This window comes from Pseudopodoces humilis, chromosome 13, assembly GCF_049639895.1.
Source record: "Pseudopodoces humilis isolate 2021_Gansu_Grassland_sample_001 chromosome 13, ASM4963989v1, whole genome shotgun sequence".
Classification (NCBI taxonomy): Eukaryota; Metazoa; Chordata; class Aves; order Passeriformes; family Paridae; genus Pseudopodoces; species Pseudopodoces humilis.
The window spans coordinates 18,015,589-18,159,767 of NC_142212.1; the positions used below are offsets into that span (position 1 = coordinate 18,015,589).

Sequence of the window (144,179 nt, forward strand, 5' to 3'; positions counted from 1 at the left end):
AACACGCTGATCCCATTTTAGGTGCTGTGGATTGGTGGGGCTGATGCCTTTTTCTCTGGTCCTATCATGAGCCAGACACAGCCAGGGTGATGAAAAGGGGTTATCTTTATATAGATTATATAGGGGTTACCTCTCTATAGGATCCTTAGGTGCACAGTGGGTCAGGTGGAAAGCGCCAAAGATGCACACATAATGTGTATACAACTTTTACAGACTGTGCAAGTTAGCATATCTGACAAGAGCCCCCAGTTAGAGGCACACCTGCTGAATTCACCCCAGAGTACATTCTAGATCCTCCCCCCTCAAATGAGAACTAAACTTTATTTAGAAAAAAAATGTCTCCAAGAGCTGGTCTCAACCTTGGTTTCTAAGGAGAGCCAAGACAGTTTAGGGGTCTTGGAATGTGTTTTGTCTTTCTGCCTAGGAAAATACTGAGGCTAAGTTGCAATAATAGGCTACAGAGCTACAAATATATGTGTGAAGAATACAGAGAATATATAAAAGCAAAAAAGGCAAAAATCAACACAGCATCAGGGAAAGCAGGGTCAGGGATGAGAACATGGCTTCTGCTGTGGTTGCAGCTCATGCCTGACCTGGGTGTAGCTTTGGGATGTGGGTTCAGGATGGTTTTCCATGCCCATTTCACACAGTTGGCTCTGTGGGGTGTCTCTCCAGAGCTGGCAGGTCTGGGGTGGGGACACACAGCCTGATGGGCAGGGGGTGCAGAGTGCCTGGGAGGGGATTTTGGAAGCTCTTCTGAGCACCCCTTGGTGCAGCTGGGACATTGCCCTGACTCCCAGGGATGCTCCAGCCACCATCTCTTGGGAAGGGCACTGCTTCCTTTTGCATGCCCTCAAGCCTAATTTGCACATGGAAAACACTGGCCCAGCTGCCCATGTGCTCCTGCAGGTGAGACTGCCTTGAAGTTTCTGAAAACAAAGCCACCAATTCTGGTGGGTTCCAAAAGCTGTGCTCTGATTGTGCCAGCTCAGTGCTGGGTCTGCGGAGCACTCCTGGTTCTGGGAATGCTGCAGCATCCAGCTCTGCCTTCCACAGCATCAGCTGACCCCAAATGTTCTGGGAATGCTGCAGCATCCAGCCCTGCCTTCCTGCATCACCTGACCCCAAATATGTGATTGCTGTTGGAAGCAACATCAGTCAAAATGGGTGGTTTCTGCAATATTGTGATCTACTTGGAAATAATCTGCTCCTAACTCCCAAGGGAGCAAAAGAAGGAACAGAAAATTGCCTTTGTGCTGGATTTAATATTTACATCTCAGACTTTGCCAAATAGGTTTGTTATTTATAGCAGGAGCAGCAGGAATATTCATCAGTTGCCATGGACATATTAAGCTCACCAAGTACAACAGTGAACCACAATCTGCACTGGAGTAATTTTAAAATGCTTTCACGCCAAGCGAAATAGTTTGTATTAAATTTAAGAGTTAAATGCTGGGTTTCTCCGGTGCTGTTTCTGGGATTTCAGATATAAAAATGGAAATGCTTTATTGGAAATTTAATGGGAAGAGCAGTGCTGTACACAGGAACCCTAAAGAACTCCCCGTCACTAGGCAGCATTCAGGATGGCAATTTACGGGGCTTAAAAAGCAGAATATGCAATGAGGGTGCCTGGAATCCCATTAATAGGGATATATTTTTGATGAGTTGAAATACTAAATGTAAAATAACATTTTGTAATTTAAACGGAAGCATATTTAGGGGCTGGGTACTGCCTTATTGCTGTTGGCATCGGTATTTGAAGCGTTGGTTGGTGTGTCTGACCTGAGGCAGTAATCACACATGACCAAATCCTCCTGTTCTGCTTTTGGCCAAGCAATCCTCATTTCTGAAATGCCAGGCTTCCAAAATATTGCTGGAGATGCAAGTTTTCCTTTCTTGGGCTAATTTAGGGAAAGACAGAAATTATCCAAGGCTTTCTAGTCAGATCCTGTGCAAGGGGTTAAATCTGGGCAGGGAGAGACCACAGCAGATATTTACTGGTTTTCCACTGAACCTGCCCTTCCCCAGCCCAAAGAACAAATCCAGCAGTAAAAGAACAGCTGAAAGCTGTCAGGCTTTAATACCCATAGATAAGGTCATTCCTTAGGGGAGACCTGCTCAAATGCATAATAATATAACCAGGAACCGTAAAAGACACCGAGATATATTAAAAGATAAAATAAAGCAGACTGAAGTTCAAACGTAGAAAAATCTAAGCTTTATGTGGAGAGAGGTAAAATATTCTCACAGATAAGTGGAAGCTCTTGAGAAGAGGGAGTGTTTGAAAGGCCTGGGAGGCTGGAGAAATCCTTGGGGATGAGCATTTGAAGACTTACATGATCCAGATAATGCAGGAGGAGGGTTGGGAGGGCACCTGTGGGAGGCTGAACTCACCTGCCACAGTGGTGGGGGGCTCTGGAGGCACAGCAGGGACTGGAGCATCGCTCTGGCCAGCTGGAGGAGCAGCAGGCAACTGGGGAGAATACCCAGGTATAGAATAACAACCCCAGGAATAACCCTAAAACCCAAAAAGTGGAGCCTCACTCATGTGTGGCACAAACCCCGAAGGCCAAGGCTCTCTCCAGGGGCTCTGGGATTCTTTTCCTCCATTGCAGTTTGCAAATTTTTGTGTTAAAACTGAAAGAGTCTGAACTGGGTTGTGGGTATCTGTTTTGGAGGGATTCCTCTCCTAACCTTTTTGGATTAATGTTGGCACTTTTTTGTTGCTTTTTGTCTTTGACTTGCAGGTTTCTTAATGCAGTGGCACCCTGTAAATGCTCTCAGTGGGGCTCTAGCCTGGTCTGGGAGCTCCAGCTGAGAGCACATGTTTGATAAGGTGTCACTATTCCATCTCCCCTGGTAAAGGAGCCTGCTGCTCCCTGCTTTTAGCTGGCAGTCCTTCCTTAACCCCTTCCCACACATGGCTGGGGGACAGCCCAGGGCTGGATTCTCCTGCCAGCCAGGGGGGCTCAGTGCTCAGCTGGGTTGTGCAAGGCATCCCTTGGAGATCCCAGTGCTGAACCCCATTTTCAACCTGGTGCTTGTGCAGGGACCAAGAAACTGGGCTGAGCATCTCTGGCTGGGCTGGGAGTGATGGCTTTTGGGGGGATGGAGCCTTGGGGGAGGTGAGGGACAGCACCAGCAGTCTGGGAGGGAATCCTCTGACTTCTGAGAGAGCTGAAGGCTGCCAGCATGTCTCAGCACCGGGGCTGGAGCAGGCCATGCTTTGGGATTCAAGGATCAGCTTTGCCAATGAAATTACCTGCACTTGGTCCAACACTGTGAAATGTTAATAGTTCTATGGTTGAAGACACAAAAGTGATTATGAGCTGGACTTGGGGAAAACGAGCTTCTGAAAGGTGATATTGCAAATGGAATTGCAGAGTCAGGAGTGTTACACCTTGTTAATTAAACTTTTGGTCCTGGCTAAGTTGGTGGTCTCTGCAGGTTGTTCTTACTCCTCTCCAAACCCTGCCAGAGCAGCCTGGAACCCTCCCTAACAAGTTTCTGTTTTCTTTCCCAAACAGACTAAGATATACTGCAGATATTTTATATTTTAGCATGGATTGTTGAGCTCAATGTGCAGCTGTTATTTCCTTGCCAGCAATACACTGGAATGATCAACCCTCCACTGCTGCTGGGTTCTGTTCCCTCCCATACAATGTGTGTGGGTGGGATTACTTCCCTGAGACAGACATGAAATCCCACACTGAGCTCTTCAACGTGTTGTTCTTACAGAGAAAACAAATACAAAGAAGTATGTGAAAATTTTTTTTATGTTTCCCTTGTTCAGTTTTGCATTTTCTTTGTGAGTTTTTCATCTACCAACTTTGGCCAAGCAAAAAGGGGTGTGCAAAGGGAAAGTAGAGGGAGAACTGTTTAAAAAACCTACTTATAAAATTCAGCATGTCTTGATCCTTCAAATACTATTCCTCCTCCCTGAAGTGCAGGGCAAAGGGGCTGAATTAACTCTCCAGATTATTAGGAAAAAAGGGATAAAACAGTGCAAATGATCCCTCCTAGGTGTGCTCACTGCATCTCCTGAACACCTCCTGCTGCCCTTCAGGGCCTCTTCATGCAGCAGGGAACTCCAGCAGGACCAGTTTTCCTCCCTGGACTCTGTCTTTAGCTATTCTCCCCAAATATGAGTATATTTTTTCTAGACAAAGCTCACTTTTGACTCTGATTTTAGAGTTCACCCCATTTCAGCTATCCTGCAATATTAAGCATGTCTTTCTGAAGGCTGGGAAATCTCAGCTATGTGTGATTTAGTTAAAATAGTTCTTGTTTAAGCAAGAATGATCTGAATTGGTAAAAAAAATAAATTATGAAACCTCTCTGGAAGTAGGAAAGTCATCAATGAGGTTTGTGTGTGTTCACTGTTTCCATTTTGTATTCAGAAGGCTTAGCCCCAGCTCCTGCAGAAAAGTTGGGGAATTACCACTTGCAGATAAATCTTGTATCTAAATTGTACTTCTTGGTTGCTAATTTTGCTAATTAAAATATCTATCACCCATGCACGGCCTCAGACGGATTTAAAGCAGGAGCATCACTGTCTGTAATTTAATGAGGAGCTGTAGATGAGCCTCAGGTTCTTGCCTGTGCTGGAATTCATCCCTGTGTTGAGGATGTGAAATGTCTGCTGGGTGGATTTGGACAATAATCCACATTTTGGTGGAAGGGTTTGGTGATGTCACCCCTGAGCCACAGGGTGTTGTTCTGCACTGGAGGGACCAATGGCAACAGGACAAGGTTAATGGTTTTAATGGAAAGAGATTTAAACTGGGTTTAAATGGTAGATTTAAACTGGTGTTAAGGAAGAATTGTTTTGCAGGGAGGGTTGTGAGGCCCTGGTTTCCCAGGATGGTGGAAGGTGCCCCATCCCTGGGAACGCTGAAGGTGAGGTTGGCCAGGACAACCTGAGCTGAAGCTGTCCCTGCCCATGGCACAGGGGTTGGACTAAATGACCACTAAAGTTCCTTCCCAACCCAAACCATTGTAAGATTCTCTGATTCTGACTCGTGGTTCGGAGCTGCCCACAGTGAGACGACAAAACGCACAAAGCTCTGTTTGCCACAGCCTTGAGCTCTCAGTAGAACGGTTTTCTGTGGGGATTCTCATCAGATTCCCATTGGCTTGTCTCCTGAGGGAGGAGGGATGGATCCTGCTCCTGTGCAGGATGCTGTTCACCTCGGGGGTACTGTGGGACACCCCTCTCCCACTGGGAATTCCCACACTGGACACCACCCTCTGCCCCCATGCTGGCCTGAGGCTCCAGGAAATCTGTTTTCTGCTCTGCCTCTGCATTCAGATGGGAAACAGCATTCCCTGTGCACTAATGTGCATCATCAGTCTTTCAGAGATGCTTGATTTCTGTTTGAGTCTTAATTATTATAATAGTTAAGGCACTTAACGTGCTTTAGTGATTTACTTCATTTAATTGGATGTAGTGATTAGAATATCTTTTATATTGCCCTCACTGTGGTTTTAATTTAAGATTATAATCTCATGGTTCTTTTCAGCTCCTCTGGCTTTCATTTAGATACTGCTTTTCTTTTCTGATTTCATTTTGTTTATTTGTTTTTCCTGCTGATTCAGTAAACATGCTGCTAGGATGATTTCTTGGGAAACCTGAGTGGGGTTATAAATTCTTTCATTCAGTGCAGACATTAATGAATTAAAAAAAAAAAGGTATGAAAATGATGCATGAGCCTGTGCTCAGCCTTTGGAGCTGTCAGTTGCTTTTTGCAGTAATTTGGTAGAATTTAAAAAAAATAAATAAATAAGAGAAAAGAAAAGAAATTATTTTCTTGATGGGGCTTATGAAATAAGGAGATGGAAAGTGGTAATGTGATGTTCTGTGTGTGTGTGTCAGTGAGGCATGGCCTGCCCGAGCAGGTTATGACCCAGTGTGAGAGGTTTTGGTGTTGGTCCCCAGAGGAGGAACTGCTCCAGTGAAGAGAATTCAAATGAGAGGCTGTGGGTTCAGCCACAGCTGCCCTGTGCACAGCACTGGGGAGGAGGCAGGAGAGGAGGGAGTGCTGAACAAGCTCATTCTGTGTGATCTGAGGAACAAACAAGCACTTCTCTGCAGGGACAGTGGCAGATTCTCCAAATTAGTCTGACATGCACAAAAGCATGTTCTTTTTTTCCTCTTGGTGCTGCACAAAATCACAGATAACCCAGCTGGTTTGTCACTGTAGAGATATACAGTATCTGTATTTTTTTTCTCTGCTCCAATGTCAGATTCCAGGAGTCCTCCATGGCTGTAGAGCTCCTTTCAGAGGGAAAGGGCCAACACAGATTCAGGCACGCACAGGAGCTCCGAGGACCAGCAGGTGCAGCAGGAGAGGAGTGGCTGCTTTGTGAGAAATTCCCCTTTGCAATTAGGCTGGGAAAGCTGAGATAGCCATTTTAAGGGCTGCTCAGTGCTTGGGGCTTTGTCCAGCTGAAATCCATGGAAGTAGTAAAGTGTTTTATCTGCTTTCCTTGGCAGCATAGATACTGCAGCAGGAGCAACAGGGTTTGCTTGAATCCCATCACAGAACTAAAATCACAAATCCTTATCTTTAAAAGGTGCCAGGAATCCTGCTCAAACAGAATAAAGGATGGGGTCCCCTGTGCTGGGCTCCTGGTCCTGCCCAGGAGTGGCCACTCCAAGAAGGGAAGTTCCTCATCCCCCACATCCCTCCGGCACCAGCGGCGCCTGGAGCTGGGGAGCAGCTGGAAACACGGGGTTCCTTTTCCTGCCAGGCCACCTAATGAGGTGAAAGCCAGTGATGCATGCAGGGCCTCAGAAACAGTGTTTGATGAATTAGTTACTTAGCCTGTCTCATCACACGTGTGTGCCCCTGCACAGAGTCACCTCCCCGGGCTGTGGGAACGCACCTTCCCAGCCAGAGCCCAGCGCCTTTCATCCCTGAGACATGAGCTTTGTTCTGGGAAGCCTCCCAGTGAAATCACTTCGGTTCTGTGCAGATCAAGGTACACCTGAGCACGATTTCAGGTACCTGAGCCTGGCTCTGGGTGACCACAGCATCCTCTCTGACCATGCTGGAGCATCCCAGTCACTGCGTGGCCATGAAACACCAAAACAGCTCCAGTGCTTGGAGCTGCCAGCTGTCAGGCCTATGGTACATATCCTAAAGCAGTTAAAGTGCTGTTAGGAGTGCAAAAATATTAACAAATCGTTGGTTATTTAAAGGGAATAATTTAGGGCTCATCTGGCTAATGAGGAAGAAAAAAACAGAGCTGAAGACTTGCTCTGAGTTGTAGGGAGACGTCTGAGATCAGCTGCGGTAGGAAACCATCAGGGAGCACACCTCGTTAGCTCCCTTGTGGAAAACTCCTTATCTGCCTCTTATTAGTCTTTCATTAATTAAAGCTCCAGAATTCAGTATTTTTTCTTAGCTGTTCTTTCAGCATGAAATTCAGCTAATTCTTCTGCTCTTGGAAACAAAGCTCCCAGAATGAAGTTTATTCTGCCAGTGTTCTTGCAGTTATTTATTTCATATTGCTGTCATGCATGGATGAATTTATATGATGCTCTGATGACCTTTAGAAATTCTTCTGATTAAATGCTGTTCTACTTCATTATGACATTTCTGTACTTGTAGAACCCGATTTGATGTGTACAGCTTAATAACACAACTAGACATGAATGCTAATAACTTTACAATTCATTGCATTGCTCTTTTTTAATGTAGATGAATTTTAAAACAAGTTTCTCTTGCTGCAGGCTTACATGAATCATATAAATTAGAAGGTAACAAAAGAACATATTAGCATTTGTTAGCCTGGATGCACAAATTTTGTAGTAACCATTTTAATATGTACTACAACTTTTCCAGCCTCAAGTTTAATATGTACTACAACTTTTCACCCTCGATTTTTCAACCAACATCATAATTGAATTGGTTTCCTTCTTGCCTAAGGATAATGATTTTACACTGATGGAATCATTATTAGATTCTAAGGATTATACTGACGATGCCTGTTTTACATAGAGCTAAAAGAATTAAAATTATTCAAGCATGAAACGCTCTTTTACACAAAGGCTACTGTAAGTTGGAGATAAATGAATTAATTTCTGTGTTTAGAGTTGTTGTTAACATCCAGCATCCATAACTGGAGCCAACTCCTTGCTGCAGCGCCGTGCTTTTGGAAGCCTCATCCCAGGCTGTGCCCTTGAAGGGCTGCGGGTGGGAAGGGCCGTGCTGGAGCTGCTGCTGGGCAAGCATGTGTTCATGGAGGCAGGAGAAGGCTCCTGCAGACCTGCAGGGCCATCAGGACACTCCTCATCCACAGGCACAGCCTCCAGCAGTGGCAGGAGAAGCAGAGGAGAGAGGGGAAAGGACAAGGCTTTGGAGAGGTGTTTTACTGGGAGCTGGGTGTTGGTTCAGTTTGGGTTTGGAAGAGCTGCCCGTGCCCCACCTCGCCTTCCTGAGGGGTAAAACAGCTCAAACCGGTCCAGAGTGGGTGAGACCCAACTCAGCTTCACCCATCACTGCTCCCTGAACATCCAAGCACTGCTTCTGGGATGGAGGGAGGGAGGGAAAACCAACCCAGGTTAAGCATAAATGATGAATTTCTGCTATCCTGAAAGCCATCAACATTTCATGGGTAATTACACTTCAGGCTGCAGAAATAGCTGTTGAATTAATTGATTTTGCAGTTACATCCTGATGTGCTGAGTGGGTGTTGGTCTGTGTGGACGTGTCAAAATAACATCTTCAAAAATCTCAGGGGTGAAAGACATTTACCTCTGTCTGTTGAGTAATCAGCAATTAGAATACAATATAAATATCTGAACCCTTTCATCAGAACAAGAGGAAAAGAAGCCTTTAAAGGCATGAAATATTTTCTGCAATTTTTACCTGTCAAATATAAAAGTGCCTGGAACTGAAATTCAGCAAGTAGTTCTCTTCCTCTGGCTTTTTAAAGCTGGAGGTTAACTTCAATTAACAAAAAATAAAAATTAAAAATCATGTTTCTTTAAGCATCTATTCAAAATCGTTTTAAATCACAGGTGAGGGAGCAGTCAGCATAACTCCAAGGGACTGAGCTTCTGCATGATTTTAAAAAGCCTTTGTGCTTCATGACTCTGCTGGATGTCACTGCTGAGGCCAGGAAACATGATTGCTTCCCCTCACTTCAGCTTCAGTCAGTTTTATTCACTCCAAAAACAAGAGTAAGGAGCTGCACCAGCTGTAAACTTGCACTTACTTCACTAATTGTGTACTGAGTGATCAATATATGAAATCAAATGCTGCATTAAAACATTATCAAACTCCTGAGCTCCTCAGCTCCTTTAACAGGGCTGGAGGAGCAGCACAGAGCTCCTGTTGTGAGTGGTTCAATAGTTTCCCTAAGCTGAGATGTAAACTTGTCTCCAAAAGAAAAAACAAGCTGACCTACAGGTAATAGAGCTGCATTGAATTCATCTCGAGCACATGTTAAATTTTCTTGACACCATTACCCTTTTCTTTAGGAACCTTCAAAGTGGTCTTGATTAATAATGAAAATAAGGAAAAGCAATCCGTAAAAGCAAACCAGGAGAACTCAGTGGCCCATCTACTTTCAACCTTCTGCTCTTTGTGTTCTCAGCAAAAGGAAAAAAAAACTCATCAAGCTTTCTTTTCAGCATTGCACAGGGCTTTGGACTGTTTCCTATGCTCAGCTCTTTGGAACAACAAAACAAAATAATTTAAGGTGTTTCCAGTAATGTTAAATCAAGTGGATAGCAGGAGACAAGATCTCCAGATTCCCAGCCCAGGCACAGCAAAGCACTTATGGAACATCCTGGGCTAAATTGTTTAACCTGTTTGCTTCTGCCCTGTCTTTAAAGTGAAGGCAGATGAAACTTTCCCTGCCCTGGCATCTGTCACTGGGGGTGTTGGGTTTTGTTTTGGGGGCTTCTGGAAGCCCAGGGCCAGAAACATCCCTAGAAAATCCCAGGGCTGTTTCCAGCTGATGGATGGTGTTGATAGGGACCAGGCAGAGTGCCAAGGCACAGGTGAGACATCCCCGAGCCTCAGCTGGGTGTGAATCCACTCCTTTTTCTTCCAGCTGTAAATCCCCACTTGTCTGGCTGCTGGGAGCAGAGAGGCGCAGAGGGCACTGCTCCTTCATCAGCTTCATCATCAGCATTGACTTTGGGGTTTTCTTTGCTCCCCAGAGCTTGAATTAGTCTAAAAATTGGCCAGATTTCTGTAGCTCTCCAGAGGAAGAGTTAAATCTGTTGTTGCAGTGAAGTCTCATTATAGACGTGGTGTTATGTTTCATAGGGGATCAGTTTGGGAACATCTGTCATTGCTCTGTCACTGAAGGTGGAGAGTGGAGCTGCAGAGAAGCTTTAAGTTGAGTTTGGGGGATTGGACATGATCAGGGACCTGCTGAGGCCTTGCCATGTGCCCCATTAAAGGGCAGCTGTCAGAGGCCAAGCAGGCAGAAAAATGTTCCTTCCTCAGCTGCTGGGCCCTCTGGTGAGTTCATCCTAACTTCCAGCCTTGGATGGAGAATTAAACTGGGAGGTGGAAAAGAGGATGTCTTGTCTTGGGGATGCTGTGGTGACTTGTGAGGGTGTCCGTGTGCACAGAGGAAAGGAGCTGGGTCCCTGATCTAGCACCCAGTGCCCCAAATTACCCCAAGGGCTCTGCAGGGAATGTGCTGGAGCCCGGCTGTGTGACTGGAGCAACCAAATCTGCTGCACCACTAAAGAAATCCTGGCCCACAGGCTTGGAGAAGACCTTTTCCTTGGCACAGGTAATCCCAGAGGGGGTCTGTATCAGGAATGTCCAAGGGAAGGAGGTGTTCCTGGGGACTTTGGGCAGAGCTGTGTGTTGCTGGGGTTGGGATGTGTGGGACTGGCCAGGATCCTGCAGCTCTTGCAGAGTCCCTCTGAGGAGCTGGGAGCGACGACCACATTCCAGCAATTTCTGCATCCTGCAGCTGCCTGCTTGAGCAGAGAGAGCCATGAGCAGCCAAAATCATTCCAAACTGTGCAGAACTGGCACCATTCACCCTCACAGGACTGACTACAGACAGAGATCTCCTGTTGCTCTCAGACCATGCCTTGAGTAATCTGGGTGCATTCTGCTGGATTGTGGCCTCCCTGTTTGCAAAGAACAGGATTCCCCATTAACTAGGAGGAAAGATTCATTCTTCTGTTGTTTCCTTTCCAAACATTTCCTTTGGTGCAAGTGTGACTATTACCAAGTGTGTCTTAAGAGTGTGGGAGCTCACATCAGGCTGAGATGGTGCTTTGGTGTTTAATGTACAATGCACATAGCTTGGATGGATGCATTAATCATATTCCTATTGCCTTTGTTATGGTAATGGCAGAAACAGGCTCTTGGGGTTTTTTTAATTAAAAAAAAGGAAAACGGGTTGGGCTTTTTTTTTTTTAAGATGCATTATATTTCAGCAGCTAATGAAGAGGAAATAATGATGACTGTGCACTGTAATATGTATTAGAGAACTAATTAGACTATAGCAGAACTGCTTACAGATGTCTTTTAGACACCTGCTTGGTAATTTTCAGCCCCACGTGCTCCTCTATTCACCAGAGCAGGCGTGGGAGGGCTGAGGTAGCACTGAAACATGGAACACATATCAGCCTCCAATTCTGCCTTTTGTTTGCCCTGCTGTGTGCATCTTTAAGAAAAGGATCATGTGGATGGTCACTGGAGGGCCTTTGTGTGGGCTGGGATCTCTGTTCCTTGTGGCAGGTGTTGGGAAAGGAGTCAGACACATTTTCTGACTTCCTCGTGACCATCCGAAGGCAGTGTGGTGTCAGGACAGGAATTCCCAGTTCAGACTGTCCTGCATGTCTGTTAGTCCAGGATGTTCTGCATTGTACCTCCAGCATTTGCTTATCATTGATTTAGCTGTGAATGTGTTTTTTTGAGACCATTAAAAGCTCTAAATCTGGAAATAGTGCTGACCTTCATTTTTAAAGCTGTTTTGAAGTTGTCTTTAACTGTCATAAGAAACCACAAATATTTTCACTCTGTTATCATATTTGCTTTTACATACATTTCTGTCAATTATGTAAATAATTGAATTCTAAACACGAATTACAAATGTGCTCGAAACCAAGCAGACATCAGAGTTCCTAACTCAACCATCCCTGTGATTCAGCTTGTTTCTCTCAACTCTTCCCAAAGGAAACCTCCCCTGACTTCAGGTGTTGGAGGATATGGAACAGTTGGAGCCCGAGATCCTGAGCACAGCCCAACTGAGGCTGCTACAGGTGAGCAGCTCTGATTCAAAGCCTTTGATTTCTTTTTTAATCTTTGCAATGAAACTTTTCAGCAGATGCACTAAGCCCTGAGATAGTCACAAGTTTAAATGGAGTATGATATTCTTCATGGAATAACGCATTTAAATGTAACCAGCATTATTTTGGATGGAACCATGTGCCACCTCACCAGCATGAGATAAATGACCAGTCCAGAAGAGCTGAAATAAAATCCCTCTGGAGGGTGTGCTCTGCTTTCTGTCAGCCTCTGCAGGAGCCCTTCCCCACCAGCCCCCCAGGGCATTCCAGGTGAACACAAGGATCTTGGCTTGTATTGCTGTTTAATTGCTCACCTATAGCAGCAGCATTCTAAGACACGAGCCATATCAATCTAATCACAAACCCAAACAAAGCAGCAGTCACTCGAGTCCTTTATCTATTGGCAGGCTACAGCAAGCCCTCATCTCTTACCCACTCTGCATACACACAATTTTTCTGCAGCCTTCATCAGCACCAGGAATTCAACAGCTGAGACCAACATTTATCTCAGTAAATCCAGCATGTGTGTCTGGCCCTGCCCTGACTATTCAAACACGCAGCCACATCAGTGCTGCTCGTTTGGAAGGCGATGACAAGGGTCATCATTTTATTCTTTATCTCCCGCTTCACCTGCTCCTGAATGCCAGAGCAAGGCAGGAAACAGCATCCTGGGGAGCTCGGGGGTGTGGATGACAACCCTGCCATGCCTGGCTGTTCATCAGGGTGTCACAGGAGGATGAGGAGCAGCGGGAGGCAGAGCTGAGCATCCGTGCCCGCAGCCCTGGTGGGAGGGAAATGATGGTGCCAGCCCCGCCAGCCACGTGTGGAGAAGCCAAAGGGCAGAATCGCCGTGCCAGGTAGGAAACCTTCAGCCTAGTCAAAAATCAGTTTAATTTCTGAAGATGAGACAGGTTTGAATCGAGTTTGAATGTCTCGTACTTCCCTCAGGGCTGTGTTTTTGGGAAAAAGATTTTGTTCGGCCGCTTTCCACTCACGCGGCATTTACGTGCCTAAAAGGATTCGGCTGTCACAGCTGACAAGCGCTGGAAAGCTCTTGTTCAGGTCAGTGGTATCAGAGAAGTGTCTCTCCTACAACATCCCAGTGCAGCAGGGCCACTGGCACTGGGAGACAGGGACTGGTGTCAAGGCACTGTGCTGCAGACAGGATGGTGACCTGCTGTCCCAGTTCCTCCCGAGGAGAGCCGTGCAACTCTGCTCCAGCTAAGTGCAAAAAAACCCCAGCTCTAAACATCACTGACCTTTAAATTCAGGCTGCAATGAACAGATCTGTTGCTAACCAAAAACCCGGGCTTGCTTTCATGTGTCTGAACGTTCAGGGAATAGATGTAGCTTAACATGCAAATGCTGGGCTTCCTGCAGCACGCCGCTGCTTTTCAAGCTCTCTCATTTCATGCTGTTACCTCCATCCCTGCTGTGTCTGTGAAAAGAGCCTCTCCGAGGAAAAGTTTCCCACAGACACAAAATCTGAGTGATGTGGTATAAAAAACCCAACAAGCAGTCACAGTTTAATTTCTAAATGCAGTGTCCATCTGCAGCCTGGCAATCAGGCGTGTGGAGAAACCAGCCCCTCACTCCCTCAGGTTTCTGGGTGTACATTTTATAGATTTGTCCTCATGTTTAAGTGAGGAAGTCCTGAATTTGTGAGCCAGGAGTCCTGTCTTGCCACAGGTGTGCAGGGGAAGGTTTTCCCTCTGGAGCAGCGATGCTCCAGTGCCCTTTGGTGTGTTCATTTGAGCATCTCTGTGTCCGAGTTCCTGTGCTCACAAAATTCAGTCCTTTACACAGAGAGGGAAATAGATGTCTCTTGTCCCAGGTAACGAACCATAAGAGAGGGAAAATGGCCTCAAGTTGTGCCAGGAGAGGTTTAGATTGGGTATTATGAAGAATTTCTTCCCTGAAAGGGTTGTTAAGCCCTGGAACTGGCTGCCCAGGGCAGTGGTGGGGTCACCAACCCTGGAGGGATTTCAAGGAGGTGTGGATCTGTTGCTTGGGGATGTGGTTTAGTGGTGACCTTGGCAGTGCTGGGTTAATGGTTGGACTTGATGATCTTAAAAGTCTTTTCTGCCCTAAATGATTCTGTGGTTCTCTGTTCAAATGCTTTTTTCCTTATCACCAATGAAAAATGTCCTTCAAGCCCATGTACAGCAGCTGCTGGGCAGGTGGGGCTCACCAACAAATAATGTTTTGTTGGCGCTTCAAATTTCTTCCTTGAACCTTTCTTGAATCTTTAAAGCAACACATGAAGCGTTATTCATTATTGACAGGTGGAATAGACAAAATGTTCAATGTTTCTCTAATGCTCTTTTTATTTTTTATTTTATTTTTATTCTCTTCTAATTTCATTTTTTCCCATTCTACGCCACTCCCATGGTGCATTATTAATATTACCATATAATCCAACATTTTCACCATATTGTCCCTCAGAGTGTCTGGTTATATTTATAACTTGTCTGGCTATTTTGGCCACAGGAGACATCACGAATTCCTTCAGCAATTCCTGTCCTTGGGAGCTGTTCCCAGCCCCGTGCTGCCCCAACAAGAGCAGTGGGTCAGGAGCTGCTCTGGGAACGGCAGGACTTGCGTGGCTGCACCTCAGCTGGGCTGGGACCAGAGAAAAGAGCACGTGGAATATTGGAAATTAATTGAAACTTCACAGAACTGGGGCAAAAAATGAGATTTAAACCCGATTTTCAGCAATTCAGTCTTGAAGTTGTGGCTGTATGTAATGGAGCTCATTAGCAGATGATCCAGGCCTGGGAATCAAACCATGGTCTCTAAAATCTGGGCTTTCACCCCAAACACGCGGCTGGGTGTTCATGCTCCCCAGGTGTAAGGGAGAATTCTGATCCACGAGGTTTCCAGGAAATGGGGAGATATTGGGTTAAAACCCCTTGAGGAGGGCCCTGCCCCTGCCCCACACCTTCTAGCACAAACACCAGTGAAGCAGGAAAGTGGCCCCAAGCAGCAGAACCTCTTTTCTTGAAATCCAGGAGCAGGAGTGACTTCCTCATGGGTGAGGGAGGCGCTGGGAGCAGTTCCTGGCTCTCACCTGGGCTTTCCTCAGGCTCCACCGTGGTGTTCATGCTCAGATGGCAGCACTCAGCCCTTTCCCATCTAAACCACCATTACCCACCACTCCTGAGTTCTGGCAGCACTCACCCAGCCAGGACAGATGGCCTCTGCCTCTGGCAGCTCCAAAACATCACAGAACTCTCATCTTTTGAAGAAAACCTTCCCCAAATGGCTCTCATTTAAAGCCTTTCTCATTTCTTCCCAGCTAATTAAGTGCAAAGGAACAGCTCTGCTCCTCCCAGGGCAGGCACAAGTGGGTGTTTGATATCAAAACATTCATGGTTTGGTTTGGTTCCAGCACATCAGTGAGGAGAGATGATGAACTCTTTAGAATAAATACCAATAATTGTAATGAGCACCCCATTTTTGTCTGAGTTGACCAGAGCTGGCCAGGAAGAGGTGAATTCTTGAGAAGTATCTTGTGAAAAAATGTCTCTAATTTTTGACTGAAGTGGCCAGCCCCAATTCAGCCTGTGTTATCTCTCACAAATTCTGGCTGCTGCCAGAATTGGTGTTTGCAGCTGAAGAGCTCAGAGGAGGTGGAAACAAAGTTCTTGTCTTGCTTTCCAAGGTCTGCCTGCTCCAATCCAGTTGTTTCTGGCTGCCATTTCCCCTTCAATTGTCTGTGGTGGGGAACTTAATTCTCTTTTCCTCTTGTGCATCAAAATGTCTCCAAGAGATTCTTCTCCTCCAGGCTGGAAATGCTGGAAATTCTGGATCTTTTCCATTAGCTGCACCACAAACTGATTTCCAGCCTTGTCTCCCTTCTCTTACAGGAGTCATCAAATCCCTTTTCTCCTCCCCAGCTGAACTAAAAATGGCCATTTTTTAAACATGCTTTTTTACAAGCATGCCTACATGGTAGAAATGAGGAGTTCTGCCTTATCTTGTGTTATGTAAATATTTTTGTGCTTCCCAAACAAAGTTTTTCTTTCCCTTTGATCTGGCTTTCTTGTAGCCAGTTTAACCTCCAGAAAGAGGCAGGAGATTCACAGAGATTGCCACTGGCATTAGGCCTGGGGAAAAAAAACTGGAGAGAGAAAAGAAAACTCCAAATTACTGCTGTAAACAGCTCATTTAGAAGTGGATGCTCACCAAAGGGAAAGGTTGTCTTTCAGTGTCCTTTTTAAGCAAATTTTCACTTAAAATAGCTGAGACCAATATAAAAATAGCATTTGCTTAGTGTGATATGAGATGAAAGTGGTGCTTTTCCAGCAGCCCAGGAGGTGGCTGTGGCCCAGACTTGTGCTGTGGGCAAGATCTCAGAATTACTGGAGTTATTTTTATCCCCCTCCATACTTCTTTGTGCCTAAAGTTTTTGCTGATTGCTTTGGGCTCTGCTGGCAGGGGGGTGTAGGATTCTCAAAAGAAATTTTTATGACAACTTCAAACTCCTACAAGAAGAGGCTGATCCCAGTTTCACCGATTTCAGAACGTTATTTATTATTAGAGTTATTTCAGAGTTATCATATAGAGTTATATTTCCTAATTATAAAATTAGCACCAGTACTAGAGGGAGGAAAACCAGCACGTGCAGTCTGTAGATAAAAATGTTTAATTACACTTACGAGTTGTTATACAGAAGATATAGCAGTAAAGATTTTGGCAATATTTTGGGTAGAATGACAGCAGAAGGCCTGGCTGAACTCCTGCTACTGTGCCAGTGGCCAGGACCACCAGAAAGAATTTTTTTTCTCCAGATAAAAACCTAAAAAATGTAAAAATAAATAAATGAATGTATATATATATGTGTGTGTATATATATATATATGTGTATGTGTATATATATATGTGTGTGTATGTATATGTGTGTATGTATATATATATATAAAATGTATATACGTGGGATTTATATAGGGCTTGCATATGTGCTTTATGTGTTTTCCTGGATGTTTATCAGGTCTGCTGCTGGTACCTCCTTGAAGAAAAAGTGCATTTATTACAAAAACCAACCAGCTGAAGATGTTATTGAGGTCATGGATGTGAAGGCAAGAGGAAGCACTGCCCTGGGAATGTCTGCCTCTGGAATCCCAGCCAGCAGGAAAACTTGGCAGAGCTTTGCTGTGCCTCAGCCCTCCCCTGGTTCAGCAGGGCTGATTGATCAGCCCAAGGCTGCTGAAATTGGGGTGAGGGATTCATTAGCCTGGGATCAGGCCCTCAGCACTGGATACACTGCTTGCTTGAAAATAGGTAATTAATGGTGCTTTATTTTTCACGTTTCCAAGGCAACGCAAACCCCCAAGACATTGTTTTCCAGACCATGAACTGATGCTTTTGGCTGCTGCAGAAGCTCCTCCATCTCGTCTGAAGCTGCTGAAAAGGTACCAAAGCCATATTTTTTGTCATTATAGTCTATTTACATCCTATATCCAAAAAGTAACGATGATCAGATGCTGCTGCTGAAACGATCTGCTCTCACTGCACAACTCATTCAATCAGCAGAGAGCTCTGCTATTCAAATAGATAATTAGTGTTGTGACAAGGGTGACTGTAAATGCCTCCGTTTGGTGGCAATGTTAGGAAGTGTGACAAAAATTAAATTATTTGTCTGCCTTAAGCATGGCCCTCCTCGAATTGCTAATGAGGGAAATTCTTGTTAAACACACATCCTGTTCTGACTCCTTCACAGATCCTGGGAAAATGATTTATTCTTTGTATCATCAGGGGCAGGAAAGACAGGGCTTTCCCCTGTTTTCTCTGACTGTTTTTTGTGTTTTTACCTGGTGTAACAGATCATTGCTTGTGTTCCAGCACAAAAGAGAGAGATCCCCTGGGGACAGCAATCCCAGTGGACACCTTTCCTGCCCATCCATCTCCCACCTCCAGGAGGAACTGGCCTGGGGAGAGCCTCCAGCCCCAGGGGAGATTCCCAGCCCCTTCCCTGCAGGTGACAAAATCCACCTGCAGCTCTCCCTGGGGCTGCAGGGCTCAGAGTTTGTCCCCACGAGTTCCTGGAAGTCCCTGCCTCACTTTGCAGGATCAGGAGACTGCCAAGGCCCCGTGTCCCCGAGCAGGAGGATGTTGTGGAAGCAGAGTCCCTCTGGAGCTGCCCTTGGCTTTTGATCAAAGGAATCACTTTTCTTGTGCATTTTCATTAATGGCCACGTGCTCTGGAGCTGGGTTTTGAGCAAGGGCAGGCAAACCCTCCCTGTGTGCTGCTGGGGGAGTCCAGTCCTGCACCCCTGGCTCATAAAGGAGGAGGCAGCAAATCCCCGTCCCTCTCCTGCAGCCCTGCATCCCCAGGAGTGCAGGATTCGGGAGGATCAGGGCTGAGCAGGCAGCAAGGAACTGGACTCCCTCAAAACTTTCTCCTTCCTGATGGATAATTTTGGCTGTCCCACTGTCCTAGGAGGTGTTTGGAGTTTAAATTATCGTGGGCTGAATTAATGAACATCCTGAAGTTGCATCCTTTCACAGGCTCCTAACGGGATGCTTTTGATTCTTCCTTTTTCTGCCAGTGCCTTGATGTTCTCCCCTGCAAAGGGAATTAATCTCTGGGAGGGAACGAAGAGCACAGCACAAAGAGCAGGCATGGTCCAGACCTCACAGGACTAATTATGCTCTTAAAGGGTAAGAAAATAATCTTGGGTACATTGGGAAGAAAGTGTTCTCAGTAATGCTGCATGGGGTTAAAGGCATGTCTCCTATATTTGTGCCTTTGGTAAAAAAAAAATGAACAAAAAAAAGAGTTTCAAAGACACTTCTTGACCTCAAAAAGATCAGTGAGGAGTTCAAGAAAAGAAATTTAATTCTGAGTGAGTTTATCAAGGTTTCTTGACCCTTAAGGATGGAAAAAGCAAAGGAAGGATGCACATGAAGGTCCTGTGAAATTCTAATACTAAAACAAACTGTGAAGTCTGAAAACAGAGAGTTCAAACCCAAAGCAAACCAAGAGCAGGGTGTGAATTCCAAGGAGGGCAGTGCAACATGTCAGCTCAGGCTCTGCAGCAGGGACAAAAGGAAAGGTGGGTGCTTACCCAAACACCGAGTTCGTGGGGCACACCTCTGCTGGATCTGAGGCAGGACAGAGCAGTGACAGCCACTGTCACCCAGAGGAAAGCAGGAGATGGAGCCCAGGTTGGGGTCAGGGAGCACAGGAGCCCTGACGTGTCCAAGTCTGGAGACGCTTCCAGGCCAAAGGCAGGACTTTAATAACTGTGCACAGAGCTTGCTGAGTAGGAGTTCAGGCTGGAAAAAAGACATTCTATCCTGTTTCCTAGGCTGCTCCCTCCTCCTCAGAGACCCAGCTGAGACCTGTGGGGTTCTCAGGAAATCCCTTTCTCAGAGGACAAGGCTGCTGCAGCTGCAGCGCATCCCTGGCAGCTCCCAGTGCCTCTTTCCATCCATCAGCCCTGATAAAGCAGCAGCAAGGAGCACTCAGCTCTGTCTCTGCTGAACACATCCCTTTTTATTGCTTTGCAGGAGTTCACAGCATTAGCATAAACCAATCCAGGCGGTTGTTTCCCCTAAGAGAGCCGGGGCCTGTTTACAAACTCATTTTATTTTCACAATATTCCATTGTTATTTATTTCAGACAGAGCTGTCAGATGAATGCACTCCCTCATGCTGGACAGCTTGCTTTATTGCCTCTTATTAAGACATAACAGATAGAACCTGGCAGGCACTGCCCATGTCTGCCTGCCACCACTGAAAGGCAAATTAAGTCTAAAATGGAGATCTCCAATATTTCTCTGGCCTGAAGTGATATTAGTTTTTAACTCATTTTGTATTCATAGAGGATCCTGCATGTTTGTAACATATCCCACAGTAAACTGTTCAAAGGAAAGGTTGGGTTTCTAAAAAAAATTCTTACTCCAAGTACCCCTGAGAAATTCAGGCTTTAGAGCACAGCTCTGGTTTTGGATGGGGAATTGAAAAGAATGCACTTTCTTATGAGATTTCAAATATTAGTTGTGACAAGGTGCTGGTTATTTTTGGGAAGCCCAAGTCCCAATGGAATGGCAGAACCACCTTCCCCACCACCTGCAGTTCTTGTTTAAGTAGTTCTATTCATGTTTCTCATTATTATTATTATTATTATTATTATTATTATTATTATTATTATTATTTTGTTCTTTTTTCCCTCACCCCAGGACTGAGTTGTTAATTTTGGATGGTCACAGGAGCTGCTCTGGAAATGCCTGCAAGAGGTAGGATTATCTCTTACTACCCCTCCACCTTTTCCTCCTGCACTTTCCCAATGCCAGCTTGTTATTTTATCAAATCCCTGGAGAACCAAGACACTTCTATTAATAATATTTATGCAAATAACCCTGAGCTGAATTAACATGACATGAGGAAGAAAGAGAAATCACTTTAAAGGAAGACTGATGTGGACACTGGGGGAGGCAGAGTAAGGCAGGAGTGTCCACCTACAACCATCTGAAAGGAAAAAAACTGATTTACTCAAAACTTCTTCAGGCCTATGTATGCACTTGTGATTTGTTGGGATCACTATTAACCCTTACTGCAGCATCTGGAGCAGCTCCCCATTAGGCAGACAGAATCCACACTTTAAAAACTTAAAATAAAGAGTTGTGCTGTGCCTGTGCTCCCAAGGAAAAGTTTTTAGTGCTGGAAAATCTCAGGTTTCATGGGAAGCTGCAGAATGTAAGGAACAGGAAACTGCAGCAGCAAACAGGACCTGCAACTTAATGCTAAACAGTGATACACTGAATAAATAATTATAAAAAAACTAACTCTTCTGCAGTATGTAATTGGGGTTATAAACATTGGGGTTTTTTCCCACGTTAGGGAAGAGGGAACAACCTGACTGGATAGATGGGAAATGAAGCCAAGGAAATGGAGGTGGATTTTTGCCCATCCTGCTGCAAACCTGGAGGCAGAGGTAGAGCTCAGCAGCTTGAGCACAACCATTTCTGGATGTATTAAACCCCCAATGTGTACAAGTTTGTAATAGGAACAAGCAACAACACTTAGAGGTATTCTATTATCCCTCAATGTAATAAATATTTATTAGAGCAATAGAAAAGAATGCATACAGATAACCATAGGATACACACACAACTGGAAGTTCAAGGATAAATTTCAACCTTTTCAATATGAAACAAGGTACTGGGTACATATCTCATGGAGATATAAAACTAGAAATCAAGTAAGAATACAATGCAAGCGCTGAAAAATGGGCAGTACAGGAACCTGGACTACAATTTTGTGGAACAAGAGTCACCCTTTGTTGCATGAAATATCACTATTTACTCACTAGGAACACCTGGATTTCCATGTCCCACCCACCCCCCTGTTTGCAAGTGTCTGAAAACAACACTGGTCAGCCACATGGAAAAGCAACTAATTTTTAACTCAATTCTAGCTCTCTATGTACAGTATATACAGCTCTTGCTTTCCTCAGCAGCACTTTGTCTCATCTGGAGCTCATCAGCTCATTTGCCAGCTGAATGCATATCAAGGTATTTTTTTTCTACAGTGCTAACACAATTTTATTAATCCTGGTTCTCCCTTTGTAGCTGTGTGTGTTGTAATAGTATTGTGAAATTAAAAAAAACCCCAGTCTCTAGGAGGAGATGCTTTATGTCACATGAACAGATGCTGGAACATTTTTTCATTTTTCATTTGTCATTGACATTGGTCATTCGCTGTGACCTCTCTAAAAGGTGGCTGATTTGACTGAAGCCACGACTCCAGAAGTCAAATGGACCAGGCTTGGTGTATCTTTAATTTACTGCCATGAAAGAAAGCACAAATTTCTCTGCAACAGCAGGTCTGAAGTGTTGTTGTACAATTTTTTTATATGCTAATATTGCCATGAACTTCCCAGACTCATGTGACAGTAGTGGGGTGCAGCTGAGAGCCAGAGCAGGTGGAACAGTTCAGAACTGGTTAAAGAGCAGCAGGAAGGAGAGGTCTGACTGTCAGTCTGAGTTCAGGGTGTTTGCAGTGCAGTGTGGCAGAGAAATGAGTGAGAGAATTTGGGGCTGCAGGTCTGGGAGCACCACGTTACGGGAGGGGGTGGCTGTCCCTCTCCATGGTGCTCCTGCCTTCCCCCAGTGCTGCCAACGGGGCACTTCAGCTCCTGAAACATGGGCAGGAGGGCAAACAAATCATCCTCAGGGTCTGGGAGTTTGGTTATGAATGAAGAACCTGTTTGGGAAAGGTGGAGAGATGAGGAGATGGATTTCAGAATTTCCTGAAGGGTGGGTGTTTAAGAAGGTGCTCGAAACACAGCTGGGAGATCATTTCTCAGCAGCAGCAGTGGAGGCCCTGCCTTTACCCTGCTCCAGATGGGATTTCTTTTGGGATTTCTTTCCATTTGGAGCAACTCCCACAAAGGGCAGCAGGAAAATTATCCAAACTCCTGGGTGATGGCACCTCCTTGGGAGCAGCCACGTGGTGCTTGTGGTGCCCTCTGGCTGGTAACAGCCACAGCTCTGATTTCATCTTCTCCACGTCAAATGTTATTTTAACAGTGCAGAACACACCCAGAACATTTCAGGGTTGCTGCCAAAACTGAGTTTCTCACTCTCCCTCCTAGCCCTGACCTCACAGTGCCATCCCTCCCCCTCTCTCTTACACTGTATCTGAAGTATGTAGCATGTAAACTCCTTTGGTTCAAGTATTAAGGCATTTTAGATTCCTTTTTAAAGGATTTGCTAAACTTTACATGGTATTTTTACTTCAACTTACAGTGAAATAGAAAGAATTTAAAAACACGTCAGGATAGAAGAAAAAAACATGCATTAACCACTGCAGTTTTTTTTTTTTAAAAAAAAAAGCACTTTAGTAACCAATTATTTTTTCCCCCAGCAAATGCAAATATATCAGCACAACATGGAATTAAGGGTCAAGGAAAATATTGTTGCTAAGAAGCCGGAGACACTGAAGGTCCTCGAGACTGATGGGCCAGAACCTCTTGCATCCATACCTGTGACAAAGGAAAAAATGAATCCAGGATTAAATAAAAACATGAAGCATGTGCTGTGCCACATTAGTACTCTTCCTAGATGCTAAGCAAAAATTACTGTCATTTTTTCTTAGAAGCATTGGAGATCTACAAAAGTACAGGAAGGGTTTAAAAATTACACAGGTGTCTTGCAAAATGCTGTGGTCACAAATGGTTTTAGTGCTCTGGTTTAGCTGACAAGGGGGTGTCTGGTCAAAGGTTGGACTCAGTGATCTTGGAGGTCTTTTCCAACCTTAATGATTCTGGGAGTCGACTTCCAAGCTAGTAGTTTGTTATTTTTTTAAAGGAGAAAAATAAAAAAACTTAACATTTTTGATACCAATTTACATGGTACTTTAGCAGTTCAGTAGGATGGAGTTTGCCATGCATAAGGGCACAAAGACTTTTCCTCTTTTCCTTTTTATTACCACACGACATCTAAGCATTAATTTTACTTTTTTTTCCCCCCCCCCCTCCATCAACAAAGGAAGCAAAGAGAAGCTGGGACAAAGGAAAGTGGTTCAACCTACTGGCTAGTCTGGGAATGAGGATCTGCTCGCTGCTGCTGCCATCTCCCCCCTCCGTGGTTGCTCTGACCTCGATTAAATAATCGTCCTGGAGCCGCAGCCACAGCTCGGCCGTGGTCGTGTCCGTGGTCAGCACGTCCACCCTGCTCTGGCTGCTGGTCCTGTAGAGAACCTGCAACACAGCACACCCTCAGCACCTCTCTGTCCCTCACAAACAAGGCTTCAGCTTTTGGGAGTGACGGGATGGAAGAAAAGAGCTGATTTTTGGTTAATATTCCAGGGTGGAATTACAGTTAAAGGAAGAAGGGAACATCAATCAAAGCCTTTTATTCCAGATTTAATTTAAAATGGCACAACGGATGATGATACTTATTATATATTATTTTTATTATAATAATAGGAAATAATGGGAGGTGGGACACTGGAACAAGCTGTGAAAATGTACTTCTTTCCAATACAACTCAGTGGGTAATCAGATCTTCAGCCTAAATCTTTTATTCAGGAATATATTATGTGGGATCCAGCTGTAAAGAGTTTATCAGGAGCATCCTCAGCTATGCTTTATACACACACTTATATGACACATTTAAACACTTCTACATTTGTGTGCTGATCAGATTTAGAGCAGATGCAACAGTGTAATTTCTGTCAGGGAAATGAGCATGGCCCACAGCAAGTAAGAGGAGAAAAGGTTTAAAAATATCAGTTTAATATATGTGATAATATATAATAAATATAATAAATATACCTGGCCAACAATGGAAGCTACATCCATCAGGCTGAATCTTTTTTGGTTCCTTTCAAAGTTTTATCCATTTGGGTAAGTGTTACACATTTAAAATAAGTGTTATGGATGTTTAAGTGTTTAAATGTTCTAAGATCCAGGTGGCATCCCCCAAGAGCTGAGCAATGCCAGCTTGGGGAGGAAAAGGGATTAGGGGACATTAGTGTGAGACACTGTTAGAATATGATTTAAAACCCCAAAAGAGACCCCAGTGAAATGGATTAGGGGTGGTTCTGTGCATCCTCTGAACACCAAACAGACGAGGAAATACCAGCTCTGGGCTGCTCCCAGCTCTGGCCCCACTGACCTTGTAGCCCGTGACCTCGGACTCGTTGTCCATGGCTCTGACCTCCTCCCAGCTCAGGATAACTCTGGAGTCTGTCACATTCCACACCACGTTTCCTGGAGGCTGGCTGGGAGCTTCAAACACACAACAAAAGCACGGCTTTAATTTAATTGGCATTGGTGATTGACTCACCAGCTCAGGTAATTGGCTGTCATTGTGTTTGGGGTGCAAAAGCAGCTCCAGTGCAGGCTCCTCTCTGTGCATGTCATGGTTCAGAGGCTAAATTTGAAAAACAGAAGGAAGGAGAAAGCCAGAATGGCACATGAATGTTGTTTCTGAAGTTGAAATTTGAAATTTCAATTTCAAACAATGAAATTGTTGTTTCTGAGTTTGAATTTGAAATCTGTTGCTGGTCCTTCATTCAATACAGCCAGACAGAAGCACGTGCCTTAGGACGTGGGTGATTAATTAGAACAAACTCTAATGATGGCAACAGACAATTTCTACTTTTAGTACAGCACCAAGAACAAGAAAATTCTTCACAATAGATTGCTAGACAAATTTAGTCTCACTGAATATTCAAATTTACCCACTACTGTTGATTTACTTTAAGATGTTTGTTACAGAAAATATTTGAAGGGTTTTTTTTTTTTCCCCTGTTGGTTCTTCCAACTTGAGTTGTGGTTCTGAACTGAGCCTGTGCCAGAAGTGGGCTTTGGCCAAGGAAATCTGCTGTGATTTTTTGTTCATTAGCAACCCAAGCCTGCAACTTGCAAAGCAGCTGCACGCTCTGGGCTCTGCCCCTTCGTGTACCTTGGAGCTGCCAAGCTTTCAGGGAAGCACAAACCTCTTCAAATACCTCAGGTTGGCTTCCCAGAAAATGGGTCCTGCAGTGACACAAATCAATGATTAAAATCTTTTCTAAATGTGTTAAGGCAAACAATTTACTGTTGCTGTCACCTAGTGGAGGCAGCTGCTGAGCTGTGCTTTGAGGCTGGAGGTTCCAGCTCTCAGCACTGAGAGTGGTTTTGAACACTTGTATCCATGTGCTTATGAGTTTTTTTCCTCTTATTTTTTCCCTCCTCTCTTCAATTCTTTCACACAGAAAGTTCCCTGCCTTCTTCCCATAAGCAGTCAGATCAAAACCCACCTGATTATACTCAAAAAACAGAAAAAAACCCGTGGGATTTAAAAAAATTATTCCAAAGTCAACCAACCACCCACAGCTATTTTTTTTTTCCCACTATTTGTCTTGTTCTATGTACTGAGGAAGATTTAACCTGATGTTCTAATAATAACCACTTCTTGTAAATGAAAGAGGAGATTGTTTCACTCCTGAGAATGAAGTGTTACAGCATGTATGAATCGTCTTCACACTGAGATACTACAGCTGAATTTCAAAGGAAATGAGTCATCCTTGAAATCCACAACAAAATATTAAGATGACATGTGGAAAAAAATGAAGAGTAATTATCCATAAAAGCTGTAAGCCTCTGTCTGTGGGATTCAGAAGGCTCCACTTGCTGCAGACACCAGAATCTCCAGCAATCCTCAGTGCTCAGAACTTCATTTGTGGCAGGTCCTGATCCATGGAGTCACACCAGGACATGTCCAAGGAGCTGCAGGGATTTCTGAGCTCTCAGGTGCTGAAAGCAGCTCTCAGACAGGAGCATTTCTCAGAATTACCAGCTGATGGACAGAACATTGGGTTTTATTTTAAGACTTTCCAAGTATGAAATAATTGTAACAACTTAGGCAAGTCTTCCCCACCCACCTGGCATTTTAAATAGCAATACTTAAACCTCGACTTGTTATTCTGGGCTGTAAACATGCAGATTTCAAGTTTAAAAGCAAAGATATTTTCACTGTCAAAGGCTCAATTTCAATTTTGAAATACACTGCCAACAGAACTGAACTATTTGTATTTCTTGATATGGCAAGAGTCTCTGAGCTGTACCTGGCAGGTCCTGTGGGGGAATGCAAATCCTTCACTGTGAAAACCACACCAATCACAAATATTCAAATTAAATTACAAATTGGGGTTGATTAAAAATCACACATTTGAATGAAAAATCAGTTTTCACTGCAGCAGCACAGAGGATTATTTCTCTTAGCAATTCAACTGATTTATTAAAATTTTCAGATTGACATTATATGCTTTTGCTTGCCTTATTCACCAGAAAGATCCGTGGACATAATGCAATTAATTTTCCTTTCTAATTATTCCAAATAGCAGTGACTTTCCCAAGGGCCTGATCCAGGTCCTGCTCACACCAGTGAGATCAGGGGCTTGTCCAGCTCTCAGCCACACAGCCCAAAAGTGGGGGAGACACTAAAAAAGGCCTGAAAATCCCTGAGCTGACCAGCCTGGCACCACCTCTAGTGAGCAGCCACAAAGATGATTAATTGGAAAAAATTCCCTTTCCCACGTCCTGCCCAGGCTGCAGGCAGTGAGTCACTTCAGATCAGCCAGTTCATGGTAATTGTGCATATAACATATTTATACTCTGGCAAATCTGAGTTGGTTTAGTCCTCAGTGATGGACTGACACTCATTTTTGCATAGAATAATTTCTGATAAACTAGCTTATTTCCTAATATTAATGCTCCAACTCCATCTGCTCATTAATGACTATTGCAGGGCATTTGACCCTTCAGACAGATTTAATTGTATGTTCTTGTGCCTCTGACAGAAACACTTCAAGACTGATGACCCTGATTGGGAGCTGTATTACAACGGAGGAGCACACTAAAAATATTTCCACTTGTAGAAAAATTAGTGCAGCCTTTGACAATCTGTTCTCCAGCTTAATTTCGCCTTTGCAGCAGCAGAGTGGCCTCTTGTGCAATTTGTTCAAGGGGAAACAGTGGACATGAAGGATTGTTTTGCATGAACTCCATGAGGTTCATTGCATTTCAAAAGCCATGCCCTAGAGAACTTATAAATATGTTATAGAACACTGAAAAATTCAACAAGTCTCTTTTTTTCTTTTTTTCCTCCTTCTAAATAACAGAGATTTTTTTTTTTTTTCCCCCCTTTCAATTTCTTCCAGTCATTAGCAGCATAATAAAGGTTCTGTGCAGGAATTACAGATCTTCCTTGGGCTCCCCTGGAATGGCTGGGTTCTTACTCACCCTGCTGAAGAGGAGTGTGGAAGCTCTGTGCTGGATTCCTGGGACTGCACGGAAACTGAGCTCACCCATACTGCAATTCCCAGGAATCCTGGAGAAAATCATGGTTTTCCCTCCCCTCCAAGTATTTGTGCCTCTCCCCACCCTGAACTGAGGTACTCACGTGGCTTTTTGGTGGTGGCATTGACAGTGGCACTGAAGGGCCCTGCTCCAGCGCTGTTGTAGGCACGGACAGCTGTGTAATAAACCAAGTTGCTCCTCAACCCCGTAATTTTTATTGATGTTTCATTCCCTGCTGCTTTTACTCTGTTTGAAGATTCTTCTTTTTGCCCATTATTCCAGTACCTAACCTAGGAGATAAAAACCAAACCCATTTAAATCCTGTATGGAATGGGCTGTTCACCCACAGCGTTGTACTTGATTCTTTCAAGTGGATTTTTTTTCTTTTTTTCCTGCAGCTGAAAAAGGTAGAAATACTGTTAAGTTTCAGAAATATGTTTACTGTGCAAAACTAAAATATTCTTATCCATCTGCTTCTCACGCTTGCTGCTCTTTTTGGTGTGACTGCAGGAAAAAGGCAATTGAAATATTAGATCTTGCTTGAACTGAAGAATGACAAGAGGAAAACCATTACTTCATTAAGAAGGAAACAAGCTCAGAAAAATGTACCTTATAAACAAGTTTCTTTGAAAGTAAATGTAATTCTGAAAAAAATGTTAGCTTGGAGTTATGTCAGACACGTGACTATCTATCAGCACAAGAAGCAAAACACAACTTCATTCTGTGGGTTTTTTTAATAAAGATAGAAAAAATTATCCTACTTCTGCTGCAGGAAGAGCAAGATTTGGGGTGAATCTGTGTGGTTGTGCTGCAGCCCGCACGACCCTTCTGCCCCACAGCCCTTTACAAAGAGGAGTGGATTTTATTTCATGAAGAGGGTCGATTCATTGCAATATTTTAATTTCCACAGACTCACCTCATAGCCCAGCAGCCTTCCATTGCTCAGCTTCCAGGGAATGGCTGTCCAGGACACCAGGATGGCTGAGGAGGACAGGCTGGTGGCTGACACTCCCGAGGGGGCCGTGCTGGGCTCTGAAATCAGCAAGGGAGAGGTGACTGTGGGAACAAACCTGTCCTTGTCCTGTCTTTATCCTGTCCTTGTCCTGTCCTTATCCTGTCCTTATCCCAGCCCACCCCACTTCCCCGAGCTGCTGCTGGCTTTCCTGGAGGAGCAGCTCAGGGGAGGGCTCGGGGCAGCCCCAGGTTGTGGCTGTACCTTCCTCGGCGGAGAACACCGTGGTGACGGCGCTGAAGGGCCCCTCTCCTTTGTTGTTGTAGACCCCGACCTTGACCTCGTAGGGCGAGAAGGGCAGGATGCTCTCGTTCCTGAAGACGTATCTGGGGGTGTCAGGAGAGGTCACCACGGTCTGGATCCACGTCGTGGTGCCCGAGGGGCGGAAGGCAACCACGTAGCCAAATCCTTCCCCGTTCTGCAGCTCCTCAGGGACGGGCTGGGGCAGAACAACACACAGGCCTGTCAGGCCACTGGGGATGCTGGGCAGCAAGAAACTCATGGACATGATGGAGGTGCTTGGCATCAAACCCTCAGCCAATTAACTCTGGTACAGCACAGCAAAAACCTGTTCTAAGGTTTGCAGTTCGAGAACAACTTTCAGGTATAATCTCTGGTTTTCACTAAGTATTCTGCCTCAAGACACTCTTCAGTAAATACAACTTTGCTTTCATCAATCCACAGCTCGTAAAAAATTAATAATTGCTTGGTCAGCTATTAAGAGAATCCAATACCACCTTCATATAGTGGCCTAAACCTTCTTCTGATGTGATTATGGTTAGATAATCACACAGAGTAGTCAATGCTAGGAACAGAATATTAACAGTTCTGTAAATCATTAAAAAAGGGATACATACTATAAATTGTATTGGTTAGCATGGGCATCAAGATTTAATGGTGGGAGAGCAGGAACTGCAAATCTGCACAGCAAAGCCCAATTCTTTGGCTTAACCATCCCCCTGCCCTCCTGCCTCCTTTTTAGCATTAACATTTGGTTTGAGAACTGAAGCAATCCCAGCCAAACTAAATTCCCTGGGCATTTCCATCCAGCACAGGGACACTGAGGGTGAAAGGAGCAAGGCCAGTGTGCAGGGCTCACATCACACATGGCACCGAGCACGTGCACATCCCAGAGGAGAAGCTGCTGCAGCCAGGGAAATTCAGAGAGAGCAGAAAGGAAAGAAAGAAAGAAGCTCTGTGAAGAAAACTTCTCCCCAGCAAACTTACATCCCACGTTATGACCAGCTCAGATCTGCTGCCTCCTCCCCCACTGACCTCAGAGGGGGGAATTTCGGGAACTGTGGAAAGGAAGAGCAGAGATGTCTGCACAGAGCAGAGACAAGAGAACACACCACCTCACCCTCTGAGTTTAACCCATGTTCATACTCCTTTTGCAATCAGGGTAAATGTTCTTGGGGTAGGAGGGGCAGCACTGGCAAGCCCCAGCCCTGACCCACATTCACCCTTCCCTGGGCCAGGCTGGGGTTTCTCTGAGCACCTGGAGAACCTCAGCAGCTCACAGATTACACCACGTCTTTAGGAACTTCTAAATTCACCATGGCTGTGTTTAGGAAGTTATAAAAACTGGAGACAAGCTTCATTTTTCTACAGTTAACTCAGAGAATGGCCTGGGTTGGAGGAGACCCCAAAGATCATCTTGTGCCAGGACACCTTCCAGTATTCGTGTTGCTCAGAATTCTATGTCCTTGAACACTTCCAGGGATGTCATGCACATAAATTGGGAAATGGCCTCATTCCAGGTGAACTGGGGTTATAACTGATGGGTTCTTCTGAGCCACATGCTTGTTACATGGAAGGGTTTCACTGATCAAACACCAGGAACAGAAAATCCCTGTCAAAATTAACCTCTTTCCATCCATTAATACCTTCAGACTCTGCCTGAACTGGCAGACTTTGGCACAGTAAATGCAGCTTAAATGGATTTACATGTCATGCTTCTGTGATGTTTAGCAATGCAACACAAACTGTCCCACAACTAAATGGAAAAATGTGAACAAACCTGTTACAGGCTTTTATATCCAATGGCAATTCCAAGCTTGTTTGCAAAGAGCCAAATATATGAACACTCCTTTTCTTTGTTAATATTCAAGATTCTTGAATTAAAAACAAATAGAAGGACCCACTAACCTGCCTCTTCAGTTCTTACTTTTTCTGAGGGCAAACTAGGCTCTCCACCTCCTATTTTGTTACTGGCAACTACACGAAATTCATATTCAACCCAAGGATTTAAATCCACTACTGTGCTTGTGAAGGTTTTCCCGTCGATCACATCCGGAACTGGGAAAGAGAAAGGGAAAAGGAAACTCAGGAACAGGGAGCCAGAGATGTTCCCACAGAGCCTGGGCTGGGAATTGTGCTCACCTGTGGTGGCTCTCTGCCAGCCCACGGAGAAGGGAGTCCTGGCCTGGATGGTGTAGGTGGTCACAGGGCTGTGGTTGTCCGTGCCCTCCTGCCAGGAGATCTGGGCAGTGGTGTCCGTGATCTCGTCCACCTTCACGTGCTCGGGGGGTCCTGGAGAGCCTGGAATCGGATGGGAAAGCAGGCAGAGATTGGGGAAGCAGCCTGGGAATCACTCCCAGCAGGATGGATTCCCATGTTTTCTTCCCTGGGGAGGAGGAAAACGATTCAGAATGGAATAAGAACACTTGTAATTATGGTTTTCCATTCACTAAACTCTGATAATTTCAACCTGAAATACTCTCAAGGGCAGAACAGATGACTGGGTTTTGGTTTTTTCACAAGAACCTTTGTTCAGCACATCCCTCTGTCTTTCCAATGTCTCTTCCTTCAGTCCTAAAGGTCCTCTTTAATCTACAGATACATCTCTGTAGTCTGAAATTTTTTTACCTACAACTTCTTTACTGTACAATGCACTGGAACAATTTTTCAGCACATCTGACCAGCACCCCAAGCTGCAATTCAGTCAGACATACAATCTTCAGGAAAAATCCTCACTCGGGGCATTTCCTGGCCAAAATGCTGAGTTTTGTTTCACCTGCACCAGCAAAGGGGGTTGAAATGAGTAACAGTGCATTAACAATGAGAAAATATCTGAAATATTTTAAAATACATTGAATAAGTGCTGATCACATAATGTGCTTTTCTAGATCAAAGCTTTTACTTTGCAATAAATGTAGCTGCAACATCAGCAAAGAAAGCCACAATTCTGGCTCAACTGTGAGGATTCCAGCTTGGAATGAAAAGGAATAATCCTGCATTGTAGGCTTTAAACCCTAGGACAAAGCCTCTCCTGGGCTCTGGCAGAATTTCACAGGAAGGATACTGGAGTTCCTGATACTTCAGTCTGCAGAGGCAGCAACTCCAACTGCATCAGAGCTGCCAGTGAGTTCCCTCCTGGCAGTGACCTGAAGGACTGGCAGTGAAAAAAGATCTGAAGTCACTATTACAACCCCCAGCTCCCAATTTCTCTGGGAAAAATCAGGCTTCACCCAAAACCTGAGATGTTATTCTCCCCAGCTGCAGGTCAGAATGACATAATTCAACTCACAGCCATTCATCACCCCATTCAAGCCACGGATTTGTTCTGTAACCTCCAACATCAATTGTTTCTATAGCCTACAATCTAAAAAAAGGTGGAAAATGTGATCCTGGGGCTGGGCTGGGCTGGGCTGTACCTCTCACGATGAGGTCGGCAGCAGAGGCCACACTGTCCACCTCTGTCTTCACCATGCACACGTACTTCCCACTGTGCTTCAGCTGGATGTTCCTGATCATCAAATCCCCTGAGGCACTCTGGGGGAACACAGAACATTGATTAATGCCAATAACCCCTCCCTTCCGTGTTTTCTTTGTCCCTGATGTTTTCTTTGTAAACAGAAAAGAAATCCACCAAAAACGTGAAGTCGCTGAAAAGCTGCATTGCAGGACAGCAAATTACTGCCCATCAGCAGCTCCACTCTTATTTGGGAGCGTTTTCCCAAAAAAACATGAGGTAATGTCCCTTTTTTGGGAGAAATGAGCTCCAGCATGGGGAGCTCATACTGGGGAACCCCCAGTAACCTCAGTGCCCTGTGGCCATTTGTCTCAAAGCCCTAAAAAGAGAAAAATGTGTTTTCTGTGGCCATCACCAATTTGATTTCCAGACAGAATTCATGGAGTTTTTATCTAGAACTTGTAAGTCAGGTCATGACAGATTTTTAAGGAGAGTTCAGATGTGTAAAAGACAAAAGCTGAATTCTGTCCATTCTCCAGGTGACTGTGAGCACTTTGATTTAAAGGCTGCAAGTTCTAGGCTAAATTTCCCGTTTTACAAGCCCAACTTCTATTCTTTGCTATTCACTGAGTATTTAATCTTCAGTTTTTTCCCCCATTGTTCTCTCTCAGATCACAGCATGTGGTTATTTCCTGGATCATGGGAAACAGAAATAATACTTGAATGAAACTGTAACTCCCTATCACATTAGGGCTCTCTGTGTACTGTTTGTTTTCTACACCACTGAACAGAGAACTTGATATTAAACCTTTGCTAGACAGTGTCCCTTAAAGAAAAAAATCTCCTCTTTGTGTGTAAACTGAATTACTGCCTTAACTCAGTTCCAGCTGAATTTTCCAGGTGGAAAACACTTCATATTTTAATTTTTAAATATAATTTTTTAAATTTTTAAATTTTTATATTTTTATATTTTAATTTTCTGGAGAAGCAGCATTTTCTTCAAGGAAAGAACCCTCATTTGTGGATATTTTCAGCTACTTTGGCCACCAATTCATGGGCAAACAGTAGTTTGGGAGAAAGGCAAAGCCATGACACTGAAGTTTATTTTAGTCTTGGAAAAAACATGAACCTTTCAAAACATTTGGTTATTTTTCTTTGTTTCAGCATTACAATGTCTCAATTCTTTATTCAACACGAGCTGAAGCCAATTCTGCCTGATTCCCTTCCATGTGTGTGCCTGGTCTTCTGTGAAAGCACAGATGGAAGTTGTTTGCAGGACAATTCAGTGCTGATTGCTTACAATAAATTAAAAGTTGAGTCAAAAGCAATCTAGAATCCATCTCCTTGATTGGGAGTGGATATTCAGGGAATGCCCAACACCAGCAGAGAATGCAAGTGAATCACGTCCTACACAAAGTGATTTCAGCAAACTCAATTTGAGACATCTCAACAAAGGAGAGGGGGCGTCAAAGAGAACAGTTTGACTTGAAATTAACCCCAGCAAAATGTTAATGCTGCATTTCAGTCATTTGGGGAGGTTTAGGGAGGGAAGGGAAGGGAAGGGAAGGGAAGGGAAGGGAAGGGAAGGGAAGGGAAGGGAAGGGAAGGGAAGGGAAGGGAAGGGAAGGGAAGGGAAGGGAAGGAAGGGAAGGGAAGGGAAGGGAAGGGAAGGGAAGGGAAGGGAAGGGAAGGGAAGGGAAGGGAAGGGAAGGGAAGGGAAAAAAGAGAAGAGAAAAAAGAGGAAAAAAAGAGAAAAGTTTGCAGCTCACCCCTCCAACCTTCTCGAAGTGAGAGGCGTCCCTCTGGAAGTCCGTGAGGGTCCCATTGAAGTACCAGGTGAAGCTGATGTCCAGCAGGGGATCGTGCTGCACCTGGCAGGGCAGCACCACGCTCTCCCCCACGGTGACATCCATGTTGGAAGGTGCCAAGGTGATCCTGGTTGGCTCTGCAGGGAGCACAGAAATTGGTGATTGGATTGTTCTGCGCCGCTGAGCTCGGCCTGACACGGACACCCCCCACGTTCCTCGGATGGGATCGGTGACAGCCACTTCCCAAGGATGCAGCTGGACCGGGAATGCTGCCTGGAGCTTTGTGTGCTTGCATTTCCCAGCAGGAGCTGCTGGGCACTGGGAAGGTGAACTGGAGCCTGCTGGGTGCAGCCAAGCCACGCCACCAAGCTGAATCCACAGGCAGGAATTGCCCTTCCACAGGCAGGCGGCTCTCAGCAATCCCACTGTGGTTTGAAGCAGCAGCAGCACTGGGCAGATGAAGAGCTGGCAGTAGGGAAGAACCTAATAAACCCCAAAAACTGGAGGAAATCCACTTCAGGAAGAACACAGTGGATATTTGGGTCCATACATCACACAGAACATAAATAGTGTCATTAAGAACAGCTCTTTGTTATTCCAGAATCACATTAACAGAGAAAAATTTCAGCTACTGTAAATACTGTAAAAATAAAATTTAATCCTAGGAATTCTCTGTTTATAATTCTATTATTTGTATATAAAGGGACATCAATCATTTAGGAGCACAGGCTGAAAACATGAAGCAGTTAATTCACTGAACAAAGTAATTCTGTTTGGATATGTAATGCAGTGGGATATTAGATAATTCTAAGTTTGGGAAATCTTTCAGCTGTTAAAATCTTTGAAAGAGAACATTATGAGAGAAAATATTTTTCAGATAAACTTCCCAAACTCCTGGCTCTTTTCATCCAGTATCTCAATCAGCAGCCAGGAATGGATGACTTGGAGGAAGGATCCCTCCGAACAACAATTCTGTATAAAATTTGCTTTTGAAAGACTGTGTTCTACTGCCCATGGAGCCCCTGAATGCTCCCCTGCAGCTGGAGTTTCCAACACATCTTTTTCCATAAGCAAACAGCATTTAAACCTCTTTTGGGCAAAACAGATTTTTCGACAGGAATATAAAATAACCTTGAAGATTTTTTTTTTGATTGACATGTTTTTTTCATAACAAATTAAAAACCCCCACAAACTTAAAAGCATAATTGCACTATTTAGTGTTTAGAGAAGTGAGAGGAGGGAGAGAAGCGTTCAGAACTCCCTCACATCTGAGAAATATCTTTGCCAAAGACAGAAAATTCCCTTAGTGTCTTTTCAACTAATAAAAGAGCTGTAACAGCTATCCTTTTATCTTTATACATTAAATAAATGACTTCTCACACTCTTTACATTCTACAACATCTCTTCAGGCTCCTGAGTCTGTAATTCCAGTTCCAGCCCCTGTGTCCCAGCTCACCCACCTGTAACTATCAAGCTGGTGGAGCCCCTGGCTGTTCCAAACTGGTTTGTGGCCAGGCACGTGTAGCTGCCAGCATCCCCCTTGGTCACGTTTGCTATCCTTAGTCCTCCATCCTTTAACAGTGTCATCCTAAAAAATTACAAGGAGATTTTTAAAAGTTGCAGCACTTGTAGACAAAATGCTTTCAACACCTTAGTGTTATCTAGGACATGTTAAAACTGTAAAATGAGCTCTCTGCCAGCTGAAACCAGGACAATCACCAAGCCAGGGTGTGAAAATGTTGTGGCCATCCACTGACAATACACAACAGATTTGAACTCAACCACGTATTATTCTGGACACCAGTAGAAACCAAGTTTTTCAGAGATGTGGGCACATGAATGTGTGTAAAACAGAGAAATCCCACATGAGCTCCATCTTTTTCAGCTGCACCAATTGAAACTGGAATAATTCTCAGCTCTTTTGTTGTTTACCTCGAGCAATCTTGCACAGCACCTTTGAAATAACTGTGATTACCATGACAACTCCATAGGATTGTTCATGACCTTCCTTTGTGGAAGCCCTTGCAGGACAGAAAATTCCCTTCACCCCACACAACCTCCCGCAGTGAGAGCCTGGAAAAGCAGGGAGGTGCCTACAGAAGGTGTGGACAGAAGAAAAGCCACAGCAGGGATTGAGGAGCAGGAATGTCCCCACAGCAGAGGTGACATCCCAGACAGCAGCACTGGAAGGATGCACAGGTAAAGCTGATTTGGCTCCCTCTTTCCCTATTTCTTCTCCTCCCATATGTTCTATCCACAGCTGCAGGGACTTTTACCCTAAGACAACCTGCAGCAGCAAAATAACTGAATGTATATACAATGTCCACAGTAATTAACAAAAGGTACCCATTTTCCTGAAATGCCCAAGTCAAAAGAACTCCAGAGCTTTTCTCTCACATCCCACCTGAGAGGCACCAAAGTGGAGCACAGCACCTTGGCTGGCTGGTGGTTTGGAAATGCCCTGAACTGAGCTACAGAATGAGCAGAGCAGCAAACAAAACCTCTCCAGGCAAAGCTCTGCCTGCATTCGCTGGAGTCTTGCTCGGTTTCCAGGGGAAAAAGGCAGCAAATGTCCTCAAACTCCACACTGCCACCTTCCCTCCCTCAGAAGAGCTGGGAGGGTTTTGCCTGCTCACTTCCACCTGCTTGGTTATTAACCTGCTGCTTTATTCACTACAAAAGGAATGGATTAATTACACACCTCTGCTGCTCTTTTTATTTTCAACACTCTCGAGGTAAAACCATGTCAGTAGATCCCCATCGCTGCTCCCAGCTGAGATCTGGGGCTGAATTCTGCTGTTTTGGGATAAACTCTCCACAAGTCCCTGACCTGGGGTGGCAGTGAGGGGTGGCTGTCTCCTCTCCCAGGTGACAAGGACCAGAGGAATGCCTGGGGAGGCTCAGATCACATTTTGGGGAAAATTTCTTCATGAAAGGGTCATCAAGGATTCAGTGATCTTACCCTGCATGCTGAACTCATCTGACCCAAACCCACATTCCCTAAATGCGAACCAGAGCAGTGGGAATCCATCAGGGCTCTGGAATTCCACTGCCCCACTCCCTGAACAGCGAATTCACCTCACCCTCAAAGCCCCATGGAAGCTTTTAAAGCTCTGAAATCAGGAATCTGCACTCCTGCCACAGCTGCACTGCTCCCTGCAAGGAGCCAGGATTTTTGGAATTACAATATAGGATATACACACAACTTTTAAACGCTTTTTTTTCTTAGTTAGTTCAAATTGCATTTTGTATTTCCTTAAAAAAAGGTGTTTCAGCTCTCAGCACTCTTCCTCTGGCAAAGGTGGTGCAATAATGAAATTAGCAGATGCAAATTACCAGAGATAACAAGGCACCCTGTTAGAACAACAACAGACAAAAACATCTTATTGGGGTGAGAAAGAGAGCTATAAATAGGCAGTTTAATCCATTTATAACCACAAAGCATCCTGAGGTACCTCAGCTGATGTGGTGGCATTTGAGGAGTTTTTTTCAAGGGAGGATGTGCCTCATGAGTGACTTCCCTGAGGTTCATTAACTTGTTTTGGAAAATTCCTAAGTCATATTTGGCTGCACTTCATGTTAGATGGAACATTTAAAATTAATTAAACCCTGCCATATGGTTTATAGGTATTTTAAATGTGTTAAAGACATGAGTGATACATTTTATAGGTAATTAGAATGACATCAAAAAAGGGTGTTAAAATATATCAATTATGGTTACAAGCAAGTGCTGTTGCACTTTCTGGCTGAGGCTTCATCTACTTTGATGCAATTTCCAAAAGAAAAAATACAAAAGAAACCCCAAGTGCTGACAAAGCCTAAGATCAAACAAAGGAAAAAGCAGGATCAGGGAATAAACCTGAAAATGTCTATTGTTTAATTAAAACAAATCACTTTTAGAGTGCTCTGAACTACCTGCAAGCCTAGCTTGCCTAAAATAATTAAACAGAAAGGTTATTAAAACCCAGATATAATCAGGAATATTTTTTTTTGTGGAATTAAAAACAAAAAACAAACAATACACCAAAAAAAAAATCAATTTGAGACAAATATTCTAGTGGAAATAAGACCTTTACTGGTAAATCAGAAAAGGAGCAATGCTCCACTTTCTCCAATCAGAAAATAGTAAATGCAGCTCAGAGCCTATGAAAATCCTAAACCCCAAAATAGCTCTGCCCCTCCTGCTGAAACACGAGACAAACCACAGCTTTTAATTTACTTAGAATTATTCAATATTCACACGTGGTGCTGGCACACTGCCAGGGAGAGACCCACACCTGTGACACACAAAAATAACAATCCAGCCTTTGGCATCCTCTGCATCTACAGGTGTTTTTTGCAAAACCTTTTGCTTAAAGCCAGCAATTTTCCATGGAAATTCCGTTTTCCACAACCTGTGCCCTTCTGATGCCCTGGCAAATGGCACAAAACCTTCAGCCCTTTAAAAGGGACCATGGGGAGAGGGATGGTCCTAAATCCACCTCAATTCCAGCTGGAGATGGATGTAGGACCTGCTTGGTCATCAGATCAAAGCATCATTGACAAACTCATCTCTCATTAATTCCTGAGCAAAACTGGGGGGGGAAATGATGTTTGGGGAAATTCTTTTTCTCTACAGCCAAATAAAACCCCCTTAACTCACACCCACACCCTGACACTGAGATCAACAGATGGGGAGAAGGATTAAACAACTTCAGGACTCTGGGGTTCCCACTTTGAGAGAAATGATACCTCTTTATATGCTTACTTAAAAATGACACCTCTTTATATATTGGTATTTAGAGAGAGAAGACAGAATGTGCCTTAGGATCCACTGGAACTCGGTGTCATTAATGTAGCTGTTAATGACTGCAGACCTGCTCACATTCCCAAGGCAATGCTTTATTACTGAACTCTCAGACATCATCAAACTCAGGAATCACTGCCTGTTCCATTTGTCAGATTATTCAGCAAAAGAAAAAAAATAATAAAAAATTCAACTATTTTATTGATAACCCTTATTGATATGGTAATAAACACAAACACATTCCAGTTTGTAACACTTCAGTGCAAAGGAACAGTGAAAACTGAGCTAAAAGTGTCTTTTTTATGTATCAATCAAATCCCAACTAAATTAAAGCAGATTAATTAATCCTATGCAAGTACTGGTAAGTAAATGCATTACTTTTCACATCGTAGCATTTCAAACTGTAACACAAAATGAATAAAAGTATTTAATTCAAACTGCAGCAAAGCTAAAGCCATTAACTGATACTTCTGAGTATCATGCAATTTTTTATCAGGGATCATTTATTTCTTTCCTCCTGTAATTTGCCATCACTTGGCCACAATGAAAGCTGCTAAAACTGGAGTTTTCCTAATGGAATTGCAGTGGAAAGTCTTTTAGTGAAGTTTCTGCAGCATCTTCTCATATTTTTCTGGTCTTGGTAAATTTAGAAACATCTAGGAATAAAGGTGAGTTTGCTTAAAGGTGAAATGCTGCTCTGCATTTTCACAAAATCCTGTTTTTTAACCCTGTTCCAGTCAGGTATCTGAGCCAGGAGCTCAGGACCCACTGCAGCCCACAGGCAGTGACTGTCAAGCACAAACTGAAAATTAAGTCATGAACATACATAAAACATTAAGGATATCTTGGAAGGGGTTATGTCTGGGTCGCAGCTATTTTAGTATTTATTCTGGTTTTGGTGAGTTAAACCAGCACCAGGAGCATTTAACTCTGGTTAAACATCTAATCCTCCTTTTCTGGAGGACAAGAAGACAGCAAAAATTCATCCATTTGGAGGTGGAGGTGTCTCAGGCACCCGACAAATTTAATTCCCATCTTCTGTCTTTCCTTCTGCACGTTATCATATGCTTTCACTTCTCTCTGCACTCCATTGCTCTTTAATATTTAGCTCTCTGTATTAAAGATATTCTAGGAAAAAAAAAAAAGAATCACATACTTCGCAAAATTAACAAGAAACAAGATTGCTTTCTTCAATGCTGAGCGATTTCTCAGCCCAGAGCTCATGAATCCATTTTGAATTATATTTTCTCCCCTCCACAAGACACACTGTATTCAGCTCATTTAATTAAAATTTACTGACTCATTATCCAAATCTTCTACATACAAAAAAAGCAGCACCATTTAAAAATAAATTAAGAATACGAGCAACAGCACCATCAAAATGAAACTCTCTCAGGCTTTACTAAAGCATTATGGTCAGCACCTCATTGAAACCCAAGTTCTCTGATGACAAGAAATTCAAGTATTTGTGCTTTATTATTCAAATAGGAGTTTTCTTAAGACATATCAATTCTACCCATGCTGATGGAAATTAAAATTCAGCTCCTTTTGCCTCCCCACCTCTCCCAGGTGTTGTCCACGCTGGACCTCCCTTGTGGGAGAAACTCGTTCCTCCTACTTGCTGCAATTAAAAGAGAGGAAACCCTCCCCACCAGACTTCTCCACTGGAAAGGGAGTTAATGGCTGAAAAATGTTCTGCTAATTTGAAACCCTTCCCTGAATTGCAGGAATTGTAGAACTGTATGAAATCCACGGATCGCAATTATTCACAGCAGACAGTAATGAACTCCGGGGTGCTCCGCAAAGAACCACGCTCTGCTCCTCTCTGAAGGCAAGTTTACTTCATTTAGATTAATTCAGGATTACTGCCTTGTTATTCTGCTTCCTCTGGAAGCCATTTACAGTGTGTTGTCAGAAACAGACACTCTGGGTCATAGTTTGGAATTACCTGCACTTGGCAGAAGTAACAGCTGTAATTTATGTTCATAAACCTAAGCAGGCAGCAACATACTCAATTCAGGTTTGGGAATTGAGTGTTGATTTCTTCAGCCTGGTACTATCATCCCAAATGAAACTTCTACCATTCTACTTTTGATGGAAATGGAACGAGGACAAAAGCAAGGAATTTACAATTTAGGAATTTTCCTGAATGGACAAAATCAGGCGCTGCGCATTTTTTGCACGCGCCTTACGAAAGCAGTCACAAAACCGACTGAGATCCATCAAAAGGCAACGAGTTTCACATGAATTTTAGAGGTCACAGCTTAATTTAATACATTAATATTGTTCAATTAAAGGCTATAAGCACTCAATAACCGAGCAGCGCTGTTTTGAAAGGGATTTTTGCTCGCCTGCTTGCAGGCAGGCAGGCAGCCAGTGAGGCTGTGCCACCACGTCCAGCTCTCCAACAACAGATGCCCCAACTCCTGCCAAATTGTCACATTTGACAACACTTAACACCAGAACAGATGAAAACTCTTGTGGCCCCTGTGAACAAAGAGGCAGGGCAAAGATGACAGTGCCCAAAGCTTCTGGGTACAAGAAGACAGCCCCAGCCTAATTAAAGATGGAACAAATAAAGGTCTCCACTGCAGTCTCTCCAGGTTTTATCTATCTGGGAACAAATCCTGTGTTTAGAAATTGCAAAAGAAAAGGACAACTTGGTGTTCTACAGGAACAGGACCACAAGAATTTTGTCTAATTTAGAAGCAGTTTCCTGATGCCAGGCTAAGTTTTGTACAAATCAACACCCAGCCCTAGAGGAGCAGGGACACATCCCTCAAATCACACTGCCATGGCAATCCTCCCTCAAAACCCTCAAAATGTTTGCTTTCCTCAGTCTTGTGTCTGGCCTTGTGGACACTTTCTGTCCATGAATTATCCTGCCAAGCACAGTGTGACACCAGAGTGTTCCAAGAGGAGCATGCACAGGCAGCCTGTCCCCACTGCTCCCAGCAAACACTGGGAGCTTCCAGGGCTGTTGCTGGGGCTGCAGCCTGTGTGTGACTCAATAAAGCTGACCTGGGGGCAGAGTGAACTCCCAAAAAGCAGTTCTGGCTCCTGTGAGTGTGCACAGCCTGTCCTGAGCCCTGAAGAGCTGCAGCTGCAATGCCCAGAGTGCCACACTGGCTGTACCTGTGCAAAATCAGACCTGGAACTCCCCACCACACCCCTGCTCCAAGGAGCTGCTTTGCTGCCCCAGTTCACTCCCTGAAAATCCCAGTCTGTGGAAACACTGAAACGTGGAACAGAAAGGCTGGGAAGGCAGCAATGCCCAGTGTGGGAGAGATGCAAACCAAAGGCTGCTCCGGAGCAGAGGTACAGCCCTGCCCCATAAAAATGGCTTTTTACACAATTTAACCAGCACATGTGTGCAGTTTCAGCTTATGACTAATTCAATAATGCTTTAACAGGTATTGCTGGAAAAAAACCCAACATTTACATGTTGTTGTAAATCAATAGCTGGGGGCATGGGTGAATCACAAACTCTCCCCTGGGAATTCCAATCCCAAAACACATCCATTATCACATAAACAGTGATGACATCTGTTATCCCTCGTAGCACCATGGCTGCTTGAAAAGAACCTGAAGTGCATTTTCCTTTTCTTTTTGTGTTTCATCTGCTATTCTTGACCTCCCAATTAACTTTTCTTTCTTTTCTCAGCTATGTCATCCCCATGGCTGTAACACACCTCAATTGCCCCTTTGCCAACATTTTCAGAGCATTTTGCTGAAGCCTTTTAGTACTTTTGTACAGGCTCTGCATTCCCAGTTTTCTATCATTACCTGCTTCTCTCTAAATCAGGCCCAACTCTACATTAAGCTGAAAACAAAATCTGACCCTTGACCTTAGAGAAAGCACCACAATTGCACTCTCAGTGCTCTCATACCATCACAACTAAAAAAAAAATACAACAAGCAAAACACCCCAGGCCAGCCAGACTTCAGAGAGACTTTACAAGTGTTTGGATTTACAGCTGACACTACTGCATAACCACACACAAAAGCTTCTTGTAAGATTAAAACAAATAAACCAATGTAATGTGATACCTTTCATTTTCGTGTAGCTGCTCACCTCCCTTCTTCCAGGAACATTTGGCCTTAGGGAAAGCTTTGGGTTTGCACTCAAAATCAACTGTGCTGCCTATCTGAACCTGGATCAGTTTCTTCATCGGACTCTTGGAAAAATCTGGAGCAGAAGCTAAAACAGAAGGGGTGGTAGTAGTGAAATAAAGCACCTTCAGTGATATTAATGATACTATTTAGCACTTACACCAGCACTTCTCAGATTCCAAACATAGTTAACACCATTAATCAGGTCACACAGATCTTCTATTTGGCAATTAGGTGTTTTCTCCTCCTTTTTTGTACCTCATCCTGCTACCAAAGGTCTCAGCTGTGCAGGTGAGCACCCAACAAGGCCAGCACAGAGGATCACAGTGACCAAAGCTCAAAGAACCCAGTGAGCACTCAGCACCTGCCCCGCTGGATGCTCTGCTGAAGGGAGCACATTTCTCTGATCAATCTAACCAGCACCACACCAGGAGCCTCACCGAACCTCAGGGAACTGGAAGGTTCCCAGTTTCACGTGCCAGATGACAGGAAATGAGAGTGTAGCTCATTCTGAGTGAAATTTTCATGAATTACGTTTCGAAAAGGCTCGTGGCCTCTCCCTATAGTAACACTGAACTTTGAAAGGAAATTCAGTGTTTGAGGAGAGCAAGGAGCATGTGCTAATCACCACCACAAAGGAAATAAATAACCTGTGTCCCCAGAACACAGCAGTGTTACAGGAGGGAAAAGTGCACAAGTGTGAGTGTGTCAGTCCCAAGCCGTGTTCCCTCCAACAAACAGCTGCCACTGCTACAGCCCCAGCACAGGCTGGGTGGATGCTGAGTGTCACTCCCTGTCCCTGGCTCCACAAGGGCTCCACACAGAGGATTTTAACCCCATGGTGTCCCTGAGCCCCACACAGAGGTGAGAGCAGCTGATGGAGCCAGCACCACCTCCACGCCACACCAGAGCTTTTAATCCTCTGGCCCAAACCCAACCCCCCATCCCTGCTCTCTCCCTCGTGAATAATTTATCCTGTTCTGTCTTAAATGAATGATTGGCCTGGAAATCCTCTGGCAGCAGATGACTCAACTCCTCAGCTCTGCAGATAAAGACATCAGGTTGACAAAAATGTTTTATTTCAGTGGCAGCAGCTGAGTGAGTTAAATCCAAGGGGGTGTGGAGAGGGATAATGAGGTTTGTGTTCTAGTGAAAAAAGGAACATCTTACCTACAACCCTGAGCTCTGCACTCGAAGAGATGACACCATGTTTATTTTCAGCTATGCACTGGTATCTGCCAGAATCTGTCAGATTTAGATTTGATATTGTAAGTGCACCATTTTCAATTTGGATCCTTCCCTGAATATTAAGAAAAATATCTTTATTGATGATATATTTCCTGTGAAAAATTCAAAATAAGTAAGGAACAGAAATAGGACAGCATAAGTACAATGAATTGGGTAAAAGCAAAAGCATCATCTTGAAAACAGTTCCAAAAGAAATGATCTGACTGCATCATGGTACAGCAATGGTGATCAGCTATTCATGGAGATCAATTCAATGCATAAAGTAATTCTTAGAACTTGCCCTGTTGCACTGAGGTCTGTCAATCTCAAATGCCCTTTTATTTCTCCAGAAATACGGACAGAACCCTACCAGCCCCCTCAGACAGAGCAGAGTATCCAATGTGTGCAGATGGCACTGGCATTTCACACTATTTCACACGTGCCACTTGCTAATGAGCTCGCTGTAGCACTGCAGAAAATATTCCAGCAGCCTCAACACCAAAGGCACAGAGTGAGGTGCCTTGGAGCCAGCACAGCTACTCGAGTGTCTGGGTCTTCTCACCCTGCTCATTCTTGGAAAGCTCAATTACAGCAGGAAGTGACTAATCTGAGTGGCACAACTGGTGAGAACAGGAACCGACTGAGAAAGACAAAATAAAGGAGCATCAGCTTTGGGGAACAACCTTTGGGGAAAACCAGAGACACAGTAATGGACAAAACCCAAACTACCTGGCCAAAAGTATTTTCTAGGGGCTGTGTTTTTGATCTGGACCTGGCCCAAGTACAGGGGGACCCCAGGACAGCTCAGCTCCTGTCCCTGCTGAGCGTGAGAGGCTCAGACAGAAAACAGTCCCAAAGAGGAAAAAGCCTGAGTATCTCCATGTCTTATCTCCTCTGCAGCATCCCAAGCTGCTGCTCTCAGAAAAGGTTTGTTCATGGAGAAGGGGAGAGCTGAGTGGAACAAACCCAAGAGATGTTTGTGAAGGAGACCCAGCACGAGGGATTACTGCAGTCAAGGAGCAGAAGACACCTGATCACTGCACACAGAGAACTCCTCTGGTGTCTCCTCAGTGCTGGGTCTCAAAGAGCTCCCTCACTGTTTCCAGAGGAAGTCACACTTGTGCCCTGACATCAGCCAAAAGGCTGGACAGCAACACTCCAAACTGGAGAAATGAGGAGAATGAACGATTCCAAGGTATTTTTGTACTTCCTGAGGTAAAAAAAGCCCATTACCTCAGTGCCTCTGTATGACACAGCGACAATGCTCTTAAATCACCCAGAGGAGATTTTGTGCTCCCTCATTTAACCTGTCCACAAAACACCAGCATTCCTTTTAGCCAGCACGATGTGAGAAATGCTTTCCAGTGCTCTGCTCATTTTTCAGAGCCCTCCAGTGAATTCACCTGGATGTCCCTTTCTTCCCCAAAAGCTGGTGCTGAGCACGAGGCACTGGCCAAGGGCAAAATGGCTTCTTGGAGAAACAATCAGGCAATATTCCTGACAAGCTGAATGGGGCTGTTTTCCAATGCAGTAGGGAGATTTCAAATCAATAAATAAGGAATATCAGATTCTGATATTTCTCACCTTTTACTTTCTAAGTTCAACCTCCTTTCTCTGTCACCAAATGCACTAATTTAAATTAATTTGCTCTGACAACTGCATTAAAGCAACTATCTATGTTATGTTGATGTTTGTATTCCACTCTTTGCAACAAGTGGTAAACCCATGAATCTTCAAGAGTTTTGTCAAGAAGTTGGAAAATATTTTCTTACTACCTTTAATGAAATTCCAGCTGCAAATATAGTAAAATAATTCAAGCTCTCCATCCCTTATTTATAGTTATTTATAACATTATTAAACTTCCTTCTCCAGTCATTTCTAACATGTTTTTTTTCTGTGGCTCTGTTGTTTTTAAATCTGCTTTTAGCTGTAATATTTTTGTACAGCATAGTTTGTCTTTGCAGCTTCTGAGGCCTCATCAGGGTGCTCTCAAAAAACACAAACCCAGTATCAAAGATTTCTCTTGACTAATACCAGGAACTTTTGGATTCTCCAATTTGCATTGTGTTAATTTTACACAGCACCACTTTTCCCAAACAGAAAGTTACCTCTATTGCCAGCTGCTCTCCGTTCCTCAGCCACCTGTAGGATGGTTTGGGCTTCCCACTTGCTCTGCAGTCCCAGTATAAAGTGTCCTCCACAGCAACTTCCACATCCTTTATGGTCTGGATCCAGTGAGGCTTTGCTGCAGATAAAATACACAGTGAAGACCCTCACAAGTTATTGCTCCAGGTCAGAATCAAAGGGTTAATGGGCACAGAACTCATCAGTTTTCTGCAGAGACTGATCTGTACCAACAGAGCTTCCCACTGGTCCTGCTTCAGCCCCCTGATGAAACAAGTAACTCATCATTCTTCTTAAACATTTTCATTATGAGCACTAAACCAGAAGAAAATTGAGAGTACAGATCACTAAAGCTGGACTAGTGAAACCAATATTAAAATCACTAATGATTCAACAACATCATTTTGCAATCGAGGCAAATGTAAGAGAAAGACATTAATGGCGAGACTGAAATTAAGTAAGTGATGTGGCTAAATCATCAAATTAATGCTGAAGAGAATCCTTTAAGTCCTAAAAAAAATAATGGTATGTCAGCCTTAGTGCTAAATACCATTTGAATTGTTTTCTAATGCAAGGCAGCACTTAACTGGATGAGAACATGGATATATGAGATTGTTTTTGAAAGTAGAAGCCTTGGCACAGAATTTGGGTAATGCAAACCAGTAGAATAAAGTCCATAAAAATCACTATTTTTTAAGCCAAAATTTGATGCAATAATATCATACATCCTTCTGAATTACCCTAAATACAGTTAAAACTGTAAAGGTATTTAAAACATCTGCTACAGCTTTCACAGGAAGGAGAAAGCTCACTTGGCAAATAAACATCAATGCATGAAAAACAACAGTAATTTATTTTTATTCCTTTAGTGCTATTTCACATATCAGTTCAACACTGTTTTATAGGTAATTTGTGAATTTTCTTTTAATTTATTTATAGTAAGTTTATAATCTCAGCCTATGCTTTTTTTTCCAAGAAAGGATAAATCCTGGACACTGCCTATGGAAAAAACAGATGAAAGAGCAGGATGGAACTTGGCTGCAAACTCTTAGCCATGGGCAAAGAATTTTCCAGAGTAAATTTGCTTAAGTCAGTAATTCAGGAAAATCTCGTAACACTCTCATATGAAAACAACCAGGAGAAAACAAGTCCCTGGTGATGTAGGAAAACCTTATTTAATACAGGAGTTTGGGAAGCACAGATTAATTCCCACTACAGTGGGGTTCACACTTATTTCATTTTAAAAGATTCCTTGTTTCCTAGCATGGAAATTTCCTCTCAATCCCAGGTTCTGCAATGCAGTGAAAAAACACCTCAACATGACTAGGTACAGCACCAGGTTTTTATGATAATGATTATTGATCTACTTATGATTTATGTACCCATATTTAGGGTTAACTTCTTACAGAAGAACTTCCTAAAATGTATTCACTGAGGTTTTAACTACTAATAAATACTGGAATTCAACCAAAATTTGCTGACAGTGAAACCCTCTGAATATTACTTTTTTTTTTCACATCCCCATGAAGATTAACACCTGCCACTAATCAGGGGATAATTTATTTTTTACACTCTCTTCATCAAGGTCAGCTGCAAAAGACAGGATGACCTGATTTTTGTGTCACATGGATGTGCAATTTCACTGGAATTAACTGGGGTTAAATCTTCAAAGTTCAGGTCACAACACTGGAACTCAAGACAGCCATTGCTCCATCTCACATGTGTTGAGGGAATGAAAGCTCAGGGCTCCATGTGACGAGCACTTTACACACCTCAATATTTATGCAACATTCAGCAGTGCTTGAATTACTGGTGGATCCATACATGTGGAATATTTAACATCTGCTGCCTATCTCCACTTGAAAGTATGTTAAATATAATCTGTTTTCAAGTCTAAAGATCTTGGATTCGATTCTACCAATAAAAGAAAAATCACTGTCTGTCTAATCTTGTTTTAGGACTCTGTGTCAGGCAGTCTCCACAGGAAGATTTCCCAAGTCCCCACACAATACAATAAAGCAGAAATTCACAGAACAGCTTCCCAAGGCACAGGACGAGAGATTCCTGGTGCTTGTCCATCCACAAGAGTGCTGATGGAGACTTCAGTGATCTCCTGCAGGAAGGCTCCTTTTCTCTTCTGATTACTGATGGAGGAGCTGAGCAGGAAGAAAAGCACCACTTTCAATCTGTCTTTGGAAGAGAACAATTCGACCAACCAGCTCCAAATGGAAAAGGCAGCTCAACAGGGGCAATTCCAGCTGGGAATACTCTGACTTCTGGCCAGGATGAAGGTGCTTCATGTGCAGAAGGAAGTCAGCTATCAGCTACTGCTCTGACACCCTCTCAAAACACCAGCAGGACTTGCCAAGCCCAGCACTGCCCCTTTCTGTTGAGCTGAGGACACCTGAAGGACTCTGAATAAACAGCTTTATTCCTCTCAAGATTTAGTCACTGCCAGGAAAACTTTGCTGCCCAAAATATCTGATTCTACCATCACTGCCACATCTGTGTTCCTGAAGGAAGACTGTAGTAAAATCTCATTTTCTCCTGGAACTACTGCACAGTTGTTGTGAAACCTGGATCTTCCTGAGGAGAGAGGAAGGAGTCACTTCTTCCTAAAGCAAGGACTAGGCAAGCAGGCAGCACATCCTTGCTGAGATTTAAAAAAAAAAAACAGACATTGTCCTGTAAGCTGAGAGGTTGGAAGTTAATTTTAAAGGAGTTCACAGTGCAGGGTTTGAGACTGTGACAGGAATCCGTGTTTTGGGAAAAAAAGAATTCTTCGGAACGTGCTGTGCAATCTTCATGAAAGATTCATCTGGAGCTCCCCCAGGACAAAATGCTTGCAGGTAAGTGATTTTCTAAAGCAGGTTAGCCATCAGCTCCGTGGCCAGTCACTTGGAAAAGCACCAGCCTGGATTTTGCTTCAGTTGTTTTAGCCTAAAGTATTCCTTGCAGTGCTGATGGTCCCAGAGGCAAGGAGAGAACAAGTGTGGGACTTCAGAAGCAGCAGTGAGAGGCCTCTCTTGTCTGTGGTGCTCAGGATGACCCTTCTCCCCCAGCCTGCAGGAAACAACTCATTACACCCCAGGCCTCCCCTGTGGGCCAGAAGGGAAGGAAGAACCCTTTTTTTCACATTTTACAGAATCCTTTGTGACGTTCCTGGGGCTGGTGTGAAGGGAGCCCAACTGCAGTGATGCTCCTGGAAGCAATGGCTGAAGAAAGTGACACTTTTCAGAGGCTGAGCTGGGATTTGTGAATTATTTGTGGACTAACCGCTCACAATGCAACAAAACACGCGTTTTTTATGGATGATTTGCTTCAGAGTGAGAGAATCCAACAAAAATCTGTTTTTAATTCTACAAGCCAGGGGAACAGAGCGGAGGGGAGGCAGAACTTCAGGGCCATGACTTTTCCAGGGAGTTCTGTGCTCTGCTGGGAGCCAAAGCCTCTGGGAAGCTCTTCCAGAACAGGGATTCACACAAGATGTTGCCTTCTTACACTTGCACTTCTGCTCTGACATTTCCACTAGGAAAGCTGGGCTGGAAATCACTGAAACACCTTTGGGGAGGCTCAGCAGATGGGCAAGAAATCAGAGGAGAAAGAACTTCTCAGAGCACGAGAGGAAGCAGCTGTGAAGCACACGGGGGGAAAAGCCACCCCAGAAGTGTAACCTGTCTCAAAGTCAGCCACTGATACTCACACTGATGCCTGCAGCAGGGATGAACCCTTATTTCATCTCAAAACTCCACGGGACTTCAAGCACGAGTCACTTTTGTTCTGCTCCAACAGCTGGGCCTAGACAAGCAGCTGACACTTCTCTGAAAATTCCATTTTTTTTACTCCCATTCAAAAATAAGAGTGCCCTCAAGCAACAGGTAATTCCAAATCACTGCAAAAAGCTTCAGTGTGTAAGAGAGGACAAACTGTTTGTCTGGGCAGCAGGAAAATTCTATTTTTAGACAATATTAACAATTCAACTCTAGGCTGATCAAACTCAGCAACTCATTGATGTCATTTACTCATTTGTAGCTTTGTTGTCGAAGTTTTGAAGACATCTCCAAGCACAAGACAGAGTCAGGCTATCAGATAAAACATTTAAACAGAGGTATTCTTCCACCTACACAAATAACACAGCTTCAGTTCAATTCTACCAGTAGATTATTAAAAAATAAATACAAAATATACCAGTGTTTTTTAACACACTAAAAAAAGGATGTAGATTCTACTTATTCCTGGGGGATTTTGTCTTTGTTATCACAGCAGAGCAAAAGGAGAACAGCTGCAGAATTTCTTTCTCCCTGTCAAACATTTTATCTTGGTACTGCCAAGCAAGACTTCTACATATCAGCATGGGCTAATTAAGAATATATTTTCTTCAATTATACCTTAAATTAATTGCTTTACATATCTTTACCATGCTTCATGTTTAATTGCATCCTAAAACACAAAAATGTAATTGTTTCATCTCCTCTCATTTTTCTCTGCCACGAAAACATCTCCGTGGATTCTTTTTTTTTCCTGTTATCTCTTCATGGGAAGCTAAAAGTGATGACAAATGAACATGCTAATAAAGGGAAAGCAAATTATTTATATATTCAGGTTCTACATTCAATCACAGTTGGATAATCTTGTCCTATTTTTAGCACAATCTGAACTCCCCTGAGTAGAAAAACTGGCATTTAACAAATGTTAGAACTGTAAAAAGGACAAAAAATTGAACATTTGATGTCAGGCTTTTCTTGATAAAATCCTTCAGGAGCAAAAAGGAAGATTAATAGTCTGTGAGTATTGTAATGGACCCAGAATATCTGGTTCAGAATACTGATTTTAATTATCAACACCAACTATGGGTTGAGAGCTATATTTAAAACACACCATAATTTTAATAAAACAGACTCATTTCATTTATTTCAGGACCAGAGTTACAGAGGTGACAGATTTATAGGAATTCTTGAGAAAGTGACCATGGACAGGAGCAAAGTTGAGCCTGTCCTCAAGGGCTTTGTGGCTTCAAAGCTGTAATTCATTATTGGATGAAAAAGTAAGGCTTTTAACCAAGTTATTTATGCACAGGACAACCTGATTTCCAGATTTGAAACTTTCCAGTTTCAGCTCACGAAACAAACCACAACAGGAGTGTTTCATTTCATAGCAGAGCAATGAGTATTTCAAGCTTTTGTTCAGGACCAGCTTTATGTTATATTTACAAAGAATCCTTCAAGTTTGCAAAAAGAGAAAAACCTATTTTTCAGGAATGATTTTTATCAATATTTTTTTTCCTTCTAAAGATTTCTTTTTCACATTATTTCGCTATGACATCTTGCAAAATGTTAACCCAATCCTTCTCACACTGGTTTTTTTTTTTGGGTCAGGCAGAATCATGCTTTCTTCTGCCAAGAGGAAAATGAATGTCACTACTGAAATAAAAAGACATTTGTACTTGTGTAATGTTTATATTTTTCTATGTTTGATAAGCAGACACGCCTTCAACTTCCACCAGTGAAGTGTTTTAACAGCAGCCACCATTCCCTAAAAACACCAGATTTGTGGATTTTTGACAGCACTGGTACTTTCTGGCAGATGGATGTTTTTTTACTCCGTGTCTTCAGTTTATTGCATTAATTTCCCCCAAATCCTCATCTGCTTTTAGAAAAACTTCCTTAAATATTGATCTTTTATTGGAAGACTGAGTGGGATTAGATTTCTTCACCAGACAGATTTCTGGGCTTTGGCACCAGATGAGGTGGCAATCCATCAGAAGATATTATCTTCACTTATAAAACTTTGAACTATCAAATAGAGTTAAATGCTCTTATCCTGAATCTGGGCTTGTTGGCATTCTAACTGCAACAACAAAGCAAGTACCAAAATAAGAAAGATTACTTAAATCTATTTAATTCTGCAGAATGGGTTCCATGAAGCAGAACAAATGAAATGAAACAGTTGGAGTGCCATTACTGCCATTACAGCTCTCATTATTCTTTGTAAGATAAACATCCATATCAGGGATGACTCTTAACACGGGCAGCCAGTCCTGCTGGAATATGAGCTCCATCTGAGGGCTCAAATCCCTGTCTAGATCTGCAATGAAAGCATTCACACCGATTCAATTGTCACAGAACTGCAGCTGGGTTGCTTTTGCTCATTAGCAACATCCTTTATTTCAGCTCTGTGGACTTTTAATGAGCAGAGCAGAACTTGGGCAGCAGGGCAGGTACCCCAGGAATGGCCACTGTTGAGGACTGATGAACAAATCTATTTTATATTGAATATTTGTAATTTATTCTGATGTACCTCACGACTGCCATAGCAATGTTGAGCCAAAATGATGCACGAACCACAACTCTGGAACTTTCAAGCAGCAAATATGGTCACTTAATAGAACCCAATGCACAGTGCCAAGGCTGGAATGGCAGAGGACACTGGCAGGTGAAGCAGCTTGGATTTACTGCCCTTTGTTAATCACAGGATTTCCCAAAAAGTCATAATTACAATCAGTGCATGGAAATTTTGTGTTGCTTCAAGTCCCCTGTCCAAGCTGACCTTGAACATTTCCAACAATGGGGCATTCATCCAGTGTCAAAATTAACTTGCAAGTTGGCAAGGAGAGAAATCTCTTTTCCTTCTTCCTTATAAAATCTATTGTGCCTGAAACTAAAATCTTCATGGACTAAAATCTTTGTGTTCTACCAAGCAGCAGCTCCCCATGGAGAGGCAGTGAAGAACTTGCTCCCAATTGCAGAGGAGCTGTGCTCTGTGCCTTCATCCAACTAAAAACCCATCTCTCTGCTCAAATACTCCTCCATGAGGGAAACATTCCAAGGCAGAATCAGAACCACTGTTTAAATTGCCACTGAAGTAAAGAAAATTATATTTGCTGAGATCTGGCTTTAACAAAAATTGTCAATTACCACTTTGTTGCAAATCACTCTCGCTTTACACCACCACCAATGTGCTTTGCTGGTACTCATTTCACTCTATAGCCCTAAATGCACAAGAGACTGCCTTTTTTCCAGCTATAAAATTTCATATTATTTCATTTCCTATACTGGATTATATCCTCCCATTTATTTACTCATTTTAAAATAAAATTGGCTGTTTTGAAAGCACAGGATTGAGAATATCCATCAGTAATCTCTTCACAAAGCAGGACAAAATTTGTACTTCCCATAAACAGGAGGCCTAAATGATGCCCCAAATAAATCCAATTGACTTAAAATTGAAGGTTTCACCAATGGACCAAGTAGAAATGTTTTAAAAAAGAAGTCTTTCCATCCCAGAAAAAAAACAAGCACAAGCACACTCTGCTTTAGTCTCAGCAATCCTTGTGAGTTTTTAAGCCATTTCTTAGAGATCTTAGCAAGAAACTGCTGCAGAAGTTCTCATTTTCTGAGAGCACTTAAAATGCCGTGGATTTTTAAGCCCAAATGCCTGATGGAGCTGCAGAAACTGGGAATTTCAGAGAACCCCAGAGCAGTTTGTGTTTCATGAGACAAGAAAGGTGGGAGGGAGGCAGAACAGAGGTTCCCTACCATAGTAAGTGAGACGTCCTCTTGCAATGTTTTTGCCTCTGGAGTTTTCGGTAATGCATTCATAGAGCCCTGCGTCCTCCTGCTGGAAATTAGGGATTTCAATCATGCCATTGGATTTCCTCAGCTTTATTTTACTTGGAAATGGCAGCCCGTCAGTTCTTCTCCAGTTAATCTGAGGCACAGGGCTAAAGAGAGAGTAATGAGATTTTAAACAGTTTTGCTTAAAGTCCTTGATTGTCATAATGAGATACTTAAAGCGAACTAAATTCAGCAGTGACTTACAGGCTGTGTTAAAAGCAGTAACCACACTGTACATGACAGATGGTCAGACACTCTGGCACCTGATTTGCATTCACTGCTGATTCCTACGCTGCATTTGTGGCACCAAATTTGTCAGGAGTAACTCTGTGAATGCCCAATAATTGCAAAATTTCCTGTAAATCAGCACTGGCCTCCCCTGGGGACGAGTGAGGTTTACCAGATCCAAGAAGGAAGGATCCAGGCAAATCTTTTGGAATTGCCATCCTCCAGCTGCCTTTCATTCTGCGATTTGCAAACCTCCCCTCACTGGGGAGCCAAGGCAATAGCGTGTGATCAAGTCATCAATCTGATATGGGCACCCAAGAAATTCCTGCAAACAAACCCCACACTGGTAAATAAATACATTTACAGCAACACAAATGCATTCTCAGATCATCTGTGAAAGAGAAAAGGTATCAGCTGCGAGTGAAGCATCATTCAGAGAAGAAATGCATTCCAATCTTTATTTTGGCTGTAAAGAAAGAACAATATTATGAAAGCACCAAGGACATTTAAGAGGAAAATTCAGACAACACTCTCACAGACTTCAGCACCCTTTCCTTGCACAGAGAAAAGAGACTTAGTTCAAAGGTCATATGCAAAACCACACTGAATCTGCTCAGGTTAATTTGAGCTGAAACACAAATTCCCGTGTGGCCAACACACACATCTTAATCCTAAACAAAATCAAAATACAAGATCCAAGAGTCTTTGCCCTCTTATTTCAAGGCAGGAGCTGTGATGACGAAGATCAGGTGCTGGGAAAACACCAGAACAACTGCCAGAACCCCAGAGCTCTTGTGCAGGTGAACCCTGAGGTGCTCCACTTTTCAGTGAAGATGAAAACTTACTTTCCTAGAGCAAAGCACTCCAGCTTCACAGTGGAGCCTTTGGCTGCTGCGAGCGTCTCAGGGAACTGAACTTCTATTTTGGGCTCATATTCTCCCATCACACCTGGGGGAGACAATTGAGAAGGTCAAACTTTGAAGGTAATTTTTGAAGGCAACTCAAAATCAAGCTTATTTCTCTCACACTCCGCTTATAAAGGGACACACAATGAAATCAGGGGCAGAGCGAGGACGCAACAGAGTTAATCTTTGTAGAAAGCAGCCAATGTTTGTGTGGCAGCGGCCTCAGGGATGACAAAGAGTTCCACTGTCCCACCCCAAACCCCTTGTGAAGGGCAGCTCAGCAGTTCTGATTGGGTTTGAGTCCCTGGGGGGGTTCTCCCTTGGTGTGCTTCTACTGGTCCCTGACCCCGAACTCCACCCTCAAAGGTGGAAACCCTTAAGAGTTCTGTCCCTCAAAAACCCCTGCTGTGCCTCTGTTTGGGCTCTCTGTTCTGGACCTGAGTTTGTTCCAATGCTGAATAAATGGTTTCATGAACTGGGAGCCCAGCTCGTTGGTGTTTGATGCTGGTCCCCAGAATCCTGCGGCTTCCCTGGACGAGATCCTGAGGTTGCTGACCGCAACATGTTTGGACATCAGGTGAGGATTTATGGCTGGAGAGGCAGAACCTCTGGGTGATGATCCCTGGTGATTCCATACCGTCTGTGCGCAGCACCAGGGGCGTGGGGGAGCCCAGCACGGGGCTGCTGCTGGCCGTGCTGGTCACCACACAGCTGTAGTTGCCCACGTCTGACGGCTCCACCTTGGCGATGTACAGGTGTCCTGTCTCCTGCGACACGAAGCGCCGGCTGTCCTCCTGCACAAACGAGGGGTACTCGTTGAAGATCCAGGCAAATGACAAGTCTGGGCGAGGAAAAAACAAAAGCAAAGGTGTTTGATAGGGTTTATCCACCTTTTTTCCCCTTCCAAAGATCCATTTATTACTATATTGGACAGCATTGCATTGAGGCCTTAAGTTTTAGCTTTCATATTTTTCCCCAGCTGTGTAGTTTTGAGTTTCATGTTCAGTGTCAGTGAGCTCTCTTCACAGAACAGGCAGACAAAACAATTCCTTTCTTAGCTTGGTACCCAGGACAAGAACAAAAGCAGAAACAAGGGTGGGCTGAAGAGAGAAAACAAGAAGGATGGCACTTCATAACCTGAAGCTGTAATTGGACAATTAACCCTGATACACAGATGGACCAAAGCTGATAAAAATGTGAGACCTCGTGACCAGTCATGCATTTTGTGACCATTTTTGGGTCCATCCTGGGGGCAGCCCTGGCCAGGCTCTTGTGCTACCCAAGGTGTGTCCTTTAATGCCTTTCAGTAAATCCCTGCTTTATCCTGAGCTCTGTCCAGCCTCTGTTCCAGGCCAGCCTTCTCCAGGTTCTGGTGACCATGAAGGGACAGAAGGCATCACGTTATTTAAAATACTTTACTATGTAACAAACAGAGCCAAAGACTGAGAAAACCAGATTTAAAAAAGTACCAGAAACTAGAAAACCCCCCACTTCTTTCACCAAATCCCCATCTCCTCCAGCAGAAGAAAAAAGGCAAAAGAAATCCAGTGGTTAGGGAGTTTTGTTTAAATTTCCCCCTTTTTTATTTTAATTTAATATGCATGGAAAGAGGAGCAGACAGCAAAAACGAGAGCAAACGTTGCTAAAATGGAAAGATTATTCATTCAGTAGCTACTGAACTCCTCAGCCAGAAGCTTAGCCAGTAGAAACAGGACAGGAGCATCCACATGCTAAGAATGTCAGAACAAGCCTGAATTCCCAGTAGGGTTCATCACACAGCAAAACTATTTTTTCATACAAAAAACCATAAAAACTTCATTAAAAACATTTCTGTATGACGTGGCAAAGTAGCCCTCGCTACCATTCATTATGATTATTTGAAAGGAAAAGAAAAAACAAACCCCACACCTCAAAAGATAAACTAAAGAGATCTGGCAAAAAATTTGTTTTGTTTTCTGAGCATCACTCCGAGTCTTCTGTGCCCAATTTTAATTGGCAAAAGCCTCTTCCTGTGTGAGGCCACGTGTCTGTCTCATTCATTTCCTACAGGATCAAAGGAAAATAAATTTTTAATGGTGTTCTAGGCAAGGAATAATTTTTCACCCACGTGCCACTTACACAAAGATTACAGCTTCTGGAAGTGCTAATTAGCAATGATTACAGCTTGATTGGCCTCTCTTTGTGTCTGCAGCATCAGCACTGCCCCCACGAAATGGAGATCAGCCCTCCCTGCACAGGTTTCATTTGAGGGCGCACAAATTTGGGTGCATCATGAAATGCAAAGGTGACACATCCTGAGTCCTCAACACCTCTCCAGGCTGCCAGAGCCAACAGCACAATTTAACACAAGGTAAGACTGTACAGGTGAAAAAAAAACACTCAGTAAATGAAATGAAGATATTTATGGGCTGTCTAACGCCAAAAAGGCATCAAATGAAACGGCTGGTCATTAAACTGCATTTAATTTTGTTCTATCAATATTTAAGCCTCTTCCACTGTGATAATTTTGCAGCAGCAGCAAGTGCCAACCAGTAACATGCCCAGGAGTTAAACTTCTGTCATATTTAGGAATATTTAATGTCAAACACATAACAGTAAGGAGGAAGAGACCTTCAGGATCATCACCCCTGTGGACCTGCAGCATCTCCTCAGGGGCAACAATGGCCTTCAGCACAACTCCTTCCTCCAGAAATCCAGAGGTGCCACTTTTCATGGAAAGGCAGCCAGGATTTGTCAGGAAACGATGGGGGAATTAGGGCAGTGGGAAGCATGGAATTATTTCAAAAAAAGAAAAAAAGAGAGCACACCTGAGGAGTTTGAAGGGGACTAGGTGGTCTTGGGGAGCAAGGAATGGGTGGTCTTCCTAAATGGTGTGAAAAACGAGGTTCACATATTTTTTTATAGAATTTAAAAGTTTAATAAAAAGACAATTAGGAGATAAAAATGAAGTATACAGATACAGCCGGGTGTCTCTGCTTTCAGCCAAGAGAGCGCACCTCACTGACAAAGGATTGTCCCTTAAAAACAGAACCCTACCACATATCCATAAATTCTCACACATATTCAGACATTCTTCTTAGGATCTTTGGTGTTCTTCTGTTTAGTTTTCTCTTGCCCCCTTCCCAAGAGATCAATGCTCTTGGTGCCATTGAGATTTACATTCCCTGATACCAGAAATGCAATAAATTCCTCCCCCAGAGCTCTGGTCACTGCTGTCTTCATCTGGATAAGAGAGTTTACAAATGCAGGGGGTCCCTAGTTATCTTTTTAGTCTTTGGGTTATACAAACAAAAGCAGTTTTTATTTTAATACTATGCCATAGCCCAACATATATGTATTATACCACTATTTCTAAGTTTCATCAATAACAGAAATAAAGAAAAATATATTAATACAACAAAATTTTCCAATCTTATACACATAACATTCATTTTAATATTTGCGAAAAGCCAACAATATAAAATGCATCTATAACAATGGGAAAGGCAAAAAACAGAGAAGAACTTGTTCTACAGAAGAGCTGGGTGGAGACAGTGATCACTGCCCTGAGGGGGGGCTGCACACCAAGTTAGGGACCAAAAAAACCCATTTTCAGCTCTACACCAAGCTCAGCCACCCCCAAGTGGTGACACCAGGCTTTACTGGCTCTGGTATTTATTGAACCCACTTGTGTTTCCTTGCTCAAAAATGTTATTTCATGCTTAAAAAAAAAAAAAAAAAAAAGGAGGAAATAAAAAGAAAAAAAAAAGATGTCCAGAGCAGTGTGAGGGGGTGGAGAGATCTGGAGATGCAGCAGGAAGAGGAGCAGCTTCATTTCATTCCTGTGATATTGGGTTAAGGCAAGAGTAAACCCACTGAAATCACTCACTGACTATGGCAGCCATGCAAAGTGGATTCCAGTTTAACTGGATCCCCCAAACTTTGATAAAACACTCCTGGAAACCTAATTCCCCATTCAACACATATTTTAATTGACTCTCTTAAAAAAGTCTGTGGTATTTCCATACCCGTGCCCACCCCCCCCCTTTATATTTATTTATTGCCCTTCACAAAATTGTATTCTTATTTTCAGAAAAAAATAAAAGTAAATAAATAACAAATAAAAAAAAAATCATATTAAACAACTTGTGGTGTGATTTATTATGTTTACACCATTTGCCTGTTGCTGATCTTAGGGCACCTCCAGGGACCCAAACTCACTCCCTTTCTGTCAATTACAAGTTTTCAGTTGATTTTCTGTTATAAATGGAAGTAATATGTCTCTCCTGGGCTTCCTCTGAGTTCTAAGCCTTTGCTTTCCAATGCATTTTTTTCCTTATTTGGTGACCATACATGGATAAGGTATTGGAAATTACAGTTATTACTCAATTTTTATTTGTTTACTACATCTTGGTTGGCGGCTTCTCTTTATTTTGCATTATTTGATTATTATTTACTGTGCAGTCTCCAACACACTCAGCATGTTCACACTGTTCCTTTTGTGCACCTAAGTGCTCAATTAAAAAATGCTTATAAAATTACCTGTCATTTTTAAACCTGAATTCTTTATGAAATTCAACAATTAAATCACCATGGCCTTTGAGGTTTACCAGGGTCATTTCCTGCTATTTACGAACCCCAAAAAAATCCCCAAATTACTGTTGCTAAAGGAACATAATGGGGTAAAATCCACACATTTATTGGTTTTTAACTGTGTTCAAGGTCAAGCCTTAAGTTTATGCACATCCTTTTGAAAATATGGCTTTAAATTATGTTTAAAGAATTTTGAAAATATAGAATTTAAAGAAATTACACGTTTCTTCTAAGTGAGACTGAAACATTTCACTGGAAGATCATTTACAGAACCATAGTGATTTTACTTCCTGCAAACAGAATTTAAATGACAACAGCAGTGGTGGAAATCCCAAACCATAATTAAATTCAGGAAGTCGGAAAAGCAGAAGTTTAGGGGAAAAAAAAAAGGCACACAGACCTATGATCAAAAGGAGAAGGACAATTCATAAATTCATTTTATCCACTATTTGCATAAATAATGTCAGCTCTTGCTGATTGGGATACTGGAATGTGAGTGCTCCCAGGGGTATAATCTGTTTTATTTTATGTAAATAACTTCAAACTCCTCCTTAATACTTTTCTTACTTGGGCCAATTTTCCTGCACTCAGTTCCTCACCTTGAGCACCCCCATCCTCCCCTGGGCAAGCCCCCACCACCAGCTGCTCCTGGTGATCCCTGTGCCATTAAATCAAGAACATCTCCCTCATTTCTTCTGGCAAACATTAAAGGTTGCCTTCCAAATAAAAATCTTCTGCTCTGGAGGCGTGGGACAAGGTGTTTATGTGCTCCCATAACATATGTGTAAACTGGAGCTTAAAATGTCACGAGGTGCCACTGTCAGAAATGGCAGCATTTTGGCAGTGAAAAACCAGTTTTGAATACTATTAGATATAAACTGTACACAATTTCAAGGGTTTAGGGTTGTATTCTTGCACACATTCAATGCCCAGAAATTTAAAACTATCCTAGGTATGTCCAGCTGGGAAAAACAACCCAAACCAACGCTCAGGCTGCATTTTCAAGGGGGATCCTGGGCTGCTGGCATTCAAGAAGTTCTATCACTGATAATGAAAAAGTCTTTAGCTGCAGTCACACTTCAGAGAATCAACTGGGTTGGCCTTTTTGTTCACATTCTGTATACAAAAATAATGGTAATTACAAAACCTCTCTAGCAGGGCTTGAATTGTGGCCTCCAGGAGTGACGAGAGACAGGGGGATCTGCTTAAAATAGGGGCAGTGTTTTCCCAGCCACTGAAATTTCACCTGAACTCTGAAGAACTCCTCTTCTGGCCGAATTTTTGTTTATACAAAATGTAAACTGTGCGATGGGAATGCAAGTCCAGCTACAAAAAGTGAAGAATGTATCCCCAGAAATTAATTTTACTCCAGAGGATAATGGCAACACTCTGATTTGAAAATAATGTACAACATTAATTGTTTTGGCATAGAAGGTGAATTATTTTATAGCTAAAATATACCAGATCAATTTTCAGCCTGCTGTGCAGGTAATCAGGCATGCAACCTCTGTGTATGGAACAGCCCAGAACAATGAGAGAAGTGAGACACACAAGATCTTGCAATTCCAATCTACTCATTTAATGAGAATATTGAAATGTTTCAGCTCAAGTTTCAAGGTTCCTACTTCAGGCTAAAACCTGATTTTCACTTTTAAATGAAAAAGGGTAAGAGTCCACTTTTTTTTTTTTTCGATTTTGGAATGAGCTTTAGTTTGATATAAAAACAGATGTAATTCTTCAAAAATACTAAACTGTTCTTTTCTCTGCTGTCCCCCAGCCTAGAGCACAGCCACAGCCCTGGCCAAGAGGTACCTGCACACAGGGAATGATCTGAAAATTCATCTGAACGGATGAATGAGCTGTGCTCAGCTGCCACAGGGATGTCAAACAGCCACTAAAGATCCCTTGTTCCCCACTCTTCAAAATTCCCGGAGCTTTCCTAAATCATTCAAAGCAGCAATGCTCACCACTTATCAAAGTAATTAAAACACCAACATTTCTAGGCTCATCCTTGGGAAGCAGGTGTTCCAGACTGGCAGCAGATTTCTTTATTAACACCAAGCCCTCCTGCAAGTGCAATTCCAAGGAGCACATTCCCTGGAGAAGGGCTCAGCAGGTGCCCTGCCTGCTGGACAGGGACCATCAGCCAGGAGCAGCCTCCAGCCCCAACTCGGCCTTTAATCCCCGAGTGCTCCTCAGCTGGCAGGTTCAACATCCCCTGGTGCTGCCAAGGAAGCCCAGATGTTAATGAGAGCCTGACAGAACAGCTCTGCCGTGCCTGGCTTCCAGTGCTGAATAAAAAACCCCATTTCTCTTCCCCCGGAGCTGCGCCAGAGACGGGCTGGTTTCTCTTTATCGCATTTCTGCACTAATTGTTCCAGACTCGCTGCGTCACTCCGAGTGTCCTGGCTCTGAGCACACTGCTCCCACTCTGGAAGCAGGCAGAAAAGTAAGAAAGTGCTTTAGGAAGCAATATGTAAATACGTCCCCATTAGCCAGATCCATTTCAAGTGACAAATTGTTCTTTTAATCACCTCCCTAGAACTTTACATTTAATTGCTGAGAGCATTTCCAGAACTCTGTTGTGCTTTTTCAATAGCTGGAAGTATTTTAAATTGCTTCCTGCCTATAATAATTTTGAGGATAAAAAAGGCGATAGTTTAGTTTATTGCTGAACTAAAATAAATCTGATTTCTTGTGAATGTTAAATATTAGGGACATAAACCAAGGGAAACTAATGGAAATACCCAGGAGTCAACTTTCAAAGTAAAGCACCAATATTTATATGTGGAAGCAGTAATTAGTGCCACTTTCATTGGTACTCTTGCACTCCTTTAGGAGAAGGTACTTGATAAAACCCTTGTGAGAAACAAAAGTTCCTTTCAGCACTCTTGTTCGGAGCGCTGGGATCAGCTGGGAATGTGTGCTGGGACTGCAGCCACCTCCCTCCTGCCTCTTCCTAATCAATTATCCTGTTCCCAGAGAAAAACCCAAATATTTTAGTAGAGAAGATAATGGAGAGCTGGAGGAGAAATACCCCACAGTCACAATTTAGGGATAAACATAAACTTGGTGGAGAGCCAAATGCAGTTATTGTCTCCAGTTTTCTCCTCTTTTCCCCAAGGCTTAACTGAGATACCTGGGACTGGGTAATTGAAATGGTTCAACCTTAATTTTTTTCTTGCAATTTGGTTCTTCCTAATCTACCTCTCCCTATTCCTTTCCATCCCCCCATTCTTCCAAGAGATACCCCACAATGGAACGTGGAGTTCATGAGTTCTGTAAGATTTTGGGGTAAGAAACTTCTGAAAGCTTCTTAGGTCACTTACCCACCTCTGTGACAGCTTAAAAACCACTCACTATAAAGCAACTGAAGATGGTGCACAAATATATAAATAAGATATATTAATTTCAGCCTGGAGCACAGGTTTATCAAAAGGAAAAAGAGTGTGTTTGACAAAGTGCATAGCAGAGTGTCTCTGCAGCACTGGTTTGGTTCTGGTGGTGAAAATAATGCTCTGGCAGGTAGAAATCATTGGAAGATCCAGCTGTGAACATGTATTATTTCCTCTCATATGGACAAACACAAGTGTCTCTCAGGTACCATTTGATTTCAAACTGTCAGCTGAAATTTGTGCAGATGATGATGATGACACCAGCAGGACTATTGAAAAATATGTTTTTAAATAAAAATGCCATTTCTCCTTGGCAGATTGAAACAGCAAAGGAACACTATGGAGCCATTATTAAGGCCAATGCTCCTACAATATTCAAGGTACCACTCTCCTTAAAATACATTTTTGTGCAAGAAGCTCTGCGAGTGTGATTTATTGCTGATGCCCAGACGTGTGTCATCCACAACCTGCAATGAAAGTAGGAAGCAAAGGTGCAAAAGCAGGATGCTGAAAGGGGAGTTTAGATGGGATATTAGGAAGAAATCCTTCCCTGGGAGGGTGGGCAGCCCTGGCACAGAATTCCCAGAGCAGCTGGGGCTGCCCCTGGATCCCTGGCAGTGCCCAAGGCTGGGATGGACAGGGCTTGGAGCAGCCTGGGATGGTGGGAGGTGTCCCTGTCATGGCAGGGCTGGAATCAGATCTTTTCAGGTCTTTTCCAACCCAAGCCTTTCCACAAAACACTGATGTGCAGCAGGAAAGAAATCATATTCTGCAGTTGCACCTGTTTAACTTTGCTTTGAAGGTATGAAACGTTTCCAATGCCAAATATGTAAAATTAATTCAACTTACAGTTCCCTGAGAAATAGCACTTTGTTGCTATTTAAGAGGTGCAGAAGAGAAGCAATCAAAGCATCCAAACATTTCTGGCATCTGAGACTCTTCCCATGCCATGTTATTCATGAAGCAGAGCCCTGCTGGAACTTGCAGGTCTCCAAATGGCAATACAAGAGACACGAGCAAAAATTTGCAAGTCTAAACACTCATTTGGAACAGACATGACATTATTCAGTGAAGGATTTGTCATATCAAACACTGAGCAATAAATTGGGATCTACTTTTCCATGATCTAATATTATTTCCTACCAGCATGTCACAACTCTGACGCAATATGCTGTGAGCTGAATTGATCCCTGTCCTTCAAATCCAGCCCCATTTATGGATTAAACATACATTTATCAGGGAGTTATATGAAGAGGGAGGAGAAATCTTTGCTGCTTTATCCACGTAGGAACATCCCTGCCATACTGCAGGAAACAGGAACACAGAGCACACAAGGCTAATTAGGAAGAAAGCAGAGTTTCCTTGCAATTTCCAATCAATGGCTCATCAGCTCCATGAAATTCTTGTTATTTATTTAAGTTTTCCTGGGATATGGTCACGTTCCCCACGGGAATAATGCAGCAGGATATCAGTGTAAAACTAATGTCAAGTTTTTTCAGGCAAACTAAAATTTGTTGAAATGTTCAAATAACCATCAAGCAAATCTTCACTTCTACCATTAAAAATCATCTTTTTCTCTGTGTATAAAGCAGCTTTAAACCACTCCAGCCAACACAAAAGGACTCAATGAAGAGTAGAAATACCTCATAAATCCAAAATCAATGTCAGATGAGGAAAACTGACTGTACTAAACAAATATAAATCACAATATACAGAAACAGAAATAACAGCTGAAGAAAAGCTACACAATAATCACAATACAGCACGTTAGTAACAGGAGGTAAAACCCTACAGGAACTCAGATTTGCTTTACTGAGGGCTTTGTCACTCGTTAGATACCAATTCTGGAACAAAATCAATAGCTGAGAAAAATCATTTTTAGATCTCCATATGTCTAGCTTTTCCCATTCTTGGCAGAATGGGCAAAAATTAGCATCACATGAATGTTTTTTAACCAGCTGCACATTAACTGTGTCCAACATTAAGTCTGGGATATTGAGATGTTTGTTGGATCGACAGCTCTTTAAAACCATTAAAGACACAACAGTAAAACAGCAAAAAGTCAAAATAGCTGTAGAGATTTCAGTGTGATTTAAAGGTTGTAACAACTGGAAAAGTAGCAGGAGAGCTACATAAATCCATTTTTGGTATTATTTTGAGTATGTGGGTGAGATGATTTACTAATTTTTGGTAGCAAATAATGAGTATTTTAACAGGTTCCCCAGAACAGAATTCTAAGATCCAGAAGTATGGCCATGCAGAATGATGACAGATGACCATTTTAATTATCCAAACATCACTGCTCAATTATGATACAACTTAGAGTATTTAACATAAAACCAGCCTGGATCAGAAAAATATCTGGGGGGAAAGTCTTCACACTCAAAGCCAGTCATTTACCAAATCTTCCACTCAGTAAACCCCAAATAAGACTGATAAAAAAAGGGAATTTTATTTAATTTCCAGAAAGGGGAAACGCGGTAACTCTAAAGAAAGCGTTGGAATGGTTTGTGATTCGTAAATGGAGTTTCATTGCTGGATTAATGCTGGATGTCCACACCCCAGTGGAGCTGGAACTGCACACTCAAAAGGACAAAACCACTGCTAACTGCAGGGATAATCTGCTCCTTGTTGAAAAGAAACATTCGTATGACTTATGTAAATATCTGTGCCTAAGACAAGCAAGGGAAAAAACATGATAAATTGTAGAAGGGAAGCAATTTTCTTGTTCCATACTGTAAGCTGGCATTTCTTTGGGGATGAACACAGGTTTCTATTGTAACTGGGATGCTGTACATGGAGGAATAATCACTATTTAATCAAGTCTCTTCTTTCAGACTCTTTACAGAGAATGCAAGAAATAAGTGCAATTAAGTTAGCAAGATCTAAGCAACTGCACAAAACACCAGAAAACAAAAGCAGAGTATTTTGGGGGCTACAGGGGGAGAGGAAACAAACTGGTGGAGAAGGTTTTTGGAATTAGAATTGTCTGGAATTATTTGATAGCTCAGTGCAATAAATACAGACTCCAAGTAAAAAAAAAAAGAAATGTCAGATCACTGATCTGGAAAGGGCTGAACATCCCTCAGGCCAGGTCAGCTGGTCCTAAACCATCCCTGCTCTTCCCAACAAACCACTTCTGCTTCCTGGCTGGATGTTTCACCCCAGATCTCCTGCCCTGCATCCCACCCTGCCAGGGGCACTGCGTGTTTGATGCCACCACAGCTTCATTTCAGTGAAGAAAGGAGAAGCATTTCTTCCCACCTTGCTCCACGTCTCCTGAAAACTTTCACAGTTAATCCTCCAACTCTCTGACATGTTCAAGGATTTGAAATAATCCTGGTACCAGCTCTCAGTCCCTTTTGGTGATTCTGGGAGTGCTCAGCTCTGGGTTTTGCATGAATACCACAATTAGTGTGGGGGTGTCAATCATCTCCCATCTGCTGACTGCAAGAGGAATTCTCACCTCTTCCAACCACTGTTCTCAGCACCATGAGCACGTCTGGCATCACCTCCTGCCCCACACCTCAAACCCAAACCTTGCCAGAGTCAGGCAGCGCTGCCTCAGCTTGGCCATCACCTCTGGGTGTAAACCCACACACAGGACACAGCTGTCAGAACAGCTGGGACAGTTCAGGCTTTGGACTGCATCTAGAAGGAAAATTTAATCATTCTAATTCTTACAGATAGCTGGGAGAATGACCCATTTTCTCAGCTGCTGAAAGACAAAGCTGTTGTAAGACTATAAAGATGATTTAAGAGCATGTATCAGTTTAGAAGAGGAAAAATTCTGCAAGCTCAGACAGTTGTAAAATTGCCACTTTATGGCTGTGTCTGCTTGGACTCTGCCAAATTTATGAGGCCACAACACCTATATTATTGAATATAATGTCTAGCTTCTATTACCTTGTCTTTGCAATCAAACCTAATGTTTAACATCACAGCCCTTCAATAATGACACTCTGTATCAATTAAAAACAGTAAAACCAGTTCCTTTCAGCTATTACTTGAGGCTCAAGAGTAATTAGTCAAAGACTGAAGATGCAGAATGAGAGATGAAATATACTTGCAACTTTTGGTCCACCAAAAATCCATATATCCACTTTTCTCACCCCCCTCAGTGCAGCAGTGGTTTAAATTACAGAGCATCATTCCATCCCACCACAGAATGTCTTGATTGCAAGAACACAGGCAGACACCAGCACTGTTAAAGACAATCAACACCTCCCTGCAATTCTCTGCTCACAGGGAAAACTGGATTCACCGAGGCTCAGCAATTGTGAAATTGGGCAGAATGTAACTCCAGAAGATAGTCCCTTAATTACAGGAAATCCCATAAAAATCAGACACATTAAGTGCACAGAAATTACGAGGAACTAGAAAGGCATTTCAAGATAAACGTAAATCCCCTTAAATACTTCCCTCCTCCCTCCTTTTTGGTTTCTTCCTCCCTGTGTTGACTTCAGAACTGAGATTTTGTTATTATTCTGATTTTTAGCACATCCAAGCAGCCCCGAGGGTCGCCCTTACCTCCTGCCCGGGGCGGGGTCCCACAGAGCAGCACGACGCCCTGGCCCTCCCGCACCGACACCGCGCTCCTCATCTTCATCCTGGAGCTCTCCCCATCTGCCAGGGAAACAGAAGCGAGCAGGGTATCAGGAAAGCTGAAAACAGATCAGCAGACATTCTGAAGATTGACATTCTGAAATCCTGACCTCCCTCCTTTCCTGGTCTGCAAGAGAACCCGGCAGCTCCAGCGCAGCAGCTGCAGAGGGAGAGGCTGCTCGGCACGAGGGAGGATGGCAGAGTCAGGGCTGAAAGGAACTAATCTGCAGCCTGATAATTGAACAGATCCTGTGGCTAATTTTGTTCTTATGCCTGGCTTCTGCTACCCTGACTTTGATAACCAAAAAAGGAGCCAATGACTTAAAAATAGGCCCTCAAGCCACCGTTTCTTCGGAAATGAAGGCTGTGATGAACACAGCATCAAGATCCCACTAAACTCCCGTGTCCAATGTAAAATAACATTAATAACAGGTATTCAGAAAAGAGATATGGATCCTTCCCAAGAGAAAGGAACCTCCTGGACCATATTCCTGCAGGAGAATCCCCTGGAGCATCACTAAGCCAGAGCTCTGCACCTCGGTGTGCTGACCCAGGGCTCTGCTCTGACTGGCCTCACGTCTCTGGGATTATTTTAGACCACAGGACATCCTGAGGTGGAAGAGATCCAAAAAGATTACTGAGTCCATCTCCTGGCCTGCACAGGACACCCCAAAAATCACACATAGCATTGTGGGGAGGGTGGGATGCAAATACTTCAGTTTCCATATGTAAATATTTTACCATAAATTTATATTGGCTTTCCCTCTACTTGGTGAGTCAAGACCCAAGAAAGTTGGGCCTCATCACACCCTTAAACTAAGCTAAATACAGCATGCAATACAAACCAAGATCGAAGTCCTACACTAACAAAGCCTTTTCCATAAATAAACCATGTAATTTTCCATACAGAAAACAATTAAAAAAAAAAAAATTGTTTATAACCCTGTACAGGATACTAAACTAGCACAGTCTTTAAATAAGGCTGCCTTTATAACCAGGCATAATAGGAGCAGAGAGTTGACCAACAGTAGCTATTTCTCCAAAATACAGCATTTTTTATTACTGCAAAGCAACAGCTGTTACAGTGAGAACACTGAATAAGAGCGATTAGAATTTCAATGCTTCCTTTAAAAAATGCTGCAGTAGGAGAGTGTTGTACAATCCTTTGTTAGTGCACATAAAGTTCACAGGAATGTTTCTCAGAAGGGCTGTTTTCAGCTTTCCAAGTGAATTTCCACGCAGGTATCCTCAGAATAAACTCAGATCCTTTTGCTGGCTATGATGTAGAAGTCACATACAACCCCAGCCAAACTGATTTCACTCAGGGGTCAAAACAGCACAGCCTTAAATTATTATTTCAGGCCTTTGAAGCATCTTCCCCCCATAACATTATACACTCATCAGCTGCCCCAACAGCATTCCCCAGAGCCATGGAAGGAAAAACCAGGAGCTGACAGCACCTCAGAGAACACACAGTGCTCTGTTTCAGCATGAATCACACCAAAAGAAGTAGCACTTTACATATAAAACTAATTTAGACCACATTTTGCCCTCTTACATCACAACCAACACAAGTCTTTAACCTTAAATAAAACCATTTCCATAACTGAAATGGGTTCTTAAGCCCAGGTGTTCATCTATTGCAACCACAGACCTTCAGAACCTTCCTTGCCTTTGTGTTGTCCAGCACATGGTACGGGCAGGATGGGATTGGGCTGGGATGTGGGACATGCTGGAGGATCGGGAAGGCAATCATCCCAGAGAGAACCCACCACAGCTCTGCAGTTTGAGCTGCTGCAGTGATGTAAAAATTGCAATTATTAATCCCTGACTGCAGGTGAAGAGTGTTGTCACAGAAAACCAGTTTTTGGGGAAACAAGAAGCAATGCATATCCATCCAAAAGCAGGTAACATGAGCCACGCTACCATAAAATAATAATTTCCTACAAATTAGCAGGAAACTCTCCATCCTGCCTTCTGGAGCAGCTCAACTACCAGACTCATCACACAGCTGCCAAAACACCATCACTTAATTTCTCTACAAACTTCTGAATTCTCTTGTCTGGCTTTGAAAGTGATGAAAAATCAGCATGCAAAACAGGAGCAGGGTTCTTTATTAGCATTACACAGTCAAGTCCCAATCTCTGACCTTGGAGAGCACTGGCTGCTTCCAAACACGAGGCTGGGCTGATTTTCAGTGCTCCTGCAGCAGATTCAGGGGACTGAAGGTCAAATCCAGGCATGTTTGGAAGCATATCAAGAGAGATTGTTTATCCTTCAGCTTCTTTGTTAGGGTTTTTGTTTGATTTTTTAATAAAGCCACTATCCCAAGCACAATGACACCAGGGAGGAGAGCTGTGTATCTTCTAACAAAACTTATTATTACATGAACTCGTTGGGAAGGGACATTAAGTCCTCAGGGTAAATAAAATACCTTAACAGGTGGACTAATATTGGCAAAGCTTGTTTATTTGTACAGATTGAATTGTATCCCTGAAATCAGAGGCTCTTTTCCTGCTCAAATGTCTCAGCAGATAAAATATAACTGGAAACGAAGAACAGAGATTGGGACAGAAGATGGTTTTGAGGAGTGGTGAGTCAGAACAGGACTTGCTTTTCAGCACCCATGTGGTAACAATATCCCATTCTCCAGTGAAAGGAAAGGCCAGAAACACACAAAGCATTTCTGCATTTTATCTGCTGGACTAAAGATGGATTTATTCACCAGCAGATTTTTGAAACTCTCTCAAACTGGCCACCAAACTGATGTGCTTTCATTAGTTTCTCTTGCCTTAATCTTTTTACTTCCTCCTTGCATTTATTACACCTCGCTTCGAAATCTCCTTTCATCTGAAATGAAACTTTATTCATGGACAAAATTAACAGTTCAATTATTTAACCCTACTGGGCAAAGGCTCTAATCCTGCCACTGAAAATATTTTGGTAAAAATTTTACAAAAATCCTGACTACAAGGGGGAAAAAATGCAACATAAAAACCAAGCTAGAACTGTAATTTGCAAATTAAATGCTTTTATTGCCTGTTTATAGTTTGCCATATAGAAGGAAGTTTAAAATTAGCAACTGAGGCAGACTCCTGAAAAAGCATTTTCTTCTCCTTTCCCCATGTATTTGCCTCATTGCTTTAGTACCAAGTCCATAAAGTTGTATCAACTGAAATACACACGGCCATTGCAATAAAACAGAGAGAAAAAAACCCACAATTCAGCCTTGTTGAAAAGTCTTTGATTCTGCCCAAACTGAGAACAACAAAACTAGTTCCTGCCCTTACAAAAAGGATGTGAAATCTGCATATTCCACTGGGTTTTCTCCTGATTAAAAAGCCAAGTTTTCAGTCTCAAGCACTGAGACTTAAAGTTGCTGAGAAAGATTCCAGAACGTGGAGTGACAGTAAAGCATCAAACCTGTAACAGCTGCATCTCAACATTCCTGTGATACCCAGGACAATTAAAAGACACGGATTTGTGGATTCATCAGGGGAAAACACGACCTGAAGCTTCTCTGGAAGGTAAACGAGACTGAAAACAGCGACATTTTTATTAAAGAATAAATCAGGACTCATCTGCAGAGCGCGCTGACCACATTCCCCGCGAGCACCTCCCAGATGTTTCTGGTTTCTTTCATCAAGAAGGGAAGCAAAGGAAAGGGGCAAGATCACATCAAATACCACAGCCACGCTTTGAAAAGACACAGAACATCACGCTATGAAAAATTCAGAGCATTTCTGATGACAAAGCTGCTCCACACACACAACCGCTGGCGTGTGGCAATGCTGAGTTATGTCGTATTTTGTCAAGAAACCTGTGTGATATTTCACCCCCAGACACCAATTCTGTACACAGGACCTTTGTAAGATTTGCAGGCACTGCTAGAACTTGCACCAAATCCTATTTATTTTTTTTAAGTAATACACAGAGCACATTCACTGTGAGAGGGGCAGATTCAATTTTCTGTTTTTTTTTTCCTAAATTCCACTCCAAGTCCAGCAACATCCAAGCATCTCATCACACTTATACCAATTGCTCTTTATTGTCAACACATGTTTATTAGCAATTCTACCAGGTTTTGAAAGCTGCAGAACAAGGATTCAAGCTCTACAAACATAATTGTCCCTTAATAGCCATGAAAATATTTATTGTATTGCTGCATCAGACCCACTGTAATTCAAAGGAGCAGAACTCGTTAAATATACTTTAGGTGTAATTCTGTACTGGTAGGATGTTCAAGTGCCTAAATGAGTCAGACAACCAAATCTAAGCTGTTTTCTTGAGTGGGTAATTCTGAAGTGGAGACTCTGTTTGATGTCAGCCCATAATGAAGCACTAATTCACAGCCCACTCGCCCTGGTAGAAGTCACATTATTAAAAAAGATCGGAAATTCCACTCTCTCAGCTCTTGAGGGCAAATAACAGCCTCAGCACGTTGTAATAGCTATGTTGGTAATGAGAACTGCTGGAGAAAACAGAGTAACACCAATTTGTTTCCTTAAAAAGAAAAAACAAACACAAACAACAACAAAACCCAACAAGCTTCACCAGGTTGTTCAGCCCCAAACTCACCTGTGGGCGTGAACAAACCCTCTTCCCCACCACCCTACACCCCAAAATTGGCTATACCAAGGTCATGAATTTTGTATTTCTTTAGACAGGCATCCAAAACTGAACACACACTTTGCATAATTAATTTCCACCAGGATATTTGGGATACACAGCCTGTTAACCCCAACACGCTGCCTTGAGAAACATCACAGCAGGGCTGCACGTGAGCCAGGGGAAAACCTTCTGCTGCCTTCCCAGGGCCTGGATGGAATCCCACTGAGGTAGGAGGGAGGGATGAGACCAAAAATTATCTCTGTAATCAATTTCTGCTGGGCAGAGAGAGAGGATAAAAATATTAACAGTGCAGGAGCGAACATTACTCAAAGCAGGCAAGGTGGGGGTGATTTGTCACTTGAGGAGAGATCCAGAGGCTGCTGGGGAAGCATCTCCAGGGTTTCACTTGGCCAGGCTTGGTGCTACAGGGAAATCACAGAATTCCACACAAACCTCTACAAAATCCCTCTCTGCTGTGCCACGTGGCTGAACTTCTGTTTTATGCCCGGAAAGCTCCATGACAGGGTGAGCAAAACAGCCTCCCACCCTTCAAAGGATCATTTTACACCCAAAATGCTACTCAGACAACTTCTGAGTTTGAAATATCGCCCTCATCTCTGCTCACATCAGTCCCACCAGCAGAGCCCATCTGAGTGCTCCTGCATCCACAGAAATATTGCCAATAAATGCAGCAAACCTCAGTGCAGGACAGACCCTGCAGGTTGTTTCCATCCCACAAAATGCTGAATATCTCACAGGTGAGTCCTGCTGGGATGAACAGGCTGCTGGAGCCAGGTGCAGTGAACAACCAGCCAACAGCTGCCAAAAAACCCTTACAAATATCTGAAACTCTTCCCAATCCCTTGAATCAACTTGAGGTGCAGGAAACACGAGAGAAAAAAAAAAAATGCTCTTACACCAATTAAATATAATTGGTGAGAACAACACAGAAGTCTGTATTATATAAACACAAATAGGAAAAGCTAGAAAATAAAATGGCGCAGATGTATCAGAGTGTGGTGAACAGGAGATGCCAGCGTGGGAAGAGATAGAAGAGCTTGCAATAATGGGGGGAAAGATGGACAGAGGGATGAGGTGACTTTTGGGCTCTGAGGAACTGAAGGAAGGGACCAGAGACAGCAGAGATAAAAAAAAAACAGTAAAGGAATATTAATAGCATAAAAGGTTGAGTCAACATCCGAGAAACAGGAAGGTTGTTTTTTTTAAACACACTTTGCACTGGCAAAAATGCACTGAAAGAACTGGAAAAAACCCAAACCAAACCCTATCAGCGTTACTGGGGAAAATGCATGTTTTGAAAAGAAAAATGTTCTCCAATAGGTATTTCCAAAAATATGCCTTTCATAAATTCGTATTATACGGGAATTACCACTCAACTCCAGGCAAACACAGCACTGAACAAAGCAATTCAGGCAATTTGAGAAATATCTCAGGAGGCAAGGATGTTTGCTCAAGGAAATTATCCTACAGTCGACTTCTCGGATGCAACACAGATTTTTCCTCTAACACTTTCCCAAAACAAGCCCTAAGAACATCCTGACAGTCTACAAAGCACCAGCCCTCGTAACCACAAAGCAGGTTTAGTGCTGAAGAACACCAGGCTATTCACATTTTAATAGTTAAACAGATGGTTAAAGCCCTGCCAGATCTAGCTCTAATTATCTGAAGGTTTGTTTATTTATTAAATATGCAGCAGTGTTCCCAAAAAGCCTTTCCTCAATAAATAAAACCATCCTACAACAGCTCAGTTTTAAAGCACTGGGAACATGCTGATGACGGTGGGATTTATTAATTTTTTTTCCTGCCACTGACTTCAGTCCTCGATGTTTGCAGAGATGCCACCTTTCCACAGAGAAATGGACAGATTCTGCCCCAAGTATTTCAAAATATTTTATCACCTGAAAGGATATTTGGGATATGGGCAACCAGGATCTGTCATTTCCTCACCTCACAAGGTATGGAGCACCTGGCTCAGATCCCAGCTTTGACTGGGGCCACGTGGGCCAGTACAGATGTGACAGTGACAAAGAACAGACGCCGCAGATGGAGAAGTGTCCTGCCCACAGATGTCTCACCCCAGCTGCTCTCCACACCTCCAAACCAACAACTTGTGAGTCAGCAGAAAAATCCAATGCTCACAGGCCTTCCAAAGAGTCGTGTTCTCATCAAAATGTGTGGCTGAGCAAAATAATATGGAATATTTTGTTGTATGTGCAATGAAACAAATCATCTCCCCATCCATCAGCTACAACAGTCAAATAATGCGCCAAGAATTAAGATCCAACCTTAACCCATTACCTACCCTGCCAGAATCACCATTTCTGACATTTTCTGTTCCAAAATCAGCTGGGTTTTCTTTCCAGTTCCAGCAGCTGTTCAGGATTTTTAACTGGACATGTTAAAGGCTAGTGGACTTTTATTTTTTGTATTTATTTTCATAATTCTCCTGTTTACTGGTTCTCAATCTCAGGTATGTTGTGCTTCAACTCTTTAATAAAAGAAACACAAGGGAACCTGGAGAAGGTGACTATTTCTACATATGTGAATTCAATAACCCACTTGAAGTAAGCTGTAGAGAGAATAAGGTGCAAGGATAGATTCATACTATAACAAAATAATATTTACAGAGGAATTCAGGAGAAATTAAAACTTAATTCTATTATTGAAGATGAAAAAGACAGAGGCAGAGGAACAGAAGTAATTTTCTGAGCACATTTGCCTGCCTGGCTCATGCAGAGGAAGAACAGTTATTTCACTGTATTAACTATTCACATCACAATTTGAAGGAAGAGGTGGGTGAATTTTCACGTTTGACAAATAAAGTACCTCAGACTCAGTATCCTGAATACAGCATTTGGGACTGACATTAATTGCTCCTGTGAAGCTCAAACCTACCATTTCTGAATCAGGGATATAATGTGATCTTCCCTGGGCTCCCCTCCAAGCCCTGCAGGATCTGAGCGAGCACCAAGATGTCACCACAGCATAAAGCAGGTTCAGGAAAATTGCTGCAAACATTTCTGACTATAAATCTCTGGGGTTACTCCCTGGGATTAGACTACATTAACAGGCTCAGAAGGACAGCACAGATAAGAAAAATGATCTATTTCTATCCCAGCACCGTACAGCAACGCTGAAGTTGTAGCTTAATGGATGTTCAGGAGCACATCAAAGCAAAGCAGAAGGGATTTTGTTCACTTCCTTCACAGCAGCGAAAAGTGGCCAAAGCAGACGGGCTGGAGTTATTTCCTTACAGACTTCAGGGAACAGGAATGCAGGGAAAGGCATTTCTTACCCTGATGTCATTTGCAGCTGACAAGCAAAACAGGTATTTTCTGTGGCAGATAAGGTAGAAAAATGGAAAGAAACCCCATGTTATTGTGATGTGGACAGCGGAGATGTTTAAAACAATAATAATTTGCCAGATTCACATAAAAATGAAAAAATGAAAATTAGAACTTTATCTCTAGGAGACAGACCATGGAAGGGTCCACGAGGCAGAATCATTTCTTCAGTGCTGAAGATGAAAGCCAAATGATGAAGCTTCCCAATGAAGTCACATCTCCAACCTGTGCACAAGCACGAGCTGTTAATTAATTATTTAATGAAAAGCAGAAAACCACTGCATAACCTAATTCAGCATTGTGAAAACCTATTACTCTCTAGTCCCTAATAAAATCAAAAGAACACACTGACGCTGCAAACTCAATTATTTGGAGGTAGGAAAAAAAACAGAATTAAGGTTGCCTAAGACCACAAACATTGGCAGAGGAACAAACCAAAAGCCCCATCAGTGAGATTTCAGCACCCAGGGCTGATGGTTCAGAGCTTCCTGCTATTAAAGCAGCCACTTTCCTGTCTTACCTGGAACCCTGAAAGTGCTGCTGAGTGTGTTTAATTAGTTTTCAAGAGGCTGAGTGCTCAGTGGAAGGTGTGAAGTTATCCTGTGCCGGCTCCGTGCTCCTGTGGGGATGTTTGGGCAAACCACAGGAGCAGTGGTCACTTGTAGCTGCTCCAGCACGCAGGGCTGGACCCGTGGCTGCTGTTCTGCTGATCTGTAGCTGTGTCAACAACTTTCTCACACCTCTACATCCCATCAGCAGCTCCCAGCAGGCAGCAAGGGCTCCTCAGTGCAGGGTGTGGGATCCGGGAGCGGCTCCATGCAGGATGCTTCCGCCTGCCTGCCCGTCACAAGGTCACCGCACTGGATCCTGGTGGCATCTCTGAGGCAGGACAGACCCAAAGGCCACAGCCAGACAAACTCAAGTCAGGGTGACAACCCCAGGTCAGTTCCTGCGGGGTGGGGAAGGGCTAACACGAGGCTCAGGCGGTAAAACCGTGTTGTGACGCCTGTGAGACCATCACAGACATGGCACAGGGAGACATGAATAAACCCTGGCACAGCCCATGTGCTCCAGCCAAGAAATGCCTGACATCCCACCAGAGGGATGGGGGATCCTGCCAGTGACAAGCCCAGGCTGATCAGCCCAACCAGGGTGACAAATTCTTGTAATCAAGCCCAAATTCCACTTGCTCTGCTACACATCCACTTCTGCCCCTCACAGCCCCTCTAAAATCACAGCAGCCTTTTCAGGACGTGTGCTAGAGCTTCAGCCTGGTTACAAAACCTCTCTTTCAATATTAATCATTGCTCTGACCCAGATGTAATAGGGACACGTTTAAAACCCAATCAGTGTAATCCCCACGCAGATAACAAATCCCATGGTTTGCATTATGAAGGCAGGAGCGATAATCGTTACACAATTAAACAAAGGGGTAAATAGATGACAAAACTGCATTTGGCCTGGTTCACACTGAACTGGGATCTGCAGTGTCTGGAGGAAGAGCAGGAGACCCTTACAAACATGACTTGGAATAAATTAAATTCATTACACAAAGCATTTGTGGTAAGAACTCGGTAGCTTGACCTGCTCGTTCACCCTCTGCAGCGACGGATCGATGGCACTCGGGGCGTGTGGCACACCAGGACCAGCTGTGCCCACGTGTCTGCCCTTCAGCTGGGGGCACTTCCCAGCTTCCCATCCCCTTCCCAGCCTCTGGGATCTGAGAAACCAATCCCACCCTCGCCACGGAGTCAGGAAATAACCAGAGTCTGGAAGGATGCTCAGGTCCCACACCTTCAGATACAAAGCTCAGACCTGCAACCACAATACAAGTTGATTTTTCAAAATTTTTTTATTTTTCCACTAGAGGAGGATTTATTATGAGGCAAAAAGTTTTCTTGAAGAAATAAGACAGTAATTCCATGAATCCCCATCAGGAAAGATAGGAGAAAAATAAAGGATGGATAAAATGCAATTGGCTTAAAGAGATGCTGAAGTTACTTTTAAATGGAAGTAAAAAAGAGATGCACAAAAAGATGAAAAAGTAAGAGCAGCATGTGTTATTAAGAGCTGAAGTTTTGAAATACTTAGGAGAAAAATGCTACATCTTGCAAACCAAAGCAGTGTAAAAATTCTTCTGAAAAGAACCTGAAATAAAATCAGAAAGAGCGATGTAGAAAGAAATCAGAGGTTCAAAACCAGCTGAATGCAAAGGAGTGTTAACTACAGATAAGGAAATGCAAAATACCACTGTTAATATCAGATTATTAAATATCAAAAGCATGGTATCACACACTCATTTGATACCCAGGGAAACCTCTGGCAAATCACACACAAGTTCAGCCAGCAGATGAGAAGCTGTGGCAGTGCAGAACCAGCCCCTACACCCAACAAATCACTGGCTCAATTTGATTTTTTAACTTAATTAGCGGGTAAAATAGCAGTGTGTACAATAGAGGCAATCAATGAGATTCCAAGTCATTAGATGTGACAACGACAGTAGCTTCATCCAGGGAAGCTGCACTCGGGGCAGGATTCCTGCTGGGGCTGGAATTGCCATCCCCAGGCTCATTTCTGACCCTCCTCTCCCAGCTCTTGCTCCCCAAATCAGGAATCACTGTGACCACAGCCTGCAAAGCACTGACACTGCAGCAAGCTGGGGGTTTTCTGGAAGGGAACCACTTGTAAATGACAAAACACTGCTTCAGCTTCAGGCTTAAGTGATTCCCACAAGTCATTAATATTTAAACCTGCCTTAGCTTGTTTTGGGTAAAGAGGTTTTGACTCGGTTACTTCTATTTCAGGAAAACATCTGTATAACATTTTTATAAAAAGCTGTAGAAATAGAAAGTGCTAAGGAAACAAATGAAGGCATTTGAAACATAAGTGGTAAAGAGAGCTTCTACCCAGCTGGTGAGTTCATCTTCCCAGTCTGCTCCATCCCCCAAAAGCCAGTCCAAACAGATTATCCAGGAGCACTCTGTTTTCTTGCTTTCTTGCAGCAAGAGAGCAAAAAGAAAATGCAGGGATCATCTGAGCACATTAACCTCCCTGGAAGAGAAGGGAATGAGACAAGATCTTTAGAGAATTGCATTCTGTTTGCCTCCGCAGTAATGGCATTACACTTGAATGAAAGCAAAATTATGTGGAAGACTGTTAGTTTACTGAGGGGTCAAAGAGATGACAGCTGTGGCAGGAGGAGGCAAACCTTTAATATGCCATGATGGACCAATGTGCACATCCTTCAGTGGGTGAATAAATGTGGCTGAACAAGGGATTACACCTGAGCAAGCAACAGCATAGATTAACGAATTCAGCATCGGAACATTCAACAACAGAGGCTGCAAGAGTGGAAAAAAAACAACTCCTGAGAAATATCTGAGTTCTGCTACTCCATTTATAGAAACAAATACAATCCCAGTGCTGCTGAGGAGAGTTTAATAGATTGAGACATGTACATAAGGAGAAAACCCCCAAAACACAGGGGGACCTCAAATCTTTTTGCTGGTATCTGAGCAGAATGGTTCTGTGACAGATGCTCCATGTGCAGCCTGATCCCCAGCCTAAGCCAAACTGCTCCTTGCAGGGTGATGTAATCCTCAGAAATACATCATTAACTGCAATTTAATAAAAAGTCATGGGCTGAAAAAATACCGTTTAATAAAAAAAAAAAAGAGAGAAGATGTCTCGCTGCACAGGGCTGAGAGAGGCAATAACAGGAAAATAAAATCAGGTACTGCATCTCTTCTCATAAGTACAGAGAATTTCCTTGGTTATTAAATGAGACTCCCCACAAGTCCCAGCCTGTGCTGTCTGTAACTACTCAATGCCACAGTGGATGAGAAACAAGACATAAATACATAATCAATACAAGAATAAAGACACAAGCAATGCAGTGTAATAGGAGCAGCTCTCCAACTTCCATTGCTCCGGTTTTAAGATGCCTACTTGGCTTTGCAATGAACATCAGAAAGCAAAATACACAGGTTGGCAGCAAACTGGAGCTCTGAAAAAGTATATTTAAAGTAAGGTGATACCCAGTGAAGGCATTAAAATTGTTATTTGCAATCTGCCTGCATTTATTGGGCTGCAGCCAGGGGTTAATTCAGTCAAACCTTACTGTGAATTTCTTATAAATTCACTGAATGTCAGAGTAATTCTGTACAGCACAAGACACCTGGGCTTGTTATAGAATGACAAGCACATAGAATGGTTGGGAAAGACCTCCAAGATCCTCGAGTGCAGCCATTCCCCAGCACAGCCAAGTCTCACTGAACCACATCCCTAAATCCCCTCTACACGTCTCCCACGTGACCTCAAAAGAAAAGGCCATCTGCTCTACATGATTTGAAGAACACCTTCAATAAGATAATGTTGTCTAAAACCCTGCCAGGGCACTCTACAACTCAAAAAAAACAAAAAAAAAAAAACACCAAAAAACCCCAAAAACAAACCCTACATCTGCTAAAGGATGAAGTCAAATTCTCTCAGCCACCCAGCCAAGCCTTCCCTTATCTCAAGTCCCCATCAAAAGCCTTTTAGCAACACCCTTTTATCCTACACCACAGCTTGGTGCTGTGAAACACAATCCAAATTGATATTCTAAATCTTTATTCCAGTTTGAGGAGGCTCCAAATCCAATAGCTTTATGAGCCATGAAGGGTGGGGTAGGGCACAGCACAGCCGTGGTTCTGTTGACTGGAACAATTTTCATGTTTGATTTTTTTCTTTTTTTTTTTAACTTGCAAAAAACTACAGCTGAAAGATCAAAGCATTCAGTTCCTACTGAACATTCCTATTAACTTCAATGGGCTTTAGATCAGGCCCTTAATGGGGTATTAATGTAATGTAAACATTTTTAAGTATTATTTTAATATTATCAGGAGCATGTTAAATGGGCTAACAAGACCCTATTAGGGTTATTCTGACAAACAAATCCTTTCCTTAGCAAGCCCTTGATTTGATTTTTCAGTGAATATAAGCTCTGTTTCCCCAAATAATCCATATTTCAGAGTTTTAAGAACAGTCCTGCAATGCAAAAATTCTAAGGAGCTACTTTTCTAAAACAAAGAAACCAAGCACCCACACAAAAGAGTAAAGTATTTTTGATTTAGAGCTTTACCAGGTGAGGGGAGCTGTGCAGGAAACGCCAAAATTTTTAGTTATTTATAAATATTTTTTACAGAAATGAAGCCAGCATTTCAAAAGGCTCCTGCTAAAAAGATTTTAGAATTTAGGCATAAAGTCTAAAAATCTAAAATCACATTGGTGTCCATTGTCTCCTCTGCACTTCAGACACATCTTAAGCAAGTCCAATCAAGGGAAGTGTTTAATGTGGGAAAGAGATGTAGGGGCACAAAGCATGAGCTGCATTTTTCAGCTTCATTTAATGCCTGAATCCAACCAGGAGCTGCCCCTCTCTGAGGATGTGCAGCTTCCTGTGTGAACAGGTTTCATGCTGGGATCGGGAGCCTCATCCCTGGGATCCTGAGCACTCAAGCACCAGGATTCCCCCAGCTCTGGAGAAGAGCTGGACACAAAGCTGGGGCTCCTGCCCAAAACTCAGCCTTCTCCTGAGAGATTCCAACTTCCATGAGGAGCAAAATCACGGCAAGGCAAGACTTACCTTTGCTCAGAGCAGCACTTTTCCCAAGTTATAGAAACCATAACGCTACAGATCATTAAATCTGTATTTTTGGCTGAGCACGTAGGCTGGCCTGAACTTTTTAGAGGAGTCAAGCTCACGCAGCATCCTAAAACAGCACTTGAGCTTGAGCCTTCATGAAAAAAACTACATGGGAAAATTGATGTAATGAATAGCTTTGGGAGGAAAAAAATACTTTTCAGCTCTCTCTTTCTTGCTCCAAAATACTCTTTCCCTTATTTTCTATGCCAGAAAGTCTCTGCTCTCTCCTTGCCACACTCCTCTCCTTCACAAGCTATTCATGCACAAGCTTTGAAAGATAGTAGGAGACAAGCAGATTTACATCAAAAAAAATAAAGAGAGATAAGGTTGCTATGGGAATAAGAAGACAAAAACTGTTACTTAATCCAACATAAAAAGGATGAGAAGTGGAGAGAACTCAGATGGAATTGAAACTGTCACCCCAACCAATGAGGTTATGATCTGAAACAACTGCTTTTTCTCCCTCATTTCCTCTATGCTTTTATATAATTTCATTTTCTCATCAGAATCTCTTTACAGAATACAATATTTCATGTTCAGATTCAAAAAACTTTAAAAAATGAATTAGAAGTAATATTTTTCAATATGTTGCTCACTGCTGTCACTCACTAGGCAAACTCTTGCAAGAAGCTGAAATATGTCCCCTCTGCAGCAATGCTCTGGATGCAGATGTGAAACTGGAGATGAATCTTTAGATTTTTATAGATCAATTATGCATAAAAAATAGATCCAGCCATGTAATTGTCTTACTTTTAACTACAGTCTGTGGTCTACAATGAAGTTTTACATAGGCTAGTAAGCAAATTCAGATTTAGGATTCTTCTACAGCTGCAATCAAAGGCAATTCTTACAAACTCTGAAGGCAGAAAGAACTGTCACCACTCCCTCTCCCCAAAAAGTCACCATTACTGTCAGTAGTTTATCTCAGAAAACACTGTCTCTTATCACTGCTTGCTGGAATCGCTTCCCAGGCAGCACAAAACATCGAGGCAAGGAATGAATCTGTCCTATTTTCAAGTTGTTGATACAGGATAAATGTTTCTTCTCATTCTGAAAAGTGCAGGGAAAATGTCTTTCCTTCCATTCCACACCCCCAGAGCTGCCCTGACTCAATAAATCCAGGGCTGTATGATCTCCCTACACAGCAAACCTTAAAAATTAGAAACGGGACGAAACCTTAAAATACTCAATTCACAAAGTCTCTACCAGTGGATGATCTCTGGCAACACAGACTGGAAATAATCTGGATTAATCAAGCTAAAAACTTTTCCTGGATGTGCAGCACAGCTTTGGAAGAGGAACTCTTATTTGCACCTTATTTCTCCCAAGCTATGCCCATTATCTCCAAGATGATAATTTGCCATTCAGGTGTTTACCAACAGTGAGATCTTTATGTGCCACCTCTGAGCTACAGGAGAATCCTTAACTGAATCAAACATCAGACTACCTGAGGATTTTCTTTATTGCTTCCAGAGTTATAAATAGCTGCACGAGGAATCAAGATAAAATATACACTAATTACCCTTGACTATGCAAATGAAGCTATTTTTAATTCAGGTTTAAACCATTTTCAAGTTCTCACTGCGCAACAACTGCTGAAGGCAAGGCAATGCTATGCCTTCCTCTGCTTCTTGCTGCATGCAGAGCACCTCGAGTTGCACCATTTGCAAAGCAGGTGCAAGGTGTGACTGCAGCTCAGTGGAGCTCAGTCTGTGAGGGTGGAAATGCAAAATTTTCTGGCTATTTCAGACAGGATCCTGACACACTCCTCTGCTGTCTCTGCTGAATGGAAGTGATGCTCATTCCTCACATGGTACTTTTAAACAAAATGACACTTCAGAGATAGGAACAAACCTTCATGTGGATTTAGGATAAATGTGTCTTGACTTTTGGACTCTTTTTCACCCAGACCCCCCCTTGGGAACACACAAGAATTTGCAAAGTGACTTTTTCTAGGCAATTGAAATGGAAACTTGGGTCACCTGCACAAGCTCACAGCCCCCACACCCAAACCCAGGTCTCCCCAGAACTCCTTGCACTGTGTTCCATGTTTCTGTGTCCCTGCCCGTGACAGGAGGTGGAACTGGCTGATCTTTAAGGTCTCTCCCAACCCAAACCATTCTGTCATTCTCACTTTGCACCACGGGGAAAGACTCAGTTGGCTTCAGTATGAAATTCCTGAATTTGTATCACTGCACAGTCCCTCTGTACCTCCCCTTCCTCACTAAGGTTTTCTGGCCACAACTACAGAGTGAAACACCACAAACACTTGTAGTGGCTGCTCCAAATAAAGTGGTTTCTACACTCAAATATTGCTCCACTCAGCTCCTGAACATCTGACCCCCAACCATGGAGAAATAAAGGATGGCCAAGCACAAACACACTTACCCACACGGCATCTTCTGCTTTCTATTCCAAATCAAACGCTTGCCTACAAAAAGTTCTGCTTCCCTGCCCAGAGGCCTGGCTTTGAAATGCCTTTGATTTTCTTGAAAGACCCCTAAAAAGTCACCAAGAAAGTCATAACTCCATGTTCCATCCAAGGAGGGGAAAAACAGCATGCTCTGCTAGTCAACTGTATTTTAATATTCTGTTTATAGTTATGGAAATTTGGCTCGTTTTAGCATCAATAAGTTCTGATTGTGCTAATCAGACAAGAATATAAATGAGCTTTTATTCGCTTAGGTTTTCAAACACGTTTAGTAAATATGGTTGAGGTTAAGCTTTATACTTTACAATGCTGTGTTATTTTGTTACTGAAAAAAACAGTGTGTAAATTGTGTTCTAATCCCTGATAAACACCGATCCCTGAAATCTCACTGCTGATATGTACATCCTGTATTGGAAGAGCTAAAGGCTACTATTAACACATTTGTTATTACACAAAAAACTGAGAGGTTAATTATGGCACAAACACAGCTTTTGTCCAAGGAACTGGTGGCCATATATTTAAAATCACCAAAAATTAAAAACCTAAAGCATTCATTTTGAACACCATCATTAAGAACAACAAGAAAAATCAGAACAGTTTCTACTGAAGAGCTTTTTTTAAATACAAACTGAATTTTTCTCAGTTCTGCTGTTTTGCTGAACATCTGCCAAATTACTCAGCTTTAGATTTCAGCCAGTGTACCTTCTCTGTTTTTCAACTGTCAGTCACAGCTTCTTTAATGTGATTTTTTTAAATCCACTGTGTCCTGAGCTTCCCAAGTGAGGGGGTGGAAAGGATGGAAGCCACAAGTACTCCAACAACTTCCAGGACCTCACTCCTTCTGAAACTGTTGGCCTGCACTGAAACCCAAGAAACACCCATGGAGAGGCTCCCGTCCTGTCCTTGTGGGGCAAGCTCGCTTCGTGCCAAGGGGAATCAGGGAAAGCTGGGAATCTTCAAAAGTCACTTCTTCCAAGGTGTCTGGGAAAAAAGGCTGAAGTCACACAGCAAATAAACAGCCATAAACAAAATACCAGGCAATGATCTATCTACCCCCCAAAAAATCAGCAAACAGAAGTCCTAAGGCACTGGGATTTACCACAATTCCTATTAAATCAATATTTGGCTTGTGGATTGGAGTAAGTATTCCAGTAGGGATCACTATTCAATGTGCCCAAGCTCCATAACCTTTTACAAGAAATATGTTGGAATTACTTGCTCTATTGTACTGCACTTCAAAGTGCAGCAGGCAGAAGAACTGTACAAGTACAAATGTACAGCCTTCATGCTCAGTAATATTTGCAGTAACAAAATTTTATTGCAGGATAAACCGCTTAGAAATTCCTTCTTGGTAATTTACGTGAAAATCAGAATTGCCACTAGCCAAAATTTCTCCATTCAAATGTCATCAAATCTGCAATAAGCTTAATTAATGAAGATAAAGGCAGCATTTGTCTTGATGAAGCGAAGCATTAATTGTCTGAAGGTGAGGCTTCAGCTTTAAGGTTAGACAGTATCTGCAGCACAAGGGAGCTGCTTTTCAAGAGGAGGCTTTCTCCAGCTTGAAAGATAAAGCAGAAACCAAGGAGACTCTTCAAAAGCTATTAAAGGTCTTTCTTCAAAAAGAATTTGAATATAACAGCATTTTCTGCACTTACGGAATTAAATATTTGAGCCGGTAAGAGCACGCCCAGCATGGAAACCCAGACTTCTGGAAATCCATGAACCTGGAGAAAGGCTGGGATGTCAACATGGGCTTTGGATTTACATTTATATCCAGGTCTAAGTTTATATTTAGCTGACCAGAAAACACAGATCCTCATGAAGGAGACTCTTTTTTTCCCCTCACCTAATTCCAAGCGAATGGATTAAGACTGTGATCACCTCACTGGGGAGCACCCAGTGCTGCTCCAGGAGGAATAAAGGAGCTGCAGAGGAAGGGAAGATTTACCCAGGGGCACAGCAAGAGGTGAAGCTGGGTCTGCACTAAGCTCCCACCATCTGTCAGCTCACAAACACACCCAGAGCAGGCAAAATTCCTCCCTTCCCGAGCCTGGACACCAGCCTGTGCCCACCACACTGGAGTCAGGCTTGGGATTATTTCAGGGCAAAGGGAAATCAAGAACAGCCTCTGCAGATTTCAGCACCCGCCGCATTTCGTGTTACCAGATCCTGACACTCCAGAGGGTCAAATTAATTGCCAAAGGGGAATCAGCTCCCCAAGTGCAATCAGGGCACTCAGGAGGGGTGAAGGAATCAGAACCTGCATCAGAATCAGAATCCAGGAATCACAAACTGCAAGGAGCTCCACCTGGAATTAATTCATGACTTCACCACAGCTCACAGATGAGTTTTGCACTTCCACTGTTCACGTTGTTTCACATATTTTGCTCCTTTTTATCTTTGAGGTTGCTCTTCAGAGTGAATTCAACACAATAATGCTGAAGTTTGTGTTTTGAAATTTTGAACGAGGCAGACATTTTGAAACTACACACACACACACATATATATATATATGTATTTTTTTTTGGTTTTTAATGCTCAGTAATCACCTTCTTGCTCCGCAAATGGGCACCAAACACGTCAGAAAAAAGCAGAACTCTCAAGACCGGTTTCTCATTTTGTAACTAACTGAAGCCAAACTTTCTGTCAGTGCAATGAATCCGGGTAGTGTGGCACGAGCCATCCCAACTAAACAATTCTGACAGTCACTACTGGCAGAGCTGTGCTTGAACATGATGGCTGGGCATGTATAATGCACGAAAAGGAGACTACTATTAATATGCAAAAGCATTATGCATCAAAAGCCAGGCTGCCTCTGTCTGAAGGCTGTAACTCTTAATGAAAACTGAATTTGAACACGAGTAGTGAAAGATGCTATTTATTTTTTCTCTTACAAATGGACTTTTACCCATAAAGAAACTCCCCACCAAAGACTGAATCTGAAAAGGATATTTCTGCTTTCCTTGTGGCATGATTTAATCACAACAACAGAGCAGTAAGAACACAGAAGGTTTGTTTTCATGCTCTTTGGAAAATAAAGAAAGAATCATGCTTTCCAATTTCATAAGTCTCCTAAACTTGATACTAAAAGAGAGGAGAACTGTGAATCTGATACATGACATTGCTGTGCCTGAGGGCTTAACAGTTTATTTCTGTATTAGACTGAGGAAACAAAATGAAAAAATGAAAATAAAAGCAATAAAAACACCTGAATTGACATAAAGAAACACATAGAATATGATCTAGTTTTAAACTCAGCTGAATAAGAAATTAGAAGAAAAACCTCTTTATTGGCAAATTTTAGTATAAAGTGATAAAACAGGACCAGGCTTCAATGTCCATATAGTTTCTAAACATTACAGTAGTGCATTGGCTGGGGTTTTTGTTTGTGGCTTTGAGGGCTTTTTGTTGGTTTTTTTTTGCCAGGGCTTGCAATGGCTGGAGGAAAAAAAAAATTATTATTTTTGTTTTTCTTTATTTAAATAAAGTGCAGCAAAGACTGTGTTAGGATATACTGTTTGTGGTGGCAAGGAGTCAGAATTTTAGGAAACTTAATCCAAGTGGTCCCTCCAAGTTTGAAATGTGCCCTTTCATCACCTGAAGGAGAAAAATTTTATGCATTTATACACAGAGTCCTCCTTGTTTCGTTTCTTTGAACTCTTTTTATTCACAGCTTTCCTTCCTCTTCAACCACCCTTGAAGAGCTCGTTGGCTCTCAGGAGGAGCTTTAAGAGCACATCATTAAAAAATGGTGAGGAAAGCAGAGCCTGTGCTCTGCAGGGCTGGAGCAGCCCAGGCACTGCCCTGGGGCTCCCCAGGAGCCTCCTCCTGCTCTCCAGAGCAACAGCAAAACGAAGCCAAAACTGCCAAAAGCGGCCAGAAAACGCAGCTGCCTGGCAAACTGCAGGGAAGCTTTTACACAATCATGTGATGGAGGTTCACAAATTCCTGGCACTGCTCATCAAATTCATCCTCACAGGATTTGCCACCCCGGCTCCCCAAGGACCGAGCGCAGTCAGGGCGCTCAGGAGGGGCGAAGGCCCTACAAGAATCACAAGTTGCAAGAAGTTACACCTGGAATCAATTCATGGCTTCACCACAGCTCAGTTTTGCACTTTCAACTGCTGATGTTGCTCTGCATATTCTACTCATTTTTATCTTTGAAGTCGCTCTTCAGAGTAATTTAAACATAATAATGCTAGAGTGTGTGTTTTGAAATTCCTCTCCTAACAAGGCAGCCATTTGGAAACCCCACATACATACATATATTTAATACTCAGTAATCACCTTTTTTCTCCCCATGGACAAAAAGACCGTGGGATCATTAGTCATACAGATGTAATCATACTTCAGTAAACAAAAACCCAAGGGCCACTGCTTTTTTTCATTAGATCCTCTCACATTCCCCTCTTTGATGAACTATGAAGATTCACAACAGATAAAGGAAAAGCAATTCAATATAGGACACTGCAATAAGGGGCCTAGTTTGAAATACATTATCTGCAAAGACAGAGAATGTCAGGGTTTATAAGCCAAGATCAGCATCATCTCCTTTTCTGCAGCTATGATGTTATTTCATAACACTGAACTGCAGACAGCTCTTACAAGAACTGTCTTTTTGCTTATAGGCAAAGCAAAAGAAAAATGGTTTTCTATGGGGAGCCAGAATACCTGCTGATCTATCTTAATAAGAGGTTAAAATAACATTCTCCAAGCTGTTTGACAACTTGTTTTTACATTTACAATGTGCTCTTACTAAAATCTGTTTTGAAATCAATTTAGCTCCAGGATTCCCAGGTGGATTTTAGCCTGCTGCTCCAAAGGTCCACTAAAGAGTCACACAATTGAAGCAAACAGGTAATGCTAGCATGGAACACACTCCCAGGCTCCAAATATCAGGAGATTTTTATCAGGATTGAGCCCTTCTGCAGAGTTTGGAAATGCTGGAAATGCACAGTTCCTCAGACTGCATCTGGCTCAACTCTTGTCTCTGCAATGCTGACTGGGACTCCACACAACCCCCTCGGTGACAGCAATTCCACACTGAATCAGGGATGCACACCCCAAGCACTCCTGTCCCACCATGCCAGCTGGCTTTTAGAAACATGAAAATCAGTTTTTTACTTGACTTCTTGCTGGTTCTCCAACCTGCCAACTCCCCGTGGCCACTGAACTGACGTCTGGCAAGTACCAGCTGCAGGGAGAGACCAGAAACTGGGGCAAAGAAGGGCTGGGAGGATGGACACTGGTTTCACTTCCCTTTCTTTAAAGTTCTTGACTAAGCCAAAAACAAATCCTGGCCTTCTGAGCCTCCATGAAAAGCTGAATCCATCTACCCTGGAGCTGTGTGCGGGACTCCAACCCTCCTGAGCACTGCCAGGACACAAACACCGGTGACAGGAGGAAGGAGATGGAAGGAGAGGCTGGCACAGCACAGGATCAGGAGGAAATCACAGCCAGGGGACTGCCCAGGGCAGTCACAGCATTTCCCTCCGTCCCCCCTGCACTGGAGTTCCTGGAATTCAAACTCATCCATCCACAGCAGATCTTGGGGATAAACCACTCCATTTTCATGCTGCATCAAGTACAGGCACTGTCCTCCTCCCTAGAGCTGTGCTCACCATCCTGAAGAGGATGCATGGGAGGCATTTGGGCACTGCCCTGCTCTTGGCAGGCCTGGCAAAGCCAAGGGGCACAGAATTCACCAGAGCCAAGCCCTGAGGACAGGGCAGGAGCTTCTCCTCACCCCTCACACAGCTGGCATCACTGGGGATGCTGAGCAAAGATCAGCACAGAAAGCCTTGTGCTGCTGTGAGAGAGACTGGGCTCGATAAGGGAAAGAAAAATGACTCTGCAGAGCTGATGTGGCAGCAGACAGGAGACCTCAACAGCAGCACCAGCTCCAAACTCTGAGAGTTGCCTGGCACAGCAAGAAAAGCAAATCTCTGCACCAGTTCACCAACACCACAGCGCTGCTCCTCAGGGACAAACCTCATTCTAAAGCAGAGTTTTGAGAAAAGCTGCAGCAATCAGCCACAGGAAGAATCTGGAATGTCCAGTTAAAGACAAACACACACTGCAGCTCTTCAGTCAGAACACCTACCATGCACTGCTACCAACAGCATCCTTAATGCTTTCCAGTATCTTCTGCTTGCTCTGAAAGCACGCCCCTATGGAGCAAAGGTTCTTTTAATTCACTCACTTTTAATATTCTGCATTATTTAACACATCTATTGCATGCTTGGCTTCTAAACCCTACATAACTTGTGCATTTCAAAGCCTCTGGGTTCCTCCTCAAGTGCAGCTGAAACCTTGAATCTGGGAACTTATGCACAGCTCTAGAAGAGAAGTTAGAGATCATTGTTACCTGCAAGGCAGCCAACAAACGACACCAGCAACAGCTGCTCCCACAGCAGCAGCATCTTCTGTCTCCTGAATTCAGTAATTCTGGTTGTCTCAGAGGAACTGCGTGTTTAAATCTTTCAGGTGGCAAGGTTTAACCTGTTAAAAGAACAGACATAAAACTGAATCCCTTGATGGTCCTTAAGAACTGGCTTCCTTGTTAAAGCACTTTTAAATAAATACAAAGTTGGCAGATCCTTTAATGTTCCTCTTTTTTCCAGGACTTAATCCCCCAACAGAAGGGTGCATTCATATTTCACATTTTTTCATGTACATGAGGTGCTAGAAGTTTTATTCTCCAGCAGGAGCAGAGCTGACAGCTAAGTTGATTTTGCAGTTCCCACTTCCCACCAAGCTCCTGCACTGATTTATTTGTGAGATACAATGGATTTAAAAGGAGAGAGGACATGAATTGCAACCATACACAGTTCAGCAGCTGGACACATCTGGGAGGAGCAGCTCTTGGCTGCACTTGGCCTTGTGCAAACCATGCTGGCAACACAAACCAAGTCATTTCATTAAAGCCACATCCAGCCCATCCTTTTTGTGATGTACTGGAGTGTGATGTGCTCACTGATGGCTTTTTCAGTTTCTAATTCCTCTTTGGGATTCCTCTAGCTTTAAATCCTCCTTGGAATTAAAACTTGGAATTCCACTTCTACCTTAGTCACTGGCCAGATGATGAACCCTGGGCAGAGGCCCACCAACTTTGCTATGACATTATTTAAAACTTGTAGTTTTTTTCCTAAAGAAGCTTTACAGTAATTTTTCTTTAGTTGTAGGACAACTCTGGCCTTTGTATTTTCTGGATGTCACTTCCACAGCACCTTCTCTCTTCAGAAGAAGGGCAGACAGGCAGGACACAGCCCAGACTAAATGATTCCTTCTGGAATTAGCCTACAGATCACTGCACAGCAATATTAAGGTCAAGAAAGCAACTACTAATTCTGAGGAGCCAAATCTGAGCTGTCTGAACTTGACCTTGATGTTTCCATGTGAACTACCTTTTTTTTTTTTTTTAAACATTAGAATTAAGAGTTTAATATTGCTGTAGAACAAGTGTTTGAAGTTCTACCTAAGCTCCCGAGAAAAAGAATTCAAGCAGAGGGTCCTCTCTGATATATCCCCAACCTGTGATTAGCTAAGAGAATTTAATCTCCTTCAAAACACATCACCCTTTGCCACAAGGACAGTATTTTTCTCTCATCCTGCTATCCCTGGCTCCTGTGGGACCCCACTGTCACCTCCACACAGAGCTGGCAGTGGCATCCTCCATCCAGTATTTAATTTCCCGCTTTCTCATTTTCCCCACGTGCTCCTAAAGCAGAAAGTAAGCAAATCCAACCCTTGACATCTCTATGAAGTAACAGGTATTGATCCCCCAGCAGGAACCTGCTGCCAGCAAAGCTGGCACAGAGGAAGGCTCACTGCAGGGCTGCAGAAATTCCCTGGCACCTTGGATGGGAAGGAGAACTTCCCACCCCAGGGCAGCCCCCTGGGTACAATTCCAGGAGCCTCACCCAGGTTCTCACCCATCTCAGATGGAAAAATGTTGGTGATACACAGCTAAAATGTTACTGGTTTCCAAAAGTGATGGAGAACAATAAATTCTGTTAATTTTGCAGGGTGAAAACCTCAGAACAGCGCTTTGGCAACAGTATAATTCTTCACAGAATTACAGAATATCCTGAATTGGAAGGGACCCTCAAAGATCACAAACCCAACTCTTAGCCCAGCACAGGGCACCCTGAGGGTCACACCCTGTGCCTGAGAGCACAAACTTTTCTTTGAGCCAGAAAAGAAGTGAAGTTCTAAAGAAACCTGTTCTGTGGGACCTGCAGTTCAAGGCTTTACTTTTCTCCTTTTCTGTTTGGTTTTCTGGTGTTGTTTTTTTTTCTTTCCTTAGCAAAGCAAACCCACAAAAAACCCTAAACAAACAGAATCAGAACAAAACAAAAACCCATCTAAAAAAAAAAAAGGCAAACTGAAACAACAAAAAATAAACAAAGATACCACCAAAAAAAAAAAAAACAAACAAATAAAACTTCTTGCTGAAGCTGTAAACTTAGAGTTGGCCACTCCCCACCCTGTGCTCCCAAGGGAATGTTATCCATGACATCCTCCAGCACTGGAGCATCCCAGAACAGCCCAGCTTGGGGCTGCAGAGGCAAATCCTGCTGGAGCATCGCCATTCCAGCCCCTGGAATCCAGAAATTCCACAGCTGCCCCGAGCAGTGAGGGCAGCCAGAAGGGCAGGGAGGGGAGGAGATGAAGCAGGAATATTAAAGTAGGTCACTCTTGTGTGTCAGCTTTCTTACAGTCTTGCAAGAAAAAAAATAAAAATATGGAGAAGCTAAATTAATTTGGTTTTGTTCTCCAAGTGCTCTGGGCAAAGCAGAACATGATAGATCCGTTTCTGGCCAGAAAAAAACTGCTTTGGTAGAAGATAAAAAAATTTGAAAAAATTGAAAGCTTTGTATGCGGATATAAAATTGTAAAAATACATCCCATCCTCTGGCTGCACTGTATTTTAATAAATTTTAATATCTTAAGAGAGAATAGTAGCTACCAGCTAACACTGTAAGACTTAAATTACTTTAAACACTTCATTTTGCCTGTGTTCTGTAAGGTTTTGCTAATCTAGGATCTATTCCTGAATACCACTGCTTCATTTGAAAAGCAGCACGCTTAGGAGTGCTCAGATTTCCAGCTCTGAGCCAGATAAATGCATCCCTGTGCTCAATAATGTCTGTTCTTCACAAAGATGCAAACCCAGATGTACACCCAAAGTACGAACTTATTGAAGTTTCTCCTCAGTTCATTGCTTTCCTATAAAGAAAAGGAGCCCCAAGTAGTTTTTCTCTACAGAGAGGTGCATGAAGGGCTACAGAGCGGAGTTGCCCCTGGCCAAGTCAGTGGGATCAGGCAGTTTATAAACCCTTGGTCAATGCCTGGCACTGGAGAAAGCTTCTGCCTTGGAAATTGCTTCAAAAATTAAAAAAAATAAAATAAAAATAAAAGAATCAAATATTGAACAGCACAGCAGCTCAGCTTTGCTGTAACCTTTTCTTTCTTACTGTGATGATCTAAGAATTAAGATCATCATTAAGATGTTAAAACCCCCAAAAACATTATATTAGAAAGTCTGCAGGGAGTTGCATTTTATAATATACATATTGCAATTATTTCTCACATGGAAATAACCTGCATCATTTCAGATCCACTGCCAGTGCAGGGATCCAAAATCCAAGGACAACGCTGAGCATCCCTGTCACCTTCACAGCTCCCACACAACCCCAGCTAGTGCTCAGGTCCCAGCCACTTCCCTCTGGATTTTGTTCCCAAAATGTCCCACCTTACAAATTAAATTTTAATGTAATATTAACACCTCCATATTAAAATATTAATAATAGTTAAATATCTATTATTATAAAGTGACTCTTGATATTAAGAGTCATTTCATGTCCCCCATTTACAGAAGCAAAGGAGAAGATCCACAACATCATCTGGGGGGTTTTGGAAATAAGACTTAAACTGGCTCGCCCAAAATTCAGCACTTTGTATGTGAAGGCCAGAAAAAAATAAAGCCAAGCAGCTCCTGGTGTGGCTGGAAAAGGTTGTGAAGAAGCAAAGTAACAGCCACAGAATATACAAAGGGAAATAGAAATTCAGTTCTTAAATCAGAAAGCTTCCTGTTGTTAGGTAGCGCTCTGATTTCAAAAGGCAAAGTTATTTCAAGGCAGTAAAAAAGCAAAGCTGTGAAGTGGTGTGAAAAACACCAGGAAAAATTAACAGATAATATTTCTGTATTATTTATTTCTTTACCTTTCAGAGAAAAGTCAATTCTCACAAGTTGCTCCAACCATTTTTTTTTTGATGGGAACAACAGGTTATCCAGGAAAAAACCCCAAACAAACAACCAGCCAAACAAATTCAGTAGGATGGGAACAAACACATATAGAAAACATCCAGCTTCATTTTTTTCTTCCTTTTAAATTAGCCTTGAAGACCTTTGAACTTTCAGATCATATAATATGGCAAGTGATGCACATGAATGTCTGAAAGAAATAAAAAGTTTGGGAAGGGTTCAAGAGTCAGTAATTTTATTCAGTGACCTTAATTTTTACTACACAGAGTCAAACATAAAAAGCAGTAGTTCCCTAAAGGTGGAATTTTTATTTCTATATATAGAACTGGAACTTGTCAGAGCTGGCTGGCAAGTTCATTTTAAATTTGGGAGTTTGAGCAAGAGGAATTTGTAGAGTCATTGTGTCTAAATTAATCAGAAATTCCTGGAACTCAGGGGAGCTATGGAGACCCAGAACTTATTTTTCTGTATTGATTATTGAAAAACCAAGTGATGTCCTGACACTAGAGGTCAGCAGATCTTTGTTAAGGCAGGGAATTATTAAAATCTCATAAAACCATGGAATTATTTGGGTTGGGAAGGACCTTAAAGATCATCTGATTCCCACCCTGCCCTGGCAGGGACAACTTCCACCATCCCAGGCTGCTCCAAACCCTGTCCAGCCTGGCCTTGGGCACTGCCAGGGATCCAGGGGTAGCCACAGCTGTGCCAGGGCCTCATCTGGAAAAATGAGATTTACTAAAGTCATCTCCACAGGGCAGCATGAAGAGATGAGGTGCTGAACACTCCACAAGAAGCTCAAGCAGCCTATTTTATTCTTTTTCAGGGAGGGGAGTGATACCCATTTCTGATTTACCCTCAAAATGGAATCAGCAGCTGTGAAAAGCGACCCAACGCTCTTGGTTGGAAACACTGAGCTGGAAATTTCCCTCAGCACCAAACCCAGCCTCTGCCTTCTTCAGTCCCTACTCCAACCTGAAAGGCACCAGGGCATTATGAAAATATTCCCAGTTTTGCATGGGAGCTCCACACTTACCTCTCCATGGTTAATTAAAAAAATAATCAGAAAAATGCAACAATCCCAGGCTTTTGAAAACCCAAAGGAAAGGGAACTAAAGCCCTGTGGTTGTTCTCTATTTGTACCTGATTTATCGAGCCAATCTTTCTCTAATACCAGGTAATCTCCAGATTTTGCTTTGATACCAGCCCAGTTCACTTGGATCTGTGTTGAGATGAATCCAACTCAGGTATCTGCAAATATCCAGACTGTCCAATGCCACAGCTGAACACTAATTATTTACTAAAATCAAATTGGTATTTGTTTTTTGTTGCACTGAAGCAGAGATGGTGCCAGCTCAAGAAGAGAATTCAGAAGGGATTTTTGCCAGTTGAAGGAAAGAGTTAATTCAATTTGACATCATCCACCAGGCAGATCTAGAGAGTAAGATATCAGAATAATTTCATGGTAGAGATTGGAAAGGCTTTGGAAAACAAAACACAGAGGCAATATTGACCAGCAGTGGCTGCACGCCTCTGAAAGAAACACAAATGCATCCACTACACCTGAAAGCTGAAAATAAAAAAAGGATTGACCAGTTAAAAGCTACAGCAGCAAGACAAAGAACAGAGTTAAAAAACCTGCTACTGTGGCCTGCTCCTGAGATAAGTTTAAAACGGTGCCCCAAGGAAAAATGTGATTGCTCCAACTCCTTTGGGGTCTCATTAGATCCCTGCTCCATGGCAGCACATCTCATTAGGAAGCTGCTTCCCAGGTACCCCTGTGAGGTGCCCGTGGCTCTTCCTCAGCCTCCTGTCCCTGCAGGGGCACTGACAGCACACACATCCTCCTGACCAAGCTGCAAGCACAGAAACCAGCAAGGAACTGCCACAGAAACTTCTCCATTACCGGGCACTGAGCAGGATTAAAGCTCTCTCCAGCGTGCCATTAGCACAGGCCTAGTTAAAAGCATCATTTTATACAAAATTAATTTACAACAGCTTAATATGGAAGAAGCAGCAACTGTTCTGTGGAGAGTTTTATTACGACTTCTCCTGTCTGGCTGCATTTATCGACTCTGAGGCACGGTCCCCATCCATCCTCAGCACTTGATCCGAATCCTCCCGGAACACGATCACACAGGTGGTTCTGCTCTGCACAACATCCTCCCTGGCCTGCACTTGTTTCAGTCCCTCCTTCTCCCACTGCAGCAAAGAACATTTGTAGTGATGGAATGCCCACCCTCCCCACGTCCCCACAGTGTCACAGAACATCTCTGCTTTTCATCTCTCATTCCTCACGGCAGCTCAGCCCCTGCACAGCCCAGCAGGGCTTTCTGAACTCGCTATCTGCACTTCTGCCACCTCACACACACAACCACTCAAAACCCTCAGCTCAGCCTTTACCACAGCGAGTTGTTCCATCTCAACAAAAGCAGCACAGTTGCAAAAAGAAAATAATTAAGGGGTGACATTTATCTTAAAGTCCTCAGGAATCCTGCTCTAAGACCATCACCTCCCACAACTCTGCGCATCAACCACTCGAGAGCCTCTTTACATCTGTGCTCTGCAGCACCTGTGGGGACAGCTCAGCTCAATCCTGGGACACCCATGGGAACTCTTTGCTTTGCATTCTTCCCAGAGTTTTCCAGGAAATGTTTACCAGACTCTCTTTAAACTCATTTAATCAGTTATGAGATAGGATTTAAAAATATAAGTCTGAAGCAACAGCAACTCAAAACCTGAGGGACACTGATGGCCAATTCCCACCACAGTGACACAGATCTCACGCCATGTGGAGCTCCTGGAAACTGTTTTTGGTGTTGGTGCAGTAAAGGTGCTAGAGCAGATTAATTTTTCAGATTCAAAATGCAGCTATTAAATTAAATCAGGATTATGCTGCCCTTTTCTGCATTACTCAGTGAAACACCCACACACTGAATTGCTCTGGAAATCTCCTTTATCTCATCTGCACACAGACTTGGTGTGCCCTGCTTAACACCAAACTCACACCCAGGCTCCAAGCAAAACCTTCATTCAGTTCCAAAATTGTACTTCCCAAACATACGGGAGGGAAGGATGTTAAAAGCCAAATATTTTCAGGCTGCAGTGTCTTGGGAAGAATTCTTTACCTGAGGCAACCCAGAATTTTGCATATTTAGCAGAAAGAAAAGTTTGAGATTCCGTACAAGCATTAATAAAATCAAAAAGTAGATATTCATATTCACAACTCACTGCCAAAAGCCAACTTCAGCTGCTACTTTAAGTATTTCCATTTATTACTCTGTACAGATACATTTCTCTATACTTCAGTAATTATTAAATGCCTTCCCAACCCATGACAGCACAAACTTGTGCATTCAAACCCCCGCTGATTAACACAAAAATGTTAACATTGCAATGCACCCTTGATGACATGACCTGTGCTCTGCCCATTAATTCTTCCTTTCTTGGAATAACAATATTTCAAACCAATAATCAACTTGGAAATTTTATTTTTAATTTTATTTTTTCCCCCCCAAAGAGTGACCTATCACAAATCAAGTATTTCCTCTTTTATTTTCAGGCCCCTGTTGTTGTAATTTGTATGCCTGAGGCTCTCCCCCTGTGAGTTAGCAATTCCAGACACCCTTTGGATAACATTTATGGGTCATCACCTTCAACCAGGTATCCTAAGACAGGTACTTCCAGAGGTCAGGAATTCTATGAACCCACACGACAGCGTGTCACAAATCACTTCAAAATAAGGTAGGGCTCGAGAATTATGATAAATAAATTGAGCTGCAGGAATTTTTAAAAAAACCAAATATGAAGTTGGGTGAACTCTGGCTTGTGTAGCTGCAGTGGGGGGAAAGGGTGAGACCTGGTTTTTATTTCCATAAGAGGAATGACTCTGATGTCTGTATTTGTGTTCCAAACTCCCCAGGAGTGCCAGGACTTGCTGCCAGGAACGCAGGGAGCCTTGGGATGGAGGAGATGCTGCTGCTCAGTCAATTCTTAGTCCCTGAAAATAAGGGTGACCATTGGAATCAGAATGATTTGAGTTGGGAGAGACCTTAAAGATCATCCCCATCCATCCCCATCCATGGGCAGGGACACCTCCCGCTGTCCCAGCTGCTCCAAGCCCTGTCCAGCCTGGCCTTGGGCACTGCCAGGGATCCAGGGGCAGCCCCAGCTGCTCTGGACACCTGTGCCAGGGCCTCCCCACCCTCACAGGGAGGAATTTATTCCTAATATCCCATCTATCCCTGCTCCCTGGCAGTGGGAGCCATTCCCTGTGTCCTGTCCCTCCATCCCTTGGCAATTGTCTCTCTCTCCAGGTTTCCTGCAGCTCCTTCAGGCCCTGCAAGGCCACCCTGAGCTCAGCCCAAAGCTTCTCCTGGCCAGGCTGAACAATGGCAGCTGTGCCAGCCTTTCCTGCCAGCAGAGCTGCTCCATCCCTCTGCTCCTCCTGGAGCCTCCTCTGGGCTCTCTGCAGCAGCTCCAGGTCCCTCCTGTGCTGGGCCCAGGCTGGGGCAGCTCTGCAGGTGGGGTCTCACCTGAGCACAGGGGCACAATCCCCCCTTTCCTGCTGGGATCAGCCCAGGGCACTTTTATGATCCATTCCTCATTCCTAGGTCCAGAACCTTTCTCAACACAGGCAGAGCCGTCTCTGGTGAGGGACCAATGTCAGCATTTCTCTCCAAGCACCTTGGGTGCCATCCACTACAAATCACAACTTCAAAAGCCTCTTTCATCCTGCACGTTTGCCCCAATAAAAACTCATCACTTTCCACTGCATACATAATTCCTCTTTGATATTCCTTGGCCAGAACGAAGCTGATCCGTGCCTCTTGTGGTGTCCCAGCTGGAATCAACACCCACATCCCACATGGATCCCCAGGAATGCTGATCCACGCTGGCTGCCCTGGCTCCAACCAAGGGTCACCTGCAGCAATTTGTCAGCAGTTCCCTCTTCATCAAAAATTTACAGGCTGCTGAATTTCCAATGGTGCTACAGCCCACTGTAAAACTGTCTACCTGAAATGGTTTTTTTTTTAACCAGAATGTGCTGTTCTCTCTCATATCTCTGCTTAAAATCACAGGATAGGGCAAGATCCTACACATGAGATGGGCTTCAGATCCCAGGAGGTAAAATTCAGGCAGATCCTGAACTGAGGCATCCAGGGAGCAAAGTGACAACAGGCCAGCAAGCACTTGAATAAACAGAACAAAAAATCCCACAGAAACCTGAAGCCAATCCTCAACTCCCTCCCAACACCAAGATTAAAAACAAATTTAAAATGAAACAACTAAACCCAACCACAGACAGCCCATTAAACCCCACAAAACAGTGACAGACACTCCACTTTAAAAGTGCTGACATTATTACCCTGCAACTTAAAATAATGTGAAATTCAACACAAAAATACTCTCAACATCCAATTTTACATTAGCCCTATGTTTAATTTCTCCTAAGAAGTTACTTTGATTTTCAGAGCTCCCTATTGTTGCTCTTAGTCCCAAAAATCCTCATCAGAATGAGCACTCCAGCCCACCTGGTCCCTCTCAATAAAGGGGAGACCCAAACTCCATCAGAGCAGACAGAAACAGCATTTCTAAACCACTGAATTTCCCTTACACTGACAATTTAAACTGCAACATATGAGAAAAATCATTCTGTGCTGGAATACCCTTAGACACTTTGGAATTGAGAAACTCTATAGAGACCTTTTAGGTTAAACAGTAAAATGTGTTGTTACCTACACATACACACACACACATGTATTTGCAGACAGATATAAATATATATATATATGTGCATCAGTTTAATAATGTATACTAAACAGAATGGCAGAAAAAGCTCTTCCTTCTCACCCTCTCTCTCCTCCTTCCAAGTCTCATTAATGCTCAAGTGCCCACAAGAAAATTTATTCCATCTAAATGATGTTTTTGTCCTATGACCAACCCAACACAGGAAGAAATACCCCAAACACCATCATATCTTTTAAAACACCCAATCCAACCCTTAAAACATGGTCTGTGCACTGCATTAGCCAGGAATTTTCCAGGAAAAAAAACCTGTAGTTACTTCTTTGTCCCAACAGAAATTAAAAGGAATTCCTAACAGACGTGAGGATGAGAACCTGCACCTCTCCCACCCAAATGCCACCACGGCACTGGAGCTTCCCACAAAACCCTGGCTTCAACTTGGCTTTTAAATGGAAAAAGCCTCCAGGATTGCAGATTTTATACTCTTTAATAATGCATTTTAATGCAGACTTTTCTGACCAATTTACTCGAGGCAGGACAGGACAGCCTTTCCCCGCTGCCCTGCAGATGTCTGATGGATGGGTTGGTTTTATCCAGGGTTTTTAACATTAGGGAATCTAATCCATCAAAAACTCAAACAAATAAATATATTACATGACACAAAGGCAGATGATTGTCCTCTAAATGGATCCTACACACGGTGTGAATTTGGTATTTTATTATTATATTACACTTTTGTTTCTTCCTGACCAACCTCAGTGAAATTCCCCAGACAAAAACTGACATAAAATTGATGCTCCAGCATCACATTTGTTTACAGCCTAACATGCAACAGGTAAAGAAATATTTTCTCTCTGTTTAATCACAACAGATCAATTAATTCCCAAAAGTAATAAAGCAAGATAGAAAAATGGGATACATGATTCAAGTAGGGAAGCAAACAACAGGAATAAAGGAAAAAATGTGAAATTTACATTTCATATACAGTTTTGCCAGCTTTTTCTTATTATTTTCAAATATATATATATCTATAGCCTGGGAATGGAGGAGCTTGATAGAAATATTCACCAATTTCAGCAAGGAACTGAGCTTTGGGAGATATGGCCACAGGTACCCTTAATCTATCCTGTCTGTGATTATCTCCCTCCAAGTCACATGCAGGAAAATAATCCCCTGCAGCACAGAGCACTGATGTGAAAGGAAAGAAAAGCTCAAAGTCACAGCTGAATGGTTAGAGCTGAACCCATTTCAGCACTTTTTTCTCCCCTTCTACTTCTTACTTGAGACCAAGGCAGCTTAATCTGCATTGATGTCTATGAAGTTTCACTTGAAAAGTTCTTCAGTCAGAGAGAGTTTCCTCTCATATGAATAGGAATAAAATGCTCAAATATTTTTATGAAAAAGTTTCTTTTCTTTTTTACAAAGGAAACTATGAGACATTGCCTGAGAACTTGAATACTGCATTTCAGCCAAATTTCAAACCAGCAGCACAGATATTAATCAAAAAATGAGATTGCATGAGAAAAAAACACCCAACCAGGAGGCAGAACAAAACCCACAGGAGACTGTGAGAAAACCATTAGGGATGTTCAGGGGATGAGTGTGGCTGATTTGTGTGCACATGCCAGGAGAGCGAGAGAATCAAACCATTTTATGATTTGTATTAATAACACAGAATATTTTTTTTTTAAATTATTTTCATTTTAATGAACACTGCCACCTCCTCCCACTCCTCGCTTTCTCTGTGTTCTGCTGTCCACATCCCTGCTCCCCTTCATTAATCCACTTAATTCCAGCATTAGATTAGATACACATTTGCTTCATTAACTCACTGCTGGAGGAGGCCAGCAGCCAGACCCCTGTGATAGAAAGGGAAGTTCACCTCAGTTTTGTACACTCTAGATGTTATAATTATTATTATTTGGGTATTTTCCTTGTGTCTTCAGGAGAATGAGTCTCAGCACAAGACTGTAATTTGGAAAAAACAGGAATTAGAGGTTAAATTTCACTGAATTTTCTTCCACTGACACTAAAAGATGAATGTTACAGCCCATCCCAAGATTAATGCATGCAAATATGGCTGATCCACCAAAAGCAGTAAAGGAAGAACCAGTTTTTTAGCAAAACAACTGTGGAACACCTCTTTTATCCTTCCCATGTAATGAGGCTTCACTTTCAGGGAGAAAAAAAAACAAACAAACAACTAAGTGTTTGAATTACTTAACAAGATCTCTTTAAATATCAGTACAAGGTTAGATGTGATAACGACTCCTCTGACTTTGCTGGGCAAGTTTGACAGCTTTGATTTAAAAAAAAAACCCACCAAAATCCCAAACAAAACTGGAAGGAGCAGAGAGCTACACCGAGATAACATTCAGTGGTGATGAACCTCAGACTATCTAAAGAACTAAAAAAAAAAAAAAAAAAAATCAATTTCTTGACTTAGGAACTAAATTTAAATTAGGAAATCTCTGTCTGACAAAGGTCTGAAAAACATGTAAGGAAAAGAAGACGGGGAGAGAGGTTAATTGGTTTGTAAAGTATCGAAAGCACCAAGATACAAAATGCCCTGGCATTCTGCCCTGGCAGGAAAACAATTCTGCAGAAGGGTGATGCAGAGAGAGCCCATGGAGGGGGATGGAGAAACAAGCACCAATTCAAATTTTGAGGTTCAGGAACTCGATTTCATAATGATGATGATAATAATATTGTTGTGAGGTTAATTATGGCACCAAAGTGAGTTTCAGGTACAACTGTAGAAAAGTTACACTGGGAGCTTTACTAACCAAAAAGCTCCACTTCCCAAATATCACCTTCCTTCAGAGAGCAACAATTCTTTTGCAGCATGTCTAACAGGAAAGCAGCAGCAAGCCCCAGGCCTGAGAAGATGCTGTTTTTCTTTCAGATCTCCAAGGTTCATTTCATGTCTTAATGCACTTGGCGTTGCTCTCACCATTAATCGTGTACTGCAGACCAAGAGAAAGTGCTTTTCCAGAAATGACCTCAAACTAAATTCATAATTCTTTAAAAACCAATAAACCCACTGAACCAGAGAGCTCAGCCCTTCTGCAGTGGGCTACAGGCACACAAAGCTGCTTTATTCCCTTTAGCAAGATCCACTAGCACCTTGATTTAAAGCACAGGCTGGAAACTGTTTATGTGGTTTAACAGCAGCCCCATGTTTTGAGCCAGGAAAGGAAGGAAGAGGCCAGAAGACACCAGAGGTCCTTTATAAAGAGGTCCTTTATATATGTCCTTTATAAACATATAGTCCTGTTTATAAACAGACTAGAGGTGTCCTACATAAATTCAATCCACCACTAAATCTGTATTTTTCTGAGCTAAAGCACAGTCCTACCCAACACTTCTTCCTAAACCTCTCAGGTCTAGGGGCAGCATCCAGCATCCCTTAACTCTTTCCAGATGTTCCCAGAGAGCTCCAGATCTTCTGCATTTCATTTTTCTGGAGTTACCATCACCAGGAGGAAAGATACTCTCTGAAGAATGGATATTTGTGTGTGTCAACACAAATGGATGGGTTCTCATCTTCCTCACAGGGAAAAGTTATTCTAAGCTGAATACAGAACTTGAGTAGCCACAGCTTTTTCACGTGGCCTGAAAGATGCTGCAGCTACTAAAATATTTGGGACACCTCTGCATCCTTCATTGTGCAGGAGAGTGAAGGTGAAAATCAGAGCCTTGAAGAACACATTGTGCCTGGCTTGAAGTGGTGCCATTAGCACAGGAACAAAGTATAAACTCATCTACCAAAAAACGCTGCACAAGTGTACTTGAAGCTGCGCCTGCAATGTGTGTTTTTAACTCATAAAAAAGAACTTTTATTCTACAAAGGCTTTTGGAGGCTTTAGCTTTTCTATTTTTTATTATTTTTTTTGGACTAAGCAGACCATTAAATTCACCTGACCACAATGAATCAGAGAAGCAGGATTTTTTCAAAGTCTAGTATTAAAGGAGACTTTCAAGACTTCTTTCCTATAATATTAATTGGATCTCCATATACTGAACATCGTGGAGAGGAAGAACACAATCATAGAGCTTTGCCAACTGATGACAAAGCCTCGCTGGGATTTTGTTTCTGGGGCTGCCCCTGGGTCCCTGGCAGTGCCCAAGGCCAGGCTGGATGGGGCTTGGAGCAGCCTGGGACAGTGGAAGGGGTCCCTGACCCATGGACGGGAGTGGAATGACCTTTAAGGTCCCCTTCCCAACCAAACAATTCTGGGATTCTCTGTAAATTTATTGTGAGTTAAGACTTTACAAAAGGAAAGAGCAAATGGGTTTTCCATCAGTGCAACATTAACGTTTCTCTTGTGAAAGGAAGAAAACCACATCAGCTCTCTGCTGCCATCCTTGCCTGTATCTCAGCCCCTTTTCACAGGTGCCATTTAACCAGTTCAAATCACTTTGCATAGGAATAAATCAATCTGAGAATGGAATGTCCATTACCACCTTTAATTAGGATTATTGGACAAGCTGCTGAGCCTTTTGGAAAAGAAAAATGTGGATCTTAACCAATCTAGAATTAAAAGAAATTTGCATTACAATTACAGGCACTTAACTGTCTGCAGTGCTTATTCTGGGAAATAATGCATTTCAAATTTTTCTGGAAATACAGAGGAGCTGCTGATTTCTCTCTCCCTGCTGCAGGGAGCCAAGGGCTGGGAGAAGATTGCCTTTGCTAAAATATTGCAAAGGGGCCTCAGGACAGAGGAGACTATTTTCCTTCTCCCTATTTTGCTAGGTTACCTGCAGGGAAAAAAATATTAATTTTTATGTTCAGGGTGTTGTTGTACGCTCCAAATAAAAAATCCAAGTCTGGTTCTCTTAAAAATGTCACTCCAGACAATTTTCTGCTGGACAGAGAACATCCTCAGACACCAAGGGGAAGTATGCTGGTGCCACTAGGGATTTTTAAGTCCAAGACATACATATATTTTTTCATGTTGGAAACACCTAACATGATAATGCCCAAGGTTCTCAAAAAGGCAGCAGGTACCAGGTGAGGACTTAAAGGGATTCAATGACCCAGATCTGAACTGATGCCTATTTTGCATTAAGTAATCAAGAGTCCATCTCACAATGAGAACAGACAGGAGAAAACTCCAGATTCAATCCCAAACCTCAGCGCTGTTCTCAGTCACACATTTTACTGTTTTCTTTCTGTACCTACAGACACAAAGGTCTGGGAGTTTTTAGTTCTTTCAGGGTGACACAGAGGCAGGAGGAGATAACTGCAGGTTATCAAAATCGGTAACATGAGGATGTTCAGGTGGCAGGGGAAGAGAGGACTGTGTTAAAACAGTTCAACAGGAGGAAGCACGAGGTGGTGGAGCTTTGCAACTTCCTTAAGCTGCTTAACTCCAGATAAGGAGCTTATTCAACTTTCTTACCTCTGGAGAGCATCCAGCAAGTGATGGCAAACAGTGCCCAGGTTGAGTTACACTTGGGACAGACACTTCAGCAGTCATTCTGCCCTCTGCCCAAGGTAAGAAGCAAAAAACCCAAGTCCCCTCTCCAAAAACATCTGTCCAGAAGTCAGGTATGGTTTAGTAGAGGAGATGAGTTCCATGTTTGTCTTCCTGGATGTTTCTCCTGCATGACTTTGGGAATGGCACAGTAAGCCCAGCTCCTGAGCCAGAGGTAATTTCACATTTCTAAGTGGAGCCTGACTATGAAGAAGCTGCTTTGTGGTGGCACTTGAGAAAGCAGATCTTTAGAAACGAGTATGAACACTGCTGCCATTCCAGTCACCAAACACCCCTACTGAGGGCTGCCCAGTTCTTCATCTGAAAATGAACCTGGAAATCAACCCACACGGGCCTCGTCAAGGGCATTCATGGGACAGGACAGGAACAAGGTCGAAGCCTTAAGGATTTACAACAGCCTTGATTAAGTTCCATCCAAGCTGGGAACTGAACGAATAACAAACAGGAGAGAGACACTCCAGTCCTCTTGGCAGGTGTAGAATAAAGTGTGAAAACTTGGAAAAGTCCTTTCTTTCACCTCAGTGTCTTCTGGGGAGGCACCAAAAGCCACCACCACCACTTGCAGTGGTGTCACACCCCAGATCAGGGCTCAGCCAACACAGGGGCTCCCAGGGCTGTGCTTCTGAAGAGGATGGAGCATTTCCTCATCAAAGTCCAACTTACTGCAGCTGTTCTGCAGGAGGACCCATCTGCAGAACAACTTTCCAGTCTCCAAGTGCACCTGATGAAACGCTGGAACTTTCTGATTTGGGGATTTTAGTGTGTGAACCACAGATCTCTGGCAGGGAAGAACCTGCTACAGAAAAAAAGTGCCAAGCAAAACCCACTATCTTTTATTCTAGGAGAAGAGAGCAGGAAACCCTACTTGTCCTTCATTTAACAGCGGCAGAAGAGCAGCACTGTTACACGTAACACCTCTTCTGTCTACATTTTAAGCTTATGGAGGAAAAGAGATGCTTGAGGAGACTATAAACCACAGCTTTTAAAGCATTAGAAACGCTGCTCTTTACCAGGGACATAGCAATTTTTATTTTCTTCAGCAATACAATAGCAAAAATAGTCAATGTGAGATTCAAAATCAAATAGCTACAAAAATTGTAGTGAGAAATTGAAAAACTGCAAGATCTATAAACAGATTAAGCTCCACAACTAAAAGGAAAACTACCATGTGTATGCAACCACTTCAGGAACTGCATTTGATTCTGCAAACAGTTTGCCAGTCCTCTGTAAGGCTTCATTGCTTTTTCCACTATAATTTCAACAGGATTTTTACACCAGGAAAGATGTGACAACACAATCAATGAGAGGAACGGTGCTGAGGAATGGTGCTGCTGAATGCAGCCCCTCAAAAATGGGGGAGAAGAGGAAAATAACTCTGGTTTACATTAATTTAGCTCCTTCTAGGACAAAAGCTAACTCTTGCTCAGTCAAGAGTAGAAAACAAACAAGTTAAAGCCCAAGAATGGGAAAGGGTTACACTCAGCAGCTGCTGCCCCTCATCTTGTCTGGAAGGAAAAACCCATTTAAAGTGCATTTCCCCTGCAGGTAGGCAGCGATGGCACAGAACTCCTGGGGGCTGTGAATGCAGCCCTGGGCTAAGACAGGTCCAGGTAAACTGGAATTCAACACACAAATCTAAAGTTTTCAGCATGAATTTAGCCAGCCAACTTCTAGCACTTTCAGCAGGACGATGTTAGGGCAAGTAAACCGAGGGACATCTTCCTTCTTTTAGGATCAGTGATGAGATCTTGAGTCTAAAACAACAAAACATTTTCTGTGGGGTGGGAAGCTCAGTGTGCAAACAGCTGGTTTTTGTCCAGCCCTGTCACACACAAACATAACCACTCTGCAGCATCAAGGAATCTTTATCCAAAGGAGGTGCACACTGCTAAAAACAGTAGTTTTTAAAATACTCAACTGATGCAGTTAAAGGGCTACAAACCATAGAAACCTGGGGTCTTCTGCTGATCTTAACAGTGGAGAGGAATGCACCTGTGTCAGGGTAGATGCTAATGGTGCTTCATCCTGTTTCTTTAGAACATTTGTTTTTAAAAAGTGAAAAAAAAAGTCACTGTTATTATTTAATTGTCCAGCAGTCTGTTCCTTGAGCACACAAATTTCAGAGGTAAAGAGGTGCTGGTGGTCAAGCAGTGACCTGGCAGAAATGTTCCCAATTACACCCTGCTCTGTAAATTACCCTGGCAAAGCAAACATGCATATACAGCCTTTTCTTTTAATTGTCATTTACAACCTACACCAACACACTGGGCTGAGATGTTAAATAAATAACCCAGGGTGCTGCAGAGAGCTCTCCTCCCACTCTGCTTTGCCCACACAACAACCTGCACCACACTCGCAGCAGCAGGCACCAAAATTTTCCTCTTAAACAAAGAAAAAGTCATCACAGGAATGCTGATATTTTAGTCATGAGCTTTTGACGTGAAAACTGCACCACCCAGGACCACACCAAGGCCTATTATCTGTTCCAGCACCTCAGAAAAATCAAGTATCTCCCCCACTCTGGGAAAAACAAACCTTGTTTTCATGGGTTTAGAAACCAACTATGCTCTAGCAGCAGGACAGATGGACAGGTGGGACAGACACATCCATGTGGCTGCACTGAGCTTTAAGAAGGCAGGATAAAATCAAAATATTTTGCAATATCCAGGGAAATAAACAGTGGTTTCTGCCACAACCATACCAGCTGAATCTGCTGGTTTCTCCCTATAAAATCCTCCACAGTAATACGTCATTAGAACAGTATTTTTCATCTTGCACATTTTACCAGGAATGCTAAGAGATGCCAACTTCAACAAATGGAATGTCTTCAAATGCAGAGATGCGTGATCCTTCTGCAAATGAACTATGAAAATCTGTATGCTTGCAAGCTGAACAGAATTTATCATTTACTGATCCACCCTGGATTGGATTAGACAGGAATTGCTCCTTATGTAGTCAAGTACTGCAGTACACTGGAAATTACTGTCCTGACCTCAGCACAAGCAAAAGGGATGCTGGACATGCTTCACATTAAGCCAGACTGTGGAAAACCAGTTGATTTTCCCCAGCAGTTTACTCCAGTGGGAGGCTTACAGCTACAAACAGCTGTAATTTATTGTATTTTACATTTCACAAAAGGCCTGAACATGTTGAGCAGTAATACTCTTCAGAATTGTCAAGGCCTATTGAAGTGAAATATGCTTCCCACATCAGGAACATGGCACTGTGATTTCAGCAGTGCTAGAAAAGCAGTAGGATTATTTTTTTTTAAAAGAGTCAGTCACAAAAACAGGAATAGTGAGAGGAGCATTTTTAGAATAGTTAATAGCAGGGTAGCTCATTACTACTTATGATGTTGGTAGAAAAGGAATCTGGATTTAACCATAAATTTTCGATGAGGCTCAAACCAACTGTTTCAAAACTAGTTAAATTCAAGATTTCTGACTTCTCTGTTAAAATTGAATGTACAAAGTGTGTCTTTCCTCAACTGTGTATCTCAAAACCAAAGGAACAGGATATAGGAATAGATCCATAGGAACAGGTAGGAGAGCTGCCCATAGTGCTGTGTGCATCATCCTTCACTCACACAGAGCAGCTCTGGACTCCACAGCTTCCTCTGTGCACTAGACAAGTGACTTAGGAGGGTTAAAGCCTGCTTTATTTAGTTTTCTTCGTTTAGACCCGGTGTGCAGGGACTAATCTGTAACAGCTGAAGGAGTTTAGCCATTCTGGACTCGTTCTGCAAATAAGCTGGGATCAGGAAAGCAGAGACAGCTGCTCACACACCTGGTGAGGGGCCTGCAGGAGCCCTGCTCCATCCTCAGCTGCTGGAATTGCAGCACATCAGGGAGCACAAGGCTCCCCAGGCTCTCAGGGAGGTTGGTGGCACTGACTTGCAAGTCAGATTTCCCTTGCATGAAGATTTTTTTCAGCTCTTTCCTGCTCACACCTATTCACTCCTTGCCATCACAGCCAGCGCTTCCCCCTCAAACTGCAGCTCAGAAATGCTTTATTTGTATTTTCCAGCAACCAGGAACTGGCTGACAAAAAGAACCTCCCAGAACATCCCTGCTTTTCTCTTCCTTTTACCTGAACCACTTACTCAAAAAAAGCCTTCCGCAGCCCACATGGCTGTGCCTGGTTTTCTGGAGCCCCCCAGCCTGGCAGCTCTGCAGTCCAGATTTTAAACACCCCATGATTCAGTCCAACACAGATAAAGTTCCTCCTGTGTGCAATCAGGATTAAGAAAAAAAAACTAAAATACATGTCCAGGTTTCAAACCCTGGCTGTTCCCATTAAATGAGTTTCTCCAGAAGAGCAGGAGCTGCAGGTGGGATTGGCCAGGGCTGAGCACAACATCAGTAGCTCCCACTGCTGCTTCCCCCAGCTGGAAGTGCAACACCTTTGTCAGTTAATTATTCTTTATATTAATCAACAGATTAATTTTTCAGGAGAAGAATACCTGGATGTTATAATTTAGGAAAAATTCCCACATCAGTTATGCCAAATGAAAGTATTACTTAAGAAACATTATTATACTTTATTACATTTAAAAAGTGAAATTTAGGGGTATAAAACTAATTGCTCTTTAAAAATAAAGCCAGTGCTATAAACACTATGACCTGCATTTCAACTGGTATTTTTCTCACACCAAATTTCAACACGCAGATTTCAACTTTACACTGATTAAATACCAGGTAACTCCATTATTTCATCAGCTGCCCACCACCCTCACTCTTCACTCAGTCAAGAAGACTGAGAATCCATAAGATTTTTGAACTCCTGCCACTTCCACTCACTCTGTATCAAGTATTTTCTTTGTATTGGACAGCACATTAGAAAAAAAATAAATCTATATACAGTAAATTTCACTAGACTGTAGTCAAAGCTCAAAGGATTTTTTTTTCCCCTCTTCCCACTTTCGTTGCCCCAACAGTGCTCTCCTGGATACGCTTCTGTTTAAAAGGCCATCAACTCTGATCTGGTTTTCATCAGTCAGTGGACAAGAGAACTGTGTGGCTTTTTGAGCTCTGAATCAGAAAAGTACTCCTCAGCTTATGCAAACTTGCAGCCTTTACTTAATCTTTTCCTGATTAAGACACATTACAAGGTATCACTGATAATGATTTAATTTTTTTCCCTGTAATTCATTTTCCTACACCACATCCTATCAATTTTGGACCATCAAATCTCCACTGAAAGGCCTGGGCTACAATTCTAAACAGCTTCACTAAATCCAAGGTGGAGATGTTGGCACAGGAGGGAACTACAGCTCTTCCAATTTCATTTCTCTGCATTCCAGTTGTTTTTCGATGGGATAATCACTGACTGAACTATCCCTGGTTTCGCTGAGAGAGGGAAACTTCAGCTGTAGAGCTGCAAAACAAAACAACCAAACAAAAATACCTGGGACAAGAATTGCTGTCACTGCAGATACATTTTAAGGACAGCAGCAACAGAGCACCAAGGCAAGTCCATTTCCAGAGCCAGTTCCTGTGGCACATTCCATTTTGAAGAACCAAAACATTAAGTTCCTAAACTTCTTCCAACAAAATTCAATTTCAGAGTATCCTGTCCTTTAATCCATCTTGACATCACCCATGCACAACAGGACCTCAAGCAACGCTTGCATCACACAAGACCCTTGAAAAAGTCACTTCTCATCACTTGTGTCTCCAGTAGTGCTCAATGTGCATCCAACCCAGGGGACTCTAATCCACTGTTCCCTGTTTCCCAACACGAGCTGGGAGGTTATGGATCTGACAGCACAAGACAGATTTAGCTCCAAGTTGAGCACCAAGAAGGATGAAAAATTCCTTTACAGATGCACAAACTTCCCATTTTCCTTGATTTTCTAGTAAACCAAGAGCAGGCTTGTAATTATTTCTCAAGTCATCCAAAGTCAGGAGGGATGCTCACCTCCAGCCCCAGTCATTCCTCATCACTAACAACTTCCCTGTCCCTGCAGGCTTGCTGGCTCCTCAGACACTCTGCTGTGAATGCACTAAAAATCTTGTTTGCAACTGCAGTTAATCTGTGTCTTCTGGTATCAAAGTAAATCCTGATAATCACTTCCATACATATAAAACCACTGGCTTATGTCACTTGTAAGACTCAGCCTCTTCCAGGAAGAAGAGTAAAAAGACTGAATCTATTTGCAGAAACCTCCCTTTGCTGTATCACAATAACATTAAGATGTGCTTGTGGTATTGCAATGGGAAAATTCCCACAAGAAACACCACAAGAATATAAACATAAACAACATCAAAGACAGCGAGGCTAGCTCAGGAAAAAACAAACAACCAAAACCACCGCCCCTGCACAAGTGGTTGGAAGCATTTGTTTGTGGGTGGAAACTCCAACAGAAGCATTATAGCAAAGTGACAGGAAAATATGGCATCGCTCCTTAGCTACAGTGACGTGGTCTTTAGGAGTTTAAAGAACAAGTTGTTTTGGTAGGTCTGTATTTCACATCCAGCTCCAGGATTTGCAGGGTGTTCAGCCAGCTGGATGCATGCTCGGATTTCTGGACAAGACCCCAACTTAGGTCACCAGCACTGGAGCTGAGCGAGTGCCAAGAGCTACAGGAGTCACCACCCCACAACAGCTCCAAACCCCCAAAATCCAGTGGTTTAACTTGCTTAACACAGAAAAAAAAACAAGCTTCAGATCACCTAGACAACCCCTACCTGTTCTATTCATTGAGGTGCCACCCACAAAACCCACTCTGGAAAAACCCCACAGCCATTGCCAGACCCTGTACTCCAAGCAGCACCTCCCACTGCTTTATTCCCAGAAAATGCCACTGCTTCCAGCTCCAAACCTGCAGTTCATCCATCCCCTGCAGCGCAAGGCAACGCTAGAGAAAGAGAGAGAAGGAGAAGCAGCGTGGATGCTGCGGGAGCCCTGAGGAACAGGGAAGAGCCAGTGTGGCAGGACAGAGCTCACAGCACTCTGTGTCTTCACCTGCAGCCCCAATTTTGGCAAGAGTTAAACACCTTCACCAATCCTTCCCCTCAAATGCTTTCACAAATGCATTTGCCACATTACTATGGGAAGTCTCTTGCATAATAAACAACTTTCTGGAACAATTCCACATGGGGTAGTAACACACTTTCAGTGCTTACAAGTTCAGTATTTCCATTCCTGATTTTAGTATTTTGTTCATAATTTCCCATACAGATTTACAAAATACGTCACTGATCAAGCCTGACATGCAGCTTAAGCTAGAGTTCAAGTTTCTCTTGCAAAATACAGAAGTCAATACTTTGGAGAGTTTCTTGTCATTCATAAGGTCTTGGTACTGATTTTTGCACTCACAATAAAAATACTGACATTCTTTCCTCTCGTGTGAAACACTCACGTTGAGGACAGCTAAAAATCAATGATGATTCTGTGAGTGTGGCAGTGGCACCAGTAAGGTACTCCTGACTAACCAATTCCCACCCAAGGCTATTGCTGGATCATTCCCCATCAGGAACGGGCTGATCTCCCTCCGACGCGTCCAACAAGATGCTGCTTTGGATTTGGGTTAAGCACAGCCAGGCACCACGCCGGATCGGAACAAGGTCACACATCAGGATGCTGGGGACACCAGCAACTCGCACCCAGCCGGGTACGAACCTCGAACATAAAGTTACGAGGGGGAAGGCAGCTCAGCGGCTGGAGAAGGAGCAGCAGAGCCCTGCAGAGGCTGCTGCGGGGAGCGGAGGCAGCGGCTGTGCCGAGGCACCGCTGAAACTTCGCGGCCAGCTCGCTCTGCTCTGCCCCGGCTGACGGCAAAGTTCCGCGATCGCCAGCATTCCCTCAAACCCGAACGGCCGCGAGGGACGGGCAGAAAGGGCGAAATTCTCAGTGGAAAGGAAAAGGGAAAAGCTTTTCCACGAGCCTTCACTGGCACGGTGCGGGGGTTGTTTCAAAACCGACTCGCCAGATCCCCATCACCAGAGCTGGGGGCGAGCTCCCGTACGTGCCGTCTCGCATTTCAGACAATCAGCACTTAATTAAAAGCAAAGCCAGAGCCGCCCGGCTTTAGAACTTGAGCAACTCCAGACTCAGAACAATTCTAGGCGGGGAGAAAAGCGCAAAGCCCGTGTAAAGGCTCAGAACGCCGGCAGCCGCACGCTCCGGTGCCGCCAGAGCCGGGGCGCATCCCCAGCCCTCGGGGGAGCCACGGACGCCTGGCGGAGCCCTCGTCCCCGGGACAGGCGGATGGGGGGACAGCAGCTCCCTGCAGGCAGGCGGGGAGCCTCGCAGATGCCACCAGCGAGGATCACCCGGGTGGGCAGCGGCACGTAGCGAGCGCCCGTGCCTGGCGCTGCATCCCCCGAGCCCGACAGGGACCCTCCCGCGGCACCGGAGCCGCCTCCGTGTCCCCGGCTCCCGCTCCCCCGGCCCGGCTGCCCCGAGGGATGCTCGGCGCTCCCCTCGGCCGCTGCCCAACTTTGTTCCCCGAAGTTGCCCACCTGCAGCCGAGCCTTTCCAGCCGCCGCAGCGCTGCCCTTCCCCGCGGAGCCAGCGCCGTAATCCTGCGGCTCCCGCGGCTCCCGGCGCCTCTTCTGGGGCGGCGCTGGGCGCGCTCCCGGCGGCGGGGCGGGCCCGGCGCGATCTCCCGCCCACCGCCCCTCACGGCTGCTCCCCGCCCCGGGGCCGGACAGCCCGGCACAGCCCGGCACAGCCCGATACACCGGCACAGCCCGATACACCGGCACAGCCCGATCCAGCCCGGCCCAGCCCCTCCGGACACAGCGGGCCCGCCGGCGCCGGGGATGCTCCGCTGGCGGCGGCCGCGGTTCCCCCGAGAGCCCCGCTGGACCCACCCGCTCAGGGTGGATGCGCTGCCGGGGAAAGTTGAGGCGTTACGGCTTAAATAAAAACTCCAACTCGTTTCTGGGCTGGAAGCCCAGGGAAAGAGTCAGGTTCACGTAGGTCGCTGTGCAGGAGCCGGATGGAGGTTTTATTGGATCTGGCTCTGGCTGATCTCAGCATTAGAGCTGTGTGGTGTAATTAATGCTGAGCAGAATTCCTTTAAGTCCCTTTTTTTTTTTTTTTGGTAGCAGATAGTACTAAATTTCCTGAGCCCGTATTATCCTCCAGCATCCCAGAGCACTATGAAGTGTGTGTTATAATAAAGTGTGCATTAGCTCCCTGTGCCTCGGCTGAAGTAGAATTTTGCCAGGGACTTTGTCTTCAGAGCCACAGTGAAGTGTTGATGTGAGTCAATCATAGCACCACAGAATGTTTGGGTGGAAAGAGATCTTAAATCCCACCCAGTGCCACCCCTGCCATGGCAGGGACACCTCCCGCTGTCCCAGGCTGCTCCAAACCCTGTCCAGCCTGGCCTTGGGCACTGCCAGGGATCCAGGGGCAGCCCCAGCTGCTCTGGGCACCTGTGCCAGGGCCTTCCACCCTCAAAGGCAGGAATTTCTTCCCAATATCCCATCTATCCCTGCTCCCTGGCAGTGGGAGCCATTCCCTGTGTCCTGTCCCTCCATCCCTTGGCAATTGTCTCTCTCTCCAGGTTTCCTGCAGCTCCTTCAGGCCCTGCAAGGCCACCCTGAGCTCAGCCCAAAGCTTCTCCTGGCCAGGCTGAACAATGGCAGCTGTGCCAGCCTTTCCTGCCAGCAGAGCTGCTCCATCCCTCTGCTCCTCCTGGAGCCTCCTCTGGGCTCTCTGCAGCAGCTCCAGGTCCCTCCTGTGCTGGGACCTTCCCAGAAGGGAGAAAGGACTTGATGGCTGTCCTTTTGTACACAGAGGTTCTGGGCAGGGTGGTGATGCTTTGCTGTCATGGCATAAGGAGGAAGGATGTGAGGAAAACAATTTGCTTCTTCAGCGAATAAGATTTAAGTCACTGCCACCTCCGCTTCCCTTTCTGTCCAGTTGTGTCATGAATTATTGAAATGTGCTGGCTGAGAAACAATGACATCTCCTCTGGGGATGGCAGAGACTTGACACAGCATCTGTTGGCCCAGCCTTGGTGTAGGAGCCCTGACCTGAAGAGATGTCCTTACTTTTCCATGCATGTGCAGGTCTATAATTAAGAAATGTCCAGCACAGAAGTGTAGCCACTTCTGTAATGAAATGTGGCACTGGTCTGAGGAAGGGATGTCAAAAAATAAATTATCTCAGGAAAACAAGATGCATTTTTAATTGGCAGAGTGTGATCAAATGGGACTCGTAGAGATGATAGAATTACAGGGATTTAATGAGTTACCATGGGCTGAGCACAGAGATTTGTACCAGCAAGGTCCAGCTCAGCCCTGGCACGGAGCAGGAGGCTGTTCTCAGCCTGTTTGGAGCTGATATAGCACAGTCTGATAACTCCAGCACATCTCTGAAACTCCACTTTGGGCTTTTGCCTAGAAGATAATATTAACTTTCCGTTATCATTGCACAAAGCCTTAGCTAGGACTGGGGTAAAGCCTTAATTCCCCAGCAAGCCCCAGCTCAGGCAGGAGCGTGGTGGCTCTGAACTCCTCTGTGGGGCAGTGGCTGAGCAGGGGGCAAGAGAAAACCCCAAATGCAGATTTGGCCTCCTCAGAGCTCTGCTGGTCACGTACTCACAACACCCAAGTCTTGGGAGAGCTGACAAGGTCAGGGACCTGTGGCACAGCTCTCCACATGGAAATAGCAGCTTTAGCTGTGCAAGGCCAGCAGGAGAAGGATAGCCTGTATTTTTATGCTTGACCAACCGCAGAGGCTGGTCAATTTTGAAAATGCATCCTGCAGCTTGCCTTGCCTGGTGTCCTTTGTTACCTCCAGCCCAGCCTCGTCTTTGGACTCCTTTGGCCAACTAATATATTTTTTTCAATTTCAGTTATGTCAAGGACTTCAAATTCCTATCTTAGGTATCAAGGTAGGCCACATAAAAGATGCTTTTATTTTAAATTTGTCAGAGAGCCACTTTATGAGATTGTGAGGTTGAAAAGATGACTCTAATCTTTAAGATGGCAAGTTAAAAAGGACGAATCCCACTCTTCCCCTCACTTATTTTCCAGCAGCCCAGGCATGCAGAAATAGTGGGTTTGTAAGTACTTTTGCTGTATTCATTTCAGAAAACACAGCAAAGCTGCAGTATCACCACATACTTACTGAAGGGAAGCAATCTGCAGACACTGAATTCTCTGAGGTTACCTGGAACGTTTTCACACAGCCCCTGAGCCTGTGCTGCCCTTCTGCCATCTGGGGCTTCTGAACCCATTGCAATATTCGCATTCAATAATAACAACTTAATTGCCAGTCTCATGCTCCTTCCAGCTAATGATTTTTTTTTCATTTCCACTTGTCATTCAGACATCACTGTCGACAGCTCTCTGAAATTACATGTGAAGAGCAGCAATGCTTCTACTCTAGTATTGTCTAATTAATGCTCCCTAAGAATGAAAGTGGGGAAAAAAAGCCCTGCACAGGTGTAAGCAGGTACATGAAGATCACATTTAAACTTCCCAATTAATAATTTGTTTTGAAGACCTGGGTTAACCCTGTCCATCCTGATGGCAGCTGGTGTAGACCTAAACTATCAGCTGAACTCTTGCTCCTATTAGCTGCACCCTCTCACTGCTCTCTGCTTTAGTTGCTGTGTCCACTTGCAAGCAATTTTTCCATGTTGGTGTTTTCACCACGTGGATTGCCCATATAACTTTTGTGTCCTGCTTTGACAAACCTAGTTTTTCAAATTTTAGATGGGAATTTAGCCACCAGTAACAAGCAGACTCAGACACACCGTAAATTCCTCCAGAAAAAAAAATCAGTCAGGGCTTTTCTCCCAGCTGCTTCAGCTTTTGAAGAGTTTCTCTTACTACTGGCAGAAATACCAAGTAACTCATCTCAAGCTTAAGCTGAACTTGGTTTGTAAAACATCTCTAGGATATTGCCAAAGTGAGATCTTGTCAATGGGGCTCAGTGGACCATTAGTCTGGTCTTACCACTGACAATCACTATCAGTTTCAATTAACTGAAGCAGCCACGAGAAAGTAGAATATTAAAAATAAATTTAAAACATGTTGTAGATTTAGTTATCAGTCCTTCTAGGTGTAAAGGTTAGAGCAGCCCACCTTTTCCAATCACACTTCCAGGCATAATAGTGTCAATGGCAAAAATATATGCACAAATTACAGGAAACTTTGGATGCAGTTAAATTAGTATAAAATTAACTCTTTGCAGTTATACTTATGGGATTCTCATTTAAAGAGAAGTGCTTAATGTCAATTTAATCTTCCTAATTTTTAAGTGACGCTTCCCTCCTTAAGCTGACACTGATACCAATTAATCTGAGGCCTTGATCTGCAGGCACAGTTAAGAGATTGTGCATCTCTTTCAAGAGTGAGGTCAGCTGTAACAACTGGGTTTTGGGTTTTTTTTAATGTCTGTATCACCAGCCAAGGGGAGATTCCTTGATGTGGTGGTGCTCCAGGATAAGCTGCATTCACTGCCTTGCCTGGGCTGTGGTCACCAACACTGACCCCACCATCAGCCATGCTCCTCATGCCCATGGTCAGCTGGATTTTGCCCCCACTTTGGATAAACCTGCTCTCCACAGGCCTGGGAGGCATTATCTTAAAATAATTCTGTTCTCAGAAGCAGCCAGCCCAGCTCTGGTCCAATTTCACTGAATTCAATGGTAACACTTCTTTTGGCATCGAACCCAATTGATTAAATCACCAAGCACCTTAAAATTCCCATTTCATTGCCTCCATGAGCTGCTGCTGCTGGTGCTAATAAACAGTGAGTGCAACTGGTGTTGGGAGCAGCAGGAGGGAAGGGCCGGAAGGGGAAGGCTTAATGAGAGGCCCTGTCTGTATTAAGGAAATTAATTCTATGGCTGGATTAAACTGCAGCACTGGAAGGCTCTTTGCTCTGATGGAGCCTGCTTTAAGGGTTCACACCTCTGTAATAACCCCAGAGGTGTTCTGTGGATGCAAATGTCCCTAAAGCAGGCAGGACCTGCAGCAGGCCGCAGTGACTGTTCCAAAACCCATCAAAGAAAGTGGATTATGTGCAATTGTGCTGGAGAGCATCGCACAGAAAGGAAATTATAATAGGAAGGTTAAGTGCCCAGCGAGTGCAAACTGATATACAATATCTTGAAATCACAGAGAAAGAAAATTAAAATGGGGAAATGATTTCACATATAGGTAGATGGAGGCATAAAAGCAATCTATGAACTCGGGAGGGAGAGCAATGAGAGTGGTGCTGTCAGATGTGCAGCCTTTTGCCCATTAGAAAGAAGTGATTGAAGGCTAATTCCAATAAACAGGCAATTTTAGTTTTTTTGTTATTTCAGGGTTGTTTTTTTTGACTCTGCTTTTGTGTGTCGTTGAAATATTTGTGTATTAATAGCTACTCATTTTAATAGCATTACAGTAATTTGAACATCTGCAGCTACCAGGCATTAAAATACGATCACTCCCCTATATTTCAAGTTATTTTTTGCGGTACTTCTGCCTGATTTTGTCACACCCATTAAAATGCAAGGGATGAGTTCTTATCATTACCCATTAACAGGCAACCTTGAGCTGAAGTGTTCAGCAGGATGCCTGGAGGCCTGGCCAGCAATTCAGTGGAAGGCAGAGACATTTTATGGCTGTCCTGGAAGTTGAGTGATGGGCTGTGTAACTTTCCTAATCAAATCCAATTAAACACAAAATTATATTCCCACCACCCCTGCCATCCTTTGTTCCAACAAATTGCCTGATGTACTATTCAAGTTTGCTAAATATGGAAGATTTTCTAAATGAGAAGTTTTAATTCCACCAAAAGCTCAGCTTAGTTTATTAAAGAAGTGAGATATTTTGTTTAGAGTGTTGAGGAGCTCTCACAGGGCAGGAGGCTCTCTCTGGAGGAGAAATGACTCCTCTCCTGGGCTCAAACTGACTTTTCAGGAGATGAACCCACAAAGGATAAATAAATCCAAAAAATAACTCTGAATTTGCTGTTCAGGAGGTGAAGACAGAAACCAAAGCACAGGAAACCACTGCCAGTAAAACGTGTTTGGTAAATATCTGACCAGCAAAGAAATACTCCTGAAAAGTGCTCTGAAATGTGATCCCTGGCACTGTCATGCCAAGGAGGAGAGGAGGAAGCTCAGCCTCACAGGGATTTTTCATTCTGCTCCAAAGAGTTCAACTCATATGTTTAAAGTGATTTCTGTAACGGGACAATATTTGCTTGCAAAGGTGAGGCAGGATTTTAGTCTTTTCCAAAGCTTTCCTTCCTAGCTGGAGAATTCATGGCAGCCAAACATCAGGAGCTGTGTTCATCCCTTCAGCCATTTCTTACACAGCATGCAGCCAAGGAGTAATTCTTCAGAACTTTAAAAATCATCTGACACTTTGAATATTAATATAATAAAGTAGGATCAGGCTTCAGCATTATGCAGTTTCATTCATGAGTTAGCTCAGGCATCCCAAACATGTCTGAGGGGAAGAAAAGGTAAATGCATTTAATCCTTTGCCAGCAGGATTAGATGCAGCCAGATAAAACAAGGAGCATAAATAACAGTGACCTGGAAAGGAACAAAATGAAAACCAGCCTACCTGAGAGATAAATAAGGCAAAAAAGGGCTCCAGGAGCTTGGATTTGGTGAAGTATTTCAGCCACTATTTACATTTGTCTCCATGAAAGCACACGCCTTAATTCCTGCCCAGGTTAAGAATACTTCCCTAAATCAAATATTAATAATTTTGAGATCTACAAATACCCTGATGGGAAAACTCTGCATCAGTAATGAATACAAATGACCCTGTGCAAATGTCTTTGAGCAGGAAAAATAAAGAAAACAGCATGTCAGTGACCTCCAGCCAGAATGTTCCTGCAGCTCAGTGTGAGGGCACTTGTGAACCTTAACACATTGAAAGCAGGCTTTAGAATACTTGGGGAATGTTAAAATAAAAGGAAGATTGTAAGAGAATTCAAGTTGGCAATATATTATTTCCCCAGTCCCTGCTGTTGATCCTTCTTGTGCCCCTCTGCCAAACACCAATTCCATCCATGGCTGGCAATTTTCCACGTTCTTCAATAATTCTGTCAAACTTTCCTTGACAGCAGAGTGCAGATTGGCTGGAAGATAGCATCTCTAATTTCAGCATTAGAATCAATCCAATATCAGGTTTTCTACTCACTGAAACCCTGCCTGGAGCTGGCTCCAAAAATTTAGAGATGTTGGCCAGAAAGTGGAAGAAAACAAGTTACTGGTTTTTGCTGTGTTTTATTAAACTTTGTCCCACTGGATGCTCTTTCTTTTAATTAATTTTTCCTTTACAATTCCAGGTAAGCTATTAATTTATTGACTTGAGGATTTTTCAAAGCCTTTCCAGAAATAAACTCTGGGATGAAAGGATCCTAAGCTATGCATGAAAAGTAGAACTGCTGTTTTGTCATTTTCAAGCCCATGGTTTATCCCAAGCCTCTGTAATTCCCTTTACATGGATGTCAGATGGAATAATACAATGAAAAATTACCCTAAGATTTTGTTTCCCATTGCAGAGGTGATTTGTACAGAAAGTTTACCAAGTTTTTATATAAAATTTGATTAAAAAGTCACAAACATTCCAACTCCTATTATTCAAAAGTAGCAAATTAATGGGGGTTTGGGTTTAAATTAACACTGGTTTTATTCTATTCATGCACTTCCATCTCATTATCTTTCATTCCCTTAATCCCATTGCCCAAAAATTTGCTATCTGGTAGTGAACTTGACAGAAACACTTTGGAATGCAAAATCATTTAAATAACATTCTTTTTGCTATTAGAAGTTCCTGGGTAATACAGGAAAATGCCACAAAATTTTCATTATTGGAAATAGATGTGGTTTTTTTTTTCCCTATGAATTTTTAAATTGCCTCTATTATGGCCCACTGTGTATAAAATAAATGTGATTTAAACAGTTGTGCCCTCTACTGGCATAAAGAAAATCATGAAAAAAAAAAGAAATCCCTTCTTTCCAGATGTTGTACAAAAACACAGTGCCCAAATCAACTTTTTGTTGTTCCTTGGGGTTTTTTTAATTATGTTCTAGTCACATTTTAAGACTGGATTATTTTCATCATTAAATCTTAGCACATTAATTGCTTACAGATATTATTTTTTTAAAATAAAACATGTGTTTACACTGTTAAAAAAGTATAAAAAGGCTTTGCCATAGAAGAATATGATGGTGGGGAGGGTTTGTTTACACAGTTAAGAATAGCTTAATTTTTATGAGACTTTTAAGAGCTGTGCTATCAGAGACCATGAGAACTAAGCTGTGTGACAAAGTCCTTTATGAAGTTCAGAGAAACTTTGGAGCATTCATTTTAAAGTAAATCTGTATGAGTTGATGCATAATATGAATTTGGATATAGAATTTCATATCATACAAGGGAATCAAGACCCCACTCTCTGCTGAAACCCTTCTAATCAACCCTTCACCTCCCATTTAGAACAAGACTCGATTTTCTGTCCTATCCCCCCCTGTTGCACTTGTTAACTGGCGTTAAAGTGGAATAACAAGAAACAAAACCATCCCCTTTGGTGAGGAACTCACACACTGCAACTTCCCAGCATGGGCAGGATTAGTCACGGATGCTAATTGCAATCCTAATTGGCAGATTTATGCCATAATATGAAATCCATTCAGCACAGTGGCAATAATGGTCATATCTAAAATAGCTGTGGGGAGCAGCCCCGTGCTGGGAGTCAGCTCTACACTTTTCTTCCAGCCTGTAGGAACTCATCAGATCCCTCATTTTTCACCCTTTGTAAAATGTAGTTACAGACTGCAGATTAAATGGATAGCAGACCACATGGATCAGAGAAGGAAAAAAATAATTACATCCCAGAAAACTCAATAATCAGCAGATGAAGGGGCCAGTGTACTCCCGCCTCTTCCTTCGGCTCCAGCATTCTCCCTCTAGAGCGGAAAGTTTGTTTACCAGCAGAATCCAAATCACTGCTCACAGAATTAAGTTGTAATGTCCCCTCTAAGTGGCTTTATTCTTAAGGACCTGCATCTGAAGATGAGGTGGGTACAAAGCACAGGGTCGGCCTTCAGAAGTCTCAGGCTGCTATTTAGGACTTCATTGCCACAGAAAACAACGCTGCCCAAATGAGCTGTAATCACACAGGAAAGCAGAGGATGGACTTGTGCTTACAACACAATTCTTTCTGCCAACTTCTCTGTGCTGAATTGTGAACTGTGTCACAATAGAAGTAAATATTAGTGTCTCAGGTGTGACTGTTGCTTGGAACTGCTGTGTGTTTCAAACATATTTAGCTTTATGGCAGAACCTTTCTCTGGACCAAAAAAAACAATCCCTTAATACTCTAGGTTAGGAATCTACTGTGTGTCTTTGCTGAATCAGTGGAAAGCAGAATATTTATTTATTTTTTTGTACCACAGGAACATGTCAGAGAAGAAAACCAATTCTATTGCCATGATCATCTCCACCCTGAGCCTGGTAACCAAACTCTCAACCTTCAGGCAGCTGTTGCAGACAAGTTCATTCCTTGCTCCCGCCATGAGCTGCATGGGGCAGCTTGGGCTTCACTAAGTGGACTCCAGCTTATTAATTGGTTACAACAATTAGCCAGAGTGCCCAGGGTTTGATGGCCCTTGGTTACATCTTGGTCAATCATAGATTTCCTTCCACTTCATCCACACACCAGAGCTGCTTCCCCATCCCTCTGCCCAGCTCTTTGTCTCTGGCACAGTCCCAGCCCACTGTGAAACAAGAGTGGAAAGAACTTCCCTTCCTTCCACATTTTGTTGAAATCAGGCATTTTCTGTGGCTGTGACTCCCATGGTGGGAATGCAGGTGAAGGACATCTGAGAGGGAAGTGGAGTGGCCTGGCCCTGACAGGGAGAGAGGGATTGAGCTGGATCCTTCACCGAAATTCCCTGGTGTAACAAATTAGCCACAGTGCTTTACTCTTCTGACTTCACCACAGGAGCAGCTCCCAGACTCAGAGAGAAGAGAGTCACCCCACAGAGCCGCCTGTGAGGGGACCTTTCTATATTTCCTTCCTCACATATTGTGATTTGAACTCACCCTGTGGTGGAGCTGCAGCTGAACCAGCACCAGTCCCACTCACATGGTCAGTGAGGGCAGTGCTGGGTGTGACAGCTGCTGGGGCAGCTCCTCAGAGCACAAACCCCTCAAGGGAGCTCAGGTAAGCCCAAACCTACAAGCAAAATGACAAGGTCGCATTCTGTGACCACCCAGACCTCAGAGATGATTGTGGGAAGCAGTGCTGGATTATCTGAGCAGCCTGGGGCACTGACCTGGGCCTTGGGTGAGCTTTGAGGCTCCTGGGGGAACACCTGGAGATGGCAAATCTTGGGATGTGTCACAGCATCTTCAGGCACAGTGTCATCTGTGACTGGTAAAACTTGATCTCTAAGAACTTCATTCAGCTGCTCACCTCTCTGCAGCTTGCTTTCTCCTCTTTTGTCTGGCCCTTGGTTTATAATTCTTTCCCTCTCTGCTGCTGTGATTTTGCTGTTATGGGAACTTTGCAGAAGAGAAAAACAAACAGATCAGTGTTTGATGTTGCGCTTTCTGTTTAGAAGTTTGTTTTCCTTTCTTCTTCCATTGCATCAATATTAACATGTTGATTCATAAGCCAAATAAATAAAGGCTATAAATACATTATTTCTGTTTTGTTTTTTAAATTGTGAAACCTCAAAGTTACAGTTCCCACAGCAACTGCACAATGTGCACATACATTAAAGGCAGGGATATTGGCACCCAAGGCAGCGATCAAATATGCATGAGGGACTTATTTACACATGAGGACCGTGCAAGTTTGAAATCCCAGAATCAAGAAGCACCTTGGATCTATCCCTGATGCTCTGTTGGGAAGAAAAATCTGAATGTGTTGGTCCTTGTGGGCAAAGGGGAACTGGAACTTGCCCTGTGCAGAAGTGCTTATGGATAATGGGGTGGTGGTGCCTTTACCAGAGTTCAGATGCTGTGGACAAAGTAATTACTGTAATTAGTTGAAATCCACAGCCAGAAGGTGTCATAACAACCAAAGCATTATGAACAGAAATCATTGTTCACAGTCCTGACGATCCTTAAATGCTTTGAAAGATTTTCTCCCAGTTTAATTGAACAGGAGTGAAGAGTATGCTCATATCCAAATTCTGTATCTTTTGCCATCAATGAGTTGGTTTAATCCTGGTTCCTGGTCCTCTACCAACTACTGGTTAATCCAGTTTTACTTTTCTTGGTCATGGATTCAGCATTTGAGTCCCTACTCTTGCCCAGCTCTGGGATCTCAGTTTGTACTGCTCTGCTGCAGCTGATGTTCTTCTCTGGGCCTTGCCATTTTAAACCTGTGTTTTCCAACAGTGCAGGCTGTGCTGGCATTTCACCCCAAGCCAGGAATTTGGGCATCTCCCCCAGGAACAGTGTTGCTTGGTAATCCAACATGTGCCTCCTGCTTAGGAGGAACAGCCCAGAGAGCCCAGATCTCTGAGAGGTGCCCTGAGAGGAGAGAGAATTCAGATTTAAAAATGCAACAGGATTGATTATCTTCTATTCCATGGTCTATTATCACAAATAATAGAGGCTGCAGGCATCAGATTTCAGTGATAAAAAGAGAGGCAACGTGTCAAGTGACTGAATTCTTGGTGCCATTAATCTCTTACAATCTAGTAATTAAAAGGAACTGGAGGATTGCAGGATTTGAAAGGATGAGCCATTAGCATGCTTAACTATAAGCAGCTGGATATTTTATAGGCAAAACTGGGTGAGTGTAGATGAGCTTTTAGGCCTTTGCAGGCCATCTCAGCTGCTCTGGCAGCTATCCTCCAGAACACACACCGGAGAGAGGATTTATGACCCAGAGGAGAGCACTGTCCTCAAGTGTCACCTTGAACCTGCTCATACGGATGGGCTTCTGCATTCTCATCCATATCCCTTACACTCAGCATCAACATGTGCCACGTTTTGTGAGGATACAAGAGCCTGGTGTCTGTTTCTGTAGAGAATGCATCAGATTTGTTTTGATAGAAATAAGAGTGATTAGCATAAATTTACCTTACCACAGGGACGACATTTGAAAGCAGTTGTATCAAAGCACCATCATTTTAGTGGAGCAAGTTTGTGCTGCACTGTGAAAGATGCCTTTTAAAATGCTTTTATTTCTCTGAAAAGCAGCAGGAATTGCCAGGCAGATAATTTTTCAAAAATGTTCCAGGATTTCTTATGGATATTAATTTCTGTTTAAGCCTCTCCAAACTTTGGCAGAAAGACAAGTTTCATTTTTCTCTAACAATTCCTTTAGTTCTGCAGATGTTGTAGCCAGATTGGCAATAAATTTTGCTGGAACAGTTAACTCAACTTAGGGAAAAGTGCTGTTATTTAATATTCTGTTTCTGTCTTACCTTTTGAACCTTAATTTATAGGTGGTGTCTTTTATAGCTACCATTCCATATAAGTCTGCAAAACTTATTAGATTATTATGTTCTCTGCCAACAAGAATCTGATTGTTTTTCTAAATAAATATTTCCAGAAGCGTGAGCACTATATATGGTGCAAAGGGAAAAGTCCATTTTATGTCCCATTTCCAAATGGAAACACGTGTTTTGATTACACCTCTCTAATTTCCACCAGTCTGTTTCTGTCTCCCCTTTATTGACCTGATTAAAAGCTTACTGGAATGAGTGGGAAATCAAACCTCTCGTTGACTTAAGTGGCTTCAAAGCAATTTTCAAATAGTTGCTTCACATTTGTTCCTTATTACTCTTGAGAAAGGCTCTGCTTTCCTCCATTCTCCGTTTTGCCTTGCCTAAAGATCAGGAATCTGTCTTTGCTCTTTCATAACCCCAGACATCTGCACTAGTAACCATCCATGAAGTGCAACAGTTCACTCTTAGTTCAGAAAAAGACCTGACTGCCAAACATGTTTGATATTCCTGTGCAATGGAGTGTGGCCTTCACCCTGGGCAGCAGCTGGGCTCTGCAAGGTCACTTTTGGCTCTTTTGGGAGCACTGCACAGGAATTGCCTTTTTTTTTCTCTCCTCCCCCCATTCAGCAGAAAATCTAATCAGAGATTTTGGTCCTGTGTCCCCCTGACTGTCAGGGGTTCCTGCGCGACTTCTCAAAGCGATTAAGGAAACCAAACCTGCCCCCAGTTAGTCCAAATTCCCTGTACTGGGCTCTGCACCCTGACTGGGATGCATTCAGGAGCCCCACAGATCCCCAAATCTCTGTCCTGGCTGCAGTCTTCCTGCCTGGCCCTGCAGGAGCATTTCCTTGGCATTTTCCCTGGGCTGGTGCCCAGCTGATGGAGTGATGGTATTTAAGCTGCCAGTTTTGGCAGCTGTTTTCTGTAATTCAGAGACAGGCTCTGAGTTTGGGGTTACAGGTATTTGACCAGCAGCAATTCAAGATGACAGGAGATGGCTGGAATTGTACAATAATGCCCATGACAACTAACATTTTCAAAGAGACAGCAGAACTTCATCTACGAAACGTGCTCAGCTTCAGTGGCTGGGTCTGCTGCAGCACCTGGACTTGCCATGAGCTCAGGGAATTTTGTTTTGCTTCAGTACCTTGGGAAGGACAGAATCTATTCCAAACATCGAGAAATTCCATTCTTTCTGCAGGCAAAGCAATCAATCCTTTTGCATCCCAGATCAATTTCTGCTGGCTGAGGAAATCCCTGGGAATTTCCCTGTTGTGTGAAGGATGCAGAGTGAGGATCATGGTGGAGGTCACACACAACCAGGTGTTACAACCTGGCTGACAGCCCCATGAGAGCTGTCCCTCCCTCACTCTTTACTTTCCTGGGTGGGGACTTCATTTTATCCAGTTTAGGAGCTTTTTCTCCCTTCTCTTCCCTTCCCTCTACTCAGCGCTGGACCAGCTCTGTGATCCCCAGGTGCTCCGACTCCTCCATGATGCACCGGCCATTGGAGTCCAGCTTTATCTATTCTGAGCATCTCTTTTTGCTGCACCTCTGCTCCTTCCTGCCAGGCTTTTGGACATCCCAAGTGACTGTACAGCCCCAGGGCACAGTGGTCAGCTGAAATTCAATTTTGCCTGAAGGTCAGGATGTATCCAATGCTCAGGATATTAAGATTGTGAGCATTCTTGGGATGAATATGCTTAGGAGTGAATTTGGAGGTTTGCATTCAGCGATTGCTCTCAGAGTTACCAGCAAAAGCTCACTCAAGAGGAAACAGCACACACCAATAAGTATAAACAAACTCCAGCCCTTGGAAATGAGGGGATAAAAGAGCCTTAGTGCTGCTGCAGTCCCCAGCAATCCTGACTTCTGAGGCTCAAAAAAGAGCAGCTTCCCACCTGAAATACTCCTTTTTTCTCGCAGGGATTTAGGGAAGCTTCCATGCAGATTCTGCACTGGAGCCACTGTTCTTCCTTGCAAATTTCATGAAGTTGTTTTAGAAAAGCCAAGAGAAGAACAAGGCAAGGTTTTTTCTGTGGGCAGATCGCTTTCTGTTGCACCACAGTGAAATGGTTGGCACTCAGTTGGAGCTAAATTAATAAACTCCTTTATGATGGCTCGAAGTTACGGCTGCTGTATTGTGGAGCAGACAGATAATTGGAGTGGTCAGAGTTGTATCTGCAGTGCTGGGAAATTGATGTAATAATTCTGGACCAAAAATTGTCTATATAGAGAAGAAGGCATGAACATATGCATAATATATCTTCTAGAATTCTGCCAAGACCTCTAGTGAATTGGACTGGGAGTTAATAAACTGTTAAATAAAATACCCATGACAAGGAAAAAAAAATTCATTAACTAGGCTTATTGACAGCTTCCCTGATAAGGTAAACAACAGTCTATAATCATTAACAGCTCGTGCAGAGATCTGCATGGGTTTGCTGATATGAGTTCTAGTAGAGCTATGGAGAAGGAATTGCAAACACAGGCAGAAAGGACATCGTTCTCATGTGTCACTTTTTATGGTGTAGATTTGTATTTTGATTCCTTTCACAGTGAAGGTTGCTAAGAGTTATAACTGTCTGAGGGTCAACAAATTTCACAAAGAACTGGTCCCCTCCATCAGCCTGAAACAATCCCAGAACCTTGAGCTCAGAAATTCGTGACACCCCCATGGAAAAGTATCATTTGCTGTGATTTATTCTGGCAGGTACATTATTGGGTGCATGTAAACCAGGACAGATGGCTGTGCAGGAGAGGGGCACAAGGAGCTCCAAATCACACTTTTGGAAACTTTTCTTGGTGTGGTGTATCAGGAGCAGAGAAGAGCAGAGCCTTTCATGGGGTGAGGTATCACCAGCCGAGGTGAGTCCATCACTGCTGGCTCTCCCAGCAGAGCGTGCCCAACACCCTCTGCCAAACCTGCACACCAGGCTCTCCATTGGGTTCCTAAAGGCCTTAACAACATAGTAAGTGTGAGTGCACAGAGAGCAGAAATACCAAATATTAATGTGGTATCATTGCAGCCTCTTCTCTTTCATTACTTTGCCCTTCGAGGCTGCTGTGTAATCTGGTAACAATACAATCCAGTGCTTTACATTTCCTCTCTATGAAACGTCCCTTGATGTCAAATTTGGTTTGCAGACTTGCACTCGTAGAGCAATTCCTCTCAGCCAGAGAAGCAGCAGCAGAGTGTGAGGCTGTTGGCGTGTCTCCAGTACCATTGTTAACAATTATGACATGACTGTCAAACCTGATTATCTGCTTTTAGTGATCTCTGTGAGATCCTGTAAGCACAGCTGCTTGGCTTTTCCCTCAAACACTGCTCTAGGAAGGCAAGAGAAGAGGGAATGGGCTTGGTCTTGAGGAGGAATCACTGGGTGCTTGCAGGAGGCCATGGCAATCAGGATTTTTTGGGGTCCTCTGTGCTTATGTGGAGGTTTGAGAAGTTCATCCCCAAGAGCCTTGGTTGCTCTTCAGATGCCTCAGAGAGATATTTCGGCAAGTGGCCATAGCAGCAAGTCAAGGAAAGTGCTGCCCCAAGTGAAATATCTAAATTGGAAAGGAGGAAGTATGGAAAAGGGGGAGAGGGTTGGAAAAGGGCTGTGCAGTGTTATGGTGACCTGCATTCTATGTTTGCACCTGGTGCTTTCTGCTCTGTAAGCCAGGACCTCCCTTCTGCACTCACCAAAGAGAATCCCCCACCACCCCCTATTTACACCACTTCCCATCATGGAAAACTCTCACATTGCACCCGTTGGTTCCTCTCAGGTGAAAATAAACTGGAAAATGTCCCCACAGGAGCACGCCCTATAAACACCTTCAGGAAATTCATCCCAGGGGACGAGACCAGCCCTGTTCTGCAGTTAAAACCCCCAGGAATTGTGGAGCCAGCACCAGTTCCCCACAGCAGTGGCTCTGCCCTATTAACTGGTGGTGACAGGGCCCCACCAGTACCTGTGTGCTTGGCATGGCACAAGCCAGACCATCGTGGTGGAAGAATAAGAAACAAGTGGTCCTGGTGTTAAACGGTGAAGGGAAGTCATTAATTTTCTGTTATTTTACCTAGTGAGGTATTTTTTTGTCACATTTTGATCAAAGGGAGCTCTGACAGGGAGTTCCAGAGGCTGCAAGGAAGGAGCATCTCAGGTGGGGAACCAAATGTCTGCAGACATCCCTGGAAGATGGAGAGTGATTATCCCATGCAGGTGTAAACTCTGCTTATTTGCTTTGCATCACCACCCCTAATCTGCCATGGGAGACGGAGACTGGAGTTTTGAGCTAAGATGTTCAGCAGGCCTCTGTCTCACGCTTTAATGACACAAAAAATAACAGATATTACATTTCACCTGCTATTTCTTTGAGTCTGGAACATCCCTCTCCTGCTGGCCTTATCAAAACTCCCATTGTAATTGGCAAGTTTTCATTTCAGTGGGAATCTTGGGGGGGATGTTGGGGGGAGGTCATTGATTTCTCACAACCGATTCAATCTTTTTATATGCCTGACTGCCCTAAATCACTACAAGTAGGAAACTATTTTCAAAATTTCTCAAGAGCCCTGAATGTATTGATTGAGTCTAACTTTGACTTCAGACATTAAATTCTTTCTTTTCCTTGAGAAAAACAACCCCTAACCTTCTATAAGGCCACTTGGTTTTAGTTGTCTGTTCTTGCTCCATTTATTTATGCTCCTCTCAATGGCAGTCAGATTAAGCCTTTGACAGCTTGTTCAAAATTTCCTTATTATCGTTTTCCATTTTCCAATGAAAGTTAATTTTATTCAAATTTTCTCCCATTGTGTTGGTTCAATTACTAGCCCCAAACAAACACTTGTTGTGTTTTGTGCTTAATAGCAGCATATTGCCTGTGTAGTCATGTTTATAATTATTTCTTCTAAATTCCACGATCTCCAATTAAACTGCAAGAACTTTGAAACTTAGAAGTTGGTTAATGGGGAAAAAACCCTTCACTGTTGGATAAATCTTTTTGCTAATATCCTCCCTTGTCTTTATAAATATACCTTGAGATTTAATGCAGTTAGCATGAAGATTAGTGGTAACGTTTTACCTCATTTCCCCCAATCTATTACAGTGTGCAGCTCAATTAGAATTTTTAGAGGTGGTCCATCATGCTAAGGGCTTCCAGTTTGGATTTTAAGTCATGCAAGAGCTCAGTACACAGTAGCACCTCTGGAAGCTGCAGTATCCCAAGCCTTATCAACTCAGAACTGTGTATTTGTAAAAACAGTTAATATGGAGCTTACCTGGAGTACAGGGAATAATTTACAGTGGAGAAAAATGGCAGCAAAATAAAGAAAAAAAATAATTCGTTCATTCATTCATTCATTCATTCATTCAATTAGGCTGGGGAACTTAATTCTGTTTTAATGCCTTTGTCACTCAGAAAGTCGAAAATTATACACCAAGTGATTATCTCCCAAGTTATTTGGGGAAAAAGGGGAATGACTGTTACAAACAAGAAATGAACATTGAAGAAAATCTTCCATGTGGAATAGAGCCTTAAGTTGTCCACAGGAATTTTCTTTCTGTGCTCACTCTTTTCAGTGGAGTTTAACCAAATCCCAATCAGCTTTATATGCAATTAAAAAAAAATTAAAAAAAAAAAGAAAAATCAGATGCATCAAAAATTAGAGAAGTTTGGATAGTCAGAGGCATCTTTTTCCAGAGAAGCTGTGGCTGCCCCTGGATGTCTGGAAGTTTCCAAGACGAGGTTGGACAGGGCTTGGAGCCACCTGGGAGAGTGGAAGGTGTCCCTGCCCATGGCAGAGGGTTGAATGAGATATCTTTAAGGTCTCTTCCAACCCAAACCATTCTGGGATCCTGTGATTTTTGCAATGTGAAAAAAGTGTAAAAGAGCAGATTTGCACAAGACAGTTTAAAAATTTGAGGAGATACCAAGCTATTTCAAAATTGATAATTTTTGCAGTCCTCACATGGTATAAGGCACAATTATCCCATCACTGACGAGGGGTGACAGTTCCCGCTGCCACAGGTGACATCTCAAGCACAGCTCTTCCTCCTGGGCCTGCCTTTTGTTCCCTGCACTCCCATCACACTCCTCCTGCCAGCAGCTGGTTAAACCCCCATGGAAAAACCCCAGCTCTTACTTTGCCAGCACTGCTGATGGAGCAGCTGCCTAGAACAGAGGCTGGACAAGATTAAGAGAATAAAATGGGTATTTAGTAAAGGCCTGTGATAGGCACACCTTGGGCAGTCCAAAGCCTCTGAGGGCGCAGAGTTTTTCAGACTAAATTTGGTCCATTTACATATCAGGGGTTAATCCTCCAATTCCAGCTTCAGGTAATGAAGTCATTTACTCCAGGTTTGCTCCCTCCCCAATTCACTTTTGTTTATGTTTTTTGGGGCCTGAGGCTCAAGAATGTCCTTGAGTTTCAGGCCTAGAAGGATAGCTTTGTCTGACCAAAACGTGAAGACAGCTAACTAAGACTTTATAAGGAGTTTAGAGTGCCACACTAATACAGGACAGGATTTGAAAAAACCCATAAAAGCTCAAATCCTAAGGCACTTCAGCACCAGGCCCGCGTGTGACATCCGCGGCCTGGCGGCGCCGCCTTGAAGCGTCGGTGGCGTTTGAGCGGTGTCTCCCTGTGACAGCTGCTCCCTCCTCAGCTCAGGGATGTCACTCGTGCTCCTGGGCTCCGCTGGCAGCTCATAATCAGAGCTGGGGATGCAATAAAGCTGTCGTGTGGATAATGGCACCGAGGGGCCGCTGAAATGCGGGGCAGCAATTACAGCACGGCCAGCCAGGCCTTCTGCGCTGGGATCTGCAAAGGAGATTTCTCACCGTGGTTTGCTCCGGCTTTGATAGGCCTCGAGATCACACAGATAAAATGAAAGCTGTCAGAGATGTAACTCTGCAACTTTTAAAGGACAGGTGTTTTAAACAACTCTGTGGAACTCAGACGTTGGGCAGAAGTTCCTGAAGAGGGAGGAAGAATCAGAGCAATAATTTAGATTTCTTCCTTTCCCCTGCATAATCACATTCGATGTTTTATTTGATTTTTGGATGAACATCATTTGAGCAATGAGATTTTTATACTGCCTGTAAACACAGGTTTCAGGTTCCTTTTTGTTGAGGTTTGTGTGTTTAGTTTGTTTGTTCTAAATGTGGTTATTAGGCTGGGAGGTTTCATCAGGAAGGAAGCAAGCGACAAGGACTGCAGGGTTGGTTTTGTCCAGGGACTCTTGTCCAGGCTGGAAAGGGACATTTCACAAGGGCATGAAGTGATAGGACAGGTAGAAATGGCCTTAAGCTGAAGTGGGGAGGGTTTAGATGGGATATTAGGAAGAAATTCCCTGTGAGGATGGCTAGGCCCTGGGATGGAATTCCCAGAGAAACTGGAATCCCAAAAACACAGATTCCTGGATCCCTGGAAGTGTCCAAGGCCAGGCTGGATGGGGCTTGGAGCACTCTGGGACAGTGGAAGGTGTCCCTTCCCTGGTTTCACATTGTATCACTTTGTCCTTATTTAATGAGGAGCTGAAGAGGCCAGAGCATATTTTATGGCATTGGACAAATTTAAAACACTTCCAGCTCCTCCATACAGAAGCAGATTTTAGAGAACATTCCTACAAAATCTGCAAATCTGTGCATCCAGCTATAGCCAGTGCTCAGGTGTAATCACAAGGGCTTGCAGGTGCCTTTACATGCAAATAAAAAATAAAAATGAGCAGACACTGCAGTTTTCAGTGTTTGGATTATGGTTAGGCTTTAAATACACACAGACATCTTTGCGAAAACCTGGTCCCGGTGGGAAGCAGTCCTTGGGAGCACTGATACACAGTGACAGAACATCACTGAAAGGAGCTGCAGCCTCAAATCGTTCTGGTAACTTTGATGCAGCAACATAAAGCCTGTAAGAAACTGCACTTCATAAAAACAGGCACTTCCACACACCCAAACTGTAATTCCCTATGAAAGTTAATCTTTTCTATTACTCTTATTCCATTTGTAAATGGAATGCTGCTTTGAATTATAGCCTGGTGCAGCACTCCTTTTATGCTTCAGTAGTCATTGCTTTGGTATTTCAGGTATTTATTGTGGAATCTTGTCTACTCTCATTCATCAAACACCTGCACACCGGTCCTGCCCAAGGAGAGCTCAGAACCACAGCAAACTTGCTGTGGAGATATTGCAAGTCAGCATTTCTGCTGGCTCTCTGCAGTACATTAATTACACAACAAATAATCAACAAGAGCTTAAGCAGGTGTTTGAGAGCCAGCAGCATTTCTTATGTGCTTAAATCATAAAATCAGAGAATCATTCAGGTTGGAAAAGACCTTTAAGGTCATCAAGTCCAACCATCAACCCAGCACTACCATTAAACCATGTTCCTCAAGTGCCAAATGTAAGTTCTCTTTGTGCTGTAAGCTGAACCCTGACACAGCCATAAAATCCACTACACAAAATTGAATTTTGTGTTACATATATGATAACATTGATACTATTTTTTCGAGCTGTCATCTGCATGAAAATACAGCTTCCTTTTCATGCAGAGAGCTCTTTATTCCATGGGTGCTGTGGAGAATCTTGAAAAGACTCCTGCGAGCTGTCAGCCACTGGTAGCAAATCGATGTAATCTGCATTACAATACTTGCATCGTGACTTTGAAGAGGGACCGAACTTGTCTGGCTAGCTGTGCATCCAGAATCACTTCAAAGATCCCATTTCTGACATTCAGGGATGTCTCTGGCTTTGTTCCAATTCATTGCCTTGTAAACTGAATTCAGAGGCAGCCGGAGAAGCAGCCCCTCAGTTCAAATCCATGGAATGTGCAGCAGCACAGCCCCTGTCCTTGGGCTGGGCTGGCAATCCAAGGATTTTGACTTTTTGGGAGGCAGACAGGGTTACAACAGCACCACTTTTGTGTCACATGCGTGCCCAAAGGCTTGCTGGACCCACAGGAAAAACTATGCAGGAGTGACTATGAGAGAATCCAATTTATGCCCCTTTTTTAGAGGCTGGTGATGAACTGTTCAGTGTAGCAACAGACGATAATGCTGTCACATCTTACAGATATGGATATCCCCCTCAAACCCTGGAAAAAGGTATAAATGTACTTTCATGCACATTCTATAGTTCACATCATCTGAACACCCCCAAAATAATGTCTGCACTGTTCCACTGAAAGCAAACCACAGAAATCACAGAATATCCTGGGTGGGAAGGGACCCAGAAGATCATTGAAGTCCAGGCTCTGCAGAGGACACCCAGGGATCACACCCTGTTCCCAAGGGCACTGTTCAGGCACAAAAGCTGTAAGAAAAAGCACTTTCTCCTCGGAGTTCCAGCAAGCTGACCAAATCATCATCATCATCATCCCTGCCCTGTAAGCAAGCTGCAAAAGCTCAGAGCTCTCGCACCTCCCCATAAAATTCTTCAGCACACCCAAAGGTCCCCCAAAGCCCAAACCCTCCCCAGCTCCTCTCCCACTGTTTGCATTCCTGAGGTGCTGCTCACACACCTCTCTCTCATCCATCCCCTGTAACACAGGCTGGACATCCTAGCAAGTCATTTTTCCACTTTCTGCTGCTGGAAGGTCTTCCTGGGGGGAATTCCTGCCTTGAAGCAGGCAGGCTTGAGTGCCACACGAACAAAAGCAATGAGACAGCAACAATCAGAAAGAATCAGGTGTGTACAAGCCATTCTTCCCTGGAAAACCCTTTTTTTTTTTTTTTCTTTTCCTAGGAAACCTCCTTCTGAGAGCTTCAGGTTTCTCCTGGCAACGCTTTATTGATTCTGTATGAATAGATCCTTTTCTTCAGACACTTATTATCTTAATATCTCAGCAGCCTCTCAAGTCGACACGTGGAAAGCAGAGCCATTAGCCAAATTCTAGGTTGGAAATTTCAAAGTGCAGGGAAATGTGGCATAAGCCACACTTTTGAAAGTGTTGATACTTCTGCTGGCAATTTATATAAAAGAATTCACCTGAATTAATACAGTAAGGAAGTATTTGAGTGGAATAAAACACAGTAAAGGAAGCTGTCCCTACAAAACAAAAGAAACCTTTAGATTTCTTTGGTAAACTAATCTTGGCTTTTCTAGCACAGACCAGCTTCATGACGACAGTGGGATAGAATAATTTTTTATGAACTCTTTATGTATATTAAAATAGATTTACCGAGGCTGAAAACCTCCTATTGTCTCTTGGTGGACAAGTCAAATGTATTAAAATGGTAATTCTTTCCCATATTTTTAATCCTCTCAACATGTTTCCCTCACACATAGAATATGAACCAAAGATAGCAGGATTTAGCAGAACATTTGCAAATTTTATTTTGGCAGATTGCATAACCTGGGTTCAAGGTAATGGAATAAATTACAGATCCCTGAAGGAAACGAAACATTGTCATTTCTGAAACTCAGCTGTAATAATTGGGCATCCCAATTATGTATAATCCTGTATGAATTAGTAACTACAATGGTTCCACTGAATAGGTCACAACCACTGCAAAGAAGCAGAATTCTGCTTGGCACTAATTTATCACTGCTTTTAATGAACCCACTGTGAATAAATCTGGTCCATTATTTATGGAGTTACCTACCTGCCCATAAATTTTTTTTAATCACAATTTTCAAGTTACTCTGCCCTCCCATCTTTTCCTCTCTCTCTCTCTTATGTGGCAACCTTTTCCATAAGGCAAAATGATTCATTCATATTTCTTGATGTTTAGATTTATCAGCCTCACTTTATGGGGGTTTTTCTCTTTGAAACAACAAATCAGCACATTTTGTGCAGCACAGTAAAATTTTGATATGGATGAAGGACAGTACCTGTTCCTAAAGCACTGTAAAAATTTTATTAGTCAATGAAAGAATACAGAGTAGCAAACTTTAACTCAATACAAAGTCTTTGGGAAGCCCCTTCCTCTCAAATAATTGATATTTTCTTTGGTCTGGATCTATATGAACCTGCCTGAAATGATACCACACTCACAAGGTGATCTCAGAACTAGATCAGCCAACATGAGGCTGACTGGTTTAAAACCTAAATTTTACTCCTGAATAGCATTTCTCATTGCAGATTTACTCATTGCAATGTTCAGCCTTGTTGCAGGGGCAATTTTTTCCTGATTTTAATGGTGTAGAGAATCCTGCCTTCATTAGGAAAGCATCAGGCACATTCCTAGTAGGAAGGGCAAGAAATTAAGTATTTTTCATTGGATTATCAAACTAAAGCTAAATTAGATAAGGATGTCCTTGCCAGTAGCACAATTTAGCAACCTTTGCTAGATATAAGAATTCAAGATGGTGGCCCATGGGACTTGCAGGGCTCAGGCTGCTGCTGGAAGTCCAAATTCTCTGTCTCCTCTGGTTGATGCTGCAGAGTGCTGCCCTGAAGTGCTTTTTGTGACTTGGCACAGGGATACTGCCACTAACACAAGGAAATGCTTGTTAAGAGCTTTTTCTCCAACCCCTTCTCATATGGTAGCCCTCCCCTGCCTTCTGCACCTCCGTGGGTTCAACTGGTGCTGCTGAATTTATGAGGAACAAAACGCCCTAAGCTGTTCTCTTCATGTTTTATTCATGTTCCCAACCTCTCATCTTATTTACCTGGTACTCTGCTTGCCAGAAGTAGTTTTTGGCAGACAGCAGATAATTTATTTTGTGGACATCTGCTCCAAATATTTTATGAATAATTAGAGAAGTCTGTAGGGTCTATTCAGTGGGATTGAGCTCTGACAACATCAAGGGATTTCTGACGCTCAGCTCCTCCTCTTCAGAAAATAAAGAATTTTTAATTTTTTTTTTGGATATAAAAACAAAGTTTCCTCAGTAATTAAGTTGTTTTTTTTTTTGTAGAGCCAAAGAGCTTCTGTTAGGACCTGTTTGGACAAGAGCTCCTGTGTGAAGATGATGCCACACTTCAATAATAAAAAAAAATCAAAGTTTTATGTAAGGGATGAGCATGCTCTTGTCTTATCAGAGTTATCATTTAGCCACCAAAATAACCCAATGAAAGTGAAGTTTCTTGAAGTCCATTTGTTCTTGCCTATCAGCTCAGCTGTTCATGTTCATTAGGTTAGGGCTGGCCAGAAACATCTGGTGTAATTTAGATATTTGAGCCATTTTTGCTCCCATCCAAATCTGTCTGGAAAACCCATCCCTGCTGGGAGCCTGTTTCCATCTCAATGGTCTTTGCTTCATGGAAGAGCTCAGAATGAACTGCTCCCACAGGAATTTAACCCACTCAAAAGCATCCAGGCTGTGAAAAGTTTTCAGACGCAGAATATTGGAAACATAAGGTTTCAGCATCTTGTTGATGCTTTAATTTTTAATAATTTTGGGCATGTTTTTAGAACATTCAGAAATAACCAAAATTAGTTATTAACTAAGTCATTCCTCTTTCTTTTAGCTCCTTGGCAGGCTAAATATCACAGATTGTCCTCTTTATTTATGTTTTTCCAGGGAAATATCCTCATGACAAAGTGGGAACAGCATTTAGGCCTCACAGGATCCCATCCAATGCAGTGACACCAATTTCATTTGTTTGTTCCCTGAGCTAACGCCCAGCAGTGCCCATCAGCCACTGGGCTGGTTCTGAAGGATTTGGTAGTGTTTTTTTTACAGTGAAACAAATATGAAAAGGAAGAATGAAATGATAATAACCTAAATTATTGCCAAATGTATGGGATTCCATGTGTGTGCAGTAAAGGGGAACCCAGCTCCTCTAGTTTTCCTTTGGAAAATAATTTGTTCTGTTTAGAACCTGTGTGCAGGATGACCATATAAATGTGGTTAAAAGGTAAGAGGGGTTCTGATCAAAAGGGTAATTACAAGTAATGAAATAAAAAATATAATTATTGCTACCATCCCACCCCAGACCCCAGCCTGGCTTCCTGGGAAGTGGCTGCCAGCTCCAAACTCCACACTTTGATTTTCTGAGGTGGGAGAGGGATATCCCACACAAACACCCTCAGCTCTGTGGGAATGCTCACAATCATCAGCAGCCATTAGCTGGGCCGGTGGAGGGAATTAAGAGATGTTTGTCTCCTACATCAGCCTTTGATTGGCCTTTGGAGGGTTTTGTTCCCTGCACAAGGCACAAAATGAGCTGTTGGATAGTTGGCAACAGCATTAATGGCACTTGTACCTTCCTGCACAGCCTCGTTCCTGCACTAATCTGACTTTTATTTTCCCTTCATCAGGAGATTCTTGGCTTGTCTGTGTTTAAATGAATTACTCTGCAGCCGTTAATTGGGTCTTTTTTTTGGTTGTTTTTAATGGACCTCAACTGAACAAAACAAAAGTTCAGGGATAATTTCAGAGATTGCACAATTTTGTGTTCTTCTAGAAGAAAAACCAAATTAAAAAAACCCAGAAAAACCAACAAACAAAACCAAAACCAAGCCCCACAAAACCAAAACAATCAAACAAAAGAGAAGCTTGAGATTTTTTTTTTGTCCAGTTCTAGAACAATCTAGATAACAAACTGCCCCATTGGGGCTACAACTTCCAGACATTACAGGCAAACTTTGGATAAATTTGTAATTCCATAGAAGCATTATATGACATGATATATATCACATAGAATATATGGTTTATACTGTATATATTCCATAGAACATTGTAATCCAAGAATTAAAGCAATACAAATGAAATGTCCTCTCAATTACTTGAACAAAGCTAATTAACCCTAATTCCCCACACTTTTTGCCCTGCTTTGTCACCTGTCCCCAGGTGTGGTTCCTATTTTGAACTCTGCTGATGAGAGCACAAGAACTTCCTTCAAAAGTAAAAAGGTTTCTAAATCTGTTTTCAGCAGCTTTGAGCTGTTTCCTATTCCTTCCTCCCTTCCTGCTTTTGCCTTCTCCACATTTTTTTTTTAAATCTTCAAATATGGTTTGTTGGGGTTTTTTTTTCTTTCTTATATATTTACTTGCTTATTTTTACAAATGCTGCAAAAGTGAGAAATAAATAAGTGGTCTGGGAAAGTGACATGTGAATGTCACTGGGTATCTTGCTTTTGGAGGAATTGCAAACCTTTGGTGTTTACACTGTTAATATTTAAGAACCAAGATTTATTGTGAGATAAATAGATATCATAGGGAACACTGGAAATTACATAGCTGTGAGTATTTATATATGGGATCTTCTTTTGAGACTGCATTCCTGCATTTCTTAGCTGAGTAAATGAGGTTCATGGGTTTCTCTCCTTGGTTAACATATGAAAAAAATCCAAAAAAAATGTAGCTTAAATCCCAGGAAATTGCACACACCAGGAGCTTTAAGTACTGCAGCACTGGTGGTGCTGGGCAATGTCCACTAATACAGATTTCCAGAAGATTTGAAGCATAAGTGAGGCTTGGAGAGGATGAATTAGACCCTTATTAATTGTACTGTAAATCTCTGGCTTTAATCAAAGAACACATGGCTGTTTCTCTCCACAGCTCAAGGATAAACCCTCTGATGAGGGAAACGCATGGACACAGCAGGAGGGTGCCCACGTTCATCCCGATGGACACAGCCATGGGCACAGCTCTCAGGTGTCCAGATAGAACCAAGGGCTCTGCAGGGTGAGGTGGAGCTCTATTTATTTTCTGGGTAATTATCTGTGGTTTATAAAGGACTCCAAGCAGAGCTGAGCATCCATCGAGTGGCTCAGAGATGTTCTTGGGAAGCATTGTTGGCTCAGCTAATTACAGAAAATCAGAGTAGACAAAAGGGTTTCCAGGGAGGGCTTTTCTCATTCCCAGTGGGCATTGCAGGCATGCCAGTCAAAGGAAACTGGAATAATAAGACACCATTACTAAGGATTTACTGTAATGTCAAAAGAACTTTAATTACAGTTGGCTCCAGGACTCTGTCCCTGTAATTGTGCATCGGAGCTTTTCAGCCACTGCACATCAGCAATATATTCAGCAAGAAATAGATCTTACATCTCACTTTCCTCCTTCATGCCATGAATTATCTGGAGCTGGTGGAAAGCTTCAACTTTGGCTTGACTGCCTCATGGAAAGTTCAGGATGAAAGGGAAGAATATATCTTTTCTTTTTCCCTGCCCAGCTGCATTCAGGGACCTTTCCGCAGGGCTGTCTGGGACCTTTCAGCTCTGCAGCAAAGTTCACATTCCTGTTAAGCGAATTCTCTTGGAATGTTAAACTGCAGGGGTGGAGACAGGCCAGCAGGACAATGTGATCACCAGCTCAGCCCTCCAGGGTCAGTGTGCACCACTGAAACAGTGAACAGCTTTTCCTAGCATTGTTGGGATCAATAAGGCCTGGGATGGGACAGCAGCATTTCATAAACTGTGCCTGCCAAGGTGGCAGGGGACCAAGTTTAACTCAATGCACAAGGTTCCTTCCAGGCTGTCTTTTTCAAGGGATTTGATGCCAAGAACAAAAATAAATAAATCTCAGCCATTTCCTGGGGTGGAATTGGCAGAGCTCCAGTCACCATGCAAAGGCAGAGGTGACATCCCTGGCTGAGGAAGAGGAGCAGCTGCTGGTGAGGCAGTGAAGGAGCCACTTGAACTGCCCATGGCACTGGAACAGCCTGGCCATCCCTTATCCAGCCCCTGCACCATGGACTGGAACACAACTACCTGGAAGATAAACTGCAGCTCCTGCTGAACGCCTGCAGATGGTGAAGACAGGGAGGAAGAGTCCAATCAACATCAAACCGAAACCTGACACGTGAATTTTAAATAGGCAGAATGCAATTACCCAAATTGAGCCTTGGCTGGGGCTCCAGGCAATTGAAGGGGTTATATCTGTGGTTTGGGACTTTTATGGGCTTACACAGCCATGCCATGTGAGTAGCAGGGACAAAATAATGGCTGTGCTGAGAGAGCTGCTCAGGCTGTGCTGTCACACCCAGGGATGGAATCTCACAGTTTAAAACTGTGCTGCCACAGCAGAGACCGAAATATTCAATGTGCTTTTGGTGATCAGAACACACAGAAACTAAACCAGAACCACAGCAAACAATAACCAAATGCATCAACAGTTCCCATTCCAGACTAAGGCTGCCCTGCATCACTTGCTGGTGAAGGGTCACTTCTGGCAGAAAGAACACCAATTGAATTGGTGATTTGACTCCTACCAAAAACAAAAGTAAAACAATTCCTTAGAGGTCTCCTCATAAAAATAGAAACACACTGATGTCCTTCAAACAGACTTTTTTAACCTGAAACAAGTATATAATGCAAGATAGCACAGGTAAAGAGCTGCATTTTGTATTTGCAGTTGCATTTCTCCTCCTTGCAGTGCCTCCCCAGCATCCCTGGCTGCCTGGCATCCTGCAAGGGCGGCATTTGAAGGTAGGAACAGCAGCCTGGTGCTGTCACATTTTGGCACTGACACAGAGGAATTGAACTGTCTGCATGGGAAGGGTTTAGTTAGGAAGTGATACAATTCCCCAGCTTTTCCAGGAGAGTTGTCTGAATGATTAGCTCCTGTTTTCTGTCTTTCTTTAGAGAAAAATTAAGTTTAAAAGAAGTTATTTCTGTTATGGTCTGCCTGACTGACTGCCTTTACCAGCGATGTTGCCTCACCTGTCTAAAATGTCAAGTCTCTAAATACATAACTGAATTTTCTTTACGCAGCAGTTTCTTAATCAGTTCAGAAAATTAATCCTGATTTAAAGTAATCCTGCAGAGATATCAGCTCTCACAGCCTCAGGTGCTAATTCCAGTTCTGACACAAGCTAAGCACTGTCCAGTTTCTCTTCTGCCTTCCCTCCACTGCAGCTTTTCCCTTGTTCCCAGCAGTGTTGCTACACTGGGGTTTTTCCCTTTCTTGATTCATGGGGTTTAAATATAGAAAGTCTGGACAGGTTGAAATCTGTCATCTAATAAATCACCAAATTTTAATGTGAATAATTAGGGGCTTTTTCCTATCTCCTTTCAGGAATTTAACCTATATTAATGTATGCAATGCCCATTGATCCACTTTATAAATCCAATTTATAAGGGCAATGCTTTAACTCCACAAACTGCCTTCCAAATCAGCATGAGCTAAAACAAGTAAACACCCTCTCTGTTGGATATATACATTCCTAATTATTGTCTGAAATTCAGCAGTGAGATTTCCTGCCCCATGGCACTTCAGGAGCAGAGAGGATGTGCAAGCTCTGAGCTGCTTTCTGGACTTTGAGGTTGGTACATGGAAGCTGTGCCTGGGAAGCCACTGGGAGTTACTAAGCAGCTCTTGGGGCCAGGGTTGGTGGAAATTCCAGCAGATTTCCAGCACCTGTGCAACCCTGGAAGTGCAGCTTCCAGAAGGGAGCCCTGAAGGGTTCTCCTAAATATAAAGAAAAAGCACGTGTCGAGCATTGCGCAGCCCAGGTCACAAATCAGGGGGTTTGTGTTCAGATGTTGCTTGTGGATTCTGTGAAGAGCTCAAAGCAAGCTAAATCTCATAAATCCTGAAAGAAGTCAGCACTGCTTGTAACTCATCTATCACGAGAGGCACTGAGCAGTGCCACAGAGTTTTAAGAGGCTGGAGAAGCAGGGGAAGCAGCCTGGAGCCTGACATGGGGAACAGGCTGAGGACAGGGGGTGGCAGAGGAGGGTGACAGGCTGTGAACCCTGGGCACAGGGCAGCAGAAGGGTGAGAGGCAGAGGGACAGGGCAGGGACACACAGGTGACACCAGGGAGGTGCCACAGGCCAGGCAGGGAAAGCCCAGATGATGTTACAGGTTTAGGAGGGTCCCTGATGCATTTTTGCTTTGGACTGATGCCATAATGATTTTTTGCCTTTTCTTTTATGTACCTTATATGTAATTCCTTAAGTCTGGTGTTTTAGCATAATCCTGGTATTCTGTTAGGCCAGAGGACCAAACATCCTAAAGGCCTATCAGCTGAAAGCCAGAAAGCCCTGAAAAACCTAAGTCCCCTCTGAAACACATCCTGTAAACCAAGATTAAACTTATCTAAAGGGAAATACTTTGAGATAGAAAAATATCACGCAATTCATACAAGCCTCTCATCGCAGCATCTTTGTTCAATATGCTAATT

At 43.2% G+C, this 144,179-nt stretch overlaps 1 protein-coding gene across 2 annotated transcripts; it reads right to left on the reverse strand.

Annotated features, from left to right (window-relative positions):
• Nucleotides 1-21,377: 21,377 nt before the first annotated feature.
• Nucleotides 21,378-114,371, reverse strand: CNTN3 (contactin 3). Of its 2 annotated transcripts, none has more exons than XM_014251529.2 (21): nucleotides 114,245-114,371; nucleotides 90,625-90,758; nucleotides 68,087-68,182; nucleotides 56,227-56,430; nucleotides 55,530-55,632; nucleotides 54,379-54,563; nucleotides 46,828-46,964; nucleotides 44,663-44,792; nucleotides 43,430-43,580; nucleotides 36,054-36,181; nucleotides 34,555-34,730; nucleotides 32,748-32,865; nucleotides 31,474-31,632; nucleotides 31,240-31,389; nucleotides 30,319-30,389; nucleotides 29,296-29,530; nucleotides 28,996-29,111; nucleotides 28,183-28,369; nucleotides 24,910-25,022; nucleotides 23,822-23,990; nucleotides 21,378-23,273 (listed from the first exon to the last, which is right to left on the reverse strand). In XM_014251529.2, the coding sequence occupies exons 2-21, from the start codon at nucleotides 90,677-90,679 to the stop codon at nucleotides 23,170-23,172; spliced, it is 2,787 nt and encodes a 928-aa protein (XP_014107004.1). In that variant the 5' UTR covers nucleotides 90,680-90,758; nucleotides 114,245-114,371; the 3' UTR covers nucleotides 21,378-23,169. The 2 variants fall into 2 exon arrangements, with proteins under 2 accessions (XP_014107004.1, XP_087917874.1); XM_088061748.1 differs by lacking the exon at nucleotides 114,245-114,371 and adding an exon at nucleotides 94,485-94,614.
• Between the last annotated feature and the right edge of the window lie 29,808 nt (nucleotides 114,372-144,179).

Excerpts from the sequence above, each read along its gene's own strand:
- CNTN3 (XM_014251529.2), bottom strand. The coding sequence starts at position 90,679 with ATGCTGCTGCTGTGGGAGCAGCTGTTGCTGGTGTCGTTTGTTGGCTGC. Across the intron at positions 29,531-30,318 it reads AGCTGGTCATAACGTGGGAT|CCCGTCCCTGAGGAGCTGCA; the intron begins GTAAGTTTGCTG and ends GTTCTGCCCCAG. Across the intron at positions 23,274-23,821 it reads CCTCATTCCCAGACTAGCCA|GTATGGATGCAAGAGGTTCT; the intron begins GTAGGTTGAACC and ends CCTTTGTCACAG.